This window comes from Nicotiana tomentosiformis, chromosome 5, assembly GCF_000390325.3.
Source record: "Nicotiana tomentosiformis chromosome 5, ASM39032v3, whole genome shotgun sequence".
NCBI lineage: Eukaryota > Viridiplantae > Streptophyta > Magnoliopsida > Solanales > Solanaceae > Nicotiana > Nicotiana tomentosiformis.
In genome coordinates this window covers 1,322,068-1,430,214 of record NC_090816.1, presented here as the reverse complement: position 1 = coordinate 1,430,214, position 108,147 = coordinate 1,322,068, and the positions used below count along the sequence as shown (strand labels likewise).

The window sequence follows — 108,147 nt, the reverse complement described above, 5'->3', positions numbered from 1 at the left end:
TAAAGGATGACTTCGACGCAGACCGACGGTCTTCTAGAGGACGGTGTTTGCCTTACAAAAGGGTCGAATGATATGGTAGAGGTTTTTGGTCAGCAGACAGGTTCGCCATCGATATGAGAGAAAATCGCGGCTGAAATAACAAATCGTTGCAAGACAAACAAGTATCAGGGCCCCGGGACTCTACCTACCCCAGGTTGTCTGAATACAATTTCAATGTCAGCGTAGTGGAACTAGTGCCAGCTATGAGGAACATTAAGGAAGCACAATTCCCGAAGTCGATGAGATACGATCCCAGCAGAGGGTTCCTAATTTATGGTGTGAATACCATGGGACCAATGACCACCAAACTGGGGACTACTGACATCTGCCAGGAGGTGGAAACATTGCTGAAAAATGGCCATCTCAGAGAATTCTTAAGTGACCGGGCTAAGAACAACTATGGTCGCAACTGGGATAATGTTGAACCCTCGAAAGCACAAGAAGATACTCTTCGTCTGACTATCAACATGATTTTCAGGGGGAACAAGATTAATAATGTAACTTTTTCGGCAGCAAAAAAGACGAAAGTATCGGTGACCCACAGAAGAGACTCCGGGAAGTCGTTGAGGATGGCATCACCTTCACAGAGGAGGACGCGGATTGACTCCTACTACCATACAAAGATGCCCTGGTAATTTCTCTTAATGTTTTAGATTTTAAAATTAAACATGTTTTGGTAGACCTAGGGAATTCAGCCTACATTATCCAGTAGAGAGTGCTGGAACAAGCTATGTTAACCAGAAGCATTATTTCGGCCACAAAGCTCCTCGTTGGGTTCAATTTAGCAAGTGTAACAACCCGATGGGAAATCCTACTGCCCACGAATGCCAAAGGGGTAATGAAGACGAACCTTTTCGAAGTAGTAGGCGATATGGGTTACAATATCATTCTCAGAAGACCATGCCTGCACGAGATGAAGGCCGTGCCGTTAGCATACCATCAACCTTTGAAATTCCCAACTCCGAAGGGAATTAAGTATATAAGAGGAGATCAACCAGCAGCAAGGGAGATGAACACGATCTCAGTTTCTAGTAGCAAAGGGAAGGAGCACGTCGAAACGGAAGAACTTGAGCAAGTCGAATTGTTTGAGAAATTCTTGGAAAGAAAGTTCCACATGGGGACAAGACTAAACCCCGCGCTCAGATCAAGATTTATTGAAATTCTTAAATTTAACGTTGTCTATGTTGCGTGGTCGCATGCGGATATGACAGGTATTCCTCCAGAAATGGCCGTGCACAAGTTAAGCTTGGACCCTAACATCCCTCCGGTAATGCAGAAGAAACGCCCAATTGTCGAGGTCAGAAACAAATTCGTCAAAGAAGAGGTAACTTGATTACTTGATATCGGTTCAATAAGGGAGGTAAAGTATCTTGACTGGCTAGCTAATGTGGTAGTAGTACCAAAAAAGAATAAAATTTTTTGCATGTGCGTAGATTATAAGGATTTGAATAAGGTGTGCCCACAAGACTCGTTCCCACCGCCGAACATTGATCAAATGATTGATGCGACAATCGGGCACGAGTTGATGAGTTTCCTTGATGCTTATGCCGGGTACAACCAAATCAAGATGAACCTGGAGGATCAGGATAAAATTTCGTTCATAACAAACTTTGGCACATATTGCTATAATGTGATGTCTTTCGAGCTTAAGAATGCTAGAGTCACTTTATTAGAGGTTTGTAAACAAAATATTTGAAAACCAAATAGGGAAAGCCATGTAAGTTTACATAGATGATATACATGTTAAGTCTTTGAATGCAGGTGATCATCTTAAACATGTTCAAGAAAACTTTGACATCCTAAAGAAGCACAACATGAAGCTTAACCCTGAAAAGTGTGCATTCAGAGTCAGCTCCGGTAAATTCTTAGGATTCCTGGTGTCACAAAGGGGTATCAAAGTTAATCCCAATAAAATTAAATCCATCGAGGACATCCCTTACCAGCTATCAAACGTGAAAGAGGTTCAAAGGTTTGACCACGGATATGAAGGGATCAGACTCCGTACGGTCGTGCAACTTATGTAGTCGGTATTAGACGCAGACGACTATTATGAAGTAAACGCGACCAATTTGGTCTGGGACTGGAGGAATGAGATTATTGACTATCTCGAGCACGGAAAGCTACCCCAAGATCCTAAGGCATCCCAGGCATTGCACACTAAAGCAACCCGATACTGCTTTAGGGAGGTCAATTGTATAGAAAATCTTTTCAAGGTCTGTTAGCCCGATGTTTAGGAGCCTCCGAAGCTAATTACGTCATGAGAGAAGTCCACGAAGGGATCTGCAAAAATCACTCAGGTGTGGACTCTGTGGTATTAAAGTTGATTAGGGCAAAATAATACTGACCTCGGATAGAACAAGACACTAAGGCTTATGTTCATAAATGCGATAAGTGTCAACGCCACGCACTGTTGGTACATCAACCGACAGAGTTATTGCACTCGGTTTTGTCGCCCTGGCCATTCATGAAATGGGGGATGGACATAGTCGGTCTGTTGCTGTCAGATCCCCGTAAGGTAAGATTTGTTTTTATTTTAACTCACTACTTTTTCTAAGTGGGTTGAAGGAGGTCCTTACTAGAAAATTGGCGAGCGCGAAGTGATCGATTTCATGTGGGAAAACATAATTTGCAGGTTCGGGATACCAAAAGAGATAGTCTGCGACAACGGGCAATAATTTATAGGCGCAAAGGTCACAAAATTTCTTGAAGACTTGAAAATCAAAAGAATGACGTCATTGCCATACCATCCGAGCGCAAATGGCCAAGCGGAATCGAAAATAAAGTGATTATTTAAAATCTCAAAAAGAGATTGGAAGCAGCCAAAGGCAAATGGCCCTAAGAGCTACCGAGAGTGCTATGGCGTACCGAACAACAACCAAATCGAGCGTGGGGAGATACCTTTCTCTTTTGTATATGGAGCAGAAACCCTAAACCCGGTGAAAGTAGAAGAACCAACCATGAGATACTTCCGGGCGGGTGAAAAAGCAAACAACGAAGCATTATTGGTCAGATTGGAGCTACTCAACGAATGCAGGGACTTGGCACATATAAGGATGGTGACCTAAAAATAAAGAATGGAAAGATATTACAATCGAAGAGCCAATTGATAAGTGGAGAATTTTGACTACTTATTAGCACCTTTTAGCTTTTGTTTTAGTCTAAAAGCATTGATTTGTGTTTCCAAAACTGATGAAATGTGCAAAATTGCAGAAATATCGGAAGTTGGACTCCCGAAATGAAATCTGACTAAAAAGGGAGTAATCTAAATACAAGCAATAAAAGGCACAGAAGCTCACAAAGTGCGGACCGCAGAATTCCATCTACGGCTGCAAACAATGAAGAAAGCCCCATCAGGCTTTCTAGAAAACTGCGGACCGCACAAGAATTGTGCGGCCGGAGAAGAAGTGCCTTGTGGCCGCAAAAGTAAAGATGCGGACCGCAGAAGATCAGATTGCGGCCGCAGAAGACCAAATTGCGGCCGCAGTGATAAATCTGCGGACCACATAAACATTGTATCGCGGGCACAGTTGAGAATTGTGCGGCCGCAGAAGCCCAGCTCCTGTAAGATGAAGAATTGTGCGGACCGCACATGGAATTGTGCGAACCGCACATGGAATTGTGCGGCCACAGAAATCCTGAAGAGCATTTTTGTCCTAAATTTCCAGCCTTGTATAAATAGACGAGTTCACAAAAATATGTCAACTTTTGGCATCAACAAGTCCTTTAGCCATTTTTATTTGCCTTTTTTGAAAGTTTTCTATATTGTGGAGTATTTTACTATAGATTTTATCATTTTAACTTTACAATATGAGTTTAATTAGTATTTCTTCTTCTATTTCTTCAATTTCAAGCATGAGTAACTATATTTTTACTAGGGTTGTAACCTAACCCTAGTGTGTAAACCTTATGGGTATCTAATTTAGTGCTTGTTTATGATTGAGTATTTATTATTTAGCCTTGTTCATACTTTAATTTGTGGAACTAATGGTTGCAAACATTAGTTCATGCCTATTTGACTTATTCTCTATTTGAGAAAGAGAGATTTAGTCTAGAAAAACTTGTCTAACAAAAAAATGGGTCAATCGAGAGATTGATTAACCCAATTAAAGGGTTCAACCTAAAGATAGTAATAACCCAACTTGAGCTTTTATCCACCGTTTTATATGATACCCATTTGGGCTTGAGAAAGCCAAATTGAAAAAGAAAATCACTCTCTCACTGAGAGACATTGGGTGGGTAATTGAGAGTTAATAGCTATAATACACCCCGATCAACAAAACAAACATTAAGATTTATATCCCATTAGGCGAACACCTAGGTGATGGTCATAGCCCTAGACTTTTTACAAACTTGAAAAACAACAAAAAACAATTATCCTAGCCTTATTCCTTTACTTTACAATCTTTAGTTTTAAAATAGAAACAGAAACAACACCAATTTGTGGAAATGCAAATTAAGATAGTTCAAATTCACGCATTCGAATATATACTCCTAACTCCCATCTAACTTTCTGTGGATTCGATCCCGACTCTTTGTTGGGTTACTATAATTGCAATCGACTGATTCATACCTTGTATTGAGGTGTGCATTATGCGCGATAGGTTACTTTTTGGCACAGTTACCGGGGAGTTAAAACCGGTGTTAGCTATATATTTGGGTGTGTTTTTGGAATATCTTTTTTTCCTCCCATGTTACTAGCGTGTGGGAAATTGTTGGTGCAACCATGGCAAACAATGAGCTCGAAAACATTGCTTTAGGGGATGTGGACATTGGGGATGATCAAAAGAATGAGATTCCTCCTGAACCTCAAGCCAATAGACGAGGCCGAGTGCCTCATGACAATGTGCCCTCTCCACCCCCACCTCCACCACGAGCGACTCCACACCGGGTGTTGCCGAATGAAGGATATACAAGTGCAATAGTCCCTCCCCGTATTAGGGTGGGAAACTTTCAAATAACCAACGTGATGCTCACCTTGCTTGAGCAACGAGGGTTCTTTACCGGTGCTACGGGTCAAAATGCATACAAACATTTGAAGGGGTTCGTAGATACGTATTGGGGGAGAAAACAAACAAATGTCTCCGAGGATTCTTTGAGGCTAAGGCTTTTTCCCTTCTGTCTACGGGGGAAAGCTTTAGATTGGTTGGAACGTTTGCCAAACCATTCCATTCATACTTGGGATGAATTGGAGGAGAAATTTATTTCTAAGTACTTCTCTCTCGGGCACATGGCTATACTTTGGGATGAAATTTTAGCATTTTAGCAAGAGCCCAATAAACCACTACACGAGTTATGGGAACGATATAGAACAATGATTAAAGAGTGTCCCAACAACGATATGGTAGAGAACATGATTCAACATACTTTCTATCGGAGGATCAACATAACCAACCAATGTATAGTGAATCAACTTGCCGGTGGGATTTCATGACTATGCCTTATGCGGAGGCGTGTGAAACTTTGGATGAAATGGCGGATACTTCGTCGGCATGGCAAACCGGGGTTAATGTTCCATAAGGTGATCCCAATGTGATTTACCTTCATACAGAATTGCATGACCATAGTCAAGACATAGCCGAATTGACTACCACCATGAACCAATTGGCAAAGGTTCAACTTTAACAAGTGCAAAACCCAAGGCAAGTCAATGCAATGGAGGGAGTAAACATGATGGTGAACAAATAGAGAACAAAGGGTCCACAAGTATAACAAAGAGTGGACAATTTTATGCAAGAAGATAGTGGGTTTGATCAAGTTGACTCTTATAATGACCAAGAAGAAGAGGTCCAATAAATGAACAACTTTCAAGGGCAAAGAAATAACTTCCAAGGCCCAAGCCAACAACAATGGCGACCTCAAAATAATGAAGAAAATTAGAATTCTCACAACCAAGGTAATTGGAGTGGTGGAAACAATCAAATCAATTGGAATAACAACAACAATAAAGGAAATTTGAATGGTAGCAATAATCAATGGAATTGGCATAACAACAATAACCAAGGCAATTGGGGAGGCAATAATCAAGGCGGTTGGAGTAACAATCAAGGAAATCAGGGGTCGGGTTTTCAAAGGCCCCCGATGAATCAACAATCGAGCAACCTGGTTCCTTATCCTTCCCATAGTCCTAGCTCTTCCGACAATGAAAATGGATGTATTGAGAACATGTTCAAGCAAATAATGGAGAAGAATGCTAATTTTGATTCCCAAATTGCTTCACACAATACATCGATCCGCAACTTAGAAGTGCAAATGGGGAAAATCTCTCAAGCTTTAAATTCTCGTCCTAAGGAGGCACTACCAAGTGACATGGTGGTGAACCCAAAGAGTGGGAACAACACGGGGCATGCCATGGCTGTTACTACAAGAAGTGGAAAAGGTGGGAATGCACCCACCTCAAGTCAAAAGTAACTTGTGGATGATGAGCAAGTGATACAAGAAGAAGAGACCCTGAGCAATTTGATACAATCAAATGATGAAGCTCGGATTGATATTGATGACAATGTGGACGAGACTCAAGAGGAAGTGAACCAGTCTAGGGATCACATTATTGACTTACCAGAACCGATAGTGCAAAAGGCTAAGGCACCATTGCCTAAGCCTCCTCTTCTGTATCCTCAAAGGCTTTCCAAGCAATATGGCGAGAATCAATTCAAAAAGTTCATTGACATGATGAAGAGTATCTCAATTAGTTGAAGCTTTGGAGCAAATGCCCGGTTATGCAAAGTTTATGAAGGATTTTGTGACAAAGAAGCGGTCGATAAATTCTGAAACTATCAAAGTCACTCATAAAGTGAGCGCAATTGTGCATTCAATGACTCCTAAATTGGAATATCCGGTGCTTTCACAATCCCTTGTACCATAGGAAGTGCCGAGTTTGCTAAAGCCCTTTGTGATCTTGGGGCCAGTATCAATTTGATGCCCTATTCGGTTATTAAAACCTTGGGAATTGGGCAACCAAGACCCCCATCTATGAGATTACAAATGGCCGATCGTACCATAAAGAGACCGTTGGAAGTGATTGAAGATGTATTGGTTCGTGTTGATAAGTTCATTCTTCCGGTGAATTTTGTCATTCTTGATTGTAAAGTGGACTGTGAGGTGCCGATTATTCTTGGAAGACCTTTCCTTTCTACGGGGAAGGCTCTTGTTGATGTGAAAGCCGGAGAACTCACTTTCCGGGTGGGTGATGAAAAGGTGGTATTCCACGTGTGCAAATCTATGCGGCAACCAAATAGCAATGAAGTGTGTTCTTTCATGGATTTGGTGACCGATGTTATTGTTGATGACACAAGTGCCAAAATTAATGTGGGTGATATGTTGGAGGTCATCTTGCTCAACTTTGATGATGACGAGATGGATGGCTTCATGGAATGTTTGAACTCTTTCAAGGGATGGGGTCATACAACTATGCACTCCAGAAACTTTTCTTAGATCTTGAAGATAGGAAAACTCCTCATACAAAGCTTTCAATTGAAGAGCCTCCTACTTTGGAGTTGAAGCCATTGCCTCCACATCATCGATATGAACTTCTTGGCCCTTGTTCTACTTTACCGGTTATTCTTTTCTCTTATTTGACTAACGTCAGGTTGACTCTACATTAGCAGTGCTCCATAAGAGGAAGAAGGCTATTTGGTGGGCTTTGGCAGATATTTGAGGAATAAGCCCCGCATTTTGCATGCACAAGATTAACTTGGAGGAAGAGTCCAAACCATCTATTGAACATCAAAAGAGACTCAATGAAGTTATGCAAGAAGTGGTCAAAAAGGAGATTATCAAGTGGTTGGATGTCGGGGTTGTCTACCGCATTTTCGATAATTCGTGGACTTCTCCGGTGCAATGTATCCCAAATAAGGGGGGAGGGGGGGCATGACGGTAGTCACAATGACAAGAATGAGTTGATTCCCACAAGAACGGTAATCGGGTGGAGAGTGTGTATGGACTATCACAAGGTAAACAAAGTCACAAGGAAGGATCGTTTTCTATTTTCCTTCCTTGACCAAATGCTTGATAGGTTGGCCGGCCACACTTTCACTTTCTATTGCTTTCTACATGGATATTCGGGCTATAACCAAATCCTTATTGCTCCGGAGGATCAAGAGAAAATCACTTTTACATGCCCATATGGTACTTTCGCCTTCAAGCGGATGTCATTTGGTCTATGTAATGCACCGACAACTTTTCAAAGGTGTATGATGGCGATCTTCACGGACATGGTAGAGGACTACCTTGAAATTTTCATGGATGACTTCTCGGTGGTCAGGGATTCCTTTGATGACTGCTTGGAAAATTTGGATAGAGTATTGGCAAGATGAGAAGAAATGAACTTGGTGCTAAATTGGGAGAAATGCCATTTCATGGTCAAGGAAGGCATTGTCCTTGGCCACAATATCTCAAAGAATGGCATAGAAGTCGACAAGGCAAAGATTGAGGTGATTTCTAAACTTTCATCTCCGACTTCGGTAAAAGGCATGTGGAGTTTCTTATGTCACACGGGGTTTTACCAATTCTTCATAAAGAATTTCTCTAAAGTGGTGAACCCGTTGTGCAAGCTCTTAGAGAAAGATGCAAAGTTTCACTTCAATGATGATTGCATGAGAGACTTTGAATTGCTAAAGTTCAAGTTGACAACCACTCTCATTATCACCGCTCCTAGTAAGCAGGTAAACAATTAATTTGACGACGTATAGACACTCCTCGCCTATACGTCGTTCACATGCAACTCACATAACAAATAATTTAAGGGTTCTATTCCCTCAAGTCAAGGTTAACCATGACACTTACCTCGCTTTGCAAATTCCAATCAATTATTCAACCACAACTTTTCCTTTTAAATTTGTCTTCAAAAGCTTCCAATCTATTCACAAACAATTCGATATATTCAATACGAATAATAGGAATTAATTCCATATGAATTTACTAATTTTTCGGATAAAAATTCAAAATTCATTAAAAGATTTGACAGTGGGACCCACATCTCAAAATCCCAAAAAACTCATGAAATCCGAACGCCCGTTCCGCTACGAGTTCAACCATACAAAATTTATACAATTCTGATATCAAATGGACCTTCAAATCTTAAATTTTCGTTTTTGAAAGATTTTATAAAAAGTCCAGTTTCTTCCATCTAAATACATAATAAATGATAAATATAGACATGGATTTGTGAAATATAATCACTTTTGGTTAAAGAACACTTACCCAATTCAAAGTCGTGAAAATCCCCCTTGAAATCGCCCAAATCCGAGACTTAAAACTCAAAAATGAGTAAAAATAGCGACTTCCGAATTTATGGGCTCTGCCCAGCCATTTTGCATCTGCGGATAAAAGTTCCGCATTTGCGGACTCACATTTGCGAGACAAAGCTCACATTTGCGATGCCAGGCTGCCAGGTGAAGTTCCGCATCTGCAGACACCTTGTCGCACCTGCGACATCCGCATCTGCACAAAAAGGCCGCACCTGCGAAGAACCCAGGCCAGCCCAGTCCCGCATCTGCGATGGAAGTCTCACTTCTGCGAGCTCGCACCTGCGGTCGAAAATCTGCAGGTGCGATTATAACAGAAGGCAAAAATGTAGATTTTGCTTAAGTCCAATTCTTGATCCGATTTCAATCCGTATCACTCTCGGGTACACGGGACCCCGTGCGAATATACCAACAAGTCCAATAACATAATACGGACTTACTCGGGGTCTCGTATCACGTCAAACAATGCTGAAATTACAATTCACACCCCGATTCAAACTTTGAGTTTTAAACTTTCAATTTGCAAATCTCGTGCCAAAACATATTAAATGAATCCGGAATATTCAAATTTGGCACATAAGTCATAAATAACATAACGGAGCTGTTCAAATTTCCAAAATCGTATTCCGGCTCCGATATCAAAAATTCAACTCTGTGATCAAACTTGAAAATCTATAGCCTTTAAATTGCTAGTTCCGTTAAATGGTCATAACTTGAGTTAGGGACCTCCAAATTAAATTTCGGGCATACGCCCAAGTCCCAAATCATGATACGGAGCTACCGGAACTATCAAAATACTAATCCGGGTCTGCTTGCTAAAAATATTGACCAAAGTCAACTCACTTGAATTTTAAAGCTCTATTTTACATTTTAATTCATTTTTCACATGAGAACTTTCCGAAAAATTTTACGGATTACGCACGCAAGTCGAGAAATGATAAAATGTTCTTTTCGAGGTCTTAGAACATATAATTACTTATTAAATTTAAAGATGACATTTTGTATCATCACATTCTCCACCTCTAAAACAAACGTTCGTTCTCGAATGGAGTTAGAAAAAGTGCCTGAGCTGGAGAAAAGGTGTGGATATTTACTCCGCATGTCCGACTCGGACTCCCAGGTAGATGCCTTTACCGGCTGACCTCTCCATTGCACCCGAACTGAAGGATAACCCTTAGAACTCAACTGTTGAACCTGCCGGGCTAGAATAGCCACCGGCTCCTCCTCGTAAGTCAAATCTCTATCCAATTGGACTGAGCTGAAATCTAACACATGGAACGAATCACCATGATATTTCCAGATCATAGACACATGGAACACCGGATGAACTGCTGATAAACTAGGTGGTAATGCAAGCATGTAGGCTACTTCACCCACCCTTTCAAGAATTTCAAAGGGTGTGATATACCTAGGGCCCAACTTTCCCTTCTTTCCGAACCTCATTACACCTTTCATAGGTGAAACCCGGAGCAATATTCTTTCTCTAACCATTCATATCTGGTATGCATCATCATCTTGATTAATTTCTTTTAATTTTTAGATTTTTAGTGAAATTTTAGACCATTTCTCTAATTGAATCTATTTGATCAACCATGTGAGGTAAATATGTAGTGGGTAGACTGGTAACTGCTCTAAGGGGAATGGGTAAATTAATTTTCATGCTTAGATATTGTTTCCATGTCAAAATTGTGCAAAAATTCCAAGCCCTAGGTGAAAAACAACCATCTGTTCATAATAGTTGGAATCTGCGACCGCACAAGAAATTGTGCGACCCGCAGAAGTTAAGGACTAGGGCACTATAGTAAAGAATGGTTTTGCGGATGCAATGAATAATGTGCGGACCGCAGAACAACCTAATCTATGTGATTAGAGAGTTGTCATTTTGGTGACTCTCAAGTACAGCCGCAAGACTATTTGTGTGGACCGTAAAACATTGGTTGCGGCCACAAAACAACCAACTCTCTGTCATCAGAGAGTTGGTATATTGGTGATGCCTGCATTACGCTCTCAATGAGAAATGTGCAGACCACAATACATTTCTGCGGCAGCAAAGGAAAATTGTGCGGTCCGCAATGCTCAGTCTACGGCCACAATGGCAATTCTACGGACCACAATTCCCTACCATGCAAGCATGTCTCTACTGTGTTTTTTACTATAATCTCTGGTGTATCCTTGCATTCATTTTGTGTCTGAACTTGAATTGAAACTAACATTCGCCTTTGCTTGGTACAAAACATAGTTCGATCTAAAGGACGAGGCGACACTTCAAAATGAAGGGGTGACCCTTCTCGGGGGTGAGGGAAGAGACCCTTACCCAGTGCCCAACAGCCTGAAAGCAGAAAGAAATTAGCAGTCGGCAGAGGGAGAGGTGCAGACCTCTCAGAGACCAGTTCTTATGTCCCATCTAGGGACGTCTCCGAGGGCAACTTAGCCTTAGTTCATGAGCAGTCGGCCGTGCAATCAAGGCCACCGGGGAGATATTAGCTCAGGGATGAGCCGTCTTCATCACATAGCACCTCCGAGGGTTCATAGAGTGCCAATCAGGCTTCTGAGCCTTCCACTACACCTGTCCCACAGGCACCAGAGAGATCAGTTCAGTACATCCCGGATGATGGCTGAGGAGGAGATGCTACAGTTGTCGATTTTGAGCGATGGAATAAGAAAGAGGTGTGGGAAGATCGGTTCGTTAGTTTGGCTGCCTTTTCTAGCTTCCATGAGTGGTGGCCAGTGAGGTTACTCACTCTTGAGCGACAGTTCCAGTTGAGAGATCTAGAAAAGTAAAACCCTGTAGTTTTGAGGTAGTTTCGAGAGCGCAAGGGGTGTATATGATTCATCCAGAGTGTGGTGGATGTGAAGGAATAGCTTGTCCATGAGTTCAATGCCAATGTGGCGCATATCAAGAAAGGGACAAAGGTAACCAAAGTGAGGAACCTAAAGGTGCGTTTTGATCAACACACATTGAACACGTACCTGGGATTTGATGATGTCTAGCCCACAGAGTATCTTGAGAAATGTGCACTTGGGGATGTAGCCCGCCCTTGGCTAGCTGAGATTTTAGTAGCTCCTGGGTCACCACCACCATGGATCACAACTGGGGTGTCTATTCATAGTAACACTCTGAGTTTTGAGGCTAAGGGGTGGCAAACCTTTGTATGCAACCGACTAGACCCGAGCCAGAATGAGACATATGTCCCTATCCCGTGGGCAATTCTAGTGGCTTCCATCATGGCCGGGTAGACGATCAATGTAGGTGTCGTGATGTCGGCCAACATCTCTATGGTCGCCAGGCAAGCTGACAGATCCTACCCGTATCCCAACACCATTACAGAGTATCTTACGGATGCAAGGGTAGAGCCAAGATATTTTGATATGAAGGTGCGGGCAAAGAATCCCTTCTCATGGTACTCGTTGATGGATGCACATAACCCTAAGAGAAAGGGTCAGTCGTCCACCACCACAGGCCAGTGTGATGAGCCATCGGTGGTAGTTGCAGAGGCAATTGACATTCTGTCCACTTCAGCCGAGCCTTCAGCTAGTGCCACAACTATTCCTCCACCTCCAGCCCCATTGCCTTCTGCAACCCCTATTATAGGTTCTACCTCGGCTTTGAAGCCGGTGCCGATGCCCCATGCTCTACTATCTGCACTACGAGTCTCCCAAATATTAGCGAGCCTCAACAACTGGATGCAAACATCTACTGCAAAGCTGTCTGACATATCTAGTACTATTGCAGCACAATCCTCCATTCCTGTATCTCAGATTCCCCCAACAGTAGAAGAAATATTGAAGAAGCTCCTGGAGAACCAGAAAATGATTATGGCTACATTGGTGCAGCATGGGTCAGTGATAGAAGAGTTGGGCAAGGAAGTGAAAAAGATGAGAAAGTCCCAGGCATCCAAAAATTCAGTAGACAAGCTTCGGAAACAGGTTACCAAGGTTGCAGCAGCTAGAGACATTCCTTTTGACATGCTGATTGACCCACACTATCCAGGCCCAGATCCTGCAACTCTTTCAGCACCAGTTGGCCAGTCTGAGGAGCCAAATTTTGTTGCTGACACTGTCGAGGAAGTGCGTCAGATGTTCACCAACCCAGTCACTCCAAGAGTTGAGGATGATGAGATCCAGTTGGATGAGACTGAGGTCGGTGACGCTGCTGTGGACACAGAGATGGTCAAGGAGCCATAGGGAGTTTTCTTCATTCTTATCCTTCCTTTACTCTTATTTTGTTAAGCATTGAGAACAATGCTTATTTTTATTCCGGGGGGGGGGTGTGAAGTTTATTTGATCTAATTTGATGATTTTGAGATAATTGGTTTGTAATAACTGACAGTATTTTCTTCTTTTTCCTTATTCTGTATATATTCTCTCTTTTCTTCTCTCATTATGTATATTCGTATTGCTTTCGATAGTTTTTGCTTGAAGCATCTTTATGTTTGTTTCTCTTACTAGTTAGTGTTTAATTTGGTAGCTTATTTTCTATTTAGTAACTTCTTTTTGAATTAGTAGCTTCTTTTCGATTTAGTAACTTCTTTTTTTATGTTTTAGTGGATAATAAGCCTTTGGGTTTTTTAATGCCACGGTTCTTTCCAAAGATAGTTTTTGTGTAAATCGGGTGACTCTTCCTAACAATGGATGGCGTGGAAACCTTCTTAAGGGACTGAGTCCATTTTTTGTATTTAGGTAATTATAGTAGTAGTAATGAATAAAAAAAACCTAATTAAGTCATGCTCGAAGAGTCAAACATGCTTCACTTAGTACAACACACTTAACTACGTGTTTATGGTTAGAAAAAAAGTGTTTTGGGATGGTTAGTGACTCTTGTGTTGACCTAGGAAATCATCGAGTGGTTTAATCAAACCATAGCGATTTTCAATCTTGAATGTGGTCGTTATGGGCCCTCAACTCTATCCTCTTTAATAGTCCAATTGCGTGAGGGGTGGGATGTTTTGTTGCTAGTCCAAGTACCTGTGCCAATGGTCTAGAACTTGCTCTGAATGTGTTTCAAGGTGAAATCTTAAGTTTTGTTTGGATTGAGAAGTGATTGTAAACTTTCTTTGACCCGCTTGAATTTTTCCATTGCCTGCCAATGTTGTATCCCTAGTAAACCCATTTGAGCCTCCAGCCTTTCTTATTTGATAACTATGTTACAAGTCATTGCCCATTTTTTCGTGACCCTCTCTTGGCACCCGAACTTTTCTTAACACTCTTGTGAGACAATTGGCTAAAAACATAAGTTTAGGGGAGAGACGAGGAACTTGAAAGAGGTATCAAGGCACAAAAAGAGAAAAGAAATGATGAGAAGGAAAGACAAGAAAAGGAAAGAACAAAAAGCAAAATGCAAAAGAAAGTGAATAAGTGGAGGAGTTGAAGGGATTCACAGAAAAGTAATGATACAAAGCATGTAGAAATCAAAGAGGGAGAAAATGAATGTCATGATCAAGAAAGGTTGATGTTAAGTCTCTCTAGTTCCCCAAGGAAAAGAAAGTGCCTCAAAGAATTGGCAAAGCATGAGCCAAGAATAAAAACAAATGGAATGCTTAAGGAAAGGTGAACCCACTCAACCATAGTGTATCCAACCTTAGTCCAAAAGCCTTCATTACATCCCGAAAAAGCCCTGCGCGATTTCAAGCCGAGTGAGCTTACATTAGTGGCGATCTATATGAGGGACAAGCCTATGGTACTTGAAGCTGTACTTGCGATATTCACTTGAGATGGATGAGTGAACCTTTCGCAAATCTTTGGATTGAGTGCTAAAATTGTTAAGTGAGCTAAGCAAAAGGAGATAGAGGAGCAGGAGTTTTGGATCCACAATGACCTACATGAGAGAGCGAGCGTCCTTGATGAATAAAGTCAACTCTTAATGCTCAAGTGTCACATTAGAACTGTATGTGCATAAAAATTTAACTTGTCGCCTTGTTGGTCCCAACTGATATATGAATGGATCGCCTTTGACTGACTGAAATAACCCTTAACTTGTGGAGGTGGGAACTATTTTGTTTGCTTGAGGAAAAGCAAGAACTTAAGTTTGGGGGAGTTGATAAGTGGGGATTTTGACTACTTATTAGCAACTTTTAGCTTTTGTTTTAGTCTAAAAGCTTTGATTTGTATTCCCAAAACTGATGAAATGTGCAAAATTGCAGGAATGTTGGAAGTTGGACTCCCGAGATAAAATCTGACTCAAAAGGAGTAATCTAAACACAAGGCAATGAAAGGCACATAAGCTCACAAATTGCGGATCGCAGAATTCCATCTGCGGCCGCAAACAATGAAGAAAATCCCATCAGGCTTTCTAGCAAACTGCGGACCGTACAAGAATTGTGCGGCCGCAAATGACGAGCTGGGGATCAACTTCAGAGGGTTGCAAAATTTTCAAAGTCCAAGTCCCTCAAAATTGCGGACCGCACAGGAATTGTATGGCCGCAGAAGAAGTGCCTTGCGGCCGCAAAAGTAAAGATGCGGACCACAGAAGACTAGATTACGACCGTAGAAGTAAATATGTGAACCGCAGAAGACCAAATTAAGCTACAATGATAAATCTGCGAACCACAGAAACATTGCCTCGCGGCCGCAATTGAGAATTGTGCGGCCGCAGAAGCCCAGCTCCTGTAAGATGAAGAATTGTGCGGACCGCACATGGAATTTTGCGGCCGCAGAAATCCCGAAGAGCATTTTTGTCCTAAATTTTTAGACTTGTATAAATAGACAAGTTTCACAAAATTAGGTCAACTTTTGACATCAGCAAGTCCTGTAACCGTTTTTCTTTGCCTCTTTTGGAAGTTTTCTATATTGTGGAGTATTTTACTATAGATTTTATCATGTTAACTTTACAATATGAGTTTAATTAGTATTTCTTCTTCTATTTCTTCAATTTCAAGCACGAGTAACTGGATGTTTACTAGGGTTGTCACCCAACCTTAGTGTGTAAATCTTATGGGTATCTAATTTAGTGCTTGTTTACGATTGGGTGTTTATTATTTAGCCTTGTTCATGCTTTAATTTGTGGAGTTAATGGTCGCAAACATTAGTTCATGCCTATTTGACTTAGTCTCTACTTGAGAAAAAAAAATTTAGTCTAGGAAAACTTGGCTAACAAGAAATTGGGTCAATTGAGAGATTGATTAACCCAATTAAAGGGTTCAACCAAAAGATAGTAATAACTCGACTTGAGCTTTTATTAATCATTTTATGTGATACCCATTTGGGCTTGAGAAAGCCAAATTGAAAAAAAAACACTCTTTGACCGAGAGGCATTGAGTGGGTAATTGAGAGTTGATAGCTATAATACACCCCGATCAATAAAACAAGCATTAAGGTTTATATCTCATTAGGCGAATACCTAGGTGATGGTCATAGCTCTAGGCTTTTTACAAACTTGAAAAACAACAAAAAAACTTATCCTAGCCTTATTCCTTTACTTTACAATCTTTAGTTTTAAAATAGAAACAGAAACAACACCAATTTGTAGAAGTGCAAATTAAGATAGTTCAAATTCACGCATTAGAATATATACTCCTAACTCCCATCTAACTCCCTGTGGATTCGATCCTGACTCTATGTTGGGTTACTATATTTGCAATCGACTGATTCATACCTTGTATTGAGGTGTGCATCGTATGCGATAGGTCACCAATCTCCGTTATTTCAAAGTAAGAAACTTGGTTTTAAGGAAAGTAACTCAAAACAACTGGGAGCTCAACGTAGGAAAGCTAGATCCAACATGGGAAGGCCTTTATCGGGTTTTAACTGTCACCGAAAAAGGATCATATGAATTGGAAAATCAAGACGGAGTAAAATTACCGAGCAATTGGAATGTGGCACACCTCAAAAGATACTATTGCTCATGAACACCGCCTATACTGAAAGTATGTGCTGCACTCTTTTTTCCTTCATCCAGTTTTTGTCCCAATTGGGTTTTTCTGGCAAGATTTTTAACGTGGCAGCAACGAAAAGCATACTATGAAGAAAGCACCATCAGCACAAATAAGACCTTTAAATGACAAGGGATGCAAGCAATGAGCCACTATATGATGCTTAGATGGTCTTTTGCTTGATAGAAAAGTTCCTACCGGGAAACAAAGCTTGCTATAGGGCCAAAGGTTACCCGATCGTTCACGAGTGCAAGTCACTGGGGGTGGTTGGGTAATCTTTGGCTCTATAGCAAAGTTTCTAATGGGAAGTGAAGCTTGGTATTGGACCAAAGATTATCCAACCATTCACTAATAGAACCTTTAAAGGAGCAAGACTTCCAATGTTCAAATTCGTGTCCTTCGCATTCGAACACTAGGGGGGATGATATCAGAATACGATAACATGACTGCCACATAAAATCGGGACTAAAAAATCTAGAACAAAATTATATTAAAGGGACCGGGGATTGCGCGGCCTGCCCCATAGAAACAAGTTATATAAATTAGCCATAAGTAATGACAATTTCTTTTTAGCACAACGGATGCTTATGTACTTCTGAAAATGGAAGGAATAAAGTAAAGTCCTTTTATTTTTATCTTGTTTCTTGTCCGAACAATGAATTAATTTAATCATTTGAAAGTTAAACAAGTACTTCAAATGCTAGTGCTGGAATGAATAGGAGACGTCCTCTTCAATAAAACCGTAAACATAAGAGAGCCCTCTCTTATGAAACCCTCATAGTAAAGGGTTGATTCCAGAAGAACTTACGCCAGGAATCCAAATGCTATCGGGGAAAAATGCACCCGAAGCCTTGCATAACTTGACGCAAAGAGAAAAATATGCGCAATACTTAAACTAAAAAAAACTTCTATATAACAATGTGCCAAGCAACACTAGTACAAAATGTATGAAATAAGAAACAAAAAGGAAAGAAAACAAAAAGCTAAACTACTGCATCCCCAGAATCTGGGGGAAGAGAAGCATATGCGCCCCCAGGAGAAGTAGATAGATCTGCCACTGGATCGAGGTCTTGAGCTTCATCATCATCCCCTTCCGGTTCTTCTTCAGTTACCGATAACTTAGAACCGGAACCAAAAGAGTCAGTCACATCAGGTTGGACCGGGAGACCCTTTCGGGCAGTTGATTCGAGCTCACGGGCCTTAGCGATTTCGATATCAAAGTCAATGACACCCGTTTTGGCCTCTTACAAGGTTTTTCTCCTCATGCTGTACATAGAATATATTTTTTCAACAATGACGGAAGCTGCTCGGCGCTGAAGCTCTTCCTTAATCTGGTTAACCTCGATCGAAAGGTTATTCTGCTCGGATCTAGCAGCTTGAAGGCTAACATCAAGGTGACGGATAGTGGAGTTATAAACTTTATTGTGCTCCATGACCTTCTTATACTTCTCTTCCATCCGGGCATGCTTCTCCTCCTCTGTAACAGCCTCTTCACCTTTGGAGTTCAAGGTTGCCTCCAAATTATTTATTCTTTCAGTAGAGGCAGCCACACGATCGACAACAGCAAGAACAACATTTTGGACCTTGGACCACTTTGCCTTGGCCTCTTGAAATTGTACCCTTAACAGGGCGGTCTCTTGGCTGAGGGTCACCACTTCTTGCTCGCTCTACTGCAACCGAGCCTCCAACTCAATGGCCTTTGTAGCTTTTGTTTCCAATTCCGGGAGGCGAGCAAGAATTTGATCTTGCTCGGCCAACAGTTGATCCCGCTCGGAGGTGAGTTTCTATTTATCAAGGATCAACCTTTGAAGGCCCTCAAAAGCAAGGAAGTTAGCCTGCAAAACAAAAGTTAAAATAAAAAATCCTGTTATAGTATAGCTATAAGAAATAATAGAGAAAACAAACATCATACCATTGTTGCGTTATGCATGGAATTGTTTACCATACACACCCTCGAGAGAGAATGCATTTTCTTCTATCTTTCTTGGAAGCCAGAGGCTTCAGGTAGTTGGCAAGTTCCACCAGCCGGGACAATATATGGAACTCGATAGAGACCAAGAGAAAGACGGTCCTTCTCCTCTGAGGATATGCGGAAGGGGGCAAATAGTTATGCCCTAAATTCCCATAAAGTGGGACTGGGGAGGAGGGACATCCTCCTCTCGGGTATCTGTGGCCGGTGGAGATGATTTAGCAGTTGGAGGTGGCGAAGGCATGGTTGGCGAAGAAGGAGATGAAGCTGATGGCGTTGTGGGTTGAGAAGCAGCTGCGGCAAAAGCAGTGCTAGTTGTTGGTTGCTCAACATTCAAAGACGGAAGAAGCCTGGTACTCAGCCTCACAGTACCGGAAGCAGCAATTGAGACTCAGAAGTTTGCATCTTCCACTATATCACACTCCCCCAGAGCGCTTGGACGTCGTCCTCGGTTGGTGTAACTAGCTCAATATATTAAGTATTATGTTGAGCTGATGAAGGTCGTCGTCTTCTATGTAGAGAAGCCCCTTCATCACTAACCTCCCTATCATCATCGATTACCACAATGTATGTGGCTGGCTCAGGCGCGACGCTCTTCACCTTTTTATTTTTACCCACGGCCATAGAGGAACGTCGCCTTTTTTGTTATTTGTTGTCACGACACGGAATTCCCACCATTGGGATCGTCGTGGCGCCTAACATTCCACTTGCTAGGCAAGCTGACGTTATAGAATTATTAAGCAAATCCTTATTCAAATAAGTAAATAATAGCAAATAAGCTAAAATGAAATACAGCGAGTGCGGAATGATATAAACACTTCATTAATTACTACCACCCGGATCTGGAGTCACAACTCACGAGCTACTATGATTTACTACAAACAGAGTCTGAAAAGGGAAAATACATTGTTTTGAAGAGACTCCAGGGTCTGCGGATGCCAGCAGATCTACCTTGGGTCTCTTGATAGCAAATCCAAGCTGCTAAGCCTCACAATCAGCTAGGGCCGGTACCAAAATCTGCACAAGAAGTGTAGAGTGCAGTATTAGTACAACCGACCCCATGTACTAGTAAATGTCGAGCCTAACCTTGACGAAGTAGTGATGAGGCTATGACAAGACACCTACACAACAAACCTGTGCAATTTAATAATGTATGTACAAGAATGACGACAAGTAAAAGCTAGACAAGTAATATAGGGAGGGAAACATACTGAGGGGAATACAAGATAGAGAATCACATCAGTAATGATAACTTGAGCAACCATTACACCTTGAACCAATAAGAGTAAGTAAACACAGCAAAAGAAAATGCACGGCATCACCCTTCGTGCTTTTACTCTCAACCTCACCACATAAATCAATAGAAACGGCACGGCATCACCCTTCGTGAATTAGCTCTCATAACATGGAACAGCATCACCCTTCGTGCTTTTACTCTCATTCTCACCATATAAATCAATAGAAATGGCACGACATCACCCTCCGTGCATTAACACTCTCCCTTACCATAAAGCAATGAACAAATAACAATAGGGAGATAGAATAACAAGAATAAGTCTTACTTCAATATTTGGTTCCACAATACCAACCTCAACATTGAAATCAATACTCAATTATCACCAAAGATCCGTAAACATGGTAAGGACGATCAATTTAACAATACTAGTCTAACCTGGACCACATGATCAAAGAAGGCAATAATTACAAGAAACCAAGCCCCACCCGCATGCTTTAACCCGACAATAACGCATAAGTACTCGTCACCTCACATATACATTGTACCCAACATCTAAACATGTAGCAAATAGAAAATAAGTCATATTCCCTCAAGTCAAGGTTAACCACGACACTTACCTCGCTTTGAAGACCAAACTCAAAGCTCAACCACAGCTTTTCCTTTCAAACAAGCCTCCAAACCAATAGAATCTAGCAACTTACCAACCAAACGATTCAAATTAAGCCTTAGGAATTACCCACGATTGTAAAGAATTTAATTTAGGCCATTATTGAAAAAGTCAACTCCCGGGTCCGCTTGGTCCAAACCCGAAATCCAGGCCAAAACGCGATTACCCATTTGCCCCCGAGCACTGTTACGTAATTTGTTTTGAGATACGACCCCAATTTGAGGTCTAAATCTCAATTTCTCAAATCCCTAACAGTACTCAAACCCCCAAATTTTCACCATGAAAACACTAGATTTTAGGTTAAAATCTTAGGAAAAGTAGTGAAACATTGAAAAGAACTAGGTTAGAATCACTTACCAACAATTTGGGAAAGAAATGAACCAAAAATCCAGTCTAAGTCATATTTGTTTAGCTGCAGATGTTGTATTTGCGACCTGGGCTTTGCAAATGCGAAGCCCGGAAATGCGAGGCATCCATCGCATTTGCAAAGACTCCCACACCTCTGTAATCATCGCATTTGCGATGAAAATTTCGCAAATGCGAACACTATCTTGACAGCAAATGCGACCCAATGATCGCAAATGCGAAGAATCTCCCTCCCCAGCTCCCATCGCAAATGCGAAGCTTTGTTCGCAAATGCGACCTCATGATCGCAAATGCGAACCTAGGCTGACCCAGGCACACTTCGCAAATGCAAAGAAATGGCTCGCAAATGTGACCTGATAGAAGATGGAAATGTTCGCAAATGCGAACTCGGATCTCGCAAATGCGAAATGAGAGGCTAGTTCCTAGAAATTGCAGACACTAGCAAATGTTCTAAGTCCAAATGCTCTGAACCAAATATGCACACAAATCTACAAATATCATACGAACTTGCTCGCGTGATCAAATCGCCAAAATAACACCTAGAACTATGAATCGGATACCAAATCAAATGAAATTTTCAAGAAAACTATAAAACTTCTATTTTCACAACCGAACATCCGAATCACGTCAAACCAACTCCGTTTCTCACCAAATTTGATGGATAATTCATAAATGTTATATTGGACCTATGCCGGGCTTTAGAACCAAAATACGGACCCGATATTCAAAAAGTCAACTATAGGTCAAACATTTCAAATTCATTAAGCCTTTTGCTTTCAAATTTCAACAAAGTCCGATTTCTCGGGCTAGGGAGTTCCGAATTAGATTCCGGGCATACACCCAAGTCCCAAATCACGATACGGACCCACCAGGACCATCAAAACACGAATCTGGGTTCGTTTGCTCAAAACATTGACCAAAGTCAACTCAAATGGTTTTCAAAGCAAAATTTCATCGTTTTCATAGTTTTTAACATAAAAACTTTCCGAAAACACGCCCGGATTGTGCACGCAAACCGAGAAAGGTAAAATTAGATTTTTAAGGCTTCAAAGTGCAAAATGAGGTTCTAAAACATAAGATGACCTATCAGGACATCACATTCTCCACCTCTAAAATTACCGTTCGTCCTCGAACGGACATAGAAAAGTACATGGGCTGGTTAAAAGGTAGGGATATCTACCCCGCATGTCCGACTCGGACTCCCAAATGGCTGCCTTGACTGGCTGACCTCTCCACTGCACTCGAACTGAAGGATAACTCTTCGATCTTAACTGACGAACCTGTCGGGCTAGAATAGCCACCGGCCCCTCCTCGTAAGTCAAATCCTTATCCAACTAGACAGAGCTGAAATCTAACACGTGAGACGGATCGCCGTGATACTTCCGGAGCATGGACACATGGAACACCGGATGACCTGCTGATAAGCCCGGTGGCAACGCAAGCTTGTAAGCCACCTCTCCCACTTTCTCAAGAATCTCGATAAGTCCGATACACCGAGGGCTCAACTTGCCCTTCTTCCCGAACCTCATCACACCCTTCATGGGTGATACCTGGAGCAACACTCTCTCTCCAACCATGAATGTAACATCACGAACTCTACGGTCGACATAACTCTTCTGCCTGGACTGAGCTGTGCGAAGTCTATCCTGAATAATCTTGACCTTATCCAAGGCATCTTACACCAAATCTATACCCAATAACCGAGCCTCCCTCGGCTGAAACCATCCAACCGGTGATCGACACCGTCTACCATATAATGCCTCATAGGGAGCCATCTGAATGCTCGACTGGTAGCTATTATTGTAGGTAAACTCTGCAAGGGGAAAGAACTGATCCCACGATCCTCTGAAGTCTATAGCACATGCGCGGAGCATATCCTCCAATATATAAATAGTGCGCTCGGACTGTCCGTCCGTCTGAGGATGAAACATTGTGCTCAACTCAACACACGTGCCCAACTCACGCTGTACTGCCCTCAAGAAGTGCGATATGAACTGCGTACCTCGATCAGAAATGATAGACACGGGCACACCATGAAGACGGACGATCTCGCAGATGTAGATCTCTGCCAATCGCTCCGAAGAATTAGTAACTTCCACATGAATGAAATGCACTGACTTATTCACCCTATCCACAATGACCCAAACTGCGACGAACTTCTTCTAAGTCTGTGGGAGTCCAACAACGAAATCCATAGTGAAGCGCTCCCACTTCCACTCAGGAATCTCTATCTTCTGAATCAAACCACCGGGTCTCTGATGCTCATACTTTACTAAATGACAATTTAGACACCGAGCTACATAAGCAACTATATCCTTCTTCATCCTCCTCCACCAATAATGCTGCCGCAAGTCTTGATACATCTTAGCGGCGCCGGATGAGTAGAATACCGGGAACTGTGGGCCTGCTCAAGAATCAACTCACAAAGTCCATCCACATTCACAAACACGATCCTGCATCCTCAAACCTCCATCATCTCCAACAGTAACCTGCTTGGCACCACCGTGCCGCACTGCGTCCCTAAGGACCAACAAATGAGGGTCGTCATATTGTCGATCTCTAATGCGCTCAACCAAAGAAGACTGAGCGACTGTACAAGCTAGAACACAGCTGGGCTCTGAAATATCCAACCTCACAAACTGGTTGGCTAAACTCTGAACATCTGATGCAAGCGGCCTCTCACCTACTCGAATGAACGCAAGGCTGCCCATACTCGCTGCCTTTCTACCCAAGGCGTCAGCCACCACATTGGCCTTCCCGGGATGATACAAGATGGTGATATCATAGTCTTTTAATAGCTCCAACCACCTCATCTGCCTCAAATTGAGATCCTTTTGCTTGAACAAATACTAAAGGCTCTGATGATCCGTGAAGACCTCACACGACACGCCGTAAAGATAGTGTTTCCAAATCTTCAGCACGTGAACAATGGCTGCCAACTCTAAGTCATGGACAGAGTAATTCTTCTAGTGAACCTTCAACTGCCGCGATGCATATGTAATCGCCCTGCCTCCTGCATCAATACCACACTGAGCCCTACACGGGATGCATCACAATATACTGTATAAGATCCTGAACATGTGGGCAACACCAACACCGGCGTTGTAGTCAAAGCAGTCTTGAGCTTCTGAAAGCTCGCCTCACACTCGTCTGACCATCTGAACGGGGCACCCTTCTGGGTCAACCTGGTCAATGAGGTTGCTATAGATGAAAATCCCTCCACAAACCGATGGTAATAACCCGCCAACCCCAAGAAACTTCAGATCTCCGTGGCTGAAGTGGGCCTAGGCCAGTTCTGAACTGCCTCAATCTTCTTAGGATCCACCTGAATACCCTCTGCTGATACAACATGCCCAAAGAAGGCGACTGAGTCCAACCAAAACTCGCATTTCAAAATTTTAGCATATAACTGGCTGTCTCGTAGAGTCTGAAGTACAATCTGAAGATCTTGCTCATGCTCCTTTTGAGTACGGGAGTAGATCAAGATATCATCAATAAACACAGTCACAAAGAAATCCAGATAGGGCTTGAACACCCGGTTCATTGAATCCATAAATGTTGCTGGGGCATTTGTCAGCCCAACTGACATCACTAGAAACTCATAATGCCCGTACCGAGTCCGAAAAGCTATCTTAGGGACATCGGATGCCCTAATCCTCAACTGATGGTAGCCAGATCTCAAATCAATCTTTGAAAACAACTTGACACCCTGTAGCTGATCAAATAAGTCATAAATCCTTGGCAATGGATACTGGTTATTGATGGTGACTTTGTTCAACTGCCAATAATCTATGCACATCCTCATCGATCCATTTTTTTTCTTCACGAACAACATAGGTGCACCCCAGGGTGAGACACTAGGTCTAATGAAGCCCTTATCAAGCAAACCTTGAAAATTTTCCTTCAATTCTTTCAACTCTGGCGGGGCCATACGGTATGGCGGAATGAAAATGGGCTGAGTGCCCGGAGCTAAATCAATACAGAAATCAATATCCCTGTCGGGTGGAATCCCCGGCAGGTCTGCAGGAAACACTTCTGGAAACTCAAGAACAACTGATATTGAATCCATGGAAGGAACCTCCGCACTAGAATCACGAACATACGCCAAATAAGCTAGACACCCCTTCTCGACCATACGCCGAGCCTTCACATAAGAGATAACCTTGCTGGTAGAATGGCTAGAAGTCCCTTTCCACTCTAGTCGAGGCAACCCCGATAAGGCTAAGGTAACCGTGTTGGTGTGACAATCCAATATAGCATGATAAGGTGACAACCAATCTATACCCAAGATAACATCAAAATCGACCATGTCGAGAAGTAGAAGCTCTACACTAGTATCAAGACTCCCAATGGTAACCACACACGAGCGATAAACATGATCTACAACAATAGCATCTCCTACAGGTGTGGATACATACACATGAGCACTCAAAGAATCACGAGGCACAACCAAATATGAAGCAAAATAGGATGACACATAGGAGTAAGTAGAACCCGGATCAAATAGAACTGAAGCATCCCTACTGCAAACTGAAACTGTACCTGTGATAACAGTGTCATATGACTCAGCCTCCGGCCTGGCTGGAAAAGCATAGCATCGGGGCTGGGGCTGGGCCCCACCACTCCGAACTACATCTCTAGAACATGCCCTAGCTGGCTGGCCTCCACCTCTAGCGGCCTGACCTCCACATCTAATGGCCTGACCACCGCCTCTGGCTGCTTGACCCCTACCTCTAGCTGGATGAATGGGCGGTGAAGCACTCGGTGCCAGGACCATGGCACGAGAACCCTGATGCTATGAACTACTCAATGCACGAGGGAAAAATCTAGCAATGTGCCTCGGATCACCACAAGTATAACAGGACCTCGACTGCTGTGACTGTTGACCCTGGAACTGACCATGTCGACCTAAGTAACCACCCTGAAAACTTTGGAGCGGAGGTGCACTGATAGGAGCTGGTGGTGTACTATAGGCTAGCTGGCCGGAATAAGGCATATGAGGGCCACGACCACCTGAAGCATCGTGGGATGCCTGGAGTGCTGAATGAAATGGACTGGGAGGATGGCCTCTACCAAAAGTACCCCTGCCTCCATACGAAGCACCGCTAAACCCACCGGAATGACGAGGCCTCTTGTCAGACCCCTGACCTCCCTGTGCAAGAACCCTCTCGACTCGCCTAGCGACATTGGCAGCCGCCTGAAAAAAAATCTCACTCCCTGTCTCCTTAGCCATATACAATCTGATAGGCTGAGCAAGTCCGTCAATAAACCTCCTCACCTTCTCTCTCTCTCGGTGGGAAGCAGAAGAAGAGCATGACGGGCCAAATCCACAAAATGGGTCTCACACTGAGTAACAGTCATACTGCCCTACTGGAGACACTCGAACTGACGGCGATGCTCCTCTCTCAATGTGATAGGCAGAAACTTCTCTAGGAAGAGCTGAGAGAACTGGTCCCAAGTAAGAGTAGGCGATCCAGCTGATCTGGTCAACAAAGAAATTCTCTACCATTTCTTGGCGGAACTTGACATCTGAAGTGCAGCAAAATCGACCCCATTGATCTCCACTATACCCATGTTCTGTAGCACCTCATGACAGCTGTCAAGATACTCCTGGGGATCCTCTGAAGGAGCACCACTGAAGCGAACTGGAAAGATCTTGGTAAACCTGTCCAATCTTCATAAAGCCTCAGAAGACATAGCCGATCCATCACCGGCCTGTTCCGCAACAACCGGCCGAACTACTCCGACTGGATGAGCTGCTGGAGTCTGATACTGGGGAGTCATCTGCTCTGGAGTGTGAGTAGTAGGAGTTTGTGCTCCTCCTCCAGCCTGAGAGATGGCTGGTGCCATGGGGAATGCGCTAGTCTAGGCCACACTCTCCCTAAGGCCCACTAAACGGACCAAAGCATCCTGAAGTACTGGGTTAGCAATGAACCCCTCCGGAACCTGAGCTGGTCCGACAGGCACAGCCTGCGCTGGAACCTCTTCATCGAACTCTACCTGAGGTTCCACCGCTGGGGCTGCTGCTCGGGCCCTGGGCTGAGCCCTGCCCCTACCTCGGCCTCTGGCACGGCCTCGACCTCAACCTTTGCCCCTCATAGGAGCTGCCACTGGAGGCTCTGTCTGCTGCTCAGCTGAAGATGTGGTGCGTGTTCTCGCCATCTGCGAGAGAATAAGAGTAGACGAGTTCAATTAGCATTGAGAGAACAAAATTGCATGACAGAGGAGAATAGAAGTGAAATTTGTTCCTAAACTTCATAGCCTCTGGAAAATAAGTATAGACGTCTCCATACCGATCATCCAGACTCTACTAAGTCTGCTCGTGAATTGTGAGACCTAGGCAACCTAGTGCTCTAATACCAACTTATCACGACCCGAAATTCCCACCATCGGGACCGTGATGGCGCCTAACATTCCACTTGCTAGGCAAGCTGACGTTAGAGAATTATTAAGCCAATCCATATTCAATTCAGTAAATAACAACAAATAAGCTAAAATAAAATACAGCGAGTGCGGAATGATATAAAAACTTCATTAGTTACTACCACCCGGATCTGGAGTCACAACTCACGAGCTACTATGATTTACTACAAACAGAATTTGAAAAGGTAAAATATACTGTTTTGAAGTAAGGAAACAGTAAATGATAAAACTAGGAAGAGACTCTAGGGTCTGCGGACGCCAGCAAATCTACCTTGGGTCTCCTGACAGCAAATCCAAGTTGCTAAGCCTCACGATCAGCTAGGGCCGGTACCAAAATCTGCACTAGAAGTATAGAGTGGAGTATTAGTACAACCGACCCTATGTACTAGTAAATGTCGAGCCTAACCTTGACGAAGTAGTAATGAGGCTATGACAAGACACCTACATAACAAACCTGTGCAATTTAATAATATATGTACTAGAATGACGACAAGTAAAAGCTAGACAAGTAATATAGGGAGGGAAACATACTGAGGGGAATTCAAGATAGAGAATCACATCAGTAATGATAACTTGAGCAACCATTACACCTTGAACCAATAAGAGTAAGAAAACACAGCAAAAGAAAATGCACGGCATCACCCTTCGTGCTTTTACTCTCAACCTCACCACATAAATCAATAGAAATGGCACGACATCACCCTTCGTGAATTAGCTCTCATAACATGGAACGACATCACCCTTCATGCTTTTACTCTCATTCTCACCATATAAATCAATAGAAATGGCACGACATCACCCTTCGTGCATTAACACTCTCCCTTACCATAAAGCAATGAACAAATAACAATAGGGAGATAGAATAACAAGAACAAGTCTTACTTCAACATTTGGTTCCACAATACCAACCTCAACTTTGAAATCAATACTTAATTATCACCAAAGATCCGTAAACATGGTAAGGACGATCAATTTAATAATACTAGTCTAGCATGGATAACATGATCAAAGAAGGCAATAATTACAAGAAACCAAGCCTCACCCGCATGCTTTAACCTGACAGCAATGCATAAGTACTCGTCACCTTATATATACGTTGTACCCAACTTCTAAACATGTAAAAAATAGACAAACAAGTCCTATTGCCTCAAGTCAAGGTTAACCACGACACTTACCTCACTCCGAAGACCAAACTCAAAGCTCAACCACGACTTTTCCTTTCCAACAAGCCTCCGAACCAATAGAATCTAGCAATTTACCAACTACACGATTCAAAATAAGCATTAGGAATTACCGACGATTGTAAAGAATTCAATTTAGGTCATTATTGAAAAAGTCAACAAAAGTCAACTCCGGGGCTCGCTTGGTCCAAACCCGAAATTCGGACTAAAACCCGATTACCTATTCGCCCCCGAGCCCGGTTAAGTAATTTGTTTTGAAATACAACCACAATTTGAGGTCTAAATCTCAATTTCTCAAAAATCCCTAACTGTACCCAAACCCCCAAATTTTCACCATGAAAACACTAGATTTTAGGTTAAAATCTTAGGAAAAGTAGTGAAAGATTGAAAGGAACTAGGTTAGAATCACTTACCAATGATTTGGGGAAGAAGGAGTCTTGAAAAAATCGCCTCTAGGGTTTTAGGTTTTGAAAGTTTGAGAAATGAACCAAAAGTCCCGTCTATGTCATATTCGTTTAGCTTCAAATGTCGCATTTACGACCTGGGCGCGAAGCCCGCAGATGCGAGAAATACATCGCATTTGTGAAGACTCCCACACCTCTACAATCATCGCATTTGCGATGAAATGTTCTCAAATGCGAACATTGACTTGACTGCAAATGCGACCCAATGATAGAAAATGCGAAGAATCTCCCTCCCCAGCCTCCATGGCAAATGCGAAGCTTTGTTCGCAAATGCGTACACTAGACTTCCGCAAATGCGACCTCATGATCGCAAATGCGAACTTAGGCTGACCCATGCACACTTCGCAAATGCGAAGAAATGGCTCGCAAATGCGAGCCTGACAGAAGATGGAAATGTTCGCAAATGCGAACACGGATCTTGCAAATGCGAAATCAGAGGCGAGTTCCCAGAAATTGCAGACACCAGCAAATGTTCTAAGTCCAATTCACTCTGTAGCCTATCCGAAACTCACACAAGCCCTCCAGGATCTGAATCAAACATGCACACAAGTCTAAAAACATCATACAAACTTGCTCGCGCGATCAAATCGCCAAAATAACACCTAGAACTACGAATCAGACACCAAATCAAATGCAATTTTTAAGAAAACTTTAAAACTTCTATTTTCACAACCGAGCGTCCGAATCACGTCAAACTCACTCCGTTTCTCACCAAATTTGATAGACAAGTCATAAATGTGTTATTGGAGCTATACCGTGTCCCGGAACCAAAATACGAACCCGATATCCAAAAAGTTAACTATAGGTCAAACATTTCAAATTCATTAAGCCTTTAGCTTTCAAATTTCAACAAAGTCCGATATTTCGGGCTAGGGACTTCCGAATTCGATTCCAGGTATACATTCAAGTCCCAAATCACGATACAGACCCATCGGGACCGTCAAAACACAAATTCGGGTTCGTTTGCTCAAAACGTTGACCAAAATCAACTCAAATGGTTTTCAGAGCAAAATTTCATGTTTCTCACAGTTTGTAACATAAAAGCTTTTCGAAAACACCCCCGGACTGCGCATGCAAACCGAGGAGGGTAAAAATGAGATTTTAAGGCTTCAAAGTACAAAATTAGGTTCTAAAACATATGATGACCTATCGAGTCATCACATTTGTTCTCCGGTCGGGTACTCCGAGAGGAGGCGCTTGCACCGGAAGTAGGTCTGATGATACCCGTTTGGGTGAAGGCCCCCTGCAACAACCTCGTCACATCTGCGGGATCGGCCAAAACGTCCTCCTCGGGGATGGTAATAGAGCCTTGCGAAAGACCTGAATTCAACAAGAATAAAAATTTGCTAGTTTTCCTATATGTGAGATCAAAACAAAATAAGTTCAACTTACCATGATTTTTGGCCTTCCCCCCGTATTTAAGGGCCAGTTCTTTCCACCGGCGGGTTTCAAGTGTAGTGACGCCCAAAATCTTCTGGACCCATTGGTTCAAGACTTTGACCCTTGGTGGTATCCACCAAGTCGCTGAAATAATGAAAAAAGAAGTATCAGTGATAGCAGGGGACAACCTTTAACTAGAAGAAAGGACAAACATTGAACTAACGAGTACGATTCCATGTTTCAGGAAAGGATAGAGTTGTGGCCGGGATGATGTCCCTGGTGGAAAGTACAACGAACCGCTTCATCCATTCACAGTCGTTGTCATCATCAATGCTAGTGAGCAGAGCATGGTGACCACGTTTGTTGAAATTTATCATTCCCCACGGAAAATCTTGGGGGAATAAAGCTTCATCAGTTGAGCCAGGGAGAGCTCTTCCCCTGTCTCCTGGCATAGACGCTGAAGACAGGCTATCGTTCGTCACACAGAAGGGCTCACCTGTGCCAAGTAGACCTGTAACGGAAGCAAAACTCCAAGATAATAGAGTCAAGGCCCCCGCTCAATGAGAACAGGCCCAAAGTGAAGGGGTACGTGTAAACGTACGTAAAACCCTTCTTAAGGAAGGTTACCCGCTCCGCTAGATTAGGAGCGATGATCTTCAAATCATGGCAACCATAGTCTTCCTTCACAGTAGGGATGCTAGAAGGATGGATGGAAGAAGGATATTCACCAACAACCCATATGCGGGAGTTAGCAGAAGGGAATTTCTCTTCGAAGTTCTTAGTCGTAGTAAGCTTTTTGGGGATAATGGTGCTCATCGTAGGAGGAGCTACATCATCAGTGCTTTCCTTGTTCTTCGAAGAACTGGAGTTTTTGGAAGAGGAGGTCATAGTTAGCAAAATGAAGTAAGGGTTTTCTATGGAGAAGAATGTTAAAGGAAGTTGAAGCAAGAGTGAGTTGAGTAAAGAAAGTTTGAGAGAGTTCGATAAATTGTGAAGTGTAAAAGAAGAAGATTAAAGCGTATAAGTAAAGGAATATGTGGCAAAAAATGTGGCCATGATTAGCTCGAGAAATGGCAAAAGTATTGCTGAATCGTGGGATGACTCGTGTTCGGGGCATTAAACGTGAAGAGACGTACGTCTAATCAAGCATCATAAACTTTTCAGAGGGGGTAAGAGAAATTTCCCGCCAAGAAAGGTATTGGTATCTTCACCAACTTTCCGGTGATACAAGGATGTGCCACTGGAAAGCTGAGGGACTATATGTATAGGGTAAAATATGTTCATATTAAATTCTCGCATAATAGAGCGACACGTGGAGCCGAAGACAGATGAAAAGCGAGGCAGGTGAAAATCAAGTCCGCAGATAGCAATCTCGGTTATCCCCGAAGGGAATGTTACTCATAAAGACAAATAAATGCCTACCACCGGGTAACATTCAATGGAGAATATTCTATAGCATTAAGTACATAGTCCGTTACAGAGAATATGACATTCATAGCCTGCAATTACACATCCTTCAATGGCCCCCAAAATTGTCATTTAAATAGGGTTTGATCTTAGGACCTTGTTCCCTAGGTGCAAATATAAATAGCGAGTTCAACATTCATTAGAGAGAGGAATCTTCTGAAAAACTTATGTTATATACCATTAAAAAGCTCTATAATATTTTATTTCTTGCTTATTAGTATTGTTATTACTGCCTTCGGAAGCTCTGCTCCCGGAACCAAACTATCTGTTGTCTTATCTCAATTTCAACGCTAAGTCTTGCATTCTTATTTAATTTATTTATCATTTTAGGATCAAATCGATTCGTTTGTCTATAAATCGCGTATAAATTCAACTGTACTGTTTTACGAGTAAACAAACGTGACTTATAAGTCGCATTTCGCCAACACGAATTATAAGTAGCATTTGTAGATGCATTTTATAAATCGTATTTTACGAATCCGTTTATAAGTCGACTTTATGAATTTATTAGTCGTATTAAACATATTTATAACTCTCATTTATTTATGCGATTCATTGCTAATAAAGTAGAATGAGCAGCAATAAGACATCCATGTCCCCTCTAAATGAGTAGTCACATTGAAATTTTACTATACCCATAAATCAGGTCACATAACAAGTAGCAGCCAAATTCCACAAGGAAATGAATTTCAGAAATATGTGATGTAAAAACAATGTGTCATTCATAAAATAATAGTAAAATATTTTTTCTGATAACTGAGAATCTCCGAAGGCCAGTGACACTTGGTTCAATTAAAACTAGATATTTTAATAAAATATAATTTTTTTAAAGTATTTACTAATTAATATGGGATACACGCTCGTTACAAACTAGTGTATATATAAACATGTCACACAATCAGACTGTTACCTAGTCAAGATTTATAGCTTGTTTGGATGGTTGTTACCTATTGTATTATATTGTACCGTACTGTTACTTTAAATACAATGATTGTTTTGATTGTTACATAAATTTTATTGTATCGTATCATTAAATTCATTATTGTGTAACGATAAAAAGTGCCACTTTATGAAACGACGGATTTGGTGTGGTGGTGTCGTTTTTTTTTTCCTCTCACCTTGCCCTTCATTATTATTAAATAATCATATTTTATCCTTTACCATTCTTTTTTATATAATAATTCTATTATGTATCTTATTTTTTCTTAGTAATGTTGCAAGTTTTTTCTTAGTGTGTGACATCATGAAACGTTAACAAACGATATAATCTATCCAAACATTATATTTATCAAATAATACAATATAATGCAGTACAATACAGTACGATAAATTATGAAACGAAACCTAAAAACAATCCACGCAAGTTGTTAACTATCTTCTACTGTTTCCGGAAATTTAGCTTTTATGCTCCCTTGTATTACAAGCTCTAAAGTCAACAAGTGGGAACTCTTGAAATTTAGCACAAGAAAAATACTAGCTTCTGTATTAATCCAATAATGATTATACTGTTTACAACCTCAAAGTCTTGAAAATTAAGTCCTCAAGAAGTTTCCTTGAACCAATTGGAGCATGAAAAACTGGAGACTTTGTCAGGAAGAGAATGATGCAGCAAACCTTATACTGCAGTCCATAAATTTACTAGGATATATACATTTTCTTTGGTTCTTTTATTTTTGCTTAACTTTATCTTTCTTCACTAATTGAAAAATGTTATTATCGGGACTTTTTGGTACGCAGACTAATCTCAAGTTTGAAGGGATAACGTGGGATATTTAGGATTAAATATGTGATTAAATCTATATTGTATTTGATTGACGGTATAAAGATAAATCTATAACGTCAACTAAAAATAATATAAATTTAATTTTACATATTATCCTATCTTGTCCGGCATACCAATTGACCCAACGATTATGGAAAAAAATAGAGACTACATTTTTTTTCTATTACAACGAGGGAAAGAGAAAGAGGAAGGAAAAAAGGACAGTAAGATTTGAACGACACCTATTATATATATAGAAATCTTGCGCTATAGGCACGAAGCATGGAACATACCATGAGGAGGGGCAGCCCAACGGTGTTAGGGCCTAAAGCCAAATTTCAACGAGGGGTCCTAAGTTTTTCGGTATTAAAAAACTTATTTAGTAAAATTTTATTTATAGTTTATTTTTTTAGTTTTTTGAGATGTAAAATTATTAATAATTTATTTATAATCGATTTCTTGACTAGGATTATATATGTTTTCACTTTCTAGGATTATTATTCAATTCTTTTAGGATTTCCTGAATTTCTAAAAAATTTGTGACTCACCAATTTTTTCTTCTTCTTCTTCTTGGATTCCATTGTCGTCTAACTCAACTATATTAGTGATTTGTTCATCTACCACAAAATTTTTCCTATTTTTTTATTTAAAATTTTTATTATTCGCTAAAAATTTATCAAGCGCTCCTTTTTGGAATTGTATTATAGTTCCAATTCTTTCATTTTTTGGCATTTTTAATACGCGAATTCATATTTTCTTGTTGACATATTAAAATTCATAATAAATAAATAAAAAGATGATACATATACTTACAAACAAAAGATATCAAAAAATAACAAATTCTAGATGCAAAGTAATAAGAAAAGTACGGAACAATTGAACCTGGTTTAACAAACAGTTATAGATAACTTGATATTACTTTTGTTGCTTCAATATATTTAGTGCAATGCCGAGAAAGCTTGACAAAAAAGGGTTGCAATTGCCTTTTGCTATCTTACTTGACGGAATGTTTTATGAGATAGTGGACTTGTAAAGAAAGACAAAGTAATCAAAGTAATATGGGCCTCATGATAATGATGATAGTGTATAAAGGAGGCAAGAAACATATTCACACTTAAAGTTTAAGGCTGAATCCCAAAAGTAACTATTCATATTACCAAATTATCTCTTATTTCCTTTTTCATGAAAAATGCATTTTTTCTTTGATATATTAGATATTTTAAAAAAAATTATCATATGCAGCTATTTAATATTATAAAATTTTGGGCCCTCCATAGATATGGGGCCTCAAGCGGTTGCTTGAGTTGCCTTACCATCGGGTCGCCCCTGACCATGAGGAGGAGGAAAGAGAGTCTGGATGGTGAAAGCACCGGGGTAAAGCTAGGTCACTTGGCCAAATGGAAGGCGTTTTCCTATTAGAGAAGGCCTATAATCAAGTCTATTACTCTCTCCGTTTTAATTTAGATGAATTAGTTTGATTCTAAATGAAATTTAAGAAAAAAAAGATTTTTAAAACTTGTGGTATTAAAAGCTTAAGGGGTAAAAACTTTGTACGACCATGGCATTTATGTGGTTATAAATGCTTCTCGTTAAGTGTAAAATGAAGAGTTTAAAGTTGAATTATTTCCAAATTTAGAAATGTGTCATGTATTTTGAAACAAACTGAAAAGAAAAGTAGATCATTTAATTTCTTGTCTGCATAAACAAGGAGAAAGGGAGTCTTGGCGTAACTGGTAAAGTTAATGTCATGTGATCAGGAGGTCACGGGTTCAAGCCGTGGAAACAACCTCTTGCATAATGCATGGTAAGATTGCGTACAATAGACCCTCGTGATCGGACCCCGACCCCGTGTTCAGTTAACAGAAAGTTGACCTCAAGTCTATTATGTAAAATTTCCACGAAATACCAAGCAAGCACACATCCACCAACTATAAATATCTTGTATGCTTCTCAATCTTGATATTATCTATCCAATAATTTGAAGTGTTAGCGCACACACAAAAAAGCAAACTTTAAGTTATGATCAAATATAGTTTTATTTTCACAGCATTAGTGCTATTTCTTCTAGCACTAAAACTAGAAGCAGGGAATATAGTAATTTATTGGGGCCAAAATGGGAATGAAGGTAGCTTAGGTGACACTTGTGCAATAAATAACTATGTATAACGATTCGGTCAGTCGTTTTGGGTATTACAATTACGGTTCCCCATTTTTCTGCTCAAATTGGGCTTTACAGTTGTTGTGTGACTTGCCAGGGTAATTGGTTCGGGTCCGGTGAAGTTTTGTAATGAATTAGAACACTTAGTTCCAAGGTTTAAAGTTTAAATTAAAATAGTGATCGGATATCGACTTATGTGTAAACGACCTCGAAATTTAATTCTAATGATTCCAATAGCTCCGTATGGTGATTTTGGATTTAAGAGCGTATCCGAAAAATTATTTGGAGGTACGTAATGGAATTAAGCTTGAAATGCCGAAAGATGAATTTTTGGGAAGTTTGACCGGGGGTTGACTTTTTGATATCGAGGTCGGAATCCGATTCTGGAAATTGAAATAGGTCCATAATGTAAAATATGACTTGTGCACAAAATTTAAAGTTATTCCGTATTGATTTGATGTGTTTCGGCACAAGATGTAGAATTTGAAAGTTCAAAGTTCGTTGATTTTGAATTGAGGAGTAATTCGTCATTTCGATATTGTTAGGTGTGATTTGAGGCCTCGAGTAGGTCCGTGTTATGTTATGGGACTTGCTGATACAATTGGTTGAGGTCCCTGGGGCCTCGGGTGAGTTTTGGACGGTTAACGGATCAAACTTGGACTGAAGGAAATGCTGGAATTGCTGCCTACTGGTGTGATCGCACCTGCGAAGATTTTTATCGCAGGTACGAAGCCGCATGTGCGTTAAATAAGTCACAGAAGCGGCCAAGAGTGGGACTGAGCAGCGCTCACATGTGCGAGGAATTTGCCGCATCTGCGAGGCCGCAGGTGCGAAGGTGTTGGCGCAGATACGGACTGGGGCTGGCCTGTGGCGAACGCAGGTGCGAATGGGTTTGCGCATCTGCAAGCCCGCAGATGCGAGAAGGGCACCGCAGATGCAAGGTTTTGAAAGGCTGGCATTGTCTGCAGGAGCGCAATTTGTTCCGCAAATGCGGATACACATGTGCGAGCCCAGGCACCGCAGGTGCGAAAATGCCTGGGCAGTGTTTAAAACGAGGGTTCCGAGATTTTTTTTCATTTTAGATATTTTAGAGTCCGGTTGGGCGATTTTGGAGAGGAAATTTTTCACACAACTTGGGATAAGTGTTCTTAACTCCCTTATGATTATACTCCATGAATTAATCTTCATTTTGGTGTAAGATTATTGAATCTTCAAGAGAAATAGAAGGAAATTTCTATAATGTCACAAAATAAAATTTTCAAGTTTGAATACGGATTTGGAATCGGATTTGAGTGAAATTAGTATGGTTGAACTTGTAATTGGATGGGTTATCGTATTTTGTGAGTTTTGTCGGATTTTGAGATATGGACCCCACAGGTGATTTTTGGGACGTAATTTCGAATTTTATGAAAAATATTAGCATTTTGATATGAAATCAATTCTTATAAATTGTGTGGACTGAGACAAATTATTGCTACTAGATTCGAGCCGTTTGGAAGTTGATATGCGCAAAATGGAATTTCTGGAGCATTACTTAGCTTGCTCGACATTGGATTTGGCTTGTTCGAGGTAAGTAACTCTTCTAATCTTAGAGTTGAAGGTATGAACCCTGAATATATGTATTTTGTGAATTGTTGGGAGGTGACGCATATGTTAGGTGACGGGCGTGTGGGCGTGCACTATAGAAATTATGACATAATTGGTTATGGGAAATTTTGTAGTTAAATAATCTTGGCATTCTCCATGCGGTTTTATGTGTTAAAGAAATTGAGCTAAAAAGCGTATTAAAAAAAATTATGTTGAGGCTAGGTGCCAGTATTTGGGGACCCAAGGAGGTCATATTGTTATGAATTATTTGTTTTAAATTGAAAATTCATACTTAGTCATATTCATTTCATTACATATCATATTTCAGTCTCTGTTGTTATTCGTTGATACATCATATCATCATTTTGGGATATTTTCATGACATTGTGAGCCGAGAGACTGGAGAGATTGATGACTGAGTGAGGCCGAGGGCCTGATTGTGAGGATTATTATGGGATCAGGCTGCACGCCGCAGTAGGCCATGTTGGCTTTATATATATTATTACTATTATATGGATCGGGGCTACCCGCCTGCAGCAGGCCTTATTGGCTTATTATGGCACGTGAGTTGTCCGTGTGGATTCTGATATGATAATATAGCATGTGAGTTATCCGTGCAACACGTGAGTTATCCGTGCAGATTATAGCGCTTGGGCAGAAGGAGCCCCTCCGGAGTCTGTACACACCCCCAGTGAGCGCAGGTACCTACTGAGTGCGAGTGCCGAGTGCTGAGTGCTGAGTGACTGTGAGACATGAGTGATTGTGAGGTATTCCCGAGTGGCAAGAGTTATTATGAGGTATGCCCGAGTGGCAAGAGTGATTGTGAGGTATGCCCGAGTGGCAAGAGTGATTGTGAGGTATGCCCGAGTGGCATGAGTGACTGTGAGGTTTGCCCGAGGGGCTGTATATGAGTCATGTTCTGCTCGAGGGGCTGTTTATGATATTATCACTGAGCTGCATCGCATTGGAATGCACATATGACATACATGCATAGAGATGCATTTTTCTCATGCTGTACAACATCACATCATTCATGATTTCTCACACATTTTTGACAGATGGGCATAGTGATGCATTTGTTTTTACACGGGTTATCCAGAAGGAAAATGAAACATCTTATTTATTATTGAAAAGATTTTTGGGAGAGACTATTGTTTTCAAACTATTCATATTTTTTTGGCAATTTCGGCAAACGATTTGGGTTTTCACTGATGTATTTGAAAGGAAGCACTATTATTTTTGAAATCATGATTTGGCTGAGTATTTTATCTTTGAGTTACTTCTGGTATTATTTGCTCTTATGGACTGTTGTGGACTATTGGTTGTGGACTCGACCTTGGTAGAAGCTCGTCACTACTTTCAACCTACGGCTAGGTTTGTTATTTACACAGTACATGGGGTCGGTTGTACTGATACTATACTTCTGCACATTGCGTGCAGAAGTTGGCTGTTGTTATTGATGTGCTCGATGGTTCTGGGATTTGAAGATGTACCTGCGTTCCTGTTGTAGCTTCCTCTTGTTCAGGGTAGCCTTAGATTTATAAAAACTCTGTTTATGTGTTGTTCAAACAGACTATGTATTTATTTCATTTCCGCTTTGTATACTTTATTCTTAGAAGCTCATGATTTGTACTACAAGCTCTTGGGGATTCTATAAGATTAAGATCTTTATTCACTTAAATTGCTTTAGTAATTATTATTGAAATTAAATAATTGAAAGTTGTCTTACCTAGCGGGTTGGGTTAGGTGCCATCACGACTAGTTGAATTTTGAATCGTGACACTATGCCATTGTCAATATTGTTTTCCTTGTTGTTTTTGGGAATGGCCAAAATCCAGTGCTAAATTTAGCTGGTCATTGTGATCTAAATGCTGGTGCATGCACTGGCAAAACCAAGGCATCAAAGTTATGCTTTCTATTGGTGGTGGTACTGGAAGCTATTTTCTTTCTTCTGCTGATGATGCTATGTAAGATTTATATTAGCGTCATAGAGTCAATTCAGTTTTTACATCGATTCTTCCTTTTTAAATTATCTACTATTAAATGAATATTATTTTTTTCTGATTTAACCATCTGGTATCCAGAACTGTGGGACGTGCGAAAAAATCTCGTATTGATAGCTGGAAAGATTGGGAAGCTATATATAAGGTGTAGGGATACTCTTAATACTGCTTGGGCCAAAACATATAATATCATATCATATTAAGATTATCTTTAGGTTGGTTGAGCACAACAAACCGCTGTAAAATCCACTAGCCCGACTAATTTAGATTTTCGTCACGAGGGCTGATTAAGGGGTACACAATCCCTACCAAGAATTTCTCCATTCTCGAATATTAAATGAATTGACACACAAGGAAAACTCATCTAATAAAGTACTCTCTTCGTTGCATTTTACATGGTATTCTTTCCTTAATAGTCTATTCTTAAAAGAGTGATACTTTTATGTATTTGAAAACTCTTCAACTTTTCATTTTAGGTTATTCCTTTAGTCGCATGCTTTTATAGCCATACAAATGTATGACATGTTTAAGATCACAGTATTAAAGGTAATTCTAGCATGTGTTAAGTCTTTTTTTCTTTCCTAAATTATGTGCTAATTTGTTTTACCGAAAAATGGATAGAGTTGAATTTGTACGTAGTTCTAATATTACGTGGTATAACTTGGTACAAATCGATAAGTAAATAGAAATATATTGAGTATCGATTGTATAAGAATGAAATACAAACCAAATTGAATAGAAAGCTAGTTTATGAACAAGCAAGATGAATCAATTTATAAGGCTCACAAGAGGATAATCTCTATATGGATATCAATATGTTTTTCTCTGTGAATAATATGAGAGTGTATTAATGTCTTCATGTTCTCCGTTACAAAATAGTAGTTATCCCTCTTATAGTGGAGGAATCCTACTTTAGATATAATTAAAAATATATAGTGAGGATCCCATGATAAATTAGTTTTTCCCTAATTTCCGTCGAGATTCTCTCTCTTGGTGCAGCTATAACGGCTCTTGTCTCTTGGCTCAATCTTGGTCGGATTTGGTACTGGCCGATTTCCAGGTTTAAAGCTCAATATTGACTTGAGCTCAATATTGTCTCGGGGCTCTGTATCCAGTCGGGCTAGATATTGGTCGGTCTTTGGCTTTTAAGCTCGATGACCCCGCTTCACTTCATAGTTCGATTTGGACTCGAGCTCGGTAATGACTTCGAGCTCGGTTTTTGTACGGTCCTAGAAGTTTGAGCTTGGTAACCTGGATTCAGATCTCATCTCGATATTATGAAGATGACCTTCGGTCTATTATGTCCCAATCTTGACTAACCATAAGAAGGTCAAAATCGGTTTTGACCGTATATAGATAGTCCCCTCGTTTCTCTGGAAGAATGTGGCGAGAAATGACATGATTTTCCAACGGTATCACTAGATATACACTGATGTTTGCATCGATCCCGACCATGACGTACATGATAGATGTCCCGTCGGTTCAGTTACCAAGGCATTAAATGCGTGTCAGACAATGGTCGGCCATTGCCGGTATTGAACCGTCATTGCCAGCTCTATAAATAGCTCATCATTTTATCAATTTTTACTTTTACATCTCCAATTTCCAAATCTTCTAAGTTCTTTTTCACGTCTTCTGAGTTCTTTACCTGTAATTATATGATTTTCACTGCATAATCCCTCTATAGAACACCAAATCTTGTCATCTTCCTTTATCTTCAAACTTCAAATCCAAATGGCAAAAACGTCGAAAACGGTTCCTTAAAAAGAAAGAGCTTCTTCTTCGCAGCCCGCCGGCGACAAAACACCGGTGGATACATGAACTTAGGAGTGTGTTCCCGGAGGGTATGTTTTTACCTCCGATTTTAAGATCGACAAAGCTTCGCCGGTCCCCGGTCGATGTGAGCCAGTATCGAGGTATATGTGCTTGATAACTAAGGGCCATCTTAAACAGTTAAGGAAAGATTGTAACTGGAAGGACAAAGAAGTGATAATCCCGGCTCCCGAAGAAGATATTACTACCCACGTGAAAGGGTTTTAGAGTATGTATACTTACCCTTTCATGTTGTGCCCTCTCGACCCTGTTGTCATCAATTTTTGCCGCCAATATCAAGTAACCCTAGGCCAAATCCATCTTTCTTTTTGGCGGATCGTTATTCTGATCCGCTTCTTCATGAACAAAGTCGAGGGGATGCCTTTCACCCTCGACCACCTCATCAGATTGTACAGTCCCCGCCTCTATCGAGGTGGGTTAATAAAACTCCAGCGTCGGGCTACCAAAGTGCTGTTCTCGAGCATAGACGAGGACAAGGATCGAGGCTGGATGGGTAGGTTCGTTCGAGTGAAGACTTCTGACTTAATCCCGGTCGAGAAGATGCCGTTTCCCGAGGAGTGGAACATGAAGCGTAAGTATAATTTTTACTGTTAGCTCCTATGGTTTCGCTCCTTTGTTTCTTTCTCACCTATATCCTTTTCCGTGATGTAGCAGTTGTTTGGATGCCCGGTGCCATTCCTAACCTCAAGAGCTGGGTACGGGACCTGGCTTCAACCTCCACATATGCCGAGCGCTCGTGGCGCGACTTATCAAAGGGCCGATGGGAGGCTAAAAATCATGGTAAGCCTCTTTCCCATGTCTTCGATGATTCGAACAAAATGACTTTCCTATACTTACCAATTTTCTTGTATGTAGGCCTGGTCAAAGATGCGGTCATGAGGCCCTCATCTGGCGAGGAAGAGACTTCGGCCCCGGTTCCGAAACCGGCGAAGGATAACAAGAGAAAAAGGGCCTCTACTGCCTAGGATCCAAAGCTTAAGATGAGGACGGCTCGTAAGCCGAGGAAGAACATTATCCCTTTGATCGAAGAATCTGTTCAACGTCTAAGGGATGAAGACGAAGAAGGAGAAGAAAATGACGGGTCCATACTGGTGGCCCAAGTGAAGAAAACCATCGATGCCCCAAAGGTAGCTGGGTCGATGGCGGTTGATAAGGCTCCATCTCGAACTGGGGGGGATTTCGGAGAAGGAATCGGACAAAGTCCCCGAGTCGTTAGAGATTGAGGATGCCTCCCACCGAAGTCATTAGTCGGTGGGTATATTAGAAGGGGCCGACCCTGAAGCTCTTCGAACTGAGGAGAATGCCCCAAGTGACTCGCTTGGGGCAATAGTAATCGGAGGCTCGCCTACTCTCCCCGCTTTTTCCAAAGGGGCAATTCGGGAAGCCCGAACTTTGGGGACCCTCGAGGTAGCCGGGGCCCATGAGGGTGAGGACCCTTTTCATGATTTATTTACTGGTATCGAGGATGCTGCCGGCCTGAGTGATGCATCGGGTCTTTTCTTCGAGGTTTAACGAGCCTTGAATCGGGTAAGTCTCGATTCCCTTTGTTGATGTCTTATTTTTCCATTTTTTGCCTAACTTTTTCTCTTTTTCGACTAGGCTTTAGCTCTTTATCAAAAGGAGTTTTCCAAATCTTGGGCAGAGCTGAGCCGACGTGAGGCCGACTTTCGAGTGCTTTCGGAGGAGAGAAATGCCCTCAAACTTCTTAATGGGCAGAAAGAGGAAGAGATTAAAGATCTTCGAGCCGAGTTGGCCAAGGCATACCAAGATCAGACCGACCTGACCGAGCAGGTAATGATAATCTTATAAACTCATGGGCTTGATTCGGGAATGGTGGCTAATATTTCGATCTCACAGCTGCAACAGAAGCTTGAGGTGATCAGGCTGCTTCGTGAGGAGGTCGATACGATAAGGACGGAGACCTTGGGGTGGAAAGAAGGCATGGACCGCCTCACTGCAGAAAAAGAGACTGCTCGAGCCCAATTATCATCGGCCAAAAGTCAACTTCAAGGCATGAAGGAGAAGAGCTCGGTTCAAGCAAGAAAAATAGAGGAGCTCGAGGCTCGGTGAGCATATTGGGTTGCTGAACTCGCCAAATGCCAATCTCGGAGGGAAACCCTCGAGGAGATCCACACTCGAGGTTTTGATCTTACCGAAGAGATAAAAAAGGCTAAAGAGCTTGAATCCGATGCCAGAGCCTTAGCTTCCGATGATGATGATGGGAGCAAGAGTGGGTCTGAGAGCGGGGAGGAGCTAGATGGAGAAGAGACTGCCCTCGGAGATAACCAGGAAACTTAGGGTTGTTTTCCATTTTGAATTTTTGTGTAGGGTCCTGATCGGACGTTATAAATACTCTTATATATATAAAAAGATCTTTTGCTTTCCCGACTTGTCTCTGTTTTATTCTCTGCCTCGTGAAGATTTTGTTTCATTCATGCCTTATGAAAGTTTTCTTAAGTTCAAGGCCTTTAGGCAATTTGATCGAAGTCGGATCTTGTGACCTTTATAACTAAGTGAGCGTTTGTTTGAACTTGAAATTAAAAATAACTATTAGGCTTAAAAGTCGAGTGAGCATTTGCTTCAGATTCGAAGTAAAGTTATCCCTTAGGCTTGGTAGTCGAACTAGTGATTGCTCGAACTCGAAATAAGATTAGTCCTTAGGCTTAGTGTTCGAGTGAGTGCTTGCTCGAACTCGAAGTAAGAGTAGACCTTAGGCTTTAAGTTCGAGTGAGTGCTTGTTCTAACTCGAAGTAAGAGTAGCCCTTAGGCTTTAATTTCGAGTGAGTGCTTGCTCTAACTCAAAGTAAGAGTAGCCCTTAGGCTTTAAGTTCGAGTGAGTGCTTGCTCTAACTCGAAGTAAGAGTATCCCTTAGGCTTTAAGTTCGAGTGAGTGCTTGCTCTAACTCGAAGTAAGTGTAGCCCTTAGGCTTTAATAATCGAGTGAGTGATTGCTCGAACTCGAAGTAATGTAGCCCGTAGGCTTAGTAGTTGAGTGAGTGCTTGCTTGAACTCGAAGAAATGTAGCCCATAGGCTTTATGGTCGAGTGAGTGATTGCTCGGACTCGAAATGGTGTAGCCCATAGGCTTTGTGGTCGAGTGAGTGATTGCTCGAACTCGAAATAAGATTAGCCCTTAGGCTTAGTAGTCGAGTGAGTGATTGCTCGAACTCGAAGTAATGTTAGCCCTTAGGCTTTAAGTTCAAGTGAGTGCTTGCTCTAACTTGAAGTAAGAGTAGCCCTTAGGCTTTAAGTTCGAGTGAGTGCTTGATCTAACTCGAAGTAAGAGTAGCCCTTAGGCTTAGGCTTTAAGTTCGAGTGAGTGCTTGATCTAACTCGAAGTAAGAGTAGCCCTTAGGCTTTAAGTTCGAGTGAGTACTTGCTCGCACTCAAAGTGGTGTAGCCCGTAGCTTAGTAGTCAAGTGAGTGATTGCTTGAACTCGAAATAACATTAGCCCTTAGGCTTAGTAGTCGAGTGAGTGTTTGCTCGAACTCGAAGTGCTGTAGCCCGTAGGCTTTATGGTTGAGTGAGCGTTTGCTTGGACTCGAAGTAATGTAGCCCGTTGGCTTATGTGGGTTTTGATCTCGTTGACTTTTCGGTTGGCAGTCCCCGATTTATGGGGTAATGGTTGGCCCTTGAGCCTGTTTTCATAATAGATCACGAAAATAGAGGATGGATTCTGAGATATGAGATATCGGTAAAGGAGAAATTTCTCTTTATGTTATTATACATGGTGTTCATGTTTTGTACCAGGGATCGAGCAAACTACACGAGCATGGTTCGTTTTGACCATTTGGCTCTTACAATTTTTCCTATTGAAACCCTGTTGTCACGAAGTAACTTCCTTGCGTTGAACTTGATAATCGAACTTGATGTATTTGAGGGTAATGCCCCCCGAGTATTCGAGGTTAATTGTAAAGAGGCCTCAAATACTATTGAATTGTTCTAAGTTAGCATGATCAATGGTTGCCTCATTAAAAACCTTGCCGAAAACCCCATTTGGGACAAAACCGGTCTAAGGAAAAAAGAGTGCAACGCGTGCTTTCAGGCCTAAGGCTTCGAGTTGAATAATCCATCCTTGTTTATGATCAAACACCTACAAGGGTTAATTTTGAAATATAAATGAACATAGGAGGGTCATACCTTAACAATAATATCGTTTTAGGTGCGACACATTCCAATTTCTTGGTAGTTGTTTGCCGTTTATTACACCGAGCCTGTAGGATATTTTTCCGACGATTTTGATAACCTGATACGACCCTTCCCAATTCGGACCCAATTTTCCTTCATTTGAATTTCGGGTGTTGAGGGTGACTTTCCTTAGCACTAAGTCTCCGATTTTAAAATATCGAAGATTGGTTCTTCGATTATAATACCTTTCGATCCGCTATTTTTGGGCGGCTAATCGGACGAGAGCCGCTTCTCTTTCTTCGTCCAATAATTCTAGGCTCGTGTTCATCATCTCGTTATTTGACTCATCTGTTGCATATCGAAACCTGATGCTAGGTTCTCCGACCTCAATCGAGATAAGAGCTTCGACGCCATAAACCAACGAGAATGGTGTCGCTCCGGTACTTGATTTCAATGTTGTGCGGTATTCCCATAGAACTTCGGGTAGTATTTCTCTCCATTTTCCTTTAGCGCTGGTTAATCTTTTCTTAAGATTTTGGATGATTGTTTTGTTGGTCGATTCAACCTGTCCGTTCCCGCCGGGATGATAAGGTGTTGATAGGATCCTTTTGATTTTATGGTCTTAGAGAAATTTAGTTACTTTGCTTCCGATGAATTGCTTTCCATTATCACATACAATCTCGGATGGCATCCCGGACTGACATATGATGTGGTCCCAAATGAAGTCGATCGCCTCATTTTCTCTGACTTTCTCGAAAGCCTATGCTTCAACCCATTTAGAGAAATAATCAGTCATAAACAAAATAAACTGAGCCTTACCTAGGGCCGATGGGAGGGGGCCAACGATGTCCATTCCCCATTTCATGAAAGGCCAAGGAGATAGGACCGAGTGGAGAAGCTCCCCGGGTTGATGAATCATGGGCGCATGTCTTTGACATTTGTCACATTTTCGAACGAACTCCCTTGCATCTTTATTCATATTGATCCAATAATATCCTGCTCTGATTATTTTGTGGACCAATGAATCGGCACCGGAATGATTCCCACAAGTGCCCTCGTGAATCTCATATAGGATGTAGTCGGTATCTCCCGGTCCCAAACATATTGCCAGTGGACCATCGAACGTCCTTCTAAACAGCGTTCCATCATTGGATAAGGTATACCGTGCTGCCTTTGTATCCAGAGCCCTCGATTCTTTTGGATCTGACAGAAGCTTCCCATTCTTGAAATACTCTATGTATTTGTTTCTCTAATCCAAGGTTAAACTCGTGGAGTTTATCTTGGCGTGGCCTTCTTCGATTACTGATTTCATGAGTTGTACGATAGTCCCCGAATTAAGTTTGTCATCCTCGATCGACGAACCTAAGTTTGCAAGAGCGTCGGCCTCGCTGTTCTGCTCCCGAAGTACATGTTGCAAAGTCCATTCCTTGAGTCGATGTAGGGTCACTTGTAATTTATCCAAGTACCTCTGCATTTGATCTTCTCGGACCTCAAAATTCCCATTGACTTGATTTACCACGAGGAGGGAATCACATTTAGCCTCCACGACCTCGGCCCCCAAACTTCTGGCTCGTTCGAGACCTACAATCATGGCCTCATACTCGGCCGCATTGTTAGTCAATTTTGTAGTTTTAATAGACTGTCTAACTACATTAACTGTGGGCGATTTCAGTACGATGTCCAGTTTGGACCCCTTTGTGTTCGAGGCACTGTCCGTAAAGAGGGTCCAGACTCCCGAAGAGGTACTCAATTTTATCAGTAATTCTTTTTCAATCTCGGGTACGAAGGCCGGTGTAAAGTCAGCCACGAAGTCCGCTAAAATTTGAGATTTGATAGCAGTTCGAGGTCGATATTTGATGTCGTATCCACCGATCTCTATGACCCATTTGGCCAATTGACCTGAAAGCTCAGGTTTGTATAAAATATTTCGTAGATGATAAGTTGTTACAACATGTATCGGATGGCACTGGAAATATGGTTTTAGTTTCCTAGAGGCGCTTATTAAAGCAAGCACTAATTTTTCTAAATGTGGATATCTAGTTTCGGCCTCACCTAAAGTTTGACTGACATAATAAATAGGGAATTGCGTACCTCATTCTTCTCGAATTAGGACTCCACTTACTGCTATCTCCGAGACAGCTAGATACAGATAAAGCTGTTCGTCTGCCTTCGGTGTATAAAGCAACGGAGGGCTCGATAAATATCGTTTTAGCTCTTCCAAAGTCTGCTGGCATTCTGGAGTCCATGCAAAATTGCTTTTCTTTTTTAGCAGAGAGAAAAACCGGTGACTCCTATCCGAGGATCTCGAAATGAATCATCCCAGGGCAGCTATCCAACCCGTTAGCCTTTGTACGGCCTTTACATTATCTACCACCGTGATGTCCTCGATTGCTTTGATTTTATCGGGGTTAATCTCGATTCCTCGATTGGACACCATGAAACCGAGAAACTTGCCCGAGCCAACCCTGAATGCATATTTTTCGGGATTGAGCTTTATATTGTATTCCCTTAGTATGTCGAAAGTTTCCTGCAAATGCTTTAAGTGGTCCTCTGCTCGCAGGGATTTAACTAACATGTCATCAATATAAACCTCCATTGATTTTCCTGTTTGCTTTTCGAACATTCGGTTTACTAGGCGTTGATAAGTTGCACCAGCATTTTTTAGACCGAATGGCATTACATTATAACAATAAGTCCCGTACTTAGTGATAAATGAGGTCTTTTTCTTATCCTCCGGGTTCATCTGTATTTGGTTGTACCGGAATAGGCATCAAGAAAACTGAGAGTCTCGTGGCCGGCCGTGGCATCGATCATACGATCGATATTAGGCAAAAGAAAAGAATCCTTAGGGCATGCTTTATTCAAGTCTTTATAATCTATACATATTCTAAGTTTTGTTTCCCTTTTTAGGGACTACCACCATATTTGCTAGCCATTCGGGATATCTTACTTCCTGAATGGACCCTATTTTAAGAAGTTTGGTTACCTCGTCTTTGATGAAGGCATGTTTGATCTCGGACTGGGGCCTTCTTTTTTGTTTTACCGGGTGGCACTTTGGGTCCAAGCTAAGCTTATGAGTGGTGATTCCCGGTGGGAACCCTGTCATGTCAAGATGGGACCAAGCGAAACAGTCTATGTTAGCTATAAGAAATTGAATAAGCTTTTTCCTCAGTTCGGGATCTAACCCCGTGCCTAGGTATACCTTTCGTTCAGGGAGATATTCAATTAGTATGACTTGCTCCAGTTCTTTGACCGTTGATTGGGTAGCGTCGGAATCATCGGGGACCACGAAGGATCGAGGGGTCCCATGTTCATCATCTTCGTAGTGTCTTCTAATTCTCTAATTGGGTCGAAGCTGACGTTTGTGATTACTATTTGGTATTCTATTCCCCCTTTGAATCTGATCCTTTTGCTGATGATAATGATGATATAGGAATCACTTCATCGACGAAAAACATTTCTTTTGCGGCCGATTGCTCCCCGTAGATCGTTTTGATTCCCTCCGATGTTGGGAACTTCAAAACCTGGTGGAGGGTCGAGGTACAGCCCTCATATTGTGGATCCACGGTCTTTCGAATAGGGCGTTGTATCTCATATCACCTTTGATCATCTGGAACTTCATTTCTTGGATGGTCTCAGCCACGTTAACTGGCAAGATTATTTCGCCCTTAGTAGTTTCACATGCCATATTGAATCCATTTAGTACCAAGGTTGCGAGCAGGATCTGGTCCTGTAGACTGAGTTGCTCTATAACTCTCGATCGAATGATGTTGGCCGAACTACCTGGATCAATTAACACATGTTTAACTTGAGTTTTATTCATAAGTACATATATTACCAGTGCATCTTTATGTGGTTGCATGATTCCTTCTGCGTCTTCATTATTAAAGGACGAGGTTACTTTAGAGGAGTAATCGTGAGTCTGGGATCGCTTTTCTCTTATAATCGACATCTTAGTGCGTTTAAATACCGACCCGTGAGGGATGTCGATCCCACCGATGATCATGTGGATGATGTGTTGTGGCTCTTCCTGTTCGTTTTGCCTATTGAAATCCCTATTTTTAAAATGGTTTTTAGCCCTATCACTCAAATTTTCTCGGAGGTTCCCTTTATTAAATAACCTGGCTACCTCTTCTCTCAGTTGCCTGCAATCTTCCGTTCTGTGGCCATGAGTGCCATGATATTCGCACATTTGATTGGGATTCCTCTGGTCATGATTGGTCTGCAGAGATAGAGGCCATTTAGTATCTTTGATGCGTCTGATAGCCGACACGATAGCGGATGCACCAATACTGAAGTTATACTCCGATAACCATAGTGCTTCCTTAGGTCTGGTATGCCTATCGAACCCATTTCTGTTCATCAGCCCCCGAGACCCTTGGCCTCGATCAATTCTTTTATTGCCTTGTACGGGGTTATGTCTTGGTTCGTTCCCCCAATGATCTCCGTTATATGGCTGATATCGATCTTTGTTTGACCTTGGTTCTCGGTCGATGTCCCTTTTAACAACGGGCCCGGAACTCACCTGCTCGTCTTCGACTCTTATTTTGGATTGATACCGATTGTGCACATCGACCCAAGTAATAGCTGGGTACTCGATCAGGTTATGCTTCAGCCGCCGTGAAGCCATCGAGCTTTGTTCGTTTAGACCTTGAGTGAAAGCTTGAACAGCCCGATCGTCTGTGACTGGTGGTAAATCCATTCGTTCCATTTGGAAACAAGATACGAATTCTCTTAGCATCTTATTATCCTTTTGTCTTACCTTGAATAGGTCCGACTTCCTGGTCTCGACCTTTATGGTTCCAGCATGTGCTTTTACAAAACAATCAGCAAGCATAGCAAAAGAATCGATAGAGTTAGACGGTAAATTATAATACCATATCATTGGTCCCTTCGACAGGGTTTCACCGAATTTTTTCAATAATACAGATTCGATCTCATATTCCTTTAGATCGTTCCCTTTAATGGCACATGTGTAAGAGGTGACATGTTCATTGGGGTCGGTCATTCCATTATACTTAGGAATTTCGGGCATGCGAAACTTCTTTGGGATTGGTTTAGGAGTCGCGCTCGGGGGGAAATGCTTCTGTACGAATTTTTTGGAATCTAATTCTTTCAGTATCGGGGGTGCCCCCGGGATTTGATCAACCCCGGAGTTGTATGTTTCCACTTTTTTGTCATTTTCTTTAATCCTCTTTTCTCCTGACTCTATTCGTTTTGTCAGTTCTTCGAACATCTTAACAATTTCAGGATTAGTCCCCGATTTTTTCTCATTTGACCTTACTATAGCTGGCCCCGTTTTGTGGGTGACTTCTTGGGGTGGACTGGGCTCGAGTCTGGTCGGTGCCTGGGTTTGGCTCTGCAACTGGGCTATTGCTACTTGTTGAGCTTGCAACATCTCGAAGATCATACGCTAGCTGATTTCGTTTTCCTCAGCATTTTGAGTATTCCGAGCTGCAGACCGAGTTCCACCTTGAATGCTATTTTCAGGGTCGGAACGTTAGTTTGCCTCGATGGCCACATGTTAATTAACATCTATTGGCTCTTCGACCCGAGCTCCAACAGGATCGACGAGTGGCCTTCCACCCTTGGGGGTTAAGTTGTTATTTTCATCTTGAAGGCCTGCTTCATTGTCGATAGGTAGGGCCATTAATTGAGAGATAGTTGTTTTTAACCTGAAATCAAAGACACTTTCGAGAGCAAGTGTAAAATGGTGCGTTTTGTACAGATTCGTATCAAAACAACCACTGTCATCCTTTGCCCCACGGTGGGCGCCAAACTCTTTTACCGAAAAACGGATAGAGCTGAATTTGTACGTAGTTCCAAGGGTACGTGGTATAACTTGGCATAAATCGAAAAGTAAGTAAAAATATATTGAGTATCGATTGTATAAGAATGAAATACAAACCAAATTAAATAGAAAGCTAGTTTATGAACAAGCAAGATGAATCAATGTATAAGGCTCACAAGAGGATAATTTCTATATAGATATCAGTATGTTTTTCTCTGTGAATAATATGAGTGTGTATTAATGTCTTCATCTTCTCCGTTACAAAATAGTAGCTATCCCTCTTATAGTGGAGGAATCCTACTTTAGATATAATTAAAAATACATAGCGGGGGTCCCATGATAAATTAGCTTTTGTCTAATTCCCGCCGAGATTCTCTCTCTTGGTGCGGCTGTAACGGCTCTTGTCTCTTGGCTCAATCTTGGTCGAATTTGGTATGGCCGATTTCCAGGTTTAGAGCTCGATATTAACTCGAGCTCGATATTGACTCGAGCTCGATATTGACTCAGGGATCGGTATCCAATCGGACTAGATATTGGTCGGTCTTTGGCTTTTAAGCTCGATGACCCCGCTTCACTTCATAGTTCGATTTGGACTCGAGCTCGGTAATGACTTCGAGCTCGATTTTTGTACGGTCCCAGAAGTTCGAGCTTGGTAACCTGGATTTAGATCTCATCTCGATATTATGAAGATGACCTTCGGTCCATTATGTCCCAATTTTGACTAACCATGCGAAGGTCGAAACCGATTTTGACTGTATATATAATTATTTGTCAAAAACATTGCAGGAATGTAGCATATTATTTGTGGAACAATTATCTTGGAGGCCAATCAAACACACGTCCACTAGGAGATGCAATTCTAGATGGAATTGATTTTGATATAGAAAAAGGGACAACACAACATTGGGATGAATTAGCAAGAGCTCTATCACAATTTAGCCAACAAAGGAAAGTATACTTAACTGCAGCTCCACAATGTCCATTCCCAGATACATGGTTAAACGGGGCACTTTCCACTGGCTTATTTGACTATGTTTGGGTTCAATTTTACAATAATCCACCGTTTCAATACTCCGGTGGGAGCGCGGACAATTTAAAAAATTACTGGAATCAGTAGAACGCGATTCAAGCTGGGAACATTTTTCTAGGATTGCCAGCAGCTCAAGGAGCAGCCAGAAGTGGTTTTATACCATCTGATGTTCTTGTTTCTCAGGTTTTACCATTAACTAATGGTTCACCAAAGTATGGGGGTGTTATGCTTTGGTTTAAATTTTATGACAATGGTTATAGCTCTGCTATTAAGGCTAATGTTTGAGATATATGATCATAGCTAGTCATCTTGTATTAATATGATGACGTCAATAATGTTATATTATAAACTATATAGTACTCAATAATAAGGCTTTGAAAGTTACTTATAAAAAAAAGTTACTTATTGTGTGGTATGTTTTTACAAGATTGTGTTGTGTTACTTGTCTAAGTGTATGCATGACCCCCAAAAAGAAGAACTAAAAGAATTACCAAGTGTAACAAAAATCTCCGGTGCACGAAGCATCCCGAGTTCACGCATGTCCGGGAAAGGGCGCACCCTAAGGGGTGTAATTACCAAGTGTAATAAATAATAATATAATCAAACCTCTATGTAACAACCTCTTTTGTTCCAGATTGTTTTGGCTGTTATAGTGAAGTGTTGTTATAGAGAGTATATATTACTCCTTCCGTTTCAATTTAGATGATGTAGTTTGACTTGACACAAAGTTTAAGAAGAAGAAAAAAAAAGACTTTTGAAATATGCGGTCCTAAAAGCTTAATGAGTAAAAGTTTGGGGGCCATAACATTTTTGTGACTATAAAAGCTTATCATTAAAGGTAAAGTGAGTAAAAAAAGTTAAATTGTTTCCAAATATAGGGTGTATTTGGTATGAAGGAAAATGTTTTCTATGTAAAATATTTTCCTAGAAAATATTTTCATGGAAAATGAGTGATTTTATGACTTATTTTCCCTTGTTTGGTTGGTGAGTGGAAAACTTTTTTTGAAAAATATTTTCTAATATTTGGTTAGAGAGTTGAAAATATTTTTAAAATATTTTTTTATGCTACTATCCTCATTCACCCCCTTCCCCCAAGTCCTCATGTTCCTGTGCTCTCCCCCGCCAAATACCCAACGTTTTCAGAACTCTATTTTTCTTCAAGAATTTAATTATTCTTCAAAAAATTCACACAAACCCAAATACACTAATGTGCTGCATTACTTTTTTACTCAAAAATAACGTCGAAATTTGTGCTCCATAAATAAAAAGTAAATACTCTTTTTTTGGTTAAAAAAGAAAGTACTCTTTTTATAACATATGTACATCATGAAAAGAAAATACTTTTTTTGTTAAAATAAAAGAAAATATTTTTTATACATCATGAGATTTTATATTTGTTGAAATGAAAGAAAATATTTTTTAGTACATCATTTTGTTGAAATGAAAGAAAATATTTTTTTTACATCATGAAAAGAAAGTACTTTTTTTTTGGTTAAAATAGGAAAAAAAACCTATTTAAAAAGAAAGTACTCTATCTATTACATAAAAAGAAAATACTATTAATAATATTTCTATTTAGGGTGGGGTTAGTGGCGGGGTAGGGGTTGGGGCGAGGGTGGGGGAGGGATGACCTGGTGGGTAGGTGGGTGGGTGGGGATGAGAAAGAGGGTTGGGAAGGTTAAAAAGAGTTTTGTAAAATATTTTCCCTTCTTGTGATAGAGAAAATATTTTTCTCCAGTTTGAGAAAAATGAGTTCATAAAGAAAATATTTTTCAAAACATTTAAGCCAACCAAACATGGAAAAATTGGAAAATATTTTTCGAAATATATTTTCCTTCATACCAAACACATCCATAGAAATATGTTATTTTTTAAGAACGGACTAATAAGAAAAGTGTGTCATTTAAATTGAAACAAAGGGAGTATAACATAACATAACAATTGGTTCCATAAAAACTATTCTTTTATAGTGAACAACTGTTATATAGTGATGTTGTTATAGAGAGGTCTCACTGTATAATAACTTTCAGGAGCAGAGCCAGAGTTGGAGTTGCCGTCTAATGATTGCTATTTTTTTTTATTTTGATTTTTCATCAGGTGAGAACTAAGATGTTGAAGGCTTTAACAGTCCTCTACCTATACTCGTATACTCTTAGAGCTCGTTTGATTCGTGAACAAGTGTGATGACCCAAAAGGTTATCTTTAAATTTAATAATTTTTTATGTGTTATGAGACCTCAAATAGCACTATTTATCGTTACTCGACTTGCGTGCATAGTCTGTTTAATGTTTCGGAAAGTTTTTATGTGAAAAATTGATTAAAATGTGAAATAGAGTCTTAAAACTCAATTAAGTTGACTTTGGTCAACATTTTTAGTAAATAGACCTGGATCAGTATTTTGACAGTTCCAGTAGGTTTGCCTCGTGATTTGGGACTTGGGCGTATGCCCGGAATTTAAATTGGAGGTCCCTAACTCAAGTTATGGCCACTTAACGGAAATTAAAAATTTAAAGGCTAAAGATTTTCAAGTTTGACCACGGAGTTGACTTTTTGATATCGAGGTCGGAATCCCATTCTGGAAATTAGAATAGCTCTGTTATGTCATTTATGACTTGTGTGCCAAATTTGAAGTCATTCCAGATTTATTTAACATGTTTCGGCACAAGTTTTGTAAATCGAAAAGTTTAAAACTCAAAAGTTCGAATCGAGAAGTGAATTGTAATTTCAGCGCTGTTTGACTTGATATGAAACCCCGAGTAAGTCCGTATTATGTTATGGGACTTGTTGGTATATTCGGACGGGGTCCTGAGTACCCCGAGTATGATTCGAATTGAAATCGGAACAAAAATTAGACTTAAGCAAAATCTGGAATTTTGCTGCTTCTGGTGCCGTCGCTTCTGCGAAGCCTTGGCCGCAGAAGCGGCTTCGCAGAAGCGAGAAATCCCTCGTAGAAGCGGCCTAGGAAAGCTGGGCAAAGAGCCGCAGGTGCAGGACCTCGAACGCACTCGCGCGTTCGCAGAAGCGGACCCTTCGATCGCAGAAGCGAAAGGTAGCACAAATGCGCATTTGCTTCCGCAGATGCGAGACCGCAGGCACGGTCAAATCCACCGTAGAAGCAAAAATCCCTGGGCAATGTATAAATCGAAGAGTCCAAGATTTTCTCATTTTTAGACATTTCAAGCACGGATTTATGCGATTTCAAAGGGGGTTTTCACGACTTTGAACTGGGTAAGTGTTCTATAACCAAAAGTGATTACATTTCATAAATCCATGTCTATATTCATCATTTATTTCGGATTTAGATGGAAGAATTTGAAATTTTTGTAAAACTTTCCAAAAACGAAAAATTAAGATTTGGAAGTCCATTTGACATCGGAATTTGGTAATTTTTGTATGGTTGGACTTGTCTCGGTAAGGTGTTCAGATTTCGTAAGTTTTTTCGAGATTCGAGATGTGGGCTCCACTGTTGATTTTTGAGATGAATTTCAAATTTTAATCCGAAAAATTAGTAAATTCATATGAAATGAATTCCTACGATTTATATTGAGTATATTAATTGTTTATGAGTAGAATTAAGGATTTCGGACACGAATTCGCGAGGAAAAGGTTTATTGGATTCTTGAATTTGGTTGCAAAGCGAGGTAAGTGTCGTGGTTAACCTTGACTTGAGAGAGTAGGACTTATTTGTCTATGTGCTACGTGATTTAATGTACGGGTACAACGTATATGTGAGGTGACGAGTACTTATGCGTTATGGTTGAGTCAAAGCATGCAGGTGGAATTTGTTTATTGTGAACAATTGCCTATTTAATTAAGATATCCCTGCTTAAGTTTATTATTGATTATTTGATTATTATTCGTGAAATTGTTATTTATTTAATTATTATTGAATATTTTGGAAGATGAAGTCTATATTCTGATGTTGAATTGATTGATAAGTGCATATTCCCGCATTTAAATACTCTTCCAAATTTATATTATTGTTTTCATGGTAAGGAAGAATGTAAAAAAATGAAGGGTGATATCGTGCCATTTTTATTATTTATAATATTATTTTCATGGTAAGGAAGAGTGTAAAAGCACGAAGGGTGTTTCCATACCATTTGTGAGTGTAAAAGCACGAAGGGTGATGCCGTGTCATTTTCAGAGAGTATAAAAGTACGAAGGGTGATGTCGTGCCAAATGAGAGTAAAAGCACGAAGGGTGGTGCCGTGCCATTTTCATATCATCAGTTGCTCATTTTATTGTTGAGGAATTATTTGGCTGCTAAGTGATGATTCTCCTGCTGAAATTATTATATCAACCCCCTTCACATGTTCCCTCCCAAATTTATCTTTCAGAGGCTTTGAAGTTTAGGAACAATATCACTTCTTTCTTAATCTGGCGTGCGATCTTATTCTATCATCGATGATTGAACCATTCTATTCTTATTCTCTCGCAGACGGTGAGAACACGTAATACATCTACCGATGGACAGGGACCAGAGCCCCCGGTGGAACCTATGACTAGGGGTAGAGATCGAGGTCGAGGTAGAGGTAGAGGTAGAACTCATTCTAGAGCTCGAGCAGCAACACCTGTTGTAGAACCTCAAGTGGATCTTCAAGAGGAGGTTCCAGTTCAGACTGTACCAGTTGGACCAGTTCAGGTCCCGGAAGGATTCATAGCTACTCTAGTGCTTCAGGTTGCCTTAGTTCATTTGGTGAGCCTTATGGAGGGTGTGGCCCAGAATGGTACATTTCTAGAAGCACCAACTGTCTCACAGGCTGGGGGAGAAGCACAAACTCCCACTACTCCCGCTCCGGAGCAGATGGCTCCCTAGTATCAGGCTCCAACAACCCCGCCAGTTGGGGTAGTTCAGCCAGTTGTTGCGGCACAGGGTGGTGATAGGGCCGCCATGTCTTCTGAGGCCTTATTGAGACTGGATAAATTTACTAAACTCTTTCTAGTTCACTTCAGTGGTACACCTTTTGAGGACCCACAAGATTATCTTGACCACTGCCATGAGGTGCTGCGGAACATGGGTATAGTTGAGACCAATGTGGTCGATTTTGCTGTATTTCAGATGACGGGTTCCGCTAAGAGGTGGTGGAGAGATTTTATGTTGACCAGACCAACTGGGCCACCTACGCTGACTTGGGAGCAATTCTCACGGCTATTTATAGAGAAGTTCCTCCCTATCACATTGAGAGAGGATTTCCACTAGCAGTTTGAGCGTCTCCAGCAGGGCAGTATGACTGTTACTCAGTACGAGACCCGTTTTGTGGATCTAGCCCGTCATGCTCTCCTTTTACTTCCTATTGAGGGAGAGAGAGTGAGGAGGTTTATTGAGGGACTTACTCACCCTATCAGGCTTCAAATGGCCAAGGAGACCGGAAGTAAGATTTCTTTTCAGGCATCTGCTAATGTAGCTAGGAGGATCGAGATGGTTCTTACACAGGAAAGAGGGCAGGGGTATGATAAGAGGCATCGACAATTCGGTGTGTTCAGTGGTTCCTCGTCTCGAGGCAGGGGTAACTTTGGTAGGGGTCATCCTCCCAAGCCATTTCATTTAGCGCTCCAGGCATCCTAAAGTGCACCTCCAATCTAGGGTTTCCAAGGTGGTTACTCCGGTCGACATGGATAATTTCGGGGTCAGTAGCCACAACAGCCGAGGTCTTATTATACTTGTAGTGATTCGAGGCACATTGCTAGATTCTGCCCCAGGTCTTAGGGCAGCATGCAACAGCATGGTTCTCGTGCTATGATTCCAGCACCGGTTGCTTCACCGCCTGCTCAGCCAGCTAGAGGTAGGGGTCAGGTAGCTAGAGGTAGAGGTCAGACCATTAGAGGTGGAGGTCAGGCCGTTAGAGGTGGAGGCCAGCCAGTTAGAGACCGTCCCAGGGACACAGTTCAGAGTGGTAGGGCTCAATTCCGATTTTATGCTTTTCTAGCTAGGCCTGAGGCCGAGTCATCCGATGCGGTGATTACAGGTATTGTTCCAGTTTGCCATAGAGATGCTTCAGTTCTATTTGATCCAAGATCTACTTATTCCTATGTGTCCTCTTATTTTGCTTCATATCTGGTGATGCCTCGTAATTGTCTAAGTGCTCCTCTGTGTGTGTCCACTCCGGTGGGAGATTCTATCGTGGTAGATCATGTCTATCGTTCATTTGTGTTTACTATTGGGAGTTTTGAGACTAGTGTGGATATTCTACTTCTTGATATGGTAGATTTTGATGTCATTTTTGCGTATGGATTGGCTGTCAACTTATCATGCTATATTGGATTGTTATGTCAAGACGGTGACCCTAGCCATGCCGGGGTTACCTCGATTAGAGTGGAAAGGAACTCATGATCATTCTACCAGTAGGGTTATTTCTTATATAAAGGCTCGACGTATGTCGAGAAAGGGTGTCTAGCCTATTTGTCTTATATTCGCGATTCCAGTGTGGATGTTCCTTCTATGGACTCAGTACCAGTTGTTCGTGAATTTCCAGAAGTATTTCCTGCAGATGTACCGGGGATGCCACCCGACAGAGATATAGACTTTTGTATTGATTTGGCTCCGGGCGCTCGGCAGTTGAATAAGGCTACCATCAAGAACAAGTATCCACGTCCAAGAATTGATGACTTATTCGATCAGCTTCAGGGTGCCAAGGTGTTTTCAAAGATCGACTTGAGGTTCGGTTACCATCAATTGAATATTAGAGCATCTGATGTCCCTAAGACAGCTTTTCGGACTAGGTATGGGCATTACGAATTCCTAGTGATGTCATTTGGGTTGAAAAATGCTCCAACAACTTTTATGGATTTGATGAATTGGGTGTTCAAGCCGTATTTGGATTATTTTGTGGTTGTATTCATTGATGATATCTTGATTTACTCCAGCAGTCGAGAGGAGCATGAGCAACATCTTTGGAGTGTGCTTCAGACTTTGAAGAATAATCAGTTATATGCCAAATTTTCAAAATGTGAATTTTGGTTAGACTCAGTAGCCTTTTTGGGGCATGTTGTATCGGCAGAAGGCATAAAAGTAGATTCTAAGAAAATTGAGGCTGTTTAGAATTGGCCTAGACCTACTTCAGTTACAGAGATACGGAGTTTCCTGGGTTTGGCAGGTTATTATCACCGGTTCGTGGAAGGATTTTCATCTATAGCAAGCCCATTGATCAGACTGACCCAAAAAAGTGTTCTATTCGGATGGTCAGACGAGTGTGAGTTGACCTTTCAGAAGCTCAAGACTGCTTTGACTACGGCGCCAGTGTTGGTATTACCCCCAGGTTCAGGGTCTTATACGGTGTATTGTGATGCATCTCGCGTTGGACTTGGTGCAGCATTGATGCAAGATGGCAGGGTGATTGCATATGCGTCGCGGAAGTTGAAAGTTCACGAGAAGAATTATCATATTCATGACTTAGAATTGGCAGCCATTGTTCACGCGCTGAAGATTTGGAGGCATTACCTTTACGGTATCTCGTGTGAGGTATTTACTGATCATCATAGCCTTCAGTATCTGTTCAAACAGAAAGATCTCAATTTGAGGCAGAGAAGATGGTTGGAGCTGTTGAAGGACTATGATATCACTATTTTGTATCACCCCGAAAAAGCCAATGTGGTGGTCGATGCTTTGATTAGAAAGGCTGTGAGTATGGGCAGTCTTGCGTATATTCCGGTGGGTGAGAGACCGTTAGCGGCATATGTTCAGACTTTGGCTAATCAATTCGTGAGGTTAGATGTTTCAGAACCCAGTCGGGTTCTAGCTTGCACAGTCTCTCGGTCTTCTTTATATCATAGAGCGGCAGTATGATGATCCTCATTTACTTGTCCTTAAGGACACGGTACGACACGGGGATGCCCAACAGGTTGTTGTGGGGGAAGATAGAGTTCTGCGAATGCATGGTCGTATTTGTGTGCCTAATGTTGATGGGCTACGTGAATTAATTCTTGAAGAGGCACACAGTTCCCGATATTCATTTCATACGGGTGCCGCCAAAATGTATCAATAATAGTTGTTCATAATCAATTAGAGAATCGTCAATTAATTTCATGTTAACAAAATTCTCGTTTCAAACCTTCACAATACTGATAACGAGATGCGAGGCATGAAGACCTCATAATTATTTACCCGAATTAACGAGTTACATTTAACACCACCTGGGTGGGCACCTACCTCGTAGGTTGAAACTCAATAATTACAACACGAATTTGGCAAGTATGCATAGAGAATTTCATACAAGAATTTTCAAATAAGCCTAACAAGCATGACTCCCTATTATTGCTATAGTACAAATTAAATTTCATAAGGGAGAACTTAAACACAAGAATTTTCCTCACAAGGATCTCGTCCTTATATAACTTCCACCGCAGCTCGTAGCCCGGTTTAAACATATCAATTTATATTAAAATGCGAGGATCTCATCCTCAGTTCTGAATCACAAGTAATATGCACATCGTGCCAATCAGAAATTTCTATTTTTCCCTTTTAAATAATTTCGGTTACACCAAATCACAACACATAATAAACCCCATATCGGTAGGGCATATAATTCATAATTTATAATTAATTATCTGGAAATTACGTCAAAACTTACCGAAATGAGTAATGGAAAGCCACATTTAGCCTCGCAGCTCTTATTAGTGACCAACATGGAATGATAGGCGTAGTTATCTCCATAGAATCTCCCAACAGGAGTAAACACATGTAGATTATAAAATTACGAAGCTCACTCATAAGTGGAGCACAATAGGAGGACTCGTCTCGATACTCAGAACCGAATCAAGTTAAGAAAATTATTCCTTTATCTTAAATCGAGGTCGTACTTGTAACAACACCATCTGATGCAGCGACCTCCACCATACCATAAAACAAATATATCAACAGCTGTGCCTCCACCTATAGGACGCCTTCTACCCGCCTGTCCTCCACCCCTAACTAGTCGTGTGGGTGGTGTAGTAACTATAATGGGACACTTAGCCTGAGTGCTTTGATGAAATATGTCTCTCCCAAGTCTGGGATAATTTTCTCATGATGTGCCAAGTATTGTGAACACCTAATTTTTGACCGCACCCAAACTCTATACTATTTTAGTGTAAATATTTCTTTTAGGTCTAATTTTAATATTTTAAACTTTTATCTTACTCTTAATAGGTTATACTAAAAAAAAACTACAAAATATAACCACATTCTTAGAGTATAAATTTTATTTCTAAAATAAAATTAAAAAAAAATTCAAATATATATATATTTGGTTTCTATTTTAATAAGTAAGCTATGGAATTTTTCTTAGTATCACTTAAAGTACATGTAAATATTTAATTTTCCTATCTTACATGAAATGTTGGTTACTCTTCTTATCTTTATAAATTAATTTATCTTTTAAAATAAAATATAAAACAAAAATAAACTAAATAAAACAAACGTAAAAATCTGATTTAATAAAGATAAACAATCCCATAATCCCCATTTTTAGTCTAACTAACCCCATGATCTACTCTCACCCTACACCCCTCACTTCTCACGTAACCCCTCGCATCCTCACCACATCCCATGATCTCCATCATCTGCACACACACACAATAGATATAAGACACAATCCCATTATAGAAGGGGGGAAGACAGAAGAAAGAAAAAGAAGGGGAGCAAAGTAAAAAGAGTGCAATCGGACAGCAAAAATCAGAACTAAAACAAAGGCATTGTTCTTTTATAAAAAGATTCATTTGGAAAACAGTGTACTTGAAGTTATTTAGTTTGAAGACGGAGTTCGGGATTTCGTTCGCGGTTCCGAGTTCGAGGTTGTCAGAGTTCTGTTCCTTAGCTTCAGTTCCGATTCTCTATTTTGTATTGGGTTTAATCTCCTCTACTGTACGAGACAATTTATTTGAAATTTTCTTATCTATATATATTTGAAAGTTTTCATCGCTTAAGGTCCGTTTCTTTCTCTCTTTCATTACCCTTTTCCATTTCTCTACGATTCGAGTATTTTACTTTTTATGTGTGCCTGCTTTGAGTTTATAATATCATTAATTTGTAGTTGGTTTTATGAGATATTGGCATTATTTCTTTATTAAAGAAAGCATAAGGTTTTGTTGTATATATATAAAATCTTTGGAGGGAACAGAACTTTGGTGGAGTTGTTGAAAAGGCAAGTATATTTGTTTTAAGCTTTCTGCCATTTTTTTTGGTATTGAGAAATTCTATCGGAAGTGTTAACTTTATCAAATAGATCACATTAAAGACCCATTTTTGTTTTGATGCATATCTATTTTAAATATTTTGGATATGATGCACGTTAATCTTTTGATCTTTTGAGTTTAATCATGTAGTTACTACAATTATAGAATTGGAATAAATAAGTTTGTCACCTTTATTTGTTAAAATTTTTTTTTTAAGCAAGAACATGTTTTTATTTTTACCCAAAGGAATAATAGTGCTTCTACTTTGGTAAGTTTCTTCATTAATTTGGTGGTTTAGTTTTATAGAGAAGCTAGTTCGATAAATAATTTAGTCATGAATCTTTGACTGTTCGTTGTTGATCTAAGATAATTTAGAGGAGGAAAAATCCATGTTAAAGTGACTTAAGACACAAATACTTTTGTTCAAAGGAAGATAGGATCATGGAATTTTTCTGATTTTTTAAAATTTAAAAATTCGGGCTTTAGGAGTTCTTTGTCAAGATGCGTTTGTTCTAAATTTTCACATTTCCCTATTCTACTAGTATTTTACTTTACTTTTCATCTTCTTTAAATGGTTTGGGTGTTATGTGCTGGATGCCTTATTCTGTTTTTTTTTTAAAAAAAATTGAATATTCATAGAAAATACTTCAGGCGCGACTTAATCTATCATCGTGATTGTGTATACGTTCGCGTGACATAATTATGATTTTTAAAATAAATCAAGGTACGCGTTCGCGCGACTTTGGCCAAGCTTTCTTAAATAATTAAATGTTGTGAATTGTGTACATGTACGCGTGACATAATTCTTGACGTGCCAAACAAAAAGAGTACACGTACGTGTGACTCATTTCGAGAATATTTCATAATTACAAATAATCAAGCAATTAAAAGCGGTAAAAAGATAAATGTACATAGGTTCTAAAAATGAGTAATTAAATAATTTAATTAAGCCAGGTATGATTAAAGCGACCGTGCTAAAACCACGGAATCCGAGAGTGCCTCACACCTTCTCTCGGGTTAACAGAATTCCTTACCCGGTCTTCTGTGTTCGCGGACCGTAATTCGGAGTCAAAACTTCCTCGATTTGGGATTTCAAATAAACCGGTGACTTGGGACACCAGAAATTATCCCAAGTGGCGACTCTGATTAAATAAATAATTCCATTTCGAATAATATTACTTAAATTGAAAAAACTCCTTTCTTTCCTATTCCTCCGGGAAAAAGGAGGTGTGACAGCTCTGGCGACTCTGCTGGGGAAAAGAACTCAGAACGTTTTGTTCAGGGTTCAGAATTCGAGCTTGTAATGTGATCTATACTTGGCTTTATTGATTTGATGTTATTACTGCATTTTTGGACCTAATGTACTAATTACCTCTTATTTACCGATTTGATATTATTTGAACTGTATTAAATTGTCTTCTTACGCCTCCCTTCTGAGTCTTTTGAATTTATGGTGCACACGTGCGCGTGGCCCACTTTTCTGTTAGAAGTCATACCAATTAGAACGAGGCTGGGTCAGTAACTAGGCCGGGTAGACTTTCGTGCTCCCGGTACATTACCTCCACCTCGGCTCGAGCTGTCCGCTTGGGTAAGCCAGGTCTAAAACACTCCCCTTAGGATTTAAACCTAGAATAACATAGCCTCATGCCGGATCCCTAGTAGGAACGTTTGTTTGCATCATGTGCATTTAACTTTGGGGACTCAACATAGGGGTTGGGTCCGTCTAGGACAGGTGTACCCGAAATTACAAGACCATCCTGATGCATCTTATGTGCTACTTGTGCATTATGTTTGATGTGGCTTGTGCATGTTGACCGGTTTCTAAAATAAAATAAAAATATAAAAATATTGAGGGAAAACCAGAAAGAAGAAAATATGAGGGAGAAAATTTACCCGATTTTCGAAAATTTCAGTATTTAACCCAAAAAAAAAAACCTGAATTTTTCAAAAAAAAAGTGTCATCCTATTCGTGAAATTTTTACGAACTACGCGGGTCTGATTCTCACCAGATGTGAGATACGTAGGCAACCTTCATAGGGTTCGGCCCCATTTTTATAAAATAACTATAAAAAAAAAAGGAAATGTGTCTAGTATTTTTTTTTTATCAAAAAACAAATAAGCAGACCCAGCTTCGGTTAATCCCAAATCGTTCCTGTTAGGATAGCCTTAGAACATCTTCAAAATTGTTGAAGGGCTGTTCTCGCAAGAACGGACGTGTCTGTCAATTGGGAATTACTTTTACCATAATGCCCTTCCCCCGGCCCTAAAGCTATCCTTGAAAGTAAGAAGCGGCCATAGTTGCAAAAATAGCCACCCTTTCTTCGGTCACAATTGCAAAAATAGCCCCCATTTTAGTTGATTTTTCTTAAAATTGAGTTATTTACAAAAGATTGTTTGCAAAATGAGTGCATTGGTTCTGTCTCTTGAGACTAGTGTCAACCCTAACCTTAACCACCCACAGGTACAAAATGAGCACCGTCCAGAACACACCGTTCATAGTTGTAGATTAGGCTCCACTTCAGCTTCAGATGTGGTGGTATGATTTAGGAGAAGATGGTCAGAAATGGGTCACCAAGCACCTGGGAGCCCTCACAGATATTATGAAAATTAAACCACGGGACGATTTGATTGAGGCACTAGTGACTTTTTGGGACCCTGTTCACAATGTTTTTCGCTTCTCCGATTTTGAGCTAACTCCCACTTTAGAAGAGATAGCTGGATATTCCGGGTTTGGCAGGGATTTGAGAAACTAGGAGCTCATATTCCCGAGGGCTCTTTCTGTACACCGATTCTTCGATCTTCTGAACATCAGTAAGCAAATTAGAAAGACCAACGTAGTCGAAGGATGTTGTTCTTTCTACTTCCTATACTCTAGGTTCGGGCAGCCAAATGGGTTTGAAATGCATGAAAAGGGCCTTAACAACAAGCAGAACAAAGACATATGGCATATTCATCGTCGCTTCGCCTTCATAATGGCGTTTCTGGGAATTATGGTCTTCCCAAACAAGGAGCGGACAATTGATACCCGCATAGCCAGGGTTGTACAGGTCCTCACTACCAAAGAACATCACACTCTTGCCCCGATCATTCTATCAGACATTTATCGTGCGTTAACTTTGTGCAAGTCTGGGGCAAAATTCTTCAAAGGGTGCAATATTGAGCTATGGTCCGAGCAAGGACAATTTCATTGATAGTTACGAAGAAAGAATAAAAGATTACAACTCTCCAGAAGGGGTGGAAGCCTGGATATCCCACCTAAGATCTTTAAATGCAAGTCAAATTGAGTGGACTTTGAGATGTCTCCCGCTAAGAGAGGTGATACACATGTCTGCCCTAAAAAGTCATTTGCTGTTGTTGGGTTTGAGAAGTGTCCAGCCGTATGCGCCACACAGAGTTCTAAGACAGCTAGGAAGGTACCAAGTAGTACCTAAAGATGAAGATTTGAGTGTGCAAGTTATTGAGCTACACCCCGAAGCCCCACTCCCCGAAGCTTTAATCCAGCAAATTTGGAATGGTTGTCGCTACTTGAAAGATGATACTCAGGTGCCAGATCCTGCGAGAGGTGAGGTAGATCCGGGTTATGCTATATGGTTTGGGAAGAGGTCTCGCGTGGATGATGTGCCAGAGCCCAAAAGGCCCACAAAAAGACCGCATGTTCAAGCCTTTGATGATAAAATCCAAGAACGGTTGGCCTGGGGTGAATGGGAAAAGGGATACAAAACAACTATTCATGCCTTAGAAGAAAGGCTGAGAAACCTCAATTTTGAGAAAGACTTGCAAGAACAAGAAGCCGAAGGGGAAAAGAAGAGTCTGATCCACAAAAATGAAGCCCTCTGTGGTCAACTTCAACAGATGAAGAAAGCCTCTGAAGTGCCAGTGAGAAGTTGGAAAGACCAGAGAACCATTGCCAATCTGATGGAAAAGGTGCAAGATTATGATTCCCTCTTGGCAAAGACTGAAAAGGCATTGGACAAAGCCAAGGAAAAGATCGTACAGCTAAATGAGAAGGCCGAATCAAGTAAGGATTGCCAAGTAACAAAATTTGAAGAAGAGAGGGCTCAATTCGAGAGAGAGAAGGCCCATTGGGTACGTGCAGAAGCTCAGCTCCATGCACAGTTGGAAGAAATGAGAAGGTACAATAGAGAATACCAGCATGCAGATTTTGATAGGGAGATGGCTCAGGCGAGACTCGAGCAGGCTAGACTTAGGGCTCAGTTGGAGTCAGCCTTAGATCGTGAGGGACACATAAGGGAGATAGCCACCACTCGCCAGCAGCAGTTACAAGATCGAGACCAGAATTTCCAGTACTTCAAAGAGCAAGTCCATAATTTGGCTGTTTATACCGCTCAAAGTTATGTGAACTACCAAGGGATGGATTATGAGAAGTTTTTGGAGCATGCACCTACTTTTGCCCGTCATCTTGAAGCAGAGTTAGAAAGGATGTACCGTACATTAGGGGGTCAACCAGGGCAAGCCCCACCATGAGTAGATGTTCCAGTGTTTGAAAGCCAGAAGATTGTGGAGTTGAATTATAGTCGTAGTTGTTAGAACTTTTTATGTAGTAGTTATGTTTTAGTTTGAGTCATTGTTGAATCTTTAAAATCGCTGTCTTTTAGTCTTGTCAGAGTTTGGTAAGTCATTTTCAATGTAATGTCCTTTCTGTTATTGTATTATTTCGTTTTGTTAAAAAAAAAAAACTATTATTATTTTCCCCTGAACTACGTAATGGTCTGATTCATGCGGCGTCATGATACGTAGGCAATCCTCATCGGATGCGATCATAACCATAATTAATCTATAAAAAAAAAAAAAACCCCCGCTAAATTCAAGATGAAAATAAACCAATAAATCAATAAGCCGGGATGAAACATAAAGCCTTCCAAGATCATTTTAGAAATGAAAATGGCATTAGGTGCATAACATATAATGTGTGATTAATATCTGCAAAATGCCTAACTCTAACATGTTTGTTGTTTGTCATTTTTTAAGATAAATTAAAACAGAGGTGGTTGGTTTGTGGTTTAAACTGGCGACTCACCCTTACAACACGAGATCAAAAGGAAAAATTAGAATGGCAAACAACAGTGAGAATGAGTCAGATAATGATGATGTCCATGGACAATTGGTTGAACAAGGTTCAGGACTGGTTGAAGAAGTAAGAGTGTTGAAGCAACAATCGGCAGAGATGTACCAAGCCTTGGTGAATGGACAAGCACCGCCCTCACTATCCATAGGGCCTTCGGATAATCTTCATAATGTGTCAGTTGCCACTCAAGTGCCTATCTCCATAACAAGTAACCCATTGTACCAACCTGGATTCAGTCCGAGCATTAACCTGCCCACTATCCCCAGTACCTCCATTCCACGTCCTCCAATCGCACCTCTCAGAAATGACCCACCTACTATACCCATTGTCCATACTTTCACTATCCCTCAACCGGCTCTTGCTCAAAAGTCCAATAATGATCCAAAATTGGATGCTCATGATGCCCAACATTACTCTCCAGAACTGACTTTAAAGGTTCCAGATTCATACAAGCACACTTCTCATAACGTGTTCCCAATTGAGATCGAAAAGCCCGAAAAGAATATGGAACAAGAGGAAATGACCAGAAAAATGAAGAGCTTGGAACAAACTATGAGAAACATACAGGGTTTGGGGGGCCACAAGAGTGTTTCGTTTAACGATCTATGCATGTTTCCCCATGTTCATTTGCCACCCGGCTTCAAGACCCCCAAGTTTGACAAGTATGATGGGCATGGTGATCCTGTTGCCCATTTGAAGAGGTATTGTAACCAACTAAGGGGAGCGGGAGGCAAAGAAGAATTGCTCATGGCTTATTTTGGGGAAAGTTTGACAGGAATTGCTTCAGAGTGGTTCATAGATCAAGACATCTCTCACTGGCACGTTTGGAATGACATGGCTCAAGATTTTGTCCAACAGTTTCAGTACAATATTGATATAGTGCCAGACCGCTCCTCTCTCGTCAACATAAAGAAGAAACCAGCAGAAAGCTTCAGAGAATATGCAATCAAGTGGAGAGAGCAGGCTGCTAGGGTCAAACCACCAATGAAAGAGGCAGAAATGATTGACTATTTTCTCCAAGCTCAGGATCCTGATTACCTCCATTACATGTTGACCGCCATCGGTAAACCTTTTACTGAGGCGATTAAGATTGGTGAAATAGTTGAGAATGGCATGAAGTCAGGCAAAATTGTGAGTCAGGCAGCCCTTAAGGCAACCACACAAGCAATTCAAAGCGGGTCAGGCAATTTCGGAAATCGGAAAAAGAAGGAGGAAGGATCCATGATGGCATCTGGGTTCGGAGGAGTTCAAAGAGGAATAACTCCTTCTTACGTGCAATTCCAACAAGGACTATCCAATTCTCTTCAACATTATTATCTGCCTCAAGGTCCTCGATACTCAGTTCCCCTGCAACAATACACAGTGTTTAATGCTCAGGCTTATGCTAGGCCTCCCAATCACCAACAATGGCGGGCACCGATTCCACAAGGCTCCCGTCAACTCTGGCTGAATTTTGAGGCACCATATAATCCTCGTCCCCGACAAGAATATGTGAGAGAACAGGAGCCAAAGAAAGAGTTCACCCCAATTGGAGAATCGTATACAAGCCTATTTCGAAAGTTGATGCAGTTGAAGTTGATTGAACCTATTATACCGCGCTATGTGAATCCAAATTCAAAAGGTTTTGACTCAAATGCAAGATGTGAGTATCACTCTAACACCCAAGGGCATAGTACTGAAAACTGTTGGACATTAAAGAAAGCCATTGAAAATTTGATTGAAGCAAAGGCAATTGTGGTAACAAACAATGAGGATACTCCTAATATCACAAACAATCCGCTCCCAACTCATGATAATACACATTTTATTGGGATGATTTGTGATGATCGGGATTATAAGCAGTCTGGCAAGACACAGATGGTTGTTAGAACCATAGGGTCAGAACCAAAAGTGATAGTGAGCCCGCCGCAATTGGCACCATTGATGGTGAAAGGTGCGAATTCTAGTTTGAACTTGGCATGTTCTGAAAAAACGATTCTCTATGTTCCTGGAAGCACAAAAAAGGTTGAGGTTCAATTGGGTGGGCCAAAACTTTACATCCCCGGGGGCATTCAAAAGATCATTCCGAATAATGGTTTGAGGAAATATAACAGAGCCAGTCGTGATCCGACCTGTTGCCCAACTCATAGTGACAAACACAAAAGCTATTCCCTGGAATTATAACAAGACTGTCATGACATACAAAGGAAAAGAGATAGTTGAAGAAACAGGTGAAATGGGGGGCTTGACCCGCTCTGGAAGGTGTTATTCACCAGAGGAATTGAGAAAAGCTAAGCAAGCCAGAGAAGGTCATTTGCCAGTGAAAGAACCCGTTGTAGAAAAAGAAGCGGAGGAATTCCTAAAGAAGATGAAATTGCAAGACTACTCAATCATTGACCAACTAAGGAAAACTCCTGCTCAGATATCTTTGTTATCTCTGCTTTTGCATTCAGAAGAGCATCGTCGTGTGTTGATCAAAACTTTGAACGAGGCATATATCTCAGAAAAGACAACGGTGAATCAGCTAGAAAAAATGGCTGAAAGATTCTTTGAAGTAAATAGAATTACTTTCAGCGATGATGATTTGCCTGAGGAAGGGGCTGGCCACAATAGAGCTTTGCATCTTATGGTCAAATATGAAGGGCACTACGTAAAGAGAGTCATGATTGACGGAGGCTCAAGTGTAGATGTGTGTCCTCTTTCTACTCTACAACAGCTGAACATCGACACTAACAGAATTCGAACCAGTAATGTCAGCATCAGAGCTTTTGATGGTTCAAAAAGAGACACTATTGGGGAAATCGAACTCACCATGACAATCGGCCCAGTTGATTTTAACATTGTCTTTCAAGTGTTAGATATGGAAACTTCCTATAATTTTCTTTTGGGAAGGCCGTGGATCCATATGGCCAGAGCTGTACCATCCACCCTACATCAAATGGTCAAATTCGAGTGTGACGGGCAAGAAATTATTGTTCATGGGGAGGACGACTCATCTGTCTATAAAGACCCGTCCATTCCATATATCGACGCCAAGGAAGGATGTGAATCTATCATATATCAAGCATTTGAGGTGATTGAGGTGGACCAAGTGGAAGAAGGAAAACCAATTCTGCATCCCCGTCTTTTAGCCACATCTATGATAGTAGCTTTGCTGATGTTGAGGAACGGCTATGAACCAGGAAAAGGATTGGGATCCTCTCTACAAGGAATTGTGAACCCCATTGCTCCATTTTCGAAGAAAAATACCTTTGGCTTGGGCTTTAAACCAACATCAGCTGACATAGACAGAGCCAAGGCCCGCAAAAAGAATGGTTGGAATCTGTCCAAACCAATCCCTCACATTGCCTACTCTTTTGTCAAGCCACAATTTGAAGAAGTCCAAAATCATTCTACTCAGGATGACATTGACGGAGTTTGCCAGGGTCTCAAGGAGATGTTTTATGAGATCAATATGGTTCAAGTTGGGGAGGGCCCTAGCCGGGTAAGTGTTCAACTGATTGGTCTAGATTCTTCGCTCAGCAACTGGGAAGCAATTCCTCTTCCCATCAGGAAGGAGACTTGGTAGCCTGTTTTGTTGTTTTTTCTGTATTTGGATTATTTTAAGGGTTGTAATCCAGATATTTTAGTTTAATTGCTTTGCTATGATGTTAACCCTTCTATCCTTTCAAATTCAATGAAATGAAGTTCCATTTTCGTAGTAAAATTCTATCTTTTTATTTTCCTAATTTTTGTTAATTTCTTATCATTTTCAGTTTCGATAGTGCTGGCTTTAAAAACATGACATGCACGCGGAATTCATGCCCAGATCTTAAAAAGCTGTCTAATCTCGAAATAATGAATCAAGAAGTTGAGTATGACGAAGATGAGGCTTTTAGAGAAATAAAAAGGGAATTGGATCAATTTGAGAATAAGCCTAAGCCTAACTTAAATGAAACTGAGGCAATTAACCTGGGAAGTCCTGAAGAAATCAGAGAAACAAAAATAAGCATTCATACTGAACAAAAGACGAGAGATGCCATAATTCAAGTTTTGTTTGAGTATAGAGATGTATTTGCTTGGTCGTATGATGACATGCCGGGTTTGAGTGCCGATCTAGTGGTCCATAAGCTTCCCACACATCCTAATTTTCCACCAATCCAACAAAAACAAAGGAAGTTTAAGACAGACATGAGTGATAAGATTAAAGAAGAAATCACGAAGCAACTAAGTGCAAATGTGATCAGGGTCGTCCGATACACTACATGGTTAGCAAATATTGTGCCAGTGCCAAAGAAGGATGGGAAAATCAGAGTTTGTGTTGACTATAGGGATTTAAACAAAGCAAGTCCAAAGGACAAATTTCCCTTACCCAACATTCATATCCTTGTTGACAATTGCGCTAAACATGAGATCCAATCTTTTGTGGGTTGTTATGCCGGATATCACCAAATTCTGATGGATGAAGAAGATGCAAAAAAGACCGCCTTCACAACTCCATGGGGAACTTATTGTTATAGGGTTATGCCATTCGGTTTGAAGAATGCAGGGGCAACTTACATGAGAGCCATGACTACCATGTTCCATGACATGATACACAAAGAGATTGAAGTGTATGTTGATGATGTGATCATTAAGTCGAGAACACAAGCTGACCATGTGCAAGACTTGAAAAAGTTCTTTGAAAGGCTACGAAGGTACAATCTCAAACTCAATCCAGCCAAATGTGCATTTGGAGTTCCTTCTGGGAAGCTTTTGGGTTTTATAGTTAGTCGAAGACGCATTGAGTTAGATCCCTCCAAGATAATAACCATTCGAGAGCTGCCTCCCCTGAAGAACAAAACAGAAGTCATGAGTTTACTCGGGAGGTTGAATTACATCAGCAGGTTCATCGCGCAGCTTACAACAACATGTGAGCCTATTTTTAAGTTGTTGAAAAAGAACGCCGCTATCAAGTGGACAAATGAGTGCCAAGAATCTTTTGATAAGATCAAGGAATATTTGTCAAATCCCCCTGTTTTGGTCCCGCCGGAACCTGGTAGGCCTCTATTTTTATATATGTCAGTAATGGATAGTTCCTTTGGTTGTGTTCTGGGTCAACATGATGTCACAGGCAAAAGAGAACAAGCAATATATTATTTGAGCAAAAAGTTCACCACTTATGAGGCCAAATACACTCTTTTGGAAAGAACATGTTGCGCTTTAACCTGGGTCGCCCAGAAGCTTAGGCATTATCTTTTGGCCTATACAACTTACCTCATATCCCGAATGGATCCCCTGAAGTACATCTTTCAGAAGCCGATGCCAACTGGCAAATTAGCAAAATGGCAAATCTTGCTCACAGAGTTTGATATTGTTTATGTCACTCGCACTGCCATGAAGGCACAAGCTTTGGCTGATCATCTGGCAGAAAACCCGGTTGATGATGAGTATGAGTCTTTGAACACATATTTCCCAGATGAAGAGGTTAATTTAGTTGAAGAAGTAGTCCAAGATGACAGTCAAATTTGGAAACTATACTTTGATGGGGCTGTCAACATCAAAGGCGTAGGGATTGGGACAATTCTGGTATCACCTACTGGGCAACATTACCCTGCCACGGCGCGACTTCGTTTTTTCTGTACAAACAACACAGCAGAATATGAAGCTTGTATCATGGGTCTGAACATGGCAATAAACCTAAATGTGCATGAATTGTTGGTGATGGGAGATTCAGATTTGCTTATTCGGCAGGCTCAAGGTGATTGGGAGACTCGAGACATCAAGCTCATTCCATATAGACAATGTGTGGAGGATCTTAGCAAAAGGTTCAAGTCCATCGAATTCAGGTACATTCCCAGGTTTCACAATGAATTAGCTGATGCCTTGGCCACCCTGGCCTCAATGCTTCCATATCCGGGTAATACTCACATTGACCCATTAGAAATTCAAATTCGGGATCAACATGGTTATTGCAATACAATTGAAGCAGAACCAGATAGTGAACCATGGTATCATGATATTAAACAGTTTCTGAAAACAAGAGAATATCCGGAACATGCTAATAGGGATCAAAAGAGAACTGTTAGGCGACTCTCTAATGGTTTCTTTTTGAGTGGGGAAATCCTATACAAAAGAACTCTGGATTTGAATTTGTTGAGATGTGTGGATGCCAAAGAAGCTGAAATGATTATGAATGAGGTGCATTCGGGAGTTTGTGGTCCGCACATGAATGGATATGTTCTAGCAAAGAAAATCCTTCGGGCAGGATATTATTGGCTTACTATGGAACGAGATTGCTTTCGTTTTGTTCGCAAGTGCCACCAGTGTCAGATTCACAGTGATTTGATTCACTCGCCTCCTTCAGAGTTGTATCCTATGTCGGCTCCTTGGCCTTTTGTTGCTTGGGGAATGGACGTCATTGGCCCAATCGAGCCAAAAGCTTCAAATGGGCACAGATTCATCTTGGTTGCAATTGATTACTTCACCAAATGGGTGGAAGCTATTACATTGAAAGCAGTTACCAAGAAAGCAGTAGTAGACTTTGTTCACTCCAACATTATCTGTCGTTTCGGTATTCCAAAAACCATTATTACAGATAATGCTGCTAATTTGAATAGTCATCTGATGAAGGAGGTATGTGAACAATTTAAAATTGAGCATCGCAATTCTACTCCTTACCGTCCCAAAGCTAATGGAGCTGTTGAAGCTGCGAATAAGAACATCAAGAAGATTCTTAGGAAGATGATCCAAGGGTCTAGACAATGGCACGAGAAGCTACCTTTTGCTCTTTTGGGATACCGGACAACTGTCCGTACATCAGTTGGCGCAATACCCTACTTATTGGTTTATGGAACTGAAGCGGTCATACCTGCTGAAATTGAGATTCCCTCTCTCCGAATCATTGTTGAAGTAGGGATTGAGGACAATGAATGGGTGAAGTCCCGATTGGAACAGTTGAATTTGATTGATGAAAAGCGTTTGGCGGCAGTTTGTTTTGGTCAGTTATACCAACAAAGAATGGCACGCGCTTACAATAAGAAAGTGCACCCAAGACAATTCGAGGTAGGACAACTTGTTTTGAAACGTATCTTTCCGCACCGGGTAGAAGCAAAAGGAAAGTTTGCCCCAAATTGGCAAGGTCCTTACCTCGTCAAGAAAGTATTGTCAAAAGGAGCTCTACACTTGGTAGATATAGAAGGAAAGGTGACTGATATATCCGTCAACGCAGATGCGGTCAAGAGATACTATGTATGACATGGCTATGTTGGGGCATTCTTATATTTAGCATTCTCAGGTTGGGATGACGAAAGGCTATCATTCTCGCTACCCAAACACTGGTCAACCCTAGTTATCCCTTTGAAGCCTTTTTTATATTTCTTTGTTTTCCCCTCTTTTGGAACCAATGTACTTTAAAAAAAAATGTTCATGTTAATTGAACTACGTTCGACCTGATTCCGAAAGGATACGTAGGCAGCCTCACTCTGGGGTTCGGTCACACCAAAATAAAAATCCATATTTTTCCAGTATTCAAAGAAACTAGGGCATGATTTTATTTTATTTTCGATGGTTGTTCCATCAAAATGGTTCCAAAAGTTATAATTCAGTTGAATAGTTCTTTTTACCTTTCCCTGCTAAGACCTTCTGATCAACTTTCGAGAATGCTAAGTCAGTATACTACGGGTAATGCTTCAGCCATTGAAGAGAGAAAAAATAAATGAGAGAGTCTTATTAGTGAAAACCTTCACGGGCACTATAAGGCAATTGTGAGTTGAGAGAAAGGCAAATGAGAGAGGTTAATTGGTGAAAACCCACAAAGGGCATCATTGATCGATTTAAGGCTTCGTACATCCCGACACAAGCATGGTCAAGGCACAGAACTTAGTTTCAAAGTTAAGTTTATAGTAGATTTTGAGAATTAGACGGTTCAAACGGATCAGGCATCCAGTCCAAAGTGCATGTCATGTTCATTGAAGTCAGCATATTTCCTCCAGATAAGTCCTTTCTTATTCTTTCCTCTGAAAGGGACACTTCTTGATTAAGTTGTAATACCTATTAGTTCACCTTCTTATTTTCTTTCCATTACTTTTTTGAGTCCCTTTCAGTATAATCTTGTCAAAGCAAAGCAAAGAAAAGGCCGCAAAATTGGTTACAGTTTCCCCGTTATATAAAGCAAAGATTGCTGGGCATAAACCGTATAGGAAAAGGCATAAAGCCATCTGCGATTTTCCTTGACGAGAAAAAGGCTGGAAGGACTAAACAATGTTCCAAGGGTCAACAAAAGTTACTCAGTTAAAAGATTTTTGGGAAGCAAGGTTGTTTGCACTATGAACACAAATGGTGATAGGCGCAAAATGGTTAGGTTTTGATGTTGAGAAAGAAGATCTCCAGAAAGAAAAGACAGAATCTCCCGGCAACTTGTACAATCATCGACGGAGTCAGTTTTTCTAACAAGTGTAATAGACGCAAGGTCAAGTCGCCCAAGAAATCAAGGCCACAAACTGACCACCATTTTAAAACTAACAAATCTTTCTTTGTTCAGAATAGGAACATAACAATTTTAGGAAACAGTTCGTGAAAAGACAAACACCACCAAGTGAAGTTCTCAAATACTTGATTTCCTTCTAATATACATGTAATCATGTTATTTTTAGTTTTATTATAGGGAATCAATACCCTATCTTCACCTCAGGGTACTACATCCCCTGGTTGCATTTCTTATTGCTAACATAGGGTACGACATTCCCTAATAGTATCTCAAAGAGCCACATGCCTCATCGTTTTGCCAACATAGGGTACGACATTCCCTAGTAGCATCCCAGAGTGCCACAAGCCTCACCTTATTACCAACACATGGTACTACATCCCCTGGTTGCATTTCTTATTGGAAACATAGGGTACGACATTCCCTAGTAGCACCCCAGAGTACCTCGAGCCTCACCTTATCGCTAACATAGGGTACTACATCCCCTGGTTGCATTTCTTATTGCCAACATAGGATACGACATTCCCTAGTAGCATCTCAGAGTGCCGCGGGCCTCATCTTATTGCCAACACAGGGTACTACATCCCCTAGTTGCATTACTTTCTACCAACATAGGGTACGACATTCCCTAGTAGAATCCCAGAGTGCCAAGAGCCTCACCTTATTGCCAACATAGGGTACGACATTCCCTAGTAGCATCCCAGAGTGCCAAGAGCCTCACCTTATTGCCAAATAGGGTACTACATCCCCTGGCTACCTTACTTTCTGCCAACATAGGGTACGACATTCCCTAGTAGCATCTCAGAGTACCACGAGCCTCATCTTATTGTCAACATAGGGTATTACATCCCCTGGTTGCCTTCCTTTTTATTAACATAGGGTACAACATCCCCTATTATTCAAAAAAAAAAAAACGTGTCTTTTTTTCTTAATTCTTTATTCTGTAATAGCAAATATAGTTTAATGAATTTTCAATAACTCACAAAAATTTCCTAGAGCAAACTGGGGCAGAAATTTTTTGTTCGTTTTGTTTGTTTCTGATGGTTTGCAGGTTGTTTTTGCAAAGTACGGATTGGATGTGCAAAAAATAAGATTTCATCTCTCGCCAGAGAAAGTGGAACGTTTGATCTCAATACCAGCCGAACCATCTTTGACATAATGCATGCTAAGACATAGGATTTCAACATCCATCTTTTTATCACCTGATCAAAAAGCAGGCCTGTGAGAATATTTTATAGTCTTTTACATTGAGAGCATTAAGTTTCAGTCTAAAGCCAATGGGAGAAGCGGGTCAAGAATCAAGACAAGATTCCAGATGACATTTAGATAGAAATTTTGTAACTCCTAGATTTTAAGAGTATGCAATTTTCTTTTCATTTGATGTAATAGTAGGAACCGCGGATCGGAACCTCGACGGAACTTCGCTCGACTCTCCATCTAAGCATAATCTATCAGTCATTTTCACTTGAACTACACGTGACCTGATTCTCTTATAACTCGGGATATGTAGGCTGCCTATAACCAAGGCTCGGTCGCACTTTTTTCTTTTATCTTCTTTTCCTTTTTAAATAATAGTGAGGTCAAAAATCAGTCACCTTGTTCATTTTCTTTGCTTGAAAACTCTTCATGTTTTCAAGCAAAGAGGGGCATGCTGTGAACACCTAATTTTTGACCGCACCCAAATTCTATACTATTTTAGTGTAAATATTTTTTTAGGTCTAATTTTAATATTTTAAACTTTTATCTTACTCTTAATAGGTTTTACTAAAAAGAAAACTACAAAATATAACCACATTCTTAGAGTATAAATTTTATTTCTAAAATAAAATAAAAAAAAAAAATTCAAATATATATATATATGATTTCTATTTTAATAAGTAAGCTATGGAATTTTTCTTAGTATCACTTAAAGTACATGTAAATATTTAATTTTCCTATCTTACATGAAATGTTGGTTACTCTTCTTATCTTTATAAATTAATTTATCTTTTAAAATAAAATATAAAACAAAAGTAAACTAAATAAAACAAACGTAAAAATCTGATTTAATAAAGATAAACAATCCCATAATCCCCATTTTTAGTCTAACTAACCCCATGATCTACTCTCACCCTACACCCCTCACTTCTCACGTAACCCCTCGCATCCTCACCACATCCCATGATCTCCATCATCTGCACACACACACACAATAGATATAAAACACAATCCCATTATAGAAGGGGGGAAGGCAGAAGAAAGAAAAAGAAGGGGAGCAAAGTAAAAAGAGTGCAATCGGACAGCAAAAATCAGAACTAAAAAAAAAAAGCATTGTTCTTTTATAAAAAGATTCATTTGGAAAACAGTGTACTTGAAGTTATTTAGTTTGAAGACGGAGTTCGGGATTTCGTTCGCGGTTCCGAGTTCGAGGTTGTCAGAGTTCTGTTCCTTAGCTTCAGTTCCGATTCTCTGTTTTGCATTGGGTTTAATCTCCTCTACTGTACGAGATGATTTATTTGGAATTTTCTTATCTATATATATTTGAAAGGTTTCATCGCTTAAGGTCCGTTTCTTTCTCTCTTTCATTACCCTTTTCCATTTCTCTACGATTCGAGTATTTTACTTTTTATGTCTGCCTGCTTTGAGTTTATAATATCATTAATTTGTAGTTAGTTTTATGAGATATTGGCATTATTTCTTTATTAAAGAAAGCATAAGGTTTTGTTGTATATATGTAAAATCTTTGGAGGGAACAGAACTTTGGTGGAGTTGTTGAAAAGGCAAGTATATTTATTTTAAGCTTTCTGCCATTTTTTTTGGTATTGAGAAATTCTATCGGAAGTGTTAACTTTATCAAATAGATCACATTAAAGACCCATTTTTGTTTTGACGCATATCTATTTTAAATATTTTGGATATGATGCACGTTAATCTTTTGATCTTTTGAGTTTAATCATGTAGTTACTACAATTATAGAATTGGCATAAATAAGTTTGTCACCTTTATTTGTTAAAAGTTTTTTTTTAAGCAAGAACATGTTTTTATTTTTACCCAAAGGAATAATAGTGCTTCTACTTTGGTAAGTTTCTTCATTAATTTGGTAGTTTAGTTTTATAGAGAAGCTAGTTCGATAAATAATTTAGTCATGAATCTTTCACTGTTCGTTGTTGATCTAAGATAATTTAGAGGAGGAAAAATCCATGTTAAAGTGACTTAAGACACAAATACTTTTGTTCAAAGGAAGATAGGATCATGGAATTTTTCTGATTTTTTAAAATTTGAAAATTCGGGCTTTAGGAGTTCTTTGTCAAGATGCATTTGTTCTAAATTTTCACATTTCCCTATTCTACTAGTATTTTACTTTACTTTTCATCTTCTTTAAATGGTTTGAGTGTTATGTGCTGGATGCCTTATTCTGTTTTTTTTTTAAAAAATGAATATTCATAGAAAATGCTTCAGGCGCGACTTAATCTATCATCGTGATTGTGTACACATTCGCGTGACATAATTACGATTTTCAAAATAAATCAAGGTACGCGTTCGCGTGACTTTGGCCAAGCTTTCTTAAATAATTAAATGTTGTGAATTGTGTACATATACGCGTGACATGATTCTTGACGTGCCAAACAAAAAGAGTACACGTACGCGTGACTCGTTTCAAGATAATTTCATAATTATAAATAATCAAGCAATTAAAAGCGGTAAAAAGGTAAATATACATAGGTTCTAAAAATGAGTAATTAAATAATTTAATTAAGCCAGGTATGATTAAAGCGACCGTGCTAAAACTACGGAATCCGAGAGTGCCTCACACCTTCTCTCGGGTTAACAGAATTCCTTACCCGGTCTTCTGTGTTTGCGGACCGTAATTCGGAGTCAAAACTTCCTCGATTTAGGATTTCAAATAAACCGGTGACTTGGGACACCAGAAATTATCCCAAGTGGCGACTCTGATTAAATAAATAATTCCATTTCGAATAATGTCACTTAAATTGAAAAAATTCCTTTCTTTCCTATTCCCCCGGGAAAAAGGAGGTGTGACAAGTATCACCGCATTCATAACAACCCCTTTGCGGGTTTGGCTGCTCATACTGAGTCTGTGCCAGATAACTGGAATAACCATTCTAGGAAACTCATGTCGGTGGTGCATTAAAGAGCACCCCGAGTAATCCGATGTGCGGACTGGGCTGGCCGACTGCCCGAGCCCCCGCCATAATGATTTATACTCACAAAGTAGAATCCACTGAATTCCCCAGAACTTCGAGATGTCTTGGTCTCCTTAGTTTCCTTTTTCCTCTCCCCAAACACGTTCTAATATCTTGGTAGTTTCTACCACTAGTGGAAATGAAGTATCAGCCTGTAGCTCCAGAGTCGTACAAAATTTTACGATCATAATTGAGTCCTTTAATGAGTTTGTGGACTCGCTCTCTGGCTGTAGGAAGCAAATTAGGAGTATGACGGGCTAACCTATTGAACATGATTGCATATTCTAACACCGTGATGATGACCTGACGCAACCGTTCAAACCCTATGCGCCACACATTATGGGGAGTCCAGGAAACAAACTCTTTCAAAAACGTTTCTGAGAACTGAGCCAAGTGGGAAGTGTTGCATTGGCTGGTCTACCCTCTTCATAGGCTTGACACAAACACCGGTGGAGAATTATCTCTCCCAAGGCCAATTTCTTTTTTTGTTATGCTGACTCAACACTGCTGAGCTAAATCATTTCTTAACATACTCTTCGATTCTTCTTTGGGGTAACCCTTATGCTTATTTATATACAAAGATCACAAAAGTATAGCTCCATACAGACAAATCTTGGCACGAACCACATAATCCAAAATCTCGTCAACTACTGTAGTTCCTCCGAAGCACCCCAAAATCCGCAACTCTGACGTCCACGTTGAGTAGACCTTCTGTAAATTTAAAGTTGTTTCTCTAACTCCTTTGGTTCTGAAGTATAGGATTATTAAGGAGGCGGACATACCGCAAGTACCAACCTTATCCTCTACAAAATCTCAGGCCTTAAACATGTGTAAATTTTGGGGAACCTTTCAGTACTACATATACACATTTCAGGCCAAAATTGATATAACACATGACCCCGCAATCCATCCATTGATAGTGGACTCCCCCACTCGGCGCGAAGTCATAGGTCACAAGTCTAACGATCCATAATATTAACCATCATATCTCGTATAAATCAACCATATGCCAAGGTCCGTTGCACCCCTACATGATTCACTGGGTGATCTCTCAATACGTCCGCATCTTCAGTCGGAACCACTCGGTGAGGCAATGTTTGAGCATCTCTTGCTCCTTCGTAGTCCATTTGCGGCATCACGAACCATCGATGCACAACTAATACCGAGTGCGCAATGTCATACACGAGTGGATACAAAGGAATATGAGATATATGTTTCAAGCTAAATCAATGTCGCACGATAAAGAATGAAAGAAATGGAATTATTCCTAAACTCTGTAGCCTCTAGAAGATAAGTACAGACGTCTCCATACCGATCCTTCAAACTCTATTAAGCTTGCTCGTGACTCTTGAGACCTATGTAACCTAGTTCTCTGATACCAACTTACCCAAAATTTTCACCTTCGGGACCGTGATGGCGCCTAACATTTCACTTGCTAGGCAAGCCAACATTAGAATAATTTTAGCCATTTAAAAATAATTTTTAAATTAATTAATAACAAAGAAACAAATGCGGAAGTAAAGTCTGAAATATAGTGAATAATCCATAATAATAGCGATGTCTAAATACCATCTCGGAATTGGTGTCACAAGTGCACGAGCTACTAGAATAATACAAATAAAGGTCTGAATGAAAATAAAACTGTCTGAAAGAAATACACAGCTATGATAAAGTGGAAGGGAACTTCAGAATTTCGAACGCCATGCAACTATACCTCAAGTCTCATGCGAATAGCTGAATCCGAGCAAATTTATTATACGCTGTTAGGACTAACTCCGGTATCTGCACAAGAAGTGCAGAGTGTAGTATGAGTACAACCGACCCCATGTACCTAGTAAGTGTCGAGCCTAACCTCGACGAAGTAGTGACGAGGCTAAGGCAGGTCACTTATATTAACCTGTACACTATAACAATAATAACAACAATAATAGAAATAAAACAAGTATTGATTTTCAATAGTTAAAGCCAACTCAGCAGTCATAACTAATTATTATTTCAATCAGTTTCTGTTGCGGCGTGCAACCCGATCCCCATATATCTTTCTAATCAATTCGGTTGTGGCGTGCAACCCACTCCTCCAATATATTCATTTCAATCAATTCTGTAGCGGCATGCAACCTGCTTCTCCAATATATTCACTTTCATTTCCGTTGCGGCGTGCAACCCGCTCCTCCAATATATTCATTTACCAATTCTTATAAAAGAAATTACTCCAATAAATGCAATAATTAATATAAAATTATAAGACAACAAGCATACAATAATTATGATTTATTAGAAATAAGTGATAATAAGTAGCAATTAATTGTGAAAATTAAGGATGTAATAGGCATTTTAATAATTAGTATGCTAAACGTCAAGTGAAAATTAAGTCACATAAATCAAATAATCATGTAGCAATTATAGCATGGATTCAAGGCATGATATTGAGCAAAGAACATGAGAGAAATAATTAATATAATAATTAATTCATCATTTAAAACGATTTATGATTTTTCAAATAATTATGCAAACAATTAATTTGACGACGTATAGACACTCGTCACCTAGCCTATATGTCGTTCACATGCATTTCACATAACAAATAATTTAAGAGTTATATTCCCTCAAGTCAAGGTTAACCACGACACTTACCTCGTGTAACGACCCGGCCAGTCATTTTGACAATTTAAGTCTCGTTCGGCAACATATGGCCTTGAGCAGCTTCGTATTATATGTATTGACTTCCGTGCATGGTTAAATTAAGTTACCAGATGATTCAGAGTGTTTTGGGATGCTTAGTCCCTTAAACGGAAGCTTAAGTCTTAGGATTTTTGACCGTAGTCAGAACTACACGTTGTTGATTTCAGACTCCTCCGGTAGAGCCAACAACCATTCAGTGAATTGTCTTGTGTTACTAAGTTTCAAGACGTTCACTGAATCCTTCACGATGTTTTGGCAACGTACTTTTTTTCTTACTGTAGCATAGGCCTTCGCCACTTCAAACGGGCGCTTCGCCCCTCTTTTTTTTGAATTAGAAAGAGCGGGGTCTTACTTATTCAGGGGGGATGAAAGACAAATAAAGGGATCAGGGGGCTTTATGATCGGAGAAAGAGAAGGGGCGTGGTTGGTGTGTCACTGGGTCGGTGGGGGAACCGTAAAGATCTGGCACTCCCCCATACAAGTAATGTCACCATATCTGAAAAGCGAAGATAATGGCTGCAAGCTGTGTTAAGACGAATCCGAAATAGAGTTCTGTCAGTTCTGTTAGCTCCATTTGGTGATTTTGGACTTAGGGGCATGTCCGGACTGTGAATCTGAGGTATGTAGCTGATTTAGGATTGAAATGGCGAAAGTCGAATTTTTGGAGATTTTGACCGGAAGTGGACTTTTTGATATCGGGGTCGGAATGCGATTCCGAGAGTTGGAACATCTCTGTTATGTTATTTGGGACTTGGATGCAAAATTTAACGTCATTCCGGGTTGGTTTGGTAGGTTTTGGCGTCGTTTATAGAATTTGAAGTTTCAAGTTCTTTAAGTTTGAATTGGAGGGTGATTCGTGTTATTAGCATTGGTTGTTATGATTTAAGGGCTCGACTAAGTTTGTATGGTATTTTAGGACTTGCTGGTATGTTTGGTTGAGGTCCCGGAGGCCTCGGGTGTGTTTCAAATGCTTAACAGATTGAGTTTGGGACTTATGCAATAGCTGGAGCTGTTGCACCTGGGGTAATCGCACCTGCGCACTTTGGGCCGCAGGTGCGGCGCCGCATAAGTGTCCATGGAGACGCAGAAGTGGTTTTGGCCCTGTCCAACTGGGACCGCAGTTGCGGCCATAGATCCGCAGAAGCAGACGCGCAAAAGCAAAATAGGAGCGCAGATGCGGGCTCGCAGAAGTGGCCCTTGTTCGCAGATGCGGACTCAGTTCCCCTTAAGTGATTTTCGCACATGCAATGGGATTTTTGTAGGTGCGGTTGAAGGCTCGCAGGAGCGAGTTTACTGGGCAGAAAAGAGAAATTCGAGGGTTTGTTTCCCATTTCGATTTTGGGACATTGAGAGCTCGGAATTTGGCGATTTTTCGAGGGATTTTCAGAGGAAGCTTTGGGGTAAAGATTCCTAACTCGTTTTTGGTTGTATTCCATTAATATATAGTTGTTTTCTCCATTTAATTTTGGATTTGGGGTTGAAAATGGGGGACAAGTTCTTCAACCGATTTTCTGAGTTTTGATTGGGATTTAAACATCAGATTTGGATAACTTTGGTACGAGTGAACTCGTGAGTAAATGGGTGTTCGTATTTTGTGACTTTTACACGATTTTGAGATGTGGGCCCGGGTAGACTTTTTAGGACGGATTTCGGAATTTTTATTAAAATCTTGATTTCATTAATTAGATTAGCCTATTATAGTTGTATTTATGATATGTAATTGTTTTGGCTAGATTTGGGCCATTCGGAGTCGGATATTCGTGGGAAGGGCATTGTGACCGATTGATTGAGCTTGATTCGAGGTAAGTATCTTGCCTAAATTCGTGTGGGGGAACTACCCCTTAAGATTTGAGTCTTCTATGTTGATTGCAATCCGTGTACGCGAGGTGACGAGTGCGTGCTTGGACTTGTTTGTCGAAATTTGGTCTTTTGGTATTCTTAGGTCATTGTATTCACTGAGTATAAAGTTATTCTTGATATGGTTAAGTTCCTATTTACTAGTTTCACCTCTACATGCTTTGATTAGAATTAATTGCTTTAGGATTCACTCTTATTGCCTATTTGACTCTTATTTGACTTAACTGGAGATTTTACCCCTTCTATGGTCATGCTATCTTTCCACAACTGCCTATCTCTATTTGGAATTATTTGACTCGTGTTATCTTCCTTGTTGTTGAATTGTATATTGTGGGATCGTTGCTACATATTAGTTTTTACTTGTTGAGATGTTCTCTTTACGCTTAGAATTCCTTAATGTGGTTATTCCTTGTGAACAAGTTCTATCATTTCTTTGTGATTTAAAATTCTTGAGTTGATTTACTTGTCGTACCTTGTATTAGTGTTATTATTGCTGTTGTACTTGTTGTTCTTGCATATTTACTTTGGGACTACGGAACAGTATTCCGGGAGATCCCCCTGTCTTGCATATTTACTTTGGGACTACGGAACGGTATTCCGGGAGATCCCCCCGTCTTGCATATTTACTTTGGGACTATGGAACGGTATTCCGGGAGATCCCCATGTCTTGCATATTTACTTTGGGATTACGGAATGGTATTCTAGGAGATCCCCCTATATTGCATATTTACTTTTGGGACTACGAGACAGTATCTCGGGAGTGCCCTCTCTTGACATCTCTTTGTTATGGGGTTGCACGAGGTTTCTGCCATGCTACTATTACTATTGATATTTGCACATGCAGCGTGATAAGGGGGGATATATATATATATATATATATATATATATATATATATATGTGTGTGGGGGGGGGGAGGGGAGGGTAGGGGGTGGGCATGTGATGAGACAAGGTGGGAACATTATTATGCACGTGTGGCGAGACAAGGCGGGCATTTACTTTACTATTGCACACGTGGCGAGACAAGGTGGGCTATGTCAGAGATTGATTTGTGATGATTTGTGATAGCCTGGGGGCATTCCTGTTGTTGATATTTGTGTAGTGGTACACTTACCTGTGTGAGCTTTATCTTGTGAAAGTTGTGAGAAAACATTCTACGTGTTGTTCGTTCTTTTTCTTATGCTTACCAGCTGGTATGAACTATGTTAGGACACTTGTACAAGCATACACGTAATTTAGCACTCTTATCGGATAAGAGGTTTTCTTGATATTGTTGAGTATAAATGCACACCCTTGCCTACTTGCCTTCTATGTGAAAATGGCTCTATTTGGCACGCGAGTCATCAGTGCGGTTATGAGGTGTAATGAAGGCACATGATGCCAAGTGTTAGAGTTCAGGTATTGAGACTCGTGAGTTGTGAATTGTTCGAGGTTTGGTACCTCGTGGAGTTTGTTGACAAAAACCTGATGTGAAAGCGGTCGTTGTTGCTGAGTTATTATTTGTTCTTGTTTTATCTGTGATTTCGGATTCAGGTTGTGTTCCATTCACTCTTCAGTGTCATTTTTATGGTATTCCGCTGATACTTGTTGTTTCCCTTCTTATTGCTATTACTGTATTGTGAGCCATATTGCATAGTCTTTATGTAGATATCATATTTCTGCTATTCATATACTTATACTTGCTCAGTTTATTTAGACCAGTGGGTGTCTTGACTGTTCCTCGTCACTACTCCACCGAGGTTATTCTTGATACTTACAAGGCATAGCTGTGGTGTGCTCATTCTACACTTCTACATAGTTTTTTGTAGATCCAGGTATTTGTTCGTTAGTAGCTGTGCGGGTCGTTGCTGTGGAGACTCAAGGTAAACCTGCTACTGCGTTCGCAGGCTTCGGAGTCACCTTCAAGTTTTCGTTTGCACTGTTTATTCTTATTTCTGGACAGTTGTATTTTTAAAAGTTTTCTAGCAGACACTCTGTAGAGCTTATGACTTGTACTACCGATTTTTGGGAATTGTAAGCGATTTCTATTTCATATTGTTAGATATTATTTAAAGAATGTTGTTGTTTCAATTAATGTTAGGCTTACCTAGTCCCTGGAACTAGGTGACATCACGATACCCAAACGGAAGGGAAATTGGGTCGAGACACCTCGCTTTGCAAACAAATTTCAAGATTCCAATACACCTTTGCCTTGCGAATTCGTGTCTGAAAGCTTCAAATCTAGTCACAAACAATTCAATATACTCAATTCGAATCGTAGGAATTAATTCTATATGAAATTACTAATTTTTCGGATTAAAATCCAAAATTCATTTTAAAAATTGACAATGGGACCCACGTATCGAATCCTTAAAAAACTCACAAAATCCGAACACCCGTTCCGATACGAGTTCAACCATAAAAAAATTATTGAATTCCGACATTGGATTGCCTTCCAAATCCTCAATTAAAGTTTTGTTTGAAGATTTCTACCATTTTCAATCCAATCTTGACCCATTTGAACTCAACAATCTTCCCATAACCTTATTTGTACAAGCATGTATAACTAATACTCTCACATGTAAGAATCACACTCATAATCACCCATCGTTACCCAAACTCGAAATTGAAGAATAGGTGTTAGAACCTTACCTCTTGGGTGAAGATCTTGTGATAATTCCTTGTTGGATTTCAAAGCTTGAACAAGATTTTTGATGAACAAAGCACTTGAGCTTCTTTATCTCTCTAAAACACTCTTACTTCTCTCTAAAATCATCACATAATTACCCCAAAATAAGCCCCAAAGTCTATTTATCAAAATGGGGTTGGGTTATGAAAATAGAAAAATTAACCCTCCGAAATCGGGTCTGCGGTCGCATAATGGACCGCAGAATGGGTATGCGGGTCGCACAATGCACCGCAGAATTGGTGCCCAGAAATGGGCTTCTCTGGACAGGTATGCGACCAGTTTTGCGGTCGTATAACCACTTCTGCGATCGCATAATGGTTCTGCGATCGCAGATTTGGCCGCAGACTCGCATTTTACTAGCCTTTGGTAATTTGGTCATAACTTCTTGTAGGAGTGTTCAAATGACAAACGGTTTGAAGAGTTAGAAACTAGACTCAGATATATTTCATTTGATAGGTAGATCATCACACAATTCATTATATATAGGTAGATATGCTCGTTCAAAGTATGGTCTTGTACGTACCCATTTGAAACTTTAGTCTATTATGAAAATTTCCAACTTGACTTAGACTTAGGCTTCTCCTTAGACCGCACATCACTTATAATATGCCTCGTACACTTGTTATCATATCCAATTGGTATCCATAGTATTAATTTTCCTCAAATGAGAAGTAGAGTCTGCCCCCAAGCACATAACATAACTTATCTCTTCTTTCACCCATTTTAATTTCCCGAATTTTTACTAACTCCCAAAATTTTCAAAAATTTTGTCAGAGTTTCCTTTGGAACTGGGCCTATCCACCTACCAGAGAATCCCAGAAACCAATCCTAACAATACATACATAATTCAATCAACATAACAAAACATGAAAACAATACTAACAGTGACATTATAAGCAATATATTACTAGATAAGGAACGCCATTAACGTCAACTATTCAGGTGATACGTAACTCATAGCAGATAAGCTCTCAACATCTTCATAGAATACAGAAATAAACGTTTAAATTAAATATGATATTTTTGGGTCATCACATATGCATTGTGGTTGAGTCAAAGCATGCAGGTGGAATTTGTTTATTGTGAACATTTGCCTATTTAATTAAGATATTCCTGCTTAAGTTTATTATTGATTATTTGATTATTATTCGTGAAATTGTTATTCATTTAATTATTGTTGAATATTTTGGAAGATGAAGTCGGTATTCTGGTATTGAATTGATTGATAAGTGTATATTCCCGCATTTAAATACTCTTCCAAATTTATATTATTATTTTCATGATAAGGAAGAGTGTAAAAGCACGAAGGGTGATGCCGTGCCATTTGTATTATTTATAATATTATTGTCATGGTAAGGAAGAATGTAAAAGCACGAATGGTGTTGCTGTGCTATTTGTGAGTGTAAAAGCACGAAGGGTAATGTCGTGTCATTTTTAGAGAGTGTAAAAGCACGAAGGGTGATGCCGTGTCATTTTCAAAGAGTGTAAAAATACGGAGGGTGATGCCGTGCCAAATGAGAGTAAAAGCACGAAGGGTGGTACCGCGCCATTTTCATATCATCAGTTGCTCATTTTATTGTTGAGGAATTATAATTCTCCTGCTGAAATTATTATATCAACTCCCTTCGCATGTTCCCTCCCAAATTTATAAAGTGTTAATTTATTATTTTATTGTTGCTTCGTATTTGTATATACTTGTATAGGTTGTTTACGTACGTGTCCTGTCATAGCCTCGTCACTACTTCATCGAGGTTAGGCTCGACACTTACAGAGTATATAGGGTCGGGTGTACTCATACTATACTCTGCACTTCTTGTGCAGATTTTGGAGTTGGTCCCAGCGGCGTACCATAGACTTGTCCGGATTCAACTACCCAGAGGAGACTTGAGGTATAATTGCACAGCGTCCGCAATTCTGAAGTCCCTTCTATCTTTTCTTAGTTGTGTATTATCTTTCAAACAACCTGAATTTTATTCTGACCTTTATCTGTATTATCCTAGTAGCTCGTGCTCTTGTGACACCACATTCGGGGATGTATTTTGATAATTCGGTATTTATGGTCTTCCGCACTTTATTTCATTAATTGACTTCTATTTAATTTAAACCGCGTAAAAATGGTTAAGATTATTTTTAACGTTGGCTTGCCTAGCAAGTGAAATGTTTGACGCCATCATGATTCTGAAGGTGAGAATTTCGGGTCGTGACAACAAGTTATACTAAAATTATAATGTGCAAATTATAAGAAGAAGATTAAATAAATACGAGATTATTTAATGAATTTTTTTCACGGTTTATGTTTAACATCTAATTTCCTGTGTCCATCATACTGAGAATTGACAAAGACATTACTTGCATATTAATGTCCAGAAGAAATAGGACAATATACGTACACACACACACACATATATATATATAGCAATAAAGTTACCATATATAATTGACATTATGATTAATTCAAGTGGCAAGCTAATAAATATCAACAGTATATGGTAACTTTATTCTATATTTGACTATGTTAGTCAAATATATATATATATATATATATATATATATATATATATATATATATATATATATATATATATATATATATATATATATATATAAATTTTAATTAAAATAAAAAAAATTATCTTTTGTTATCATGTTATCATACTTAATTCGGTTAATGATCATATGCAATCATATTAGGAACTTTTGTTATCTTAATTCAAATTATTTAAACACGACTTCGCCTCTGGCAAAAAAAAAAAAAAAAAATCCATATAACTATAAAACTCTTTTACATTTAAAATCTTATAATTATAGTTCTTTAAAATCATATAATTATAGCTCTTTAAAACACTATAGCTAAATTTGAATAAAGCGAATTTCTTTTAAAATAAATGTAATATATAGAGTACATGTCTATGTTTATCCAGATAACAAAAAAAGGTTTAAAAGTTGATAAAAATTTACTTACATATATAATGAAGTAAACCTACATGCTGGAGAAAGAAACATTACAAAAATCAATCAATATTCAAAACAATTTTTTTTTAATTTTTGAAAAATATTTGTTTGAAGAGTCACTTTGTATAAATGGACATCAAACAAATAATAAAACTTTGGCTATACAATTACTATCATTAATTTCTATTTAACACCTTCTTGGAATTGAAGGGTATAAGCCGAAACCTCTTCATTTAGCTGTAGTCAAACCAACATTGCAAGTGTATAGTATTTTTTCATTGAAGAATATTAGTTTTGAATTATTAGATTATATGAAAGATTTTTTTTCTCGAATTCAACAAGAGGGATATTGGTTCTAATTGATAGTTTCTATATCGATTTTCAAGTGTAATAAAAAGTATATTTAAAAAACATTGGTATGGCGTGAAATAGTTATTTTAAAAATGTAAAGAAATTATTTCGAAATGGGATTATTTTATAAATTATAATATAATTTTTAAAATAAAAGGTATGATTTTTTAAATTTTAGTAGAGAGTTTTTAAAATAATTATAATAGAAGTCATATCATGGATAAAATCAAGAAACCGAAATCTTATGGATTATTACATAAATATCTGGCTATATTTATTATTTACTTTTTATAGCTAATATACATAGATGATATACCGACAATACACGATTATACACCTGTTATATATGAATTACCTATAAATTACACATCCTCAACTTTTAAATTTACGTGATTGGGTGAGCACCTGTTTAGGTTGATAAGATAAAGCCAAAAGAAAAATATGACAGAATTTCAACCAAAGACTCTATATATATATATATATATATATATATATTATAAGTTCTGAATTTATAAATAAAGTTTTTAAATTTGAATTAAAATAAAAAAATTATCTTTTGTTATCATATTATCATACTTAATTCGGTTAATGATCATATGCAATCATATTAGGAACTTTTGTTATCTTAATTCAAATTATTTAAACACTACTTCGCCTCTAGCAAAAAAGAAAATAAAATACTCCATATAACTATAAAACTCTTTTACATTTAAAATCTTATAATTATAGTTCTTTAAAATCATATAATTATAGCTCTTTAAAATACTATAACTAGATTTGAATAAAGCGAATTTCTTTTAAAATAAATATAATATATAGGGTACACGTCTATGTTTATCCAGATAACCAAAAAAAGTTTAAAAGTTGATAAAAACTTACTTACATATATAATGAAGTAAACCTACATGCTAGAGAAAGAAACAATACAAAAATCAGTCAATATTCAAAATAAGTTATTTTTTTTTCTTTTTGAAAAATATTTGTTTGAAGAGTCACTTTGTATAAATGGACATCAAACAAATAACAAAACTTTGGCTATACAATTGCTATCATTAATTTCTATTTAACACCTTCTTGGAATTGAAGGGTATAAGCCGAAACCTCTACATTTAGCTGTAGTCAAACCAACATTGTAAGGGTATAATATTTTTTCGTTGAAGAATATTAGTTTTGAATCATTAGATTATATGAAAGATTGTTTTTCTCGAATTCAACAAGAAGGATATTGGTTCTAATTGATAGTTTCTATAGCGATTTTTAAGTGTAACAAAAAGTATATTTAAAAATAATTGGTATGACGTGAAATAGTTATTTTAAAAATGTAAACAAATTACTTCGAATTGGGATTATTTTTTAAATTATAATATAATTTTTAAAATAAAAGTAAGATATTTTTAAATTTTACTAGAGAGTTTTTTAAATAATTATAATAGAAGTCATATCATGGATAAAATCAAGAAACTGGAATCTTATGGATTATTACATAAATATCCGGCTAGATTTATTGTTTACTTTTTATAGCTAATATACATAGATGATATGCCGACAATACACCTGTTATATATGAATAATATATAAATTACATATCCTCAACTTTTAAATTTACGTGATTGGGTGAGCACCTGTTTAGGTTGATAAGATAAAGCCAAAAGAAAAATATGACAGAATTTCAACCATAGACTAAATATATATATATATATATATATATATATATATATATATATATATTATGTAGATAATTTCTATTAAAACTCATCCTTTTATTACGAAATAAATTAATTTTTTGTAACAAAAGAAAGAAAGACATAAAAAATAAGATAAAAGAAAATAAATATAAAAAAAATGTATGAAAAATCTAAAAATCAGAAATAAGAGACGACAATGAATTTCTTCTTCTGTTTCATCTTTTTGAGTGTAAATAATTTCGAAGACGATCTCATCAATTTCAAATATTTATTTTAACTCAAATACATAGATTATAAGATAAGGATATCTTAGAATATTTCTTTTATTTACATTGTGTGTCATTTTTAAAAAAATCACCATTACTAACAAACTGATATGATATTCGAATTTGAATTTAAATGCAATTTAAGTAGTTTGCATTGAGGTTAAGCCAAGTATGGTGTCGAGAAAAAACTACTTGACAATTTTAAGACAATATATGCAATGTTATATAATAACAATCAATTAATCTAATATTTAATGATTCAAAGAACCAAAAATCTGTATATATAGTGTCACGGCCCCAAATTCCCTCCGTAGAAGGTTGTGATGGCACCTAGTCTCTAAGACTAGGTAAGCCTATCAATGCGGAATAATAATAGATATCTGAAATAAATAAACTACAATTCAAACAATTACAACTCCCAAAACCCGATAGAAATAAGTCACAAGCTTCTAAGAATTTATCCTCAATGTCTCTATATATATATATCAAGGTCTAAAAAAAATAAGGAAGCAACATGATAATGATAGAAGGGGACTCCGGAGTGTGCGGACGCTGGCAAATATACCTCGAAGTCTCCGTACACCGGCAACTCACTGATGTCTGGGCTGGTAAGATGTACCTGGATCTGCATAAAATGATGTATAGAAGCATAGTATGAGTACACCACAACGGTACCCAGTAAGTGCCAAGCCTAACCTCGGTAGAGTAGTGACGAGGTCATATCAGGCCCTACTGGAAAAATAAATAATGGCATGGTAAAATGTTTAACAATATAATAAGATAAAATGACAATAAAAATGAGTCAAGTAGTATGTCACTATTTAATTATACCAAATAATGATAATTAATACCTCGTAGAAATAAAATAAAATTCTTTTTAACTATAAGAAAATCACAACAATAATCAAAGGCAACTGCGGCCATAAATCAATATCAACAAGGGCACCCTCGAGGTACCGCCTCGTAGTCCCAAATCATAAATAAATTCACAATATCTCATTTTATTATATCACCGCGAGAGCCTTCACAATTTATTTAAAGAAAATATTATTTTTCGAAATAACATCCCGCGTTTTAGCCACCCTTATCACACCGCATGACTTCTAGTAGTTCCCCTACTAGCCACGCGTATCAAGCCACCCTTATCTCACCACATGGGTTTCAATACCCAGACCTTATACCGCCGCATACGTATCAATATCACAATATATCACAATTTGTACCTCAAGTGCCCAAAAATTTTAATTTGCCAAAATAAATCAACAACAATATTTTTTTCATAATAAAGAGCTCACGGCTCATGCCAAAATAATTCAACAATAATATTTTTCCATAAGAAAGAGCTCACGGCTCATGCCAAAATAATTCAACAATAATATTTTTCCATAATAAAGAGCCCACGGCTCTATCACAATGAGTACGAAATCTCACAAAAATATTCGGGAATAAATAACTCAATAAAATAGTATTTCAAAATTTTAGTACGTTGCTTCAATACCAAATTTAAAATATCAAATAATTCATATTAAAAATAATTAATTTTAAAGAAAATCAACCTTCAATAATGCACAGAATAAAAGAAACCAAGTTTCAACTAAACAGGTAAAATAATTAGCATGAAAAGGTTAAGCAAATTTAAAATATAAACATTTAAATCAATGATGAAGGATATAACAAGGTAAAATTATTTAATTAATATATAACAACGATCTACACAATTTAAAGACATAATCTTTCACATTTAGCCCGTGTACATACTCGTTACCTCATGTACACGATTTTCAATACATTTTAATTTATCACATCAATACCAATCCTAGGAAAAATTTCCCCCACACAAGGTTAAACAAGTCACTTACCTCGACTTGCTCCAATTTAACCAAGTAGTATACCTTTTTCTCGACTTTTCGACTCTGATTGACTCGTATCAAATCATAATTAATTCGATACAATCAATAAAAATTATAGAATCAATTCCATAAGAAAATACTACATTTTAAAATAAAATCCGAGATTAACTCAAAAATTATCCGTGGGACCCCCGTCTCGAAATTCGGTGAAAGTTACGAAATATGAACGCCTGTTCAACCACGAGCCTAACCATACCAAAATGACTAAATTCCAATAACAATTCAACCCTCAAATCCTCAAATCTATCCAAGAAGGTTTTTAAAAATTTCCAACTTAAATCACCAATTAACTAATAAAAACAGTGATGGATTTGGGTAATCTAACCAAAATTGAGTTAAGAACACTTATCCTGATATTTTCTCTGAAAATCTCCCAAAATTCGCCTCAATCCGAGCTCCAAATCGTTATAAATGGAGTCTCATTTTCAGAACTTAAACTCTTTGCCTAGGCTTTTTCTTCTATGCGATCGCGGCCAAAGGCACGCGATCGCGAAGAACAAAATAAGGTTACCCAGAATTAAGCTTCTGCGATCGCGGATAACTTTACGCGATCGCAAAACACAACATTCCTAGACCTACGCGATCGCTGACGCATCCACGCGATCGCAAAGGGTTAAGCGCGTGGACCAAGTTCTGCCTCGTTTCCTCTTCACAAACGCGGTCTTAGCCACGCGTTCGCATAACACAACTTGCCAAACCTACGCGATCGCGCACTCGCCCACGCTTAGCACAAATTTTCAGCTTCCCAATTAACCCTACGCGATCGTATACCTTCTCACACGATCGCGTAGAAGAAAACCAGAACCTGCAGAAATCAGAACTTCAGCTATCAAGCCAAGTCCAAAAATGATCCATTAGGCATCCGAAACTCACCCGAGCCCCTCGGAACCTCAACCAAATATACCAACAAGTCCTAATACATCATACGAATTTAGTCGAGTCTTCAAATCACATCCAACAACACTAAAAACACGAATCACACATAAATTCAAGCCTAATGAACTTTGAAACTTTCAATTTCTACAAACGACGCCGGAACATACAAATCAAGTCCGATTGACCTCAAATTTTGCATGCAAGTCATAAATGACATAACGGAGCTACAAAAATTTTCGGAATTGGATTCCGACCCCGATATCATAAAGTCAACTCCCCGGTCAAACTTCCAAACTTAAATTCCTATTTTAACCATTTCAAACTTAATTTAACTACGGGCTTCAAAATAAAATTTCGAACACGCTCCTAAGTCCAAAATCACCATACGGAGCTATTAGAATTATCAAAATTCTATTCCGGGATTATTTTCTCAAAATGTTGACCGAAGTCAAACTTAGCATTTTAAGGCCAACTCAAGGAACCAAGTGTTCCGATTTCAACCCGAACACTTTCAAATTTCGAACCAACCATCCCCGCAAATCATAAATTTATAAAAGTACATACGGAGAGTTTTATTTAGGGGAATGGGGTTCTAAAAGTAAAAATGACCGGTTGGGTCATTATATAAAGGGGAATTCAAAATTCAAAATCCGTGGCTAGAGATATCGACAAAATGGAGTCATACTAAAATAAATTTTTACCGGCCAAAGAATCATTTAAATGTTTAAATAGCCGATTAAAGTGAATTTTAAATTAAGGATAATATCTTCACATGCATCATTATAAATATAATCATTATTGAAATGTATACTATAGTGTTTTAGAAATTGAAATTTCAAAACAGAAATATTTTTTTAAACATAATAGCATACCAAATAAGAATTCAAGTCGTAGTAAAAGAGTCACGTCGTAATCAAAGAATCGTCATATTGTGCTAACCTTTATGCTTTGCCATAGCTCATAAATACGAGTTATTATTTCGCTTTATGACTATTTTTAGGTTTCAATGATACCAATAAAAATGATACAAAAATAAAATTATCACTACGAGATTTGAGAAAATGTTAGCCCTTTTACATGTAATGTTTCTTTGTTAATATCTAATGATTATCTATAATTATCTAGAAGATTTAAATTTTAATGATATTTATATATAATTCAAATAACTCAAATATTTAACATGGTTAATGTCAAATATCAAAATGGAGTCATACTAGGAAAAAAAATCATTTGCTAAAGAATATTTTAAATTTTAGATAGCCGACTAAAAGGAGTTTTGAATTAAGGATAATATTTCACTTACATTATTATAAAAATAATTATTATTGAAAAATAAAGTTTTAGAAACTAAAATTTTAAAATAGAAATATATTTTGAAAAATATCAACACACCAAATAAGAGTTCAAGTAATAATAAAAGAATCAAGTCGTATCCAAAGAGTCCTTAATAGTCTCAATCTTTGATTCTGTTTGCCATAAATATCAGTATTATTTTGCTCTCTCGCTATTTTTTGGATCCAATGACAACGACGAGAATGGTACCAAAAAAATAAAATAAAATTATAACTAGAAGATTTGAGAAATGTTTAATCATTTTCATGTAGTGTTTCTTAATTAATATCCAATGATTATCTATATTTATCGAGAAGGTTTGAATTTTAAAATTATTTATATATAATTCAAATAACTTAAATATTTAACATGGGGACGCGGATGCTAATACCGGTTAGTAGATTAAAACGATGACTAGACAACAAAAAGACATTGACTCGCAAGTCAAGCACACGGTATCAATTACTCCTTTAGTTAGTACAAACTTAGTAGCGTAGGACCAATTATTTAGAGGAATAGTTATCCTTCTTTTCATACAGCAATTTGAAATAGTATCAAAAGAATATATATTTTTTTCGTTTTATTAATTATTCGCCTAACATTGTTTGATGGAAGATGAAATTTAAGGTGTTAACCACTTACTGCATCCGTTTCAATTTACGTGAAACACTTTTCTTATTAGTCCGTTCAAAAAATAATGACATATTTTTATAATTAGAAATAATTAAACTTTAAATTTTTTATTTTACCATTTTACCCTTAATAAAAAGTTTTTATAATATGACCCCATAAAATTTTTATCCCTTAAGTTTTTATGACCACAAACTTCAAAATTCTCCTTCTTTTTTCGTTAAACTCTATGCGAGTCAAACTAACTCATTTAAATTAAAATAGAGGAAGTATATATTAGTAATGATGGAAAACAATATTAAGTAGTGAACGGTGATTAACAAAAAGCAAACATCACATTAAAATTAAACTGTAATAGTTTAATTAATTTAATTTTTTTTAAAATTGTGAAATTTGAACAAAATTATATTTCATTTTGAACCCATAACGTCATAAGTGTAATGGATTCATTGATAAAAACTTCTAGGCCGAACCCAACAACAACAACGATTCAGGCAAAGGTTTATTGGAATCTTGAATTTTGTTGCAAAGTGAGGTAAGTGTCGTGGTTAACCTTGATTTGAGGGAATAAAACCCTTAAATTATTTATTAAGTGAAATTCATGTTTAATGACGTATAGGCGAGGTGACGAGTGCCTATACGTCGTCAAATTGATTTTTTGCATAATTATATGAAAATCATACATTATTTTAAATTATGAATTAATTATTACATTAATTATTTCTCTCTAATTCCCTGTTCAATATTATGTCTTAAATCCATGCTATAATTGCTACATGCTTATTTGAATTATCTGTCGTAATTGCTACTTGACATTTAGCATATTATATATTAAATTGTCTATTTTCTCCCTGATTTCCTCAATTAATTGCTACTTGTCATTACTTGTTTCCTAAATAAATCATAATAATTGTATGTTTTGTTGCCTAATAATTTCTTATTAAATGTGGTATCTATTGGAGTATTTTTACATTTAAGAGTTGTTTACTTATATTGTTGGAGCGGGTTGCACGTCGCAACAGATTTATTTTAAGTTTATATTGTTGGAGCGGGTTGCACGCCGCAACGGAATTTAATTGAAAGATTATATTATTGGATCGGGTTGCACGCCGCAACGGATTTTGTTTTAAGTTTATATTGTTGGAGCGGGTTGCACGCCGCAACGGAAATAAATTGAGAGATTATGACTGCTGAATTGAATTCAATTTTTGATATGATTTAACGGTCTTACTTATATTCCTGTTATTATTATTATTATTAATGCGTACATGTTAATATAAGCGATCTGCCTTAGTCTCGTCACTACTTCGTCGAGGTTAGGCTCGACACTTACAGAGTACATGGGGTCGGTTGTACTCATACTACACTTTTTACTTTTCGTGTAGATTCTCGAGTTGGTCACAGCGGCGTACAGTATATTTACTCGGATTCAGCTATTCGTAGGAGACTTGAGGTATGACTACATGGCGTTCGCATTTCTAAAGTCTCATTCCACTTTATCGTACCTGTGTATTTCTTTCAGACAGATTTATTGTCATTCAGACCTTTATTTGTATTATTCTAGTAGCTCGTGCAGTTGTGACACTAGTTCTGGGATGATATTTAGATATTGCTATTATTATGGATTATTCACTCTATTTCAAACTTTATTTCTGCATTTGTTTCTTTGTTATCAATTAATTTAAAATTGTTTAATTGGCTAATATTATTCTAACGTTGGCTTGCCTAGCAAGTGAAATGTTAGGCGTCATCACGGTCCTGAAGGTGAGAATTTTGGATCGTGACAAGTTGGTATCAGAGCACTAGGTTACATAGGTCTCACGAGTCACGGATAAGCTTAGTAGAGTCTGAAGGATCGGTACGGAGACGTCTGTACTTATCTCTCAGAGGCTATGAAGTTTAGGAACAATATCACTTCTTTCTTATTCTGTCGTGCGATTTTATTCTGTCATCGATGATTGAACCATTCTATTCTTATTCTCTCGAAGATAGCGAGAACACGTAATACATCTATCGACGGACAAGGGCTAGAGCCCCCGATGGCAACTATGACCATGGGTAGAGGTCGAGGCCGAGTTCGAGCTAGAGGCCGAGGTAGAGGCAGAGGTAGAGCTCAATCTAGAGCTTGAGAAGTAGCACATGTTGTAGAACCTCAGGTGGATCTTTAGGAGGAGGTTCTAGTTTAGACTGTACCGGTTGGACCAGTTCAAGTTCCGGAAGGATTCATAGCTACTCTAGTGCTTCAGGACGCTCTAGTCTGTTTGGTGAGTTATATGGAGGGCGTGGCTCAGAATGGTACATTTCCAGTGGCACCAACCGTCTCATAGGCTGGGGGAGGAGCACAGAATCCCACTACACCCGCTTCGGAGAAGATGACTCCCCAGTATCAGGCTCCAGCAGCCCCGCTAGTTGGGGTAGTTCAGCCAGTTGTTGTGGCACAGGCCGGTGATAGGCCTGCCATTTCTTATGAGGCTTTACTGAGGTTGGACAAGTTTACTAAGTTCTTCCCAGTTCACTTCAGTGGTACCCCTTCTGAGGACCCATATCTTGATCACTGCCATGACGTGTTGCGGAACATGGGTATAGTTAAAATCAATGGGGAAGATTTTGCAGTATTTTAGATGATGGGTTCCGCCAAGAGGTGGTGGAGAGATTATATGTTAACCAAACCAACTGGGTCACCTACACTGACTTAGGAGCAGTTCTCGCGACTATTTTTAGAGAAGTTCTTTCCTATCACATTGAGAGATGCTGCAGGTAATTTGAGTGTCTCCAGCAGGGCAGTATGATTGTTACCCAGTACGAGATCCATTTTGTGGATCTAGCCCATCATGCTCTCCTTTTACTTCCTACTAAAGGGGAGAGAGTGAGTAGGTTGATTGATGGACCCACTCACCCTATCAGGCTTCAGATGGCCAAGGAGACCGAAAGTGAGATTTTCTTTCCGGCGGCTGCTAATGTTGCTAGGAGGATCGAGACGGTTCTTGCACAGGAGAGAGGGCAGGGGTCTGATAAGAGGCCTCATCATTCCGGTAATTTCATTGGCGCCTCATCTGGAGGCAGGGGTACTTATGGTAGGGGTCATCCTCGTAGGCCATTTTATTCAGCACATCAAGCATCTCGCAGTGCTTCAGGGAGTCATGGTCCTATTATGCCTTATTCTGGGAAGCCGACATTTAGTGCACATCCAGCTCTTATCAATGCACCACCGCTCTAGAGTCACTACACTGGTTATCCGTCCCGTTCGGGTCAGCTTCAGCTTCAGCAGCCACAACAACAGGATTGGTATTTTGAGTGTGGGAACATCAGTCACATCAGAAGGTATTGCCCTAGGTTGTCGAGCAACGGATCTCAGCAGGATTCTCATGCCATCATACCCGCACCGGTTGCTCCACCGCCCTCCCGGCCAGCTAGGGGCAGGGGTCAGACCGCTAGAGGTGGATGTCAGGTTGATAGAGGTGGAGGCCAGCCAGTTAGAGGCTGTCCTGCAGATTTAGCTCCGAGTGGTGGGGCCCAGCCCCTATTCTATGCTTTCCCTGCTAGGCCGGAGGCCGAGTCATCCAACACAGTGACCACAAGTATTGTTCCAGTTTGCCATAGAGATGCTTGCCCTCTTTCATAGGCAATCACGCACTGTGTAGTAGATGTTAATTAAAGAGCAGAATTTCATCCACCCTATTAAGTATCTCAAATCTAAAGCCTATAGGATCCTGTAAAAGGCAAAGATCACTAAGTTCAGTACATAGGAACGATATGCTCTTATGATATAACTATCAGTACAACCAAAAAAAGGGCAGCCCGGTGTACTAACTCCCGCTATGTACGGAATCCAGGGAAAGATCGGACCACAAAATTCTATTGTACGCAGTCTTACCATGCATTTCTGCAAGAGGCTGTTTTCACAACCAAATAAATTTAAGAAAAAAAATCAAGTAAACAAGCCATAAGAGTTCCATTTAAATACCTTGTCCATGTTTCCATCGCGATTATTGGATCCATTTGGATCTGCACCAACAAGCTTGGCAATTAAACATTTATTTCCTAGATCCGGGACAAAAATGATAACAGTTTTCTGAAAATCTAAGACAATCCCATCATCGTCGGACAACAGACCATCATCCAGAATGGAGATAATATTAGCAAAAGCAGATTGATGTGCCAAATGTAGGTTAAAAACCAATATGACACTTTAGGGTCTAGTCAAAATTGCGTTCTTCAGCAAGAGACCGGGTTCATTCCTACAAGTGCATCTGAACCAAATAATCAGATGTTAATAGCCTAAGAAGCTAAATCAAATAATAAACATGATTACAGAAATATAGTCAAAAATTACTATAATAGCCTCATTTGTTCCGGATTTTTTCGACTATTATAGCGAAATGCTATTATCGAGAACACGTATTATAACATAGCATAAAAATTGATTCTAAAAAAAAATTGACTTTTATAGTGAATAATTATTATATAGCGATGTTGTTATAGAGAGGTCTGACTGTATATCCTACCTGAGAAAAGAGCTTGGGCTAGTGCAGGTAGACAAATCGACTTCAACCAATATTGTTGTCCCATCATCTGCAACTGAGTACTTTGAAAGGTCATCAAGCTGTCTTTGACCTATACTTGTTAGTCCTATGTAAAGGAAAGATGTAACTTGTTGACAATGCTTGTCCTTGAGATGATCATGATCGGCATCAATGCACTTGAACGGAGCCTTTGCGACTGTTTGGACTGGTGTAACTTGTTCAGCCAATTTAATTCGCATTTTGGAAAGCTTAGCCTTAGACATGTACCTAGCGGTCTTGACTCTCTCATGCTCAACATCCCCCACGCCATGTGAATATGCAAACTACTCCCGTGGCACCTGAAACAATTTTCAACTATGACAAATAAAATATAAAGTATATGTGAATACACAATCTTGCTCTGCAAACAATGCCAATAACACATACCAGCTCTCTCCAATCTTTGGTTCCGGCCAATAAACGGTCTACCATAGCGAGCAATTTCAGTAAACTACTCCGAATGCAATAAATTTGACATCATGCTTTGAATCCAACAAATTCACAAGATCAAAGTAAGCTATGCTTAGTTTGTATATCTGCATAGCTTGTTCTTTTTCACTACGAATTCACATAATATGCTGGAAGTTTGTACATATATTTTATGACTTACCGGGTTAATTGGCTCGGGTCCAATGGGGTTTTGGAATGAATTGGAACACTTAGTTCCAAGGTTTAAAGATTAAATTAATATAGTGACCGGATGTCAACTTATGTGTAAACGACCTGAAATGGAGTTTTGATAATTCCAATAGCTACGTATGGTGATTTTGGACTTAGGAGCGTGCCCGGAAAATTATTTAGAAGTCCGTAGTGTAATTTAGCTTGAAATGGCGAAAATTGAATTTTTGGAAAGTTTGACTGGGAAGTTGACTTTTTGGTATCAGGGTCGGAATCTAATTCTGAAAACTTTCATAGCTCTATTATGTCATTTATGACTTGTGTGCAAAATTTGAAGTCATTCCGGATTGATTTGATGTGTTTCTTCTCCTTAAACTCTATGCCGAGTCAAAAAATATCATTTAAATTGAAATGGAAAAAGTATATATTAGTAATCATGGAAGAAAATATAAGTAGTAAACAGTGATTAACAAGAAAGCAAACATCACATTAAAATTAAAGTGTAATAGTTTAATTAATTTAATTTATTTTAAAATTGTGAAATTTGTACAAAATTATATTTCATTTTGAACCCATAACATCTTTAAGTGTAATGGATTCATTGATAAAAACTTCTAGGCCGAATCCTCCAACAACAACGATTCAGTAAAATTTCACAAGTGTAATTTAGGGAGAGTAGTGTATATGCAGGCCTTACCCCTATCCCAATAGGACAGAGAAGGGTTTCCGATGACTATCGGTTCATGAAACGAAAAGAAAACTGAGAAAAAACAATATATCAACATCTTCAACAAAAATATAGAAATAGTAACAATATCCTAAAAACGAGGAAGTAGATTCTAGGCCGGACCCGTCAAATTAAAATCATAGACACGAATCTGCAGATGCCGACATATCAAGTACGTATGTTTCACTCAATTTTGAGCGTGTGAAACCCGAAACAAAGTGAAGAAATGTCAAGGAACCCTCTAAAGTTCCAAACTTTTTCAAGGCTTTGCCTATCAAACACGTTGCATACTTCACGTTACTCATCCAATTGAAAAATATAGGTTCTTCCCGTTGAATTAAACAATGAGCATTAAGGTATCTTTACTTTTCATTCTACCAATATTCTTGCTTCTCCTAACCGGCAAATTAGTAGAAGCTGGAGATATTGTGGTCTATTGGGGCCAAGATGTAGGAGAAGGTAAATTGATTGACACATGCAACTCTAGTGTCTACAATATTGTGAACAGGGGCGGACCCATGTGTATCAAGGAGGGTTCCAGTGTATAATGATTCGGTCGGTCGTTTTGAGTATTACACCCCCATTTTTCCATCTACTGCTCAATTTATGCTTTACAGTTGTTATGTGACTTGCCGGGGTAATTGGTTCGGGTCCGGTGAGATTTCAAAATGAATTGAGACAGTCTCAATGATGAAAACTTAAGTTGAAAAAGTTGACCGAATATTGACTTATGTGTAAACGACTTCGCAATAGAGTTTTGATAATTTTAATAGCTCCGTATGGTAATTTTGGACTTAGGAGTGTGTCTGAAAAAATTATTTGGGAGTCCGTAGTTAAATGGCTAAAATAGAAATTTAAGTTTGAAAGTTTGACCGGGGAGTTGGCTTTTTGATATCGGGTCGGAATTCGATTCTGGAAATTGGAATAGGTTCGTAATGTCATTTATGACTTGTGTGCAAAATTTGAGGTCAATCGAACTTGATTTGATAGGTCTTGCATCACATGTAGAAGTTGAAATTTCTTAGTTTCATTAGACTTGAATTGAGGTATGATTCGTGTTTTTAGCGTTGTTTGATGTGATTTGAAGTTTTGACTAAGTTCTTATGATGTTTTAGGACTTGTTGGTGTATTTGTAGAGGTTTTCTGGTGCACATGTCTGGTTTCCTTCTACGCGATCGCGTGAGAAGGTCTGCGATCGCATAGGCTTAATTGGGACTGCTGAAAAATTGTTCTATGCGATCGCATAGATTGGACTACGATCGTATAGCTGGAGCAACTCACGCATCGCAAACGCATAAGGCACATTGTGTTCGCGTAGGGGAAGTGGGGCAGCAGGGGGTCACGCGAAGTTACCCTTCTCGATCGTCTGGACAAGGCCGCGATCGCGTAGATTTGTGGAGCTGAAACTTCACGATCGTGTAAGGTTAAATTGGGTAGTGGAAAATTTGTGCTTCGCGATCGCTGGACTTGGTCCACGATCGCATAGAGGAAATAACTGAGCAACAGAACAATGGGGTAAGTGTTCTTAACTCAATTTTGGTCAAATTACCCGAATCTATTGCTATTTTTAATATTTAATTGGTGTTTTAAGTTGGGAGTCGTGAAAACCCTTAAGTTTAGATTGATGATTTGAGGGTTGAGTTGATGTTGGAATTTGGTAAAATTGATATGGTTGGACTCGTGGTTGAATAGGAATTCATATTTTATAACTTTTGTCGGGTTCCGAGACGTGGTCTCCACGGGGGATCTTTGAGTGCAATTTCAGATTTTGTTAAAAAATTAGTATTTTATATGGAATTAATTCCTATAATTTATATTGACTAAATTGAATTAATTGTGACTAGATTTGTGGCGTTCGGAGGTCGATTCGCGAGGCAAAGGCATAGCAAAATAAAGAATTTCCACGGTTTGAGATAAGTAACACTTCTAAACTTGGTTTTGAGGGTATAAATCACTGAAAGACGTGTTATGTGGATTGTATGACGGTGACGCACATGCTAGGTGACGGGCGTGTGGGCGCGCACCATAGAAATTGTGACTTAAATAAATTCTGTTGAGTTATAAAATTAAAGAATTATGTCATAATCCGCATATCCTTCACGTGTTAGAGGAATTGAGTTGAGGCTTGTATTAAAGATCTTGTTTACGCTATGTGCCGATATTTTGGGACCCATAGGGTTGTGTTATTGTTAAATTAATTGTTTTAAAATGTACATTTCATACTCAGTCATTTTCATCTATTGTGAGGATATTTATGAGATCGACCTGCGCACCACAGTAGACCATATTGGCTTTATATATATTATCATTATATGGATCAGGGCTGCATGCCGCAAACGGCCTTATAAATTTTATTATTATGGGATCGGACTGCATGTCGCAGTAGACCATATCGGCTTTATATAGCGCTTAGGCTGAAGGAGCCCCTCCGGAGTTTGCATCCCCCACAGTGAGCGCAAATAATTTATATTCGGGATAGACTTCCCAAGCCATGGAGTTTCCTTATTTATTTATAATTGTGATGAATTTCCCTAGACATGGATCTTGTCCGAGTCATTTATATTTGCGGATAAATCTACCCCTGGCTGGATTGGCCTTATATAGTACTGAGTGACTGACTGTCAGTTGATGTGTGCGTGTGTATATATATGGGATGGATCTTCCCTAGGTTGGTTGACCATATACAGTATTGAGTGACTGAGTAATTTGTGATTGTGAGTACACGAGGTTTTCCACTGAGGTGCATCATATACAGCACGTACATTAGCATGTAGATATAGAGATGTCATATTCCTCATATCATTCAGAATTGATCGATTTTAAGTGTATTGAATTTAACTGTTGAACTTGAAAGCATGCCTACATTTCTATACTGGACTGTACCTATTGAGCTCGTCACTATTTTCAGCCCAAAGGTTAGTCTTGTTACTTATTGAGTTGGTTATACTCATACTACACCCTGCACCTCGTGTGCAGATCTATGTACTTCCGAATTCGGCGGCTGCTAGAATTTCATCTGTTGGAGACTAGCAAGGTAACTGTTTGGCGTCCGCAGACCTTGACTCTCTTTCCTTATAGTTATTGTGTTGTTCTATATATTTAGACAATGTTTTTATCAGTCAGACTTTGGTATTATTTAAATGCTCATGTACTTAGTGACACCGGGTTTTGGGAGTATTTTTATCAGTATTTTTGAGATTTTTTTAATATTGAAATTAATTATTATATTTTTTCAAACTTAAAAAAATTTGTGGTTTATTGAGGTTGTCGGCTTGCCTAGTATTAAGATAGGCGCCATCACGACAGGTGTAATTTTGGGTCATGACAAGTTGGTATCAGAGCCTAGGTTACATAGGCTCACGAGTCATGAGCAGGTTTAGTTGAGTCTTGCGGATTGGTACGGAGACGTCTATACTTATCTTCGAGAGGTTGCCGAACCCTTAGGAAAATTTTACTTTCTTGTATTCTGTCGTGCGAATTTGTTAATTTTGGAAACTAAATTTCTGTTATTCTATTCTCTCACAGATGGTGAGGACACGTACTAACAGATCAGATGATCAGTCACCAGTGCCACCAGTTAGGGCCGCGAGATCCCGGGGCCGTGGATGAGCCCAAGGTCGTGGTAGAGGTCGAGGTGTAGCTCGTACAACAGTTAGAGCAGCATCGGTAGAACCACCAGTTGCTCCAACTTAGGAGTAGATTCAAGATATAGTTGATACGGCAGGGCCAGCTCAGGCACCAGTTGTGCCTATTGTGATTCCAGGCCTTCAGGAGGCTCTAATACAGATATTGACAGTTGCAGCTGCTCAGGCCCAGGTGGGTCCTATTATGAATGACGAGGAGCAAAAGAGATTATAGAGGTTTGGGAGACTCCATCCTCCAACTTTCAATGGAACTAAGTCAGAGGATGCTCAGGATTTCTTGGACAGATGCGAGCGGATGCTTTGTACAGCGGGTATTCTGGAGACTAGTGGGGTCTCATTTATTACTTTTCAGCTGACCGGAGCAGCCTTCAGATGGTGGGAGACTTATGAGAGAAGCAGACCAGTTAGTGCAGCACCACTATTATGGCATAAGTTCTCCGTATTATTTTCGAAGAAGTTTGTGCCATAGGCCCGCAGAGAGGAACTGCACAGACAGTTCGAGTATTTACGTCACGAGGATCTGTCCGTGACTCAGTATGAGATACGATTTTAAGAATTGGCTCGTCATGCAATTTGGTTGGTTCTCACTGAGATAGAGAAGATTAAAAGGTTCATTAATGGCCTCAACCATCAGTTCTGTTTTGTTATGACTTTAGGGAACATAGCAGGCGCTAAATTCAATGAGATAGTTGACAGTGCTCGAAGGCTAGAGTTGGTCCGTACACAGGAATGTGAGGAGAGGGAGGCCAATAGATCTCGTGGTCCGAGTAATTCAAGCAGTGTTCCTTCTGAGGGACAACATTTCCACAGCAGGGGTCGTCCTTATAGGCCCGCTCAGATGGCTAGTTTAGCTCATCGTGGCGCATAAGCTAGCCATGGTTCATACAGTGCTCGACAGAGTCAGTCTTCTCTTAGTGCACTTCCAGCTCAGAGTTCATCTCGTGCACTAT

At 39.5% G+C, this 108,147-nt stretch overlaps 1 protein-coding gene, 1 long non-coding RNA gene and 2 pseudogenes across 2 annotated transcripts; all 4 read left to right on the top strand.

The window, feature by feature from the left end:
- Positions 1-8,357: 8,357 nt before the first annotated feature.
- LOC138891712 (uncharacterized mitochondrial protein AtMg00860-like) lies at positions 8,358-8,711 on the top strand. The gene has a single exon (XM_070175465.1). The coding sequence runs from the start codon at positions 8,358-8,360 to the stop codon at positions 8,709-8,711; it is 354 nt and encodes a 117-aa protein (XP_070031566.1).
- A 27,332-nt stretch (positions 8,712-36,043) lies between these two features.
- On the top strand, positions 36,044-52,986 carry LOC104112915 (acidic endochitinase-like; annotated as a pseudogene).
- Positions 52,987-65,215: 12,229 nt separating this feature from the next.
- LOC138891746 (uncharacterized) lies at positions 65,216-65,938 on the top strand (annotated as a pseudogene).
- A 17,811-nt stretch (positions 65,939-83,749) lies between these two features.
- Positions 83,750-86,984, top strand: LOC138891745 (uncharacterized). Its single transcript, XR_011408068.1, has 3 exons — positions 83,750-84,521; positions 84,855-84,923; positions 86,785-86,984. It is a non-coding gene; the product is annotated as an uncharacterized lncRNA (long non-coding RNA).
- Positions 86,985-108,147: the final 21,163 nt, after the last annotated feature.

What these genes read in the sequence shown, in the direction of transcription:
- LOC138891712 (XM_070175465.1), top strand. Translation starts at nt 8,358, where the DNA reads ATGAACTTGGTGCTAAATTGGGAGAAATGCCATTTCATGGTCAAGGAA.